The sequence below is a fragment of the Scardinius erythrophthalmus genome, assembly GCF_964197995.2.
Source record: "Scardinius erythrophthalmus genome assembly, chromosome: 21".
Lineage (NCBI taxonomy): Eukaryota > Metazoa > Chordata > Actinopteri > Cypriniformes > Leuciscidae > Scardinius > Scardinius erythrophthalmus.
In genome coordinates, this window is record NC_138241.1 from 16,973,806 (window position 1) to 17,117,984 (window position 144,179).

General features: G+C 38.8%; 4 protein-coding genes across 6 annotated transcripts; 2 read left to right on the forward strand and 2 right to left on the reverse strand.

The window, feature by feature from the left end:
- Positions 1-12,517: 12,517 nt before the first annotated feature.
- Positions 12,518-14,407, forward strand: srd5a2b (steroid-5-alpha-reductase, alpha polypeptide 2b; the record flags this gene model as incomplete). The annotated part of the gene is made up of 5 exons (XM_081351214.1): positions 12,518-12,792; positions 13,319-13,482; positions 13,839-13,940; positions 14,071-14,221; positions 14,341-14,407. The coding sequence occupies 5 exons, from the start codon at positions 12,518-12,520 to the stop codon at positions 14,405-14,407; spliced, it is 759 nt and encodes a 252-aa protein (XP_081207340.1).
- Positions 14,408-18,151: 3,744 nt separating this feature from the next.
- mkks (MKKS centrosomal shuttling protein) lies at positions 18,152-32,509 on the reverse strand (the record flags this gene model as incomplete). 2 transcript variants are annotated; one of them, XM_081350704.1, is made up of 4 exons in its annotated part: positions 30,629-32,509; positions 24,538-24,719; positions 21,648-21,758; positions 18,152-18,620 (listed from the first exon to the last, which is right to left on the reverse strand). In XM_081350704.1, the coding sequence occupies exons 1-4, from the start codon at positions 31,611-31,613 to the stop codon at positions 18,210-18,212; spliced, it is 1,689 nt and encodes a 562-aa protein (XP_081206830.1). In that variant the 5' UTR covers positions 31,614-32,509. The 2 variants fall into 2 exon arrangements, with proteins under 2 accessions (XP_081206830.1, XP_081206831.1); XM_081350705.1 differs by lacking the exon at positions 21,648-21,758 and having other exon boundaries at positions 18,210-18,620; positions 30,629-31,695.
- On the forward strand, positions 32,155-76,312 carry slx4ip (SLX4 interacting protein). 2 transcript variants are annotated; one of them, XM_081350706.1, is made up of 9 exons: positions 32,537-32,787; positions 32,896-32,934; positions 41,516-41,605; positions 41,920-42,046; positions 59,709-59,786; positions 60,899-60,987; positions 64,269-64,361; positions 74,739-74,836; positions 74,903-76,312. In XM_081350706.1, exons 2-9 carry the CDS (start codon positions 32,908-32,910, stop codon positions 75,420-75,422), a joined length of 1,122 nt encoding a protein of 373 aa, XP_081206832.1. In that variant the 5' UTR covers positions 32,537-32,787; positions 32,896-32,907; the 3' UTR covers positions 75,423-76,312. The 2 variants fall into 2 exon arrangements, with proteins under 2 accessions (XP_081206833.1, XP_081206832.1); XM_081350707.1 differs by lacking the exon at positions 64,269-64,361 and having other exon boundaries at positions 32,155-32,787.
- A 1,301-nt stretch (positions 76,313-77,613) lies between these two features.
- On the reverse strand, positions 77,614-118,167 carry jag1b (jagged canonical Notch ligand 1b). Its single transcript, XM_081351664.1, has 26 exons — positions 117,811-118,167; positions 117,207-117,509; positions 107,730-107,787; positions 104,133-104,384; positions 103,180-103,240; positions 99,134-99,264; positions 98,930-99,049; positions 93,957-94,070; positions 93,763-93,876; positions 93,564-93,677; positions 93,414-93,460; positions 92,211-92,384; positions 90,875-91,025; positions 89,930-90,094; positions 89,519-89,632; positions 89,309-89,422; positions 89,090-89,203; positions 88,211-88,327; positions 87,626-87,653; positions 86,744-86,829; positions 83,112-83,225; positions 82,716-82,825; positions 82,379-82,612; positions 81,498-81,629; positions 80,923-81,070; positions 77,614-79,532 (listed from the first exon to the last, which is right to left on the reverse strand). The coding sequence occupies exons 1-26, from the start codon at positions 117,880-117,882 to the stop codon at positions 79,078-79,080; spliced, it is 3,642 nt and encodes a 1,213-aa protein (XP_081207790.1). The 5' UTR covers positions 117,883-118,167; the 3' UTR covers positions 77,614-79,077.
- Between the last annotated feature and the right edge of the window lie 26,012 nt (positions 118,168-144,179).

The following is a 144,179-nucleotide window of genomic DNA, read 5'->3' on the forward strand; positions in this document are numbered from 1 at the left end:
CGACGTCCTCGCTGCCTTCCACACACCGTCTCTCGTAACTCGCGAAGAAAATTGAATGATGATCGATCGCGGTCGTGAACTATTCTGGATCCTCCTTCCAATGCGGTGAACTGTGTCGATTTTGTCTGCTAGGCTGCTTCTTCCCTCAGGGAAAGTGGCTTCACAGATACGGATGGATTCCGCTCTTACATCCTCTCTTTCCTTCTCGGTAACACCGTGTAAGCGTAGATTCCAGCGACGGGAGTATCTTTCCAAGTCAGTGAGACGTTGTTCACAAAATCCCATCTTCTTCTCTTCAGTGTTCAATCTTTTCTCAACGTGACTGACTTGGCCTTTGATGTCATTTAGTTCAGCACATACGAAGTCCACTGTTTTTTTTTAAACCTTCAATTTTTAGGGCATTTTCACTCACCATTTTCTCTAAGGTGTCAGAGCGAGTGTTAATCAAGGTGGAGAGCGTCGAAACAACAGAGGAGATATCATCATCTGTTTTGCCCTTCTTGGATGGAGGTTTAGCTGGGCTGTCTGGAAGTGGTGTTTTAGCCCCAGGCAAAGTTTCTTCCATAGACACATAGTTGTGAAAGTCCGTCTTGTCAGATTGCCGCGAAACACGCGACATATCTTTCCTTTTGTCAGCGGATGACTTCATATTTCGAATGTCAGAGAAAGCAGAAATCTAGATGTGGGTGATTTTGCGTAAAAGTAACTTTAAGGAGTGATATTTATGCCGTTATTAAAGATTGTCAGCAGAGCTCGGCAAAAGTTGTGTTAGCAGGATGCCATCTTGGACCAGCCTCGGCATGTGCCAGTGGTGGATAGTGGCATGTGTCACTGACTGACATCGCGACACACTGACACTGACATGACACCTGACTGGCACCGAGTCGCGGAACGTCACCGTGTTGCGACACCTCCAGTAGTGACTGACAGATTAATAGAACACCTATACTGACGTAATTGTGGCACAAAATCCTAAATAAATAGCCTAATTTTGTGATATTTAAAATATCAATTAAATTAATTAAAGTGCATTCATTTTTTTCCAAACGTGTTATTTGTGTCACGTCTGTATTTGATTGGTATGTGCCACTGAATGTTTTGTAATACCAGTGCTACTTTATGTTGTTTATCGCGCAAAGTCACAAACTGCCCATTCTAGGAAAGACACGAAATAAATCTATCATGGGTCACTACGAATAACGTATTAATAGTCGCGTCCGTTAGGCTACTGTAAACCTTTATTTTTGCGTGATGCTGCACATACCAATCAAATACAGACGTGACACAAATAACACGTTTGAAAAAAAAAACACTGGAGGTGTCGCAACACGGTGACATGTTCCGCGACTCGGTGTCAGTCAGGTGACATGTCAGTGTCAGTGTGTCGCGATGTCAGTGACACATGCCACGTGACACATGCCACTATCCACCACTGGCACATGCCAATGAAGACCGGATGTGCCAATACACATAGTGACATGTGCCATTGGCTTCTGTGCGTCAGATGCCATGTCACTTAATGTCACGCCTCTCTTTTATTCTTAACCAGTTGTTGTCTTGGGGCCCCAGGCCAGCTCGGGGCCCCAAGCAATTGCTTGGTTTGCTTGCCTTGTCGCGACGGGCCTGGTCATACATTTTCAATAAGAGGCCGATCTGGACTGCAGGCAGCCAGTCAGGCACATCCGGTGTAGCGTGAGAAACCATTAGCATGTGCACAATGAGGCCTGGCATTGTCTTGCTTCCCAGAAGAGATGTCATCTTGATGCAATCTTAATGGTTTCTCATGCAATGACATCTGAGGGCTCAAAGGTCACACACATTAAACAGAGGTTTCTTGCCTTTCCCTACACAGACTGAGATTTATTTTATTATGTTAGATGCTGTACCTAAATACTTTGCAGTCTTGCATTGAGAAATGTGATTTTTGTATTGTTTGACAATTCGCTCATGTATTGGCACAAAGTGGTGAGCCATAACCCATCTTTGCTTGCAAAGACTAAGATTCTCCTTTTATACCCAATCACGATATACCCTCACCTATTCACCTGCTAATTGGACTGTTTCAAAAGAATTTACCTTGGATTATGCTGTAATCTTTTCACTTCATGCATCTGTCCAAACTTTTTTGGAGTGTGTTGCAGCCATTAAATTCAAAATTGGTTTATATTTACAAAATACATTGGAAATATATATTTTTTGTACTTTTGTCAGTTAAGTAAAGGTTCAAGAGAATTAACAAATCACAGATTCATGATTTTACTGTATTTTACAAATGTCCCAACTTTTCTGTGGCTATAAATTGTTGGCAAACTAGCATGAAAGATGTCTTTACCATGGTGGTAGTTATGGGTAAAGATAACACTGTAAAAAAAAAGATTAAAAAAACACAGTAAAAACCTGTTAATTGGTTAAAAGTAAGTTCCCAAAAAATATATATTTATTTTTAATATACATTCTCAGAAGTCCTTGTGTGACACTTCACATTTTTGGTGTTCAATTTTATTAATTATGTTTCTTCTTAGTTTCTTGTTTTTAGTTATGTACATTAGGGTTTTATGGTACATCTTATGTTTTTAAATGAATTATTGTATTGTCATGTGTGTTACCATGATGGTGTTTAGCATTTGTGTGCATGACACTTTCTATTTATTAGTATTTACCTCGGCTTGGTGGAAAAGCTATTTGTGATTTATTTGTGATTAAACGATTCATCACGTGTCTTTCACTTTACCACACCAGTGTTATTATGGTGGATGTCAGGAAAAAAATACAAAACAGATTTAAGTAGCAACATGGCTTTGCTAATTTAGCGGAAAATTGCTATTGGATTTACTAGTTTAAAATGTATTTTAAACCATTTTTTAAGTTTTAAACTGTAAATGTACAGGTTGTTCTGTATGTTTACATTTTCACTGTATTTTGACTGAATTATTATGGCAACCACAGCAGCCAGTTTTTATTTTCTGTAAAAAGATATTTATACGGATTACTTAAAAAAAAAAGTAAAAGCTTTAAAGGCAAACATCTATATAGTCTGGTGTGTTATGCAATGTCATTCACCTGTACCTTCACAGCTCACATAATTGTGGTTTTCACTTTTTGCACTGGTTTAGAGTTCAAATTCAAATATTTTTTTCCCATTTTCTCTGACCCTTCTTTGAAATAGGATTTGTGAGGTTACGGTGGTTCCCACTAATTCCCAGCTGTTTAGCAGTGTCGACATATCAAATCTCCTGAGCCGTTTCAGGTCGCGCTGAACGCATTAGGGTAAGGACAATGTTGTTGAGAATTAGTTTGGACACAGGTGTCAGCTGTGGTGACCGCAAGTTTCTCCTCCAGAAATGACTTCAGTGTTGATCTCCAGCTTACATCATGCTCTCAAAAACAAAATTAAGAATTTGTTCTAAGTTAATTGGGTGAATCTGCAGTCAAAAAAATTAACTAGGAAGGTTGTGCACTTTACATATATTTATATTTAGTTTACTTATAATAATTGTGTTTGTTGACTTGAAATTTTTTTTTCTATTAAGGTCCACGTAATTATGTCTCAACTTAACAGTACAAAATCCTAACGTGTTGTCTAAACACAAACCATTTATGTTAAGTTAAAAATTCTTACATCCAGAGGGTGGCAGTATAGTGTGACACCAACTGCCATTTTGCCCTAACTTAATTTGATTGTGTTCAATCTGCTTAATATGTAAAATTTAAGTTTACTTAATCTGTTTGTGTTGGATTACATGAATGATTTGTGTTGCATTAACTGAAACTGGGCGGTGTTTGTTAGTTCCCAGCATGCTTTGCATATGGTTGAATTAAGAGAGAATAAATGTTAAAATTAAGTGTTATTTTATGTGGTTTTTTTTTGAGAAAATGAGAAAAGGGGAAGACTTGATAGTGTGTAATTGTGTTTAATGTTCAATTACATTGGAATTATTAGAACCATTTAAATTACAGTGGGTTACCATTGTGGAGCATTTTGTTTGGCTGTGGACTGATTTGATTACTTTTAACTGCTTTGATTGAAGGAGCATGTAAATCTTAGCATTTAAGATGCTAATATGTGCTACTGCTAGCAAATAGCTAGTTATAGTCTATAAATTTAATTATGTGTCACTAAAATAAATGAAATATTAATGGTTGAATGAAAATAACAAACACATAAGTTGAATGCTGTAACACATGCATTTGTACACTTGCAAAGTCTGTTGTGCAATGTAACATCACTCACTGTTTTTAGATGGGCAAACTGAACCTCGTCATCATTTCCCCTTGGCATGGTGGGGTCGTGACCTGCAAAACATACAAACATGCTGTAACGTGCATTTGTATACTTACAAAGTCTGTTGTGCTATGTAACATCACTCACTGTTTTTACTGAGATGGGCAAACTGGAAGGCACAACGCAGCAGGCGGAGTTAGCTCGCTTTCAGGGATCAGGTGGTGAACCTGCAAGCGCTGCCCTTGGAGGAGGCAGACCCAGCCTTGGCACTGCTCTGTCCATGCGCCCTCCGTGCTTACGTAGACAGAACACAGTGTTTCAGAACCTCAGACCAGCTCTTTGTCTGTTTTGGTGGGAAGCTGAAGGGAAAGGCTCTCTCCAAGCAAAGGCGGTCTCACTGGATAGTGGATGCCATTGTCTTGGCTTACCAGAAGCAGGGTCGTCCATGCTCCCTAGGGGTGAAGGCACACTCCGCCCGGAGTGTGGCTTCCTCCTAGGCTTTAGCGCATGACGCCTCGCTAACAGACATCTGTAGAGCTGCAGGCTGGGCGACACCCAACACTTTCACAAGATTCTATAATCTCCGGGTAGAGCCGGTGTCTTCTCATGTACTCGTTTCCATTAGCCAGTAAGTAGGACCTACTCGGTGTCATCGCTTGCTGCGCCATTCCACTCTCCACAGACTGGATACGTGCGTTATTTCACTCAGATGAGTTCTCCTTAGACCCTGAGTTCCTCCTGCACTGTCGATGCCGTCACCAGAGTGCATGCCCGGTTGGGTCAGCCCTCGTGATTGGCTAGGTGCTCCATGTGCATGGTTCCCCGCTGGGCAACCCCCACGTGTATTTCCACGGTAAGTCTCCACCGAGCACGTGTTTTCCCTCGGCAAGACCTCTTGCCATCTCGAGGTTGCTAGTCTCACGACAGGGAGCTCAGACTTGCACAGGGCACTGGAAGACAGCCGCTGTGGCGTGACTTAATTGGGACCCCCATTCGTCAGTCACTGACGTAACTCGGAGTTACTGAACGAAAGGGAATGTCTCGGTTACGTATGTAACGCTCGTTCCCTGAGGAGGGAACAGAGACGTTACGTCCCCCTGTCATAACCGCTGTACCGCCGGGAGTTCAGTCTCGGCTCCTCAGCATAACATAATGCGAGATTGCCACGCTGCTCCTTTTATACCCACGCGGTGGGGCAGAGTTGTGCTATGCAAATTCCGCAGACCCATGGCATTGTTTTGCCATTGGCTCGTTTTGTAAGAACTCGAAGGTGATACGCTTCTAAGCGAAACCCCAATTTATCAGTCACTGACGTAACGTCTCTGTCATTTACAATGTACAAAATACCATAGTATAGCCAGGTGCATCTCAGAAATTGACTTCTTGTTGCCAATGGGGTCGTACACTCGAATATGATTCAGCAAACCATCCAAGACCTTTACAAAACAAACAATGTGACTGTCATCCACATGTTTCTTGTTAGTGAAGGATCGCAACCAGATAATGAATGTGTGCACCTGTAAAGCAGTTCCACCATGTGCTGGATAAAGTTTGGATCAGTCACAAATCTTTGCCAAAGTTACTTATTTTACATTTTTACATATAAAAAAGAAATGCACAAATTGAACTTTAATATCAAAATCAAATAAAGCATACCTGTGCGTGATGCATCACCTCCTGCCATGTCTGTCTTCAGGCAGTAATCATGGTCATCATGAATATTCACTGAAAAAGGTTGTATATGTAATATTTTAAATTTGGCATAAACATTTACTTCCAAGATAAAAAGTGAACCATCTACAGTCATTTACTGCCTTTCTCACCATCCAGGTTAATGTCACACCGCAGGTTAATGCACAACCTCCTTTGCGTCCCTCTTTTCTTTTGTTTGCTTTGAGTACCTCCTCTCCTTCGTGGATGTGAAATGATTTCACATTTTTTATTTTCCGGGACTTGTACTCCACCTTTTGCCTCCCCTGTGCTTTTTCAAAGGAATCCAGCACCTTATGAAAACAGTAATAAAAAGACTGAATAGGTTTTATACCTAAAATAATTTTAATTATTACTGCAGTCACTAATTATTAGTGCAGTCACCTCTGCAATCTGTGTGTCCATGACAACATTCGGATTCTCTGCTACAAAGCAATCTGCCTCAGATACTACCTTTGCGTTGAGAACCTCTGGCATGATTGGATGCCGGTTAAACATCAAAAAGAATGGTGTATACTTTGTAGAGCCCTAAAAAAGTGTTTCAACAAATTACATATACATAATTAATTACATACAATCATTTATTTTTTAAACAGTTCCAATCACCTGCTTTGAGGTGTTGATGGCATGCACCACATCCTCCAGGTTTTTGTCCCAGTCATTCTGCATGCCATTGCAGTACTTTGACAATGCCCTCTTTATAGTCTGATTAGTCCTCTCATCCAGTCCATTTGACTGAGGGTGGTAAGCTGACGTGACACACTGCTTCACACCCAAGACCTTAAATATGTCCTCATTTAGCTGTTATAAAAAAGGTATGCAAGGCATGGTAGATTATTATAACATATAGCCAAAAAATGAAATAATAAAATATTCTTAACTAAATAATAATAACCTGGTTCACAGACTTTCAGCCACTCCAGGCTTTAGTGACCTTGATAGGGTGCAACACTGGAGCCACTGTTTTAATCATAGGTGTCATTTACACTGGGGACGCTGGGGACATGTCCCCACCACTTTTTGAAATGGCTGATTTTGTCCCCACCACTTTTTGAAAGCATTTGGTTAAAATGTTCTGAAAAATCAAGCGAACCAAGAAATGTTAAAGGTTTATTTGCACAAAATAAAACATGCAATGCAGTTAGATACAGAAAGAAACAATGTACATTGTCCAAAAAAGTAACTTAAACAAAATAAACTATTACTGATTCTAAAATGACCCAAAAACATGCATGCGCCGATCAGTAACTTGAACAAATTCTTGACACAGTTTCTTCTTGTCCAAGTTATACATTCTCTCTCTGTGAACATGACAAACAGCCACACTGTTGAGTTGGGTTTGTGACATTGAAGAGAGCAGCCAGGTCTTCAGGCATCTCAAGGCACCGAAGCTTCTCTCTGCTTCAGCAGATGAGGCAGGAACAACGAGCAACAAACGCAGAAGTGCCTCAACTTGACTGAAGAGACCACGGACCTCGGGAACCATGTTCCTCATGATTTCTGTCACTTCTGAGCAGGTTTTGTAGGTGTAATTGGCAGTGAACATGGCCAGCTGCATGTTTAGGGACTGGAACTGCAGCTATGGATACAGGTCAACCACGTCATCAACTTGACCAGAGAGTAGGACTTTCTCCAGCTTGACCAGGTGCTGTAGCCCTTCCTGTTCAAACTGCTTTGTCAGCTGTGTTGTTACAATGTCAAGGACTTGGAAGAACTGTACACGGTAGTACTCCTGATCTGTGGATGGAACGTAGGGCTCAGCTGGGCCAGCATGTCTCCTCTGTGGCTTTCGTAAATGTGGCATATTTATTGGTTCGATGTCCAAAGATGTAACCAGATCAGTTGCACTGGTGTAGACTGTGATGATGACTATGAATGCTTCTTCAGTTCGTTGGCTCTGAAAGTGTTTTTTCACACAGTCAACTGCACTTAACATGCCTCCAACTGTTTTCCCTCTCCCCTGCAGTGAAGTGTTCAGGCCCTCTAACCCCATCATCACCTCTTTTGCCAGAAACAGGCCAAGGACTGTGGTGCCCTTTTGGAACCTTTTCTCATGAAGGCCATTAGCTCTAGAAGCTGTGTCGGATGTGTTGGACGAAGCCATATCTTCCAATGCAGCCAAGACTGCCTCATATTGACCAAGGATGGCGTCAATGGCTGGGAGCGCACTGTCCATCGTGTTGGGCACAAAGGTTTGAGTGTGATGTAGAAAACACTTGTGGACTTTACAACAGACTTGAAAATGGTCTTAAATTTGCCTGATTGTCCAAACAAGTACCCCAACTCATGGGTCCACTGCAATGCATCCCTCACAATCGGTGTGGTTGAGCAAGCTGCTTGCGTGACCAGGTTGACGCAGTGAGGCCCACAGTGAACATAAATAGCAAGCAAGTGGCTGTTCTTTTCTTATGTGAGCCTGTACTCCCGACAGATGTCCTGACATATTGGCTGCTCCATCATAGGTCTGGCCACGCAGTCCTGAAAGGGGTAGGTTCAGACGGAGTAGCACATCAGAGACAATCTTAGAAATTTGCTCACCTGTGGTGGAAGAAGTTTCATAGAGGCCAATGAATTCCTCTCGTGGTTCCAAGTCGGAATCAACGTAGCGGAGACAGATGGACTCCTGCTCTGTGCCACTTAAGTCCTGTGTTCCATCAATTAGCTCTCGACCCCAAAAAATGAGTGTTTAGGACATAAAAGTGGTGAGACAGAGCGTCACGTGTCTCATTACTCTGAGAACTAACGTACGCCCGCTGGAGGAGACCGTAATCGGTAACACAGGATATTGTTATTGATATTGTTATATTGATACACAGGATGTTTATCTTACAGAAATATAATATATAAAACTGACATTTGGATATTTGACTCACCAGTGACCAAATGTTTAACTTACTGCACACGTAGTGTATTTTTAGTGCATAGTCTACTGAGTGTCAGGATCCCACAATTTACCCATTCGTTCCAGCCTGTATCCACTTTTATGTCCTCAAACGCTCGTTTTTTGCGGTCGACAGCTTATGAAAACTTATTTCTGGGTTTCTTAGCTTGTTTGCTGTACACCTTGTCACATAGCAGCTTTTAGGCATTATTCTGTCTTTTGTTAGAAGCAAGAAATGACAAGGAGGCAGCCTCTCACAATGCAAAGTCTATAGGCCTATGTCACACTTCCTGCTTCCGGAACGCGTAGTTTGTGCCGCAGACGCAGTTCAGAGAATCGGATCTGTTGGATTTACAACACAAAGTGAATTCATCCACTTCTCCCGAAATACATAAAAGTAAGTGGCTGGTGAACTGGGAGAACAATAGAGTAAACTTTAAAGTTACTTACACAATGTGTATCTGATATGAATAAAACGTGTCTTTATTATAATGGAAAGCATTATTATTATTTCTTCCATAGACATCAGTGTGTATTTTACAAACTCTAAATGTATTGTTTTTTTAGTACTTATGTGAATTTACATGTCTGAAACCTAAAATAAACATTATGTTGTTGAAAACACTGAAAAGTTGTGATATATGACAGCGAAAGCACATTTGAATTTTGAATTTAGCAGTTGATCACGTGATGCACTGACCGGTCTAATCACACCGGTGTGATCATATGCTTCAGGGACCAGCCTAGACTGATCACACCGGTGTGATCGTAAGTGCTAAAGGGTTAAATGTTTAGCTAGCTAAGTTACTGCATTTCTGTGCAGTGTTGCCATATTGGGCGGGTTTCCGTCCAATTGACCCTTTGCAAAACCACGCCCCGAACACGCAGATTGGCTACTGACCAATGTAGTCTTATATTGAACTCTACGTTTAGCTAGCTACACAGAGGCTGCGTGGTCTGTAAACAACAGAAGCTGGTGCTCGGCCCTCAAGCGGGAAGTTAACGTGTTAGAAATTCCATGGGACTACCGCTCCTTTCCAGCTTCATGGATTTGGCTCTGGCCTGAGCAGGAATGGATGGACATGATGCGCTACGTTCAAACCTCGAAGTGTTGGGGAGGAGGTTTCATTCATCCATGTATTAGCCGGCTAACATCGTTAGTTCTTCTTGAAGTTTTAACCTTTTTCAACTTTAAGAAATGTTGTTGATCAACAGTACAGGTAGGGGAGTTTTTTTGTATGTGTGTCTGCGTGCGCATGCGAGAGAGAGGGCCTGCGTGCCATCTTATAGTTTTAAAATAGTTTGGATTTTAGTGTTTTTGTTTTTTGTGGCATACAAAATGACAGTATTTATCACAGCACTTTATATTGGTTATGCTGCAATGTCACATTTTGTGGATTTGGTTCTCTAACTGCACTGCATTCTATGTGGGTGGCAAATCCCACATTGTTTTAATTTTATCTGGTGTTATTTGATGCAGATATGTTGCATTGTATGCTTATGGTGTGTTTCTTTTACATATGTAATTATTAATTTCATTGTAATCATTGACTTAACGTGCTGCTGTTTTCTGCAGTATGGTGCTTTGGCACTGTTCGGCTGAGCTGGTGTTGCAGGGACTGTTACATGTGCAGTCAACATTGTTGAGGGTTTTATGCTGAGTATTTTCGTGTTGTTGACTGGCCTACGCTATGCCCATTTTTGATGCGCCGTTATTCAGTATCTTTCTCGTCCTGCTGTAATGCTTTTTCATCTGATATTTTTGTCCCCACCACTTTTCAACACAAACTGACGCCCCTGGTCTAAAGCATTTAGCAATGAAACAGTAATTTTTAAATTAATAATATCTTAAATGGACAGCTTGATATCTGAATATGTTCATTGTGCAAACCTTTATGATATATATGAGGGACAGCCTGAAATTTAAATCTGTTGCGTGAGAACTTTAAAAAAACCTTTATGCCACCTTTCCATACATGTCTGAAAACTGTCCAACACTGTTTAGTAAACATAGCAAAAGCAGTTGTCCTGCCAATTTTATGCAAACCATACTTTGAGTTACAGCCATTTGAAATGTGCATTTTTGTGCTCTTCCAGGGGTGCTACTGGAAGGGCAGTAAAATCTAATTGTCTTCATCATGGACAACAAACTCTGTTAAATCACAATTAAGTATTTAAACTCTAATATTATATAACTATATTATATAACCTGTCCTTATATTATATAACCAGTATATAACTGTCCTGCAGATTTAGCTCCAACCTCAAACCCACCTGCCTATAATTACTTTGGTTAAAAAATGTAGGTGTGCTTGATTAGGGTTGGAGGTAATCTCTCCACCTCAAAAGGAGTTGCCCGTTCCTGATTTAAATTTACAAAGCAGCACAGTATATTATATTATACACACATTGAATTATTATATATTTAATATTGCAGTACAACATACTGTATTAGCTAAGTACTGAACAAAAAAAAAAAAATATATATATTTTTTTTACCTATAACAACAGCAACCTGTTTTTAAAAGATCTTTTAGAAAGGCATGGTCTCTTTTGAGCCTTTGCCAGTGATGCTTGATTTCTTTCAAGACAACATACATTATTTGGTTTAGGGTAAACTTAAATTAAAGAAATTAATTCAATCAAATTAACTTTTATAAGTATTTAGAACTTTCTTTTTCTTTTGAGTTCACAAAACTGACACATTTTAATTAATCTGAACTTGTTTCTTTTAATTTAGACAAACTTAAATTTAACTAAAATTGGGCTGGGATTTCTATTTCCCAGCATGTTGTGTCATGACACTCATTCAAGGGAGAATAAATGCTAAAATTAAGTGCTATATGATGTTTTTTTTTTTGGTAACACTTTACAATAAGGTCTCATTTGTTAACACTGAATTAACACAAGAATTATCAAACATTAACAATGAGCTATATCTTACAGCATTTATTAAAACAAAAATGCTCATATTCATGTTAGTCACAGTACATTAATTCATGTTAACAGATACAAAATTTGATCTTAAAAATGTAATAGCAAATGCTGAGATTAACATTAGCTAAAATTAATAAATGCTGTATGGTATCGTTCATTGTTATTTCATGTTAACTAATGTAGTTAACTGTTAACAAATGAAAACTTATTGTAAAGTGTTACCGTTTTTTGTGCAAGACCAATGTTAAGTGGGAGATTTAGTAGTGTTTAATGTTTAGCTATGCTAATTTAGAAGAGTTTCTGTTATTTGTTTTTTTTTAGGGTAACCATCAGAACAGATGTTATGTTCTATATTGGTGTACTTATTGCTATGCTAATGCTATATCAAAGCATTGTTACATCCTTCTGAACACAAAATATACAGGATTATTAACAACAACATGGTCTTCTTACTGATGAAAAAAACAATAGCCAAGCCTCACATACATGCCTGTGTTTTGATACCATTCCATCACATGAAAACCGATGCTCCCCACTAGTGCATAAATCTCTTGCAATATGTTAAAAAAGGAAATCTGTTTGAAAAAGGCAATCTCACATTTCCGCAGGGTGCATACTGTCGCATGATCAGGATTCAGCTCTCCCTCTGCTTTTGGGGAGGAGCTGTTCTGAGACGCTGTGTTTGCAGAGCTCTGGTGAGGGGTTAAGAGGGGAGATACAACATTAGGCTCAAACCTGGTCTGGACTTGGACAGATACTCAACCTCCATGCAGTGCCAGGAGCTCCTCGTGCAGGGCCTGAGTTTTGGGATGATCCTGGGTGGGTTAATGCACTTTATATGTCTCAGGAAGTCTCACGCTGCCTATGGCCGCTACGTGGACACCTCGGACAGCTCCATGATGGTTCCCGCAAGGCTAGCCTGGTTCCTCCAGGAGCTTCCCTCTCTCTTGGTGCCCCTGCTTTTGATGCTGATCACAGATGGAAAACACAGCATTGGGAAACACCTGATGCTCTGGACCTTCTGCTTGCATTACTTCCAAAGGTAAGCCTGATGGGACAAACATTTTTACAAACAATTTTACAACATTAATGAAAGATCACCAAGTATAAAATTCAAATATTATAGGCCAGAGCGGATGACTGCATACATCATAACAACTTTATAATGTCATTTGCATGTCGTCAGAGAGGTTTTGCTTCCATTCACTTTTTTTTTTTGGTATGCAAAAGTTCAGTTAAGCCATTTCACAAACCTGGATGTATTAGCTCACCCAGAACAAATGAGGAAAAAATAACCCTTAATTCGAAGACAAAAGGGAACGGATTGGGTGGAATGTTCTGGATTCCTGCTTCTTTAACAATCATACTGTGCTGACAATAAATTGAGGCTGCGGAAATGTAACATAATATCTGATCTGAGTAATTAACTGAATCAAAAGCAGGTGAATGGCATGAGAAATGCTTGGATTTAGGATTGTGAGCAGGTGTTCGCAGACACAAAATAACAGTCGAAATGTAATGCACTGTTGGCAGATGACCTAACATACAAATAACATTCTGGTTTCCAGGAGCTGCATCTACTCTCTGCTGACCAAAGGGCGGCCGTATCCGTTCAACATCATGCTGTTAGGGATGGTGTTTTGCTCTATTAATGGCTTCCTGCAGGCACACTATCTGCTGCATTGTGCTACATATAACAACACATGGTTTTCTGATGCCTGTTTGCTAGCCGGTAAAACACGTTTACTGAAATAATTATTATAATAAAATTGTGTGCTTTTCAAAATTATATATATATATATATATATATATGTGTGTGTGTGTGTGTGTGTGTGTGTGTATATATATATATATATGTGTGTGTGTATATATATATATATATGTGTGTGTGTGTGTGTATATATATATATATATATATATATATATATATGTGTGTGTGTGTATATATATATATATATTTAGAAAAAAAATTGCTTATCGTATTAATAAAAAAAAAAAAAGTAGGCCTACTTTAGACAAATTGCTTGTTAAATGTTTATATAAAGTTGTACGTTTATTAAACTCTTTTTTTTAACTGTATTTCTCTAGGCCTGATCATATTTTTCATAGGAATGGGAGTCAATATTCACAGTGACCACATTCTTCGCAGCCTGAGAAAACCTGGAGAAATTTCCTATAAAATCCCGAGAGGTATTTGAGAGTCTTTTTAATGTTAGTAACACTCATCATTCACTGTCTTTATTTCTGTCTCTGTAAGCAAACTGCAATTAGCTTCGCTGAATAAATGCTAAGCTGATTTATGTGTTTATTTTATCTGCAGGCGGCTTATTTGAGTATGTGTCTGGTGCAAATTTCTTTGGGGAGATAGTACAGTGGCTGGGCTACGCTGTTGCTACCAGGTCCTTACCCACATTTGCTTTTGCTTTTTTCACAACTTGCTTCATAGGCCCAAGAGCCTATCACCATCACAGGTAAGTAAACCAAAATCACAAATCACTTACAGAATTATTAAACTGTACGTCTTCAACATGTTTTCAATGGTATTTGATTGATTTAGAAAACTACATGTGGTTTCTCTAATGTGTTCCAGGTATTATCATGAGAAGTTCAAAGATTTCCCCAGATCAAGAAGATCTCTCATACCCTTCATCTTCTGAGCATCTGCTCATTTATCTAAATGTAGTTGCGTTCTGACAGAAATAAATAATTCATCTTCTTAATTGCTACAGTGTTGTACACCTGTCCTTTTGGTTTGTTTTCATTGCTTGATTTAGCATACAATAAGTGGGAATTATAGGCACAAATAGGAGCATTTATGACTTGAATATTTTACAGATTGTGTGTAATGGTTTTGACTTCCTGTATGATAAAGGATTAATCATATAAAAGGACACTTTACTACAACTTAATCTTTTTTATTATTTCTACAGTATGTTATAGCAGTTGTTAGTATATTTGTGTGTTACTGTGTGTAACTTTTATATTACTTCCTCTATCCCAGCTTAATATGTAGAGACAACTGTAAGTTGGTTGATTTCCTCAAAAAGTGTAAACTGTATGATTCTGTGGTGCTTTTAAAACATGAACATCTCAGCCATTCAAGACAATTGCATGATTTTGTGTTTACAGGATTATCTGTTTGCTGAACAATGACATGTTTGGTGTTTACACCAATTGTTGATTGAAAACAATAATTATTTTGCTAACAATCATAATTTTGGTGATGCAAATGATGCATAATTTCACTTCATATTTAAAGAAGAAAATATAATTAACAGAAAAATGAAACCATATGTTTTTTATAAAATGCTGTTAATCTAAAGTGGTTTAAGGTACACTATGGCCCTCTGTTGGTTAAACAACAAAACTGCATGCATTTTGCAGAAGAACATTGTTTTGGTTTTGCTTCGGATCTGCATGACTGTGCCAGGACTTTGCATTGAGACATGTTGTACGTGCTACAAAAAAGTAGGTCTGCACGATAAATAAATTTACCACACATGTGTGAGACAGAGATGATGGTTTGTCTGAAGCGAATTTGTTTGTGTGCTTGTTTGTGTGTTTGGTTAATCTATGACTCTCCAAACTTTACTAGCGGTGGTTGTCAATCACAGGCATGTCTGTTGAAAAGAATGGCCAATCAGAGGTGATAACTGTAGGTTTTTGTGTGAGTGAGCTCAGGCTCACTTTGTGTAGGCTATATAATCATTTAATAATTTGAAAAAGGTTTTGTTTGCCATGCAGAGGACCAACGTCCACATATACTGCAAAGTTTTAGAAGTGACAGAGGCATTTAATACGGGAAAGAATCTGCAAAATTCTTCCTTAAATCAAATTGATATGACTGAAAGTGATAAAGTAGCAACAGACGGCAAATGAGCTAATGAGTGGTCCTCTGCAGCTATCTACTGGTTGTAGTGGTACTTTTGTCATTTCTTTTCGAAAGTGTTTGTTTTCCAGCAGATGTCAAAAATTGTCCACTAAAACATTGCACGATCCCCTTTGAGTCGGTCTCTCAACATTGTGTAATAGCTTACACTTTGGGGAAACTCCTTTCCCCAAGAGGATGCCGCCTGTGGGACAGGCCCATAGAGTTCCCGGACTTGCACGACGACTCAGTGTTGTGCTTTCGCCCACGGCGAGTGGTGCTAGGAGGATCTGATTGCACTCCTGCGAGGACCTGCCTATCAAGATTCTCAGCGCGAGGCTCGCTGTTGTGCTCAACGGCAGCCTGCCAGCAATCACGCCTCCCACTCCTGAGAGGCCATGAACAGCTCCTTTGGGAAGCTCTGCTGATGAGTTAACGCCAGCCCAGCGCCCACATTCTCATCGCCCACCAGAACCCCTGGTCTTCTACACTAAGCACAGCCTCTGCCCTTCTTCTAACACGCAGGACCTGGTCTCTTTTGGCTATGGAGAAAACGACACGATGTCCACCAACGCCTCCAACCCAGGTGCCTGGTCTGAGCCCCACTCCAACTTCTCTGGACAAGGATGTCATGAATATTCTTTTAGAGGCCGTGGCCAATATGGCCCTGGAATGGTCAGTCCCAGAGCTGCTGGTGAAAAAGTGGATGGACGGGTCTCAATGCAGACTGCCAGTCGTATGCCCCGCAGAGACCAGCTCCTTTCTTCCATGAGCTCTACGATGAGCTCACGCGGCCATGGCCCTCCCCTCATTCAGCCCGAGACCATGCCCAAGAGACCCACCTCCTCTCAGTGGTGGATGGGGCGGACAACCCTGGTTTCACCCGGTCGCGTCCCGTTAAAGAGGCCATTGCGGCTTACCTGTGTCCGTCCCGCGGATGGAAGTCGAGTTTGCTGCCTTCTAAGCCAAGTAGGACTACAGCCCACATCGCCGAGGAAGGCATACATTTCGGCTGGACACAAAACATCTGCCCTTCATACAATGGCGATCCTGCAGGTGTTTCAAACTAGACTCCTGAAGTCCCTGGATGAGTAAGTCCCGGACCTGGAGTCATTTCGCAAGTTGTGCACAGCAGTAGATCTCGCCCAAGGAGTCAGGCGCAGCATGGGCAACCTGGTAGTGCTGCAGCAGCATGTGTTGCTCACACTCACAGAATTGTGTGACTCAGACAAATCAACGCTGCTTGACGCCGCAGTGAACCCCTAAGGCCTCTTTGGTGACGCCGTAAGAGTTTTCTCAGAGAAGTTTGCGGATGCGCAAAGACAGTCTAAAATGATTACCCACTTCCTTGCCAAGCGGGCAATGCTACCCTTCAGGCAAGATCAAAGTCATTTTCAGCGCAGTGCGCAGCCCCTCCGCTCAAAGCATGCTCCATGATCCTGAGCCGCCGATGCGTCAGAGACCTAACAAGAAGTCCTGTTATGGCACAAAGCAAGTTCACCGCCAGTCCAGGCGCCCAGCGGACCAGAAGCAGAGTTCCTGAAGGTTCTGTTCGGAGGGAAGAGAGCGATGTCCGTGGAGAGAGGCGTACTGCCTACCAAGAGAGCACGTTTCTTTTCACTGTTCCCCCTGTGAGTTGCAGCGAGTGCAGAGAAATGTTTGAATGTTGTTTTACCACTGTAAAGGGTTGTAATAAACAGAAAAACAAACATACCTCAATATCAGAGCTCTTTTCCTCCTCACCACTGGACGAGTCACAGCAAAACGTTTGCGTCTCCGATCACCACAGTGGTGGTTCGTTCTTGAATGATCGAGGTTGAGGTCATTTTCAGCGCAGTGGCCAGCCCCTCCACTCCAAGCATGCTCCATGATCCTTAGCAGACTCACAATTCTGATATTATAAATCACAATTGCGACTTTAAATAACTCAATTGTGAGAAGAAAAAAAAGCCAAAATTGCGAGATGTAAACTCCCAATTGTGAGAAAAAAACGTCAGAATTGTGAGATAAGAAGTTTTTTTATTCTTTGTCAGAAAAAGTTTCCGTATTTAATAGCCAAATCAACAGCAGTAATGTTTATACTGGAAAGGATCTGAAATCAAAGACTACACCTAGTGTGGGAAACTACAAGAACAAAACTTGTTGTTCTTGCTTGCAATATATGATTTCCTAGAGTAGATAGTTCTATGTAGTAATCTAGCAGATTTTGTTACCCATTCAGTCACTGCACTAATAACAGGAACATTACCCCATAAGCTACCAAAGGCACAATGACGATGATGTAAGCAGGACCTTTTGCCACACCTAAGTACTTCTTAGTAACCACAAAACTTTATTTTGCTTCATTTAAAAGTCTGCAGATTTGTCCATTTGAATATTTGCAAAAAGTGCAGGTCACTGACTCCAGCAGCATCAAATAAGACTTATAACTCTCTGTGTTCTTCATATTTTGGTTTTGGAGATCTAATGTATATTTAACGTGTACTTTGCCACATGGAGTTATGAAGAAAAATGAAATCTCGGATAAATATTTGATTATAAAATATATCAAACCTAGAATCTTTATTTTAGCACAGTTCATTCATCAAAATTCAATTGATATCCTTTATTATATATTTTACATCAAGAACAAAATTAGCCATCTCAACCGCCACATTCAAAGCATTGAGCTTGGCAGAAAACGAATCTAATATTATGGGCTGATTGTCAGTGTTTTCCAGGAAAACAGGAGAGAAAGTGTGGCACGCTGTATTTAGTGGGGTCTTCAAGTCGGATCTGTCTTCCACCAGACCACAGCCACAGGTTTGCCTAGCAGTGGTTTGGGGGTAGATATCTGGGACCCATCGGTGAGCATATGTCAGGTCAATGAGACAGTCCTGCCCGTCATGCTCTAAGGAAAGAGCCACAGCATGCAGAGAGCTGCAGAATGCCTTGACTGCCATGAGAAACTCAGAGTGAGAGACGCCCAGAGCTGCAGCTGTTATTGTGGCTGTGGACTGATTCTGTGAAGTAAAATGACAAAATATTTAATATAGCAGCAAGCAGAAATTACTGGGCACACACCAATAGTCAAAACCTGGAAGACTAATTCACCAGTGGTTCTCTTGACATTTTCCTATGTTTTTATGAGGTTTTTAAATTTATGAGTAAAATAAAGTCTGTGGTAAACCTAAGTTGACGATACTTGGACGTTTTGTTTTACAGCGTAAATTACACACACTTACTCCCCAAACATTCTTATCTAGTAACTTGTTAGAAACAAGTTTTAAAAAAAAATAAATAAACATAACAGCTTCAAAATTCACGTTTTTGATATTGGGTGTGTTTAATTTACGTTGTAGAAATTTTTTCCAAGTATCGTCAACTGTTCACCACAGACCTTATTTTACTAATAAATTATAAAAAACTCATAGGAAAATCTTGAGGGAACCACTGGCGAATTAGTCTTCCAGGTTTTGACGTCATCCACATTGTGGCATGAGGATTGTAAGGTTGAGCAGATGTAACACCAAAGAGCAAGCGGGACTTGAGGTCTTAGATTACAGTACACTTAATGACACCTTTAAAATTAAATGAGAGTTTTTGAAGAATAGAGAAATTCTTTGCAATGCATTTCCTAATTATACATTTAATACTCTTTTTGTTGAAATGCAATTTTTCTGTTGACAAAATTCCTGTTAAATTGGCCAGTTTTCACAGACAAGCCCTGCTAGCATGGAAATTGGTGTATAAGACCAATTTTTCACCGCACAATCATTTCATATTGAATAACAAAGACGTATTATTTAAAAACAAATCACCATTCTATCATACTTGGTTCAATGAAGGGATTATATTAGTAAGACAGTTGTTTAATTCCAATGGATATTTCTACAAAAATTTCAATTATCAGTTAAACCAAGAGAGTTTGCCATTGTTCTTGACGCGATTCCAAAGAGTGTGATGTTACTCTTAAAGAACTCTAATGGAGTGGAAATCAACATGGATGATCTTTGTGGTAACATTTTCATTGATAATGTTAATGTTTTAAAACAAAAATGTAGCAATAAGGATATAAGAAATGCTCTTTGTTCTGTGTCTTTTCCTGCCGCAATATTCTTTTGGTAATATCTCTTGGGTCAAAGCATGGAAATTGCCAAATAACTTTTGTGTTAATAACAAAATTAAGGAAGTGTCTTACAAAATACTTCACAGAATTTATCCTGCTAAGCATGTTTTGGAAAGATTTAAGCTTAATATTTCATATACCTGTAAATTTTGTGCACTAGAAAAATAAACTCTTTTGCATCTGTTTTTTCACTATATGTACTCAAGATTATTTTGGAAAGATTTAGAAACCTTTATTAGTAGAAAACTGAAGTGTATGATAGAAATTTGTGTATTTAATGTGCTTCTTTTATGCTAAGAATGACAATTTGTAAAGAACAACATATTATAGAGTTATTTATTTTTGTTAGGAAAATACCATATACATAAAAAGAAGTGGGCTCAATGCAAACTATATTTTTCACATATTAAAATGACTTTAAGTAAATATTTTGGAACAAACAAAAAAGTTCTGAAAACATGTAATGCTTTGAAAGCACTGGATTTTATGTAATTTTTCTATTTCTGGCAGCTAATGTTAATGTGATAAAATGAATATGTAATACCTCTTGTTCTCATGGCATTGAATTAATAATAAAAAAATAAAAAATGTAAAAAGATTTGTTTGCTCATAGCTCCCCTTGTGGTCATTTTAATATTATTTAATATTAATGTTAAACATTAAAATAGGTTAAATTGGCATCTAATTTTGTGAGAACTGGTCTGAATATGACCTGAGCTAGTTTTTGTGAAGATTCATAAAAACTTTTAATAACTTTTTTTAATAACTAATAACTTTTGACCAGCATGGCCTCAAAATTAAGGAAAGTGGTAAATGTCTGTACACTGATATTAAAGCTCGAAAAAAAAAAACTTTTCAACCAATTAAGTCTTCATAACGTATTTCATCAGGTTGTAATACTATTTTTTACTTATTCATTTTTTGCCAATTTGGGTTTTGGATGTTCACACCAATTTATCATCTTCTCTATTTTTTTTGTTGCTAAAAAAGTAGAATTTAAAGTAGACTAAATTTTCATAATTCACAGTATGACCAGTATGAGCGATATGACCAAATTATTTTTTCACGATATGAGAATTTTTATTTCACAATATAGTTATTTTTAAATGATTGTATGTCATTTCTGTTATTAAAAGAAAGAAAGAAAAGAAGCAAATTACAAACAATAGGACAAATACAATATAACAAAAATATGACTTAAATTAAGTTTTTCCAGTATTTATTTAACGTACTTAGAATTACTACAGAAATTGAATATCAAATATAAAAATAAAATATAGCATAGTCTTCACTGTTTGAATTAAATATAAATGTATTCTTATTAAAGCTAAAACAAAGTTATTCAGTCAAGAGCAGCAAGTTATTTTCTCTTTTGTTTGATTCATATTATATATATGCTGTCACTTTAAGACCAAACGCACGGATCCATTATACTGATACACATCCGATTTACACCCAGTTTACCTTCACTGGAGACATAACCGGCTGTGTTTACATGAATACTTAGCCTACATGAAGACATTATAGCACGTGTATTCGACCATTCAAGCACAATAAGACGTGAAATTTGGGATCACATATCGAGAGACGTGGCTTTCTGTGCACGCGTGTAAGTCAGCGCGGGCACCAAATTTAGTTTTTTTTCCACTGCTTAACAGTTTTTAACATCGAGCACGATCTGAGAGAGGCATATATATTTACATACTGCAATATACACGATATAGCAAAATCTCTAACAACAGACATCTTATACCGTGGTAACGATATACATCGTCATTCCACCCAGCCCTAATTCACAGTCAAGAAATGCATAATGCATGCATCTTCTCATAACCTTTTGACTAGTAAATCTTACTCATCTAGTAATTAATACTGTAGAAATGCAACCGAATGTGATATGTAACTCAGTGGAACAGAATACCATGTGTGTGATGTGGGTGGCCAGCAGTGTCTCGGTGCAGCCTCCTCCAAGCAGGGCGTAGGGCTCCCTCAGAGTCAGTCGCAACACATGTTCTGCTCTCTGACATGTCATCTGTCCAACAAATGAAACGAAATGAAATGTTCATCATATGAGAGAAGTGAAAGAGGGGATTCATGCAATAAGTTTGAATAAATAAATGTGAGTCCAGTGAATCTAGAAAAAGTGGAACTTAAAAATACAAGGAACAAAATAAAAAGCTTGGAGAGCTGAGAGGGAAGACTGCACCCAAAATAAACCTGACAGAATGGTACGGCACAGCCAGGGATTGTAGAGCGGCGCAATACATTGAACCTTCATAAAATACACTATACTGCCAAAAGTATTGGGACATCCCTCCAAATCATCAGGAGCTCAGTGAATTTAAGAGTGGTACTGTGATAGGTTGCCACCTGTGCAATAAGTCCATTCACGAAATTTCCTCACTACTAAATATTCCACGGTCCACTGTTAGTGGTATTATAACAAAATGGAAGCAATTGTGAACAACAGCAACTCAGCCACGAAGTAGTAGGCCACGTAAAACCACAGAGCGGAGTCAGCACATGCTGATGCGCACAGTGCGAAGAAGTAGCCAACTTTCTGCACAGTCAATAGCTACAGACCTCCAAACTTCGTGTGGCCTTCAGATTAGCTCAATAACTGCGTAGAGAGCTTCATGGAATTGGTTTCCATGGCCGAGCCGCTGCATCCAAGCCTTACATCACCAAGTGCAATGAGTCGGATGCAGTGGTGTAAAACACGTCGCCACTGGAGTCTAGAGCAGTGGAGACGTGTTCTCTGGAGTGACGAATCACACTTCTCTATCTGGCAATCCGATGAACGAGCCTGGGTTTGGTGGTTGCCAGGAGAACGGGACTTGCCTGACTGCACTGTGCCAATGTAAAGTTTGGTGGAGGAGGGATTATGGCGTGGGGTTGTTTTTCTGGGGTTGGGCTTGGCCCCTAATACTTAATGCTTCAGCACACCAAGACATTTTGGACAATTACATGCTCCCAAATGTGTGGGAACAGTTTGGGGATGGACCCCTTCCTGTTCCAACATGACTGCGCACCAGTGCACAAAGCAAGGTCCATAAAGACATGGATGAGCGAGTTTGGTGTGGAGGACCTTGACTGGCCGGCAGAGTCCTGACCTCAACCCGATAGAACACCTTTGGAATGAATTAGAGCGGAGACTGCGATCTAGCGCCCGGTCGCATAAAGCACCTTAAGTTTTTCCCTTAAGTATGAGACTTAAGGCGTGATTTCCCCTCAGCTAAGGGAATGACTTAAGGATGTTGCATATAATCCCTTAAACAGTTCTCTTAGGTAAGGGAAACCATTAAGTGTTTCACGACAGTGACAAAGGTTTTTCCGCTATAAAATTCTATTGCTGGAAAAGGAAGATATTTAGAAGAATATCAGTAACCAGACAGTTTCTGGGTCCCATTGACTTCCATAGTATATATTTTTTCCTACTATGGAAGTCAATGGGACCCAGAAACTGCCTGGTTACTGATATTCTTCTAAATATCTTCCTTTCTGTTCAGCAGAAGAAAGAAATTCATACAGGTTTGAAACGACATGAGGGTGAGTATATGATGACAGAATTTTCATTTTAAAGTGAACTACTCCTTTAATACAGATAGCAGTAAGTTTCACAGAAAACAGCATAACATGGATAAGGAAAACAAAAAACAAAATCAAATATGAAAAAGAAGGACCAGATGAGACAGAAACTCAAATTGATAGCTTACTCAAAATTCTGTCATCATACTCACCCTCATGTCGGTCTAAACCCATAAGACTTTCATTCATCTTTAGAAACAAATAAAGATATTTTTAATATTCGCCTATTATTTCTGTCCATTTATTGAAAGACATAAAAGTAATCCATATGATTCAAGCTGTTTCGGAAGCACAAACGTGTGTGCGTCATGCGCAAGAACAAACCTCATTGGTTCCTGAGCTCATTTGAGCTTCCGTTAACCATATAAGATGTGCTTTATGTGTTTATATGTGAAAAAGCGGCAAAATTAAAATTTGTTTATGATATAAAGCGGCCGATCGCGTCTCGTTAGAAGACTTGGATTGAACCTGCTCGCTCCGTGTAACACTGAACATGAAGTTTTCCAAAACCTTATGTTATACTTAGGAAAATGACAGTTAAGGGGCTTAATGCAACACTTAATGGGGTGTATGACGTTTCACCTAAAGAAACCCTTAAGTAACACTTAAGAGTTATTTTTTGCAACATTCTTAAGTATAAGGGAAACCTAAGGGCGTTCTTAACGGAAAATTACACTTAAGGTGTCCAACATCAATGCCTGACCTCAAAAATGTGCTTCTAGAAGAATGGTCAAAAACCCCCATAAACACACTCCTAAACCTTGTGAAAAGCCTTCCTAGAAGAGTTGAAGTTGTTATAGCTGCAAAGGGTGGGTTAACTCCATATTAAACTCTACGGATCAGGAATGGGATGTCATTAAAGTTCATGTGCATGTAAAGGCAGACGTCCTAAAACTTTTGGCAATATAGTGTATCGCTGATGATTTGACTGCCGATATAAAATTGCGTATTGTGAATATTGCGATGATTTTAATGCAGCTTTTATTTGCCCATTATGTTTCCTAAAGATCCTTTTTTGTCTCATGACTTGGGATAATGAGAGCATTAAAACAGATGTTTTTAAACACATCTAAGACAGATGTTTTCGTAAGCTTGATTCAATTTGGTGAATTGGTTCAAACTGTGTGTTTAAATTAATTGGTATAAAAACGGTTATTGGTGCATTTAAATGAAAATAATTAAATGAACACATACAAATCTTGACTTTAACATGTTGGACGAACCTTCAGTTCTTCAAGCATAGTTTCATTTCTGTGGCAAAGTACCAAGGTGCTAATTGCAGCATCTTTAGAAGGAAGAAGATGGAGCAGCTCTCTGGATCCACATGACTGGAAACAGAGCCCTCTAACCAGCCCGTAAGCTTCAGCCGGGACTGGAGAGCAAGGAGAAGCAACAGCCTGAGCACCTGAAATTAAAATAAAATGAAGCCTCTAAGAATGTAGACTGACATTTCTTTTCAATACTATTGTATTGCACAATGATGTTATATTTATAACCATTGTTGGGTGTAACTCATTACTAAGCAATTGCTGTAATTTAGTTACTATTCCCTTGAAAAAGTAAAATAAGGGATTACTCTTAATTTTTCTGTAATTATGACCGCCGCTAGCGTAGCTAGCGAAAGCGGTCATATAGGGATTGTCAAAGTTTTTTTTTTTTTTTTTTTTCGTCACCTTACTGAATTTTTCGTCAACGATACCAGGGACACCGAAACACCGGGGAACATGAAATTTGGTGGGCATGTAGCCCCACTAGACTTCTACGGAAAAATTTCGTTTGGTCCCCGGGGGCCACTCCCCCCCCGCGCTGGGCCCCCCCAAACCCAAAAAAATGCAGTTTTTCCTAAATAACTACCTGAACCGTGGCACCGAGGATGAAGAAATTTTTATGGTATGTTGGTCTACTAGACTTTTACGGAAAAATTTCGTTTGGTCCCCGGGGGCCACTTCCCCCCCCGCGCTGGGGCCCCCGTAAATTTTTCGTCAACGATACCAGGGACACCGAAGCACCGGGGAACATGAAATTTGGTGGGCATGTAGCCCCACTAGACTTCTACGGAAAAATTTCGTTTGGTCCCCGGGGGCCACTCCCCCCCGCGCTGGGCCCCCCCAAACCCCAAAAAATGCAGTTTTTCCTAAATAACTACCTGAACCGTGGCACCGAGGATGAAGAAATTTTTATGGTATGTTGGTCTACTAGACTTTTACGGAAAAATTTCATTTGGTCCCCGGGGGCCACTTCCCCCCCCGCGCTGGGGCCCCCGTAAATTTTTCGTCAACGATACCAGGGACACCGAAACACCGGGGAACATGAAATTTGGTGGGCATGTAGCCCCACTAGACTTCTACGGAAAAATTTCGTTTGGTCCCCGGGGGCCACTCCCCCCCCGCGCTGGGCCCCCCCAAACCCAAAAAAATGCAGTTTTTCCTAAATAACTACCTGAACCGTGGCACCGAGGATGAAGAAATTTTTATGGTATGTTGGTCTACTAGACTTTTATGGAAAAATTTCATTTGGTCCCCGGGGGCCACTTCCCCCCCCGCGCTGGGGCCCCCGTAAATTTTTCGTCAACGATACCAGGGACACCGAAACACCGGGGAACATGAAATTTGGTGGGCATGTAGCCCCACTAGACTTCTAAGGAAAAATTTCGTTTGGTCCCCGGGGGCCACTCCCCCCCCGCGCTGGGCCCCCCCAAACCCAAAAAAATGCAGTTTTTCCTAAATAACTACCTGAACCGTGGCACCGAGGATGAAGAAATTTTTATGGTATGTTGGTCTACTAGACTTTTACGGAAAAATTTCGTTTGGTCCCCGGGGGCCACTTCCCCCCCCCCGCGCTGGGGCCCCCGTAAATTTTTCGTCAACGATACCAGGGACACCGAAGCACCGGGGAACATGAAATTTGGTGGGCATGTAGCCCCACTAGACTTCTACGGAAAAATTTCGTTTGGTCCCCGGGGGCCACTCCCCCCCCGCGCTGGGCCCCCCCAAACCCCAAAAAATGCAGTTTTTCCTAAATAACTACCTGAACCGTGGCACCGAGGATGAAGAAATTTTTATGGTATGTTGGTCTACTAGACTTTTACGGAAAAATTTCATTTGGTCCCCGGGGGCCACTTCCCCCCCCGCGCTGGGGCCCCCGTAAATTTTTCGTCAACGATACCAGGGACACCGAAACACCGGGGAACATGAAATTTGGTGGGCATGTAGCCCCACTAGACTTCTACGGAAAAATTTCGTTTGGTCCCCGGGGGCCACTCCCCCCCCGCGCTGGGCCCCCCCAAACCCAAAAAAATGCAGTTTTTCCTAAATAACTACCTGAACCGTGGCACCGAGGATGAAGAAATTTTTATGGTATGTTGGTCTACTAGACTTTTATGGAAAAATTTCATTTGGTCCCCGGGGGCCACTTCCCCCCCCGCGCTGGGGCCCCCGTAAATTTTTCGTCAACGATACCAGGGACACCGAAACACCGGGGAACATGAAATTTGGTGGGCATGTAGCCCCACTAGACTTCTAAGGAAAAATTTCGTTTGGTCCCCGGGGGCCACTCCCCCCCCGCGCTGGGCCCCCCCAAACCCCAAAAAATGCAGTTTTTCCTAAATAACTACCTGAACCGTGGCACCGAGGATGAAGAAATTTTTATGGTATGTTGGTCTACTAGACTTTTACGGAAAAATTTCATTTGGTCCCCGGGGGCCACTTCCCCCCCCCCGCGCTGGGGCCCCCGTAAATTTTTCGTCAACGATACCAGGGACACCGAAGCACCGGGGAACATGAAATTTGGTGGGCATGTAGCCCCACTAGACTTCTACGGAAAAATTTCGTTTGGTCCCCGGGGGCCACTCCCCCCCCCGTGCTGGGCCCCCCCAAACCCAAAAAAATGCAGTTTTTCCTAAATAACTACCTGAACCGTGGCACCGAGGATGAAGAAATTTTTATGGTATGTTGGTCTACTAGACTTTTACGGAAAAATTTCGTTTGGTCCCCGGGGGCCACTTCCCCCCCCCCGCGCTGGGGCCCCCGTAAATTTTTTGTCAACGATACCAGGGACACCGAAGCACCGGGGAACATGAAATTTGATGGGCATGTAGCCCCACTAGACTTCTACGGAAAAATTTCGTTTGGTCCCCGGGGGCCACTCCCCCCCCGCGCTGGGCCCCCCCAAACCCAAAAAAATGCAGTTTTTCCTAAATAACTACCTGAACCGTGGCACCGAGGATGAAGAAATTTTTATGGTATGTTGGTCTACTAGACTTTTACGGAAAAATTTCATTTGGTCCCCGGGGGCCACTTCCCCCCCCGCGCTGGGGCCCCCGTAAATTTTTCGTCAACGATACCAGGGACACCGAAACACCGGGGAACATGAAATGTGGTGGGCATGTAGCCCCACTAGACTTCTACGGAAAAATTTCGTTTGGTCCCCGGGGGCCACTCCCCCCCCGTGCTGGGCCCCCCCAAACCCAAAAAAATGCAGTTTTTCCTAAATAACCACCTGAACCGTGGCACCGAGGATGAAGAAATTTTTATGGTATGTTGGTCTACTAGACTTTTACGGAAAATTTTTGTTTGGTCCCCGGGGGCCACTTCCCCCCCCGCGCTGGGGCCCCCGTAAATTTTTCGTCAACGATACCAGGGACACCGAAACACCGGGGAACATGAAATTTGGTGGGCATGTAGCCCCACTAGACTTCTACGGAAAAATTACGTTTGGTCCCCGGGGGCCACTCCCCCCCCGCGCTGGGCCCCCCCAAACCCAAAAAAATGCAGTTTTTCCTAAATAACTACCTGAACCGTGGCACCGAGGATGAAGAAATTTTTATGGTATGTTGGTCTACTAGACTTTTACGGAAAAATATTTCGTTTGGTCCCCGGGGGCCACTCCCCCCCCCCCGCGCTGGGGCCCCCGTAAATTTTTCGTCAACGATACCAGGGACACCGAAGCACCGGGGAACATGAAATTTGGTGGGCATGTAGCCCCACTAGACTTCTACGGAAAAATTTCGTTTGGTCCCCGGGGGCCACTCCCCCCCCGCGCTGGGCCCCCCCAAAACCAAAAAAATGCAGTTTTTCCTAAATAACTACCTGAACCGTGGCACCGAGGATGAAGAATTTTTTATGGTATGTTGGTCTACTAGACTTTTACGGAAAAATTTCATTTGGTCCCCGGGGGCCACTTCCCCCCCCCCCCCGCGCTGGGGCCCCCGTAAATTTTTCGTCAACGATACCAGGGACACCGAAGCACCGGGGAACATGAAATTTGGTGGGCAAGTAGCCCCACTACACTTCTACGGAAAAATTTCGTTTGGTCCCCGGGGGCCACTCCCCCCCCCGCGCTGGGCCCCCCCAAACCCAAAAAAATGCAGTTTTTCATAAATAACTACCTGAACCGTGGCACCGAGGATGAAGAAATTTTTATGGTATGTTGCTCTTAAGGGCCCACATCAACCTAGCCCATAATCACTCATTTGTGATTTGCGCCCATCCCATAAAAAATGAAAATGCAATATTATTCTGCTTTAATCGCCCCTATCTTCAGTGGAGATGTTCAGAACTGCACCATATTTCATGTGTATGATTAACTTGACATCCTCTGGGGGTATCCTCTGCTAAGTTTCGTAGAATTTCATCCATGGGGGGGTATAAAATAAATTCATTTATGTGCACATTTAGTGACTGTACACTCATCGGCCTGTAGATGGTGCTGTTGAGCGAAGGGTTGCTGGTTTAGGATGATACTGTCACACACACACATGCAGGAATACAAACAAACGCAAGCATGCACACACACTGACATCCACACGCACAGACACACACCCATACACACACATACAAATCCACATGCACAGACACACACACACAAACACACACGCGCACACATGTACGCACACATACATACACGCACAGACACACACACACACACACACACACACACACACAGACACACACATACACAACACACACACACACACACACACACACACACACACACACACACACACACACACACACACACACACACACACACACACACACAGACAGACATGCACATACACAACACACACACACACACACACACACACACACACACACACACACACACACACACACACATACTACTACTTTTTTTAGGTATATACATAAACACGCAATACAGCCAAATTACTCCACGTCATTTATTTTTGTGGAAAGCCAGTGCAGGCCTGAGCGGCGGGCATATTTTGTACCGCGATGCGGTACATCTAGTTTAATTACATTTACTTCTGATGTAATTGCATTAAATACAGTACAGACTACAATTTTATACCAAACAATAGTGGATTTAACATAAAAATGTTACATCTAATTATAGAATGTGTGTTTTTAATGTAACCTTATCACTTTAAATACTTTGGTCAGTTCAATAATAATGTATGCAATTTTTATATTTATTTTTAAAGAATCAAAAGAGTAGTTTCATGTCTATCCTTGTATTGTTCAACTGGTTGAGGTTGATATTGGATTTGTAATGCAATAGTTTTAAGAGATTATTTAGTACAGTAATATAATTACACAGGTGAAGATCAGTAATCAGTAGCTAGTAGTTAATTACTTTTTAGAGTAATTTACCCAACACTGATTATAACCAATAAATGATTCAAAGAAGGCATGGCTTTAAATAATAACAATCATAAGTAAATACATACACTACAGTTGAAAAATTCAACAAAAGTGCATTCATTACAAATATCATTACATTTTAAAATAGTTATTTTCTATTTTTATTATATTTTAAAATGTAATTTATGTCTATGATGTCAAAGCTGATTTTGCAGCATCATTACTCCAGTCTTCAGTGTCACATGATCCTTTAGAAATCATTCTAATATTCTGATTTGTTGCTCAAGAAAAATTTCTTATTATCAATGTTGAAAAAAGGTGTGCTGCTTAATATTTTTTTTAAAAAGTTGACATTTTTTTTCAGGATGAAAGTACAAAAAGAATGATATTTATTTAAAAAAGAAATATTTGTTTACATTAAAATTGTCACTTTAGATCAATTTAATGTGTCTTTGCGAAATAAGTAAGAACGCTAAGTTGAAATTGTGTTTATTTTCTTAGGAAATTAGTTTTAAAATATGTTTTTTTTAACGAGTGTATTATGGATTTTCATAAAAAAAAACTTTTTCATTGAATGATGTTTTATTCAGAAAAAATGACTAGTTTTTAAATATACAGTCAGACCTGGAAATACAACTTAAAACTATATTAAACCGTTTAGAAAACAGCTATAAATTCATATTCAATTCTATAAATATTCAAAAATATCTACCTGATATCTGGATAAATGGCTCCATCAGGGCAAGTCCAAGCCTCTCTATCACCACCACTCCATGTTCCCTGAAGTAGTGCAGAAGGACTGGATGCACTACTTTCTGACAAGCAAATAAGCTCACTTTGTCCTTAACAACTTGTTCCCCAAGCTTCAGGAGCTGCTGCAGGAGATCAAGCTCTGGGTCCACTCCCCTATGGATCTCCAATGTTACATCTCCAACCTCAGACATATCACCTGACAGTGATGCACTGAAAACCACCACTTTAAATGGACCAGATCCCAGTCTCTTAAGATCTGCAGGTTGAAGCATCTCAGGGACATCCACCAGCAGTCCAGGGAAAACAGAAGAATCGCTCACCGGTTGGCCCTCAATGCCGATGGTAACTGTCCTTCCAAAGCAGGCCACATCGGGAGAGTTGCAAGGGATTGAACACAGAAAGGCCTGTGCGATCAGTGAACTGATGTGCTGTGTCTCCCTGCTATTCAACATGCAGGCTGGTTTGCTGGTGATCATGCTGCGGGCCAGGACAACGAGCGAGTTACAGCTGCTGAAGTCTACCGAGACCTTACAACCACAAGAGTCTCCTTTAAGATACATGTTGCATTCTTCCACAAGATGTTTGTATGACTTGGCTGCAGCAACTGTTCTAAGGTTATATTTTTGAGTATTTTCAATAAGTCTCAGCATGAAAATCCCCATAAACAGCCCACAGTCACTGTAACGTGCGGTGTGATGTTGAACAGAAGTTGAGATCAGTTTGAGAAGCGGCTCAGACATATCTACTCGCTTGAGCAGCGCTGTAGAGGTTGAAGTGGTCAAGACGTGGCCCCCAACATTGTTGTGTATTTGTTTCAGTCTGCCAGTAGGTCCATAGGCAGTACTGAGTATATTTCTCAACAGAGCTATCTTTAGGCAGATGTTACTGTCGGAAAATGGTTCATCTGTGCACACAGCAGGTTTCTTCTTACAAATGCGAGACATACTGTGGTTTCATTCAGAGAAATTCACAGAAGGTTATCGATACAGGTCAGTTGTAATAAATTAATAGATCACATGCGTAATAGTACAATATTATGATTTTATGTAATGATTGATCAATATTTTAGTAGCATAATATCTTTGATTTTAGGTTAACATGTATATTAAAGCATACATGAGAGTGCATATTTAAGGTCAACGTTTCTCTTAGTTTTTCGACCTTTTTACCTTTAATAGTTCATTTTAAATAGCCCTGTGGCGTGACTAATTATTTTATAAATAATATAAATAGTCCGTAGACAAATAATATGAGGTCATAAAAACTGCTTACGTAGTTACAAAACAATTAATAAAATGCTGTTTTGGAGTTAAGTAAGTATTTTACGTCAACACACTTTTAACATAATCTTACTAAACATTATCATACTAAAATGACTTGATGGCATTATAGAATTTTTTCATATGACAACTCTTGTTGCTGATTTGTAATTAAAAACAAACTCAATAGATTATAAAACGTGAGTGGACGTGTACAATTTACTTTACGAGGCTCGTAACGTTACATTCCCCAAAGTTAAGCTTATTGTTCAACGAACTAACCAAAACATAAGAAAGAAAAACCAAACCGTACGACAATAGCCGAGCAGCAGATTTTGTTTACGTCTTGCAAGCTTACAAGACATGCTCTTATGTGGTAACCAAACGTGCCAGTTAAAAAGCATTTAACAATAGAGACCAATAAAATAACCATTGGCTTTTACATCGCCAACATTACACATTCAATGCGGTACTATACTTTTGCTAAGATATATAACATCGTGGATATTTCGCAATTTACGAATAACGATCATGACTGTCCGGCAAAATATGTAGCCTCCAATATCCGACTGCGTCTCTATGACAACTGTACGCGCTGGGGTCCTAACATGACAGGGCGAGTTTCAAACCATCGGCGGGAGAAACTGATTCAAGCTCCTTTAGTTAACGTTACCGTTATTTTAGCGTTATTTTGGACTAATTTTAATTACAAATATTAATTTTATATATTGCCAATTATATCTAATCGACCCAGGATGTCATAAGAAAAGTATGTGAGCGCTATTTTACCACCATTCCTGCTTTGTGTTTTGATTTGGGCTTTTCTTCAGCTCCATCCAGATGCTTCTGTCACAAACACGTGAGTATTTCACTCAACTGATTTGGTTCTCAGCATTAAAAATGATTTAAGTTTCATTAGTTTTGTTGTTTGTGGTTGTTCAGCGCTTTCTCTTGGATTTTTTTGCAGTGTTTCATCAGAATGCAGTCCTCTAAATTTGTGGTTAAGGTATGTTGACATATTTCTTTGATCTTTTGGTCATTGTTGCAGTATTTTGGGTTCACTTTATCGTTTTTAGTGTGATTAAATGTGATTTCTGCCGCCACATGAGAAAAATTCAAGCTTGTCATAATTATTAAAGGTTACAGATGTTAACAGTAATAAATAAATAAAATAAAATAATAAATTATTAAGAGGGGCATACGGACATCACAAGAGGTTATAAGAATTACACCACAATATAACATTTTGTCAATATGAAAAATTAAAGGACTCAAGGATGTTATACGTTTTCGAAACCTTTGAGTTCCAAGGTTTGGCATTTTATTAAATTTGTCATAACATGTCATAGTTTTGAATTTTATCATTTTATTTTTTATCATTTTATTTTTATCATTTTAGACTTTTTAAATGGCCTTTTTGTCATGATTTCACATTTTCATGTCATGATTGTTCGACCTATTTATTTCAGCATTTATGTCATAATTCAATTTTTTTTACTTTTATCTAATCATTTGGACTTTTTATGTCATCGTTTTGACTTCGATTTTTGACAACCATATTATGGCTTGTGTTATAATTTCAACTTTAATGTCATAACTATGACTTTTATGTAATTTATGACTTTTATATTTTTATTTCAACCTTCTATGACAAAATGAAACCTTGTCCGGTGTCACAGACAAGGCTTAAATCTAGTCCCAGACTAAAATAAATGTTTGAGGTGTTTTAACTGAAAGTAACTTGCACTGACATATCTTAAAATATGTCAGTATCATTGTTTTGTCTCAAGATGCACACCAGTAATGTTTTTTCTCTAAGGCACGTTTATAAAAGACTACTAAAATGCTCTATGCCATATCACCCAAGACTGGTTGCCCACTGAAGCTAAGCAGGGTTGAGCCTGACCAGTACTTGGATGGGAGACCTCCTGGGAAAACCAGGTTGCTGCTGGAAGAGGTGTTAGTGAGGCCAGCAGGGGGCGCTCACCCTGTGGTCTGTGTGGGTCCTAACGCCCCAGTATAGTGATGGGGACACTATTACTGTCAAAAAGCACCGTTCTTGACTCCTTCGGATGAGATGTTAAACTGAGGTCCTGACTCTTCCCAGGATGTCCTTCTGAAAAAGAGTAGGGGTTGAACCCCGGCATCCTGGCCACATTTGCCCATTGGCCTCTGTCCATCATGGCCTCCTAATCATCCCCATACATACTGATTGGCTTCATCACTCCGTCTCCTCTCCACCAATTACGCGATATGGCTGCCACATTAGTAGTGTTCGAGAAGATTCCCCCCTTCCATGTATAAGGCAACTTAAGTGTTGAGAAAAGCGCTATATAAATGCAATGATTTGTTATTATTATTAATTGAACTGAGGCCTAATCCCGGTTTAATCTAAGCCCTGTCTGTGAAGCCGGGCACTTTCTAATTTTTAATGCATAACAATGACTTAATTGAATTTCTTATTTGTGATTTACCAAAGCATGATTTTTTTTATTATGTGGCGGAAATGGGCTTCCGTATTATATGAAACCTAAAGGGATTTATAGAGACTCAAGATCAACTTAAAATTCAGAGCTGTTGAATAAATGTAACTACCTCATTTCTAAACACTAGAGGGGGTAGTTGCCTCAGCAAATGAATGCTATCAGCATGCAGCTGTCTGAATGTATTAATTTAGTAGTTTACAGAACAGCTCCCACTTTTTCATGTTCTTTGTGTGTGCTCATTACATGTTTTGTGACAAACCATGCTAAAAAGAAAACGTCCAGATTTCAACATAGCGTTACGCTGTATTCTATTTTCCATACCACCTCAGTCACTTTCTTTTACAATAGTTTGATGTTCATAATCATGCATGCATCTATCCAGCTGAATGTCTCCTCGGGCCGTGTTTCTCGGCAGCACAGATCATGCTGGACCGGCCCTGTCTATTCATCTTCAGGCCAGATGAATGTCAATGAATGTCAGTGCTAATACATGTCAGATGTTTCTATTAAGTGCTAGAAAAGCTCTGGGTCTCTGTCTTTGTTGATGTTTCATATAGTGAAGGCTTTAACTCTAGTTCCTGGACGCTGCTGTGGATCACTCACATCCGTGTTTAGTGCCAGACTTTGGCTGCATATTTCTCTCTTTCTGTCTTTCTCACTCATCATTTCTCCCGTCTTTCTGTTTTTCATTGTGGGAGAGCACCACTCACCAACCTTACCCTCCCAGTCTGCACATAATGATACTGTTATATATGTTGCTCTCCCTGAGAAAGGAACTGTCATGCCCAACACTGTGACCACAGGGAGACATTTAAAACGGGGAGGCAAACAATACCATCAACTGGCCCAGTTCTCAGCTAAACTCTTGTAGGCGAGCAGAAGACCTGTGTCAAGATATTACAATACTTTTATTCTTTTCTATCCCAGCTGAAAGGGATAGTTTATCAAAAAATGAACATTCCCTCAAAATTTAGCCTCATGCCGTTCCAAACCCACATGCCTTTCTTTCCTCTGTGGAACACAAAAGAAGTTTTTTTTGAAGAAGATTTTGTCTACAAAATGAAAGTCATTGAGTGTATGCATAAAAAAAGTCATACAGGTTTGGAACGACACGAGTGTGAGTAGATGATAACAAAATGTCATTTTTGGGTGAACTATTAAGAAAACTGTACAAATAAATCTGTAGAAAATCAGAAAAGGTACTGGTAATTTTCTGGTAGGACATTATCGGGAAAAATCAATACAGAAAATTCCTTCATATTACCACTGTACATTGTGCCCTATTTTTTACATTTTAAAATGACTTTTATAAGCCACTCGTAGATTGATTGTTTGAACATCCTGACACAGCAACATTAAGTTGAATGTCATGTTTCCACGGTGCGGTGCAGTTAATGTTGGAGATGAGATACTCCCACGTAAATTGACTCATGCTTCAAGTCGAGGCCCTGACTTAACGCCTCAGAAGACACTGAATATTTACACAAGACCTGCCACGCCACTCTGCTGTTATACCCATTTGGTGCAGGAGATGATGGGAGAGCGTGATTCTTTGTTTTTGAGTATGAACATTAAGTGCTGGGTAGTATGACAGATGTCTTGGCTCTGGTTTATGTGCTAGGTCGACTTCCCTGGTAGATACGGACCACACACTTGGACCTCCAAGCATCCTGTTACTGTCATCGGATCAAGGAAATATGTTGTTATTTCTGAAACGCAGAGGGAAAAATGGGATGGATGCAGCTTAACAGACATGGGAGGATGTAATGGGATTCTAATCATGTTGTTTTTTGGAAATGTCCAAGAAATTTTCAAGTTTGTTAATTACTACAGATGTTTAGATTCACCAGCTCAATGTTGGTAGTTTAGCAGCATTTATTTTAAAAACCACAGTGTAAAGAAGTGGAGGAATGTTTTTTTTTTTTTTTTTTGTCTCCCGATAGCCTACTTCCTTTTTACTAGAAATCTTGGGATCTTTCTGATATTGTTCAATTGTTTGTAGAGCTTTACAAGGTGATATTCTTGCCTGTTCTTGTAGTTGGAATTTTGCTTCTGGGTTGTGTCTTTATGAAAAAAAAAAAAAAAAAAGAACTCCATTCAGGTGTGCTTACATCCAGAGATTAACTCACAGAGTCCCTAGAAATAAAGGCCAGCTTAGTCATAATCATGCTGATTTATTAGTGGTTTGTGTTAAGGTTTTCAAATCCCCTGACCCTAAGCAAGGACTCCAGACAAAAAAAAAAGATTAGGGTCTTTTTGCACCTGTAATACACATTTGGATAAAAAAAAAAAAACTTTAATTAAACAAATATTTTTTGGGGTAGAAAAAATACAGAATTGCTCATTTTTTTTACATTTTTTTTTCTTTTCTTTTTTACAATATCATAATTCAGAACTCATTAATCCCATTGAACGATTTACTGGCTGAGTGAGTAATAAAATGAAAAATAATATAAAAATAGTTCAAAAGAGTCATTTGTTCATGAAATGTGAATCATAACTCATATAATGTGCTCATTGTTGCATGGAGCAAACACTAGCACACACTTTAAAGATCTAATTAAAGAACACCGCCTCATGAGATATATGACAAAACCATACGCTTTTAGATTTTTCTTGTCTGCATTGTTATTTTTGCAGGAAAAAAATAAAAATGCTACAGTAAAAACCTGTTACAAAAAACTTTGTTACATTTACCATTTATTTTTTTTATTCAAATTTATTTATTATTTATTTCTTAAATGGTTTAACATCACGTTATATGTAATTTTACTGTAAAATGCTGCAAATGTATGGTTTTTCCAATGAATTACCATATAATTTATAGTGGAAAAAAGGTGAAAAGACATTCCCTGCGTTTATATAAATAATTCATTTTTTTCTTGTTTTTGTTATCAGTAATGGTTAGTTCATATTTATTGCATTATTTTAGTGTAATGTGTGTTACCCTGATATGTTTTGACCCTGTGTACTGACCCCAGTATTTTCTACTGTGAATTTCAGGCAACTACTGTATTTTTTACTGTGAATTTCAGGCAACCACAGCTGCCTTTTTTATTTTTATTTAATGTAAATTTTAACAGGATTTTTTTTTGCAGTGTAGATTTCAAATGATTTAGTCACCTTTTGACCATTTTAGTTGCAGTCTGGAACCCTGCTGCTATATTTAAGAACTTAAGCTCATAACTCATCCCATTTTAGATTTGATATGCTGCGAATTTGAACGATGTCTCAAATCGTTTGGCTTATTGAAGAGAGGTGTGCTGCTATGTCAAATGCCATAGACCTTCATTGAAGGAGAGACCTGAGCTTTATCTAGACATCAGAATATCTTAGAGAGCTGGGGGTGGGCAATTTTTCCTTGAGCCAGTAAGAAACCACCACAGAACACCTTAGCAACCACATAGCAACCCTAGCAGCCATCCGGATCACACTAGCATCAGTGCGCTGAGTTTTGCATGCAGAAATCTAGTTAAACTTGTTTGTGCCTCATGGCACTCTTGCTGACAACGCTAATGTTGACCCTCTTGAAGGAACGTCAAGTGACTCACGCCATACAAAATCAGCAAGTCAAGACCAAAATTTTTAACTTTTAACAGGCAACACCCATAGATCTGAAGAGTTCCCTTAGGCTCCGGAGACTGTTCGTCGACCTGCGACGCTCTTACAAAGACAAAGACGGAGCTAGACAGAGGGGGGAGTTTTATTGAGTGAGACTGCTTCTGCTGCCCTCTGTCTCTCATTCTCTCTTTCTCTCTCCCTCTCTCCCAGCATAAAACATCTGTGGCTGGTTAATGTTAGCCCTGGAGCTAAGTGCAGAGAAAGGGGGTCTGGTTCTCACACCAGCGATAGCAGTGGTAAAAGGGCAGGGATGTGTGGTGGCGAACAGGCAACTGCTGCACAAACGCTTCTGGGCCTACTGCCCGACACTAATCAGAGTGAGGGCAGGAGAAATCTCAGTTAGGGAGGGTGAAACTGATAAGAGAAGGTAACAAGGGAGCATCTTGGGAACTGCATGTGATGCAGAGCAGAGCCAGGAGTCCAAAAAGCCAAAAGCAACCCGGTTTGCCTCATGTGTTTTCTTAGCGATTGGGAGTAGAAAATAGCACAGCTTAGCCGTGGACTTCGGTCAGAGCGGCAGGGACTGATTTGGTACTGTTCTGTTTTACTGTTTGTTTGGTTTCAGGGCCTGTGTAGTGTGTTTTTGGCAGGCCATGCTGATCAGATATAGAGTGAAAGGTAAGAATGAGTTTAATCAGGAGGTTATTGGCCTACAGAAAGCCTCAGGTGTATTCAACGAGGATCAACAAACGAAAGGATGTAGAAAAAGAAAAAGCTGTTCTTTGCCTCAAGCCCTATATATAATAATATAGTGAAGAGACTGAAGACTGAAAAAAAAAAAAAAAAACTTCCTGAGGATTTTTTACTTTGCAAACAAAAGAAACTCTGCAAACAAACCTAGATAACATTTCAGAGAAATTTAATGTATCTGCCATGGGATTGTTTAACAGAAGTTGTGTAGGGCTAGCGGCTTAGGTCAGAGAAACCCTTATGTTTTAAAAACTTATGTTTTAATACCATTCTCTGCAAATACAGCCAATGGTTTTCTTGTTTACTGGCATACTAAAATACTTTGGATAGCTGTAGTAGTAGTTATTGTGAAATTTTGCTTGAACTATTTTTAGATTTCTCACAAAACAAATATGAATCCAAATCTTCTGGATTATTTCATTCTAGCTTGGTAATGCAACAGTGTTTAACTTGCTTCTGTTCATGCAAACAGTACAATTGTTAAATGTGCAAAATCCTTTCATCCAATCAAACAGGTGTGAAAGGATAGTTCATTCACAAATGAAAAGATCTGTCATCATTTACTCACTTTCAACTGTTTCTTTCCCATGCATCGAAAGTCAATGAGGTCCAAAACAAAAAAAAGTTGAGCAAAATATCTTCTTTTGTGCTCCATAGAAGGAAGAAAGGCATGCAGATTTGAAACAACATGAGGGTGAAGTAAATTATGACATGATTTTCAGTTTTGGGAGAACTATCTCATTAGTACCAATGGCACTGATCCTTTCACGAACCGAACCTCATTATTCTTTCCAATCACTGTATGTCAAATTGACTCAACTGCACATTTAAAGACAGACCCCCATATTAGGCAAATCCATTTTACTGTTTCTCTCTGTCCCATAGTCACACAGGGCCTGGAAAAGCCAAGCGAACATGCCTCTCAAACACTGGGAAAATTCCTACAGTCTTCTGTAATGGCATATTTTGGATTTCAAAAAGAAAGTGGAGAAAAACAGAACAGCATGCGATTAGTGTGGCAGTTCCAGAGGCAGCGTAAGAAGATGCATTATGGGATCATCGAAGCCAAGCTCCCTTTCACCTCCTGATTGACAGTTCCTGTCCATTCCCTCCTATGCTTTCCCACGCCACGGTAATTGTGCAAGGCAGTGAGCCGAAACCACTGGTCAGTGTCAGAATGGGCACAGCACAAAGACGTGAGGAGAAAGCCGCCCAGTGTTTTCTAAAGGATCTGCTGTCCTCCACATACATGCATACATAAAGATTCCTCTGTTTCTTCTTTTAGCTCTTGTCTCCGCTTGCCCACAAAGGATTAACTTGGCTTCAAACGCTGCATCGGATGAGATTTATCACGGATATTGGAATGAATGTATGTGTAAGGATCTCAATAAAACGAAAACAACCTTGACACAGATCCTAACAGAGTTGTCTCATATATCACCACCACCTATATATAGCTGCTTGTCTTTAAAAACACCCTTCCATAGTCTGACACAAGGGGGCAGTCTGTCCCTCAAGTTCAACACGGCCGCCATCAAACCAACCCTCATGTACACAAAGCAGCAATTAGAGGAAAATATGCTTTCATGTCAAAAACAAAGCTATTTGGCAGCACGATTTGGCCTGTCTGTGTGCTAATAATGTGCCGTAATCCTGCTTGACTGGAGATGAATTCGGAGGTTAGAAGCCAAACGAGAATGCTGGAGACGTTTTATTTACTCAGTCGCTGTAGATTCCACCGGTATGGGGAGGCGTAAATCATTGCTTATGTGACGAGTGAGAAAGAGACAAAGATGTAAAGAGAGAGAGAGAACTAGTGTAGCCATAGAGCGGTGTTAAACAATGAGCTTTACCCAACACACCCTTCTAATTCACTTTCTCACGTCATCCTTTCCCAGCTGGCCTCGGAGAAACACGGACCTAGAGCATTACCGCCTGGCCCGAGCCACTTTAGCTCCTCTCCAGGGCCCACTAAAACACTTGCTCATTCGTGTTCTATCAGGATTTTATCAGGCACTCTGGAAGTGCTCTAGAATGTGTTCTGGACTGTGTCTTGAAAAGGGGGATTTCTTCTTGTCTGCTCCCCTCTGATGTCATCAGCTCGTTTCTCCTATAGTCTATCCAGCTTGCGTCCCCGCAGCATCAATGCGGCCACATCTAGCTTTGAGCTCAGGTGTTGACATGCTTCAGCGCCGGCTCCTCTTCATCCTCTTGCGGGTGGTCCGGGAAAGGCCTGTGTGAGTGGACCGGAGCACAGTGACGGGCTCGTTCTTGCGCTCATGTGTAAAACATAATCAGGCCAGTGTGGAGTGGAGATGTAACAAGTGCTTAAACGGCCGCGACTGCTCTGGCTCTCCTACTTTGCTGTGACTTATTGTCCCTGACGTGCTGACGCAGCGCTCCAATAATTCCACTCTTCGGACGAAGTTCTTGAGCCTCCCTGAATCTGGCCCTCTTCTCGTCACATTTCCATAAACTAACAGGTTAGCGAGGTCATCCTTTAGCAAAGCCTGCAAATCCTTTGCTGTGTCAGTCCTCTGTGCGTCTTTAGTTTTAACACCATCGTCTCCGAGATCAAGTGTATCTGGTTACTGACATGATGCTAATGAGGCGCGTTTACAAAGCTTGTAAACGTGGTGGGCAGAGAGGGGGGAAGCAGATGCACAAAGACAAATGGAAGAGGATGGTGTGACTTGCCTTCAGCTATGGATTTAAAGGTGTCATTTAATCAGCTCAGTGATGACTTTGTTGTATTTAAGACCCCCATTTTTTTCTCTTTCTCTCTCAAAGTGTGGGAATTTCGCAGTGCTAGTGGATCTTCACGTACTGCCCTTAGGCAAAGGAGACAATGCCAGTTGGTTCTCTGCAGAGCACAGGAAGGTATGGGAATTAGGGTGTGTTTCTGTTTGTTTGTGTTTGTCCTCTTACACTTCAATTGGCTGATACTGCAGAAATCTGGAATTTGGATCTACTCTTGGGGATCCCCCCCCATCCTCCTCCTGCCTTTATAAGATATGTTTTTGTTGGCCCACACAGCCGAAAGACTTTTCCCTCCCAGGTTTAACGCTACATGCAGCACTTCTAGTTCAATTTGAGCTCCATATAAAAGTTTTAAGACAAATGTCACCTTGGGAGGTTTGTCTTTATCAAGATTGGAAATATGTACGCAAACACTCATGTGTTTGTATTTACAGGAAGTCGGCTCTCTGATAAGAGATGCATTGGAGCCGAGGGTGAGGCAGTTTCAAGAGGCCAGATACCAGAAGATCCAGCCCAAACAGAGGAAAGATTTCACCCCGACTGCTCCACTCTGTATTGAAGGTACAGCACACATGCGCTCTGTTCCAAAACGTCCAAAATTTTGTCCAAAAAGAGGTTTCTTTTCAGTTTGGATGTCACCTTAGAAGGCATTTAAGCAGTATACAGCAAGGCAGCTCACTAGATTTTTAGAACAGAGCCATGATGTTTTGGTCGTTTTTCTTTATTAAACTTGTATTAAAAACATGACTGTAACAAACATTTTAGAGTTGTTGCTGTTTGTTTGGCAATGTTTGATATTTAACAGCTTTCTTTAGTTACACCATTGGCATGTGTTCAGAAGATGGTGATGTACAGACCCGTTCCTCATGTCCGTAATATCTAACAATGTTTAACTATATTGATTTATGTCTTTGTACCTATTTGATCCACAAATACCACTGTGATATTCCAATACAATTACGAATGTACCTGTCAAGGTATGTTGAACCTGAATATTTGACAATTTGCTATAGGCTATTGAAATAAATAATTACCCGTGATGAAGCTGCAAGTAAAGACCTGTGTCTTTCCCTCACCTACTTTAGAAATGATCTCTCCTTCATAAACATGAGACATGTCACACTGCTTCACAGCTTGGGCACTCTGTACACGGCTGTCCCACAGTTGGAAGGAAAAGGTTTCAAAACAAAGTGGAAAAATCGAGGCCATACCTGCATGCCAGCAAGAAAAAAAAACTAACTTTAAATGTATGCAAAAGAAGAAGCAAGCTGTTTCAAACCACTGAAACTTAGTCCAAACTAACTCTAGCCGGATTTAGTTTGAAATGACATCACTCCCATTCATTCTTCGATTTCGCTTGATGTGTATTGGGGCCTTAAGGGAGGCGGTTCTTTCTACACAGGTAGCACTTAAAGATTGTAAAAGGCTGACTCACTGCATGGGCCAAGTCCCGCTGAGAGAGGTAGATTACAGGGCAGTTAAGCTCATAAAAAGAAATTTCTCCTCTTTAGAAGTTGCTGCCCCTCTCACGGCACGTCAAAGAATGGCTGCACCGCTGCAGACAGAGGTGCTCATCTTTCTATGTTCTTGTTGTTCAGTGCTAGTATTACATGCAGTTTTGCTTGTTTTACTCTCCTCTTGCTGCTGTGAGATAAGTCAGACAACAAGAAAAAAAAAAGCAAGTAGGCAGATTCTTTATAGTCTGGCATTAGCTATTAGGGTTTTTAGGATCTGTCCGTCAGTAGCTGGTTTCCCAGATAAAGATTGACTTACCTCAACTTTCACTCATGACACAGTGTATGTGCCATTACCTCTCATTAGAGAACGATTTCAGATCTGAAGAGCATATCATGAATCACTGCTCACTGTGTATTTAACAGCTGTGAGAAATGCAATGCTGTGAGTCTCGCCCTTGGTCCAGGTGAGAACAGGGTTATTGTATAATATATCAGAAAGACTGACTCATTATCTCTGACAGATAAGCATAACAAATGAGGAAATGCACTCACAGGGTGTGTGTGCATGGACAGATGGTCTCCTTCACTTGTGTCCATAAACCTTGAAGTTTAAAAGTATTTTTTAGGCCTCTGGCAAGAAATGGAGCTGAACTGTGACTGGGAAATAAATGCAAGGGTCACATGCTCAGTGTTGAGGTCAAACTAAAACCAGTTGATCTCCTTTTCTAGTGCAACATACACACACACAGGGTGCTCACTCAGCAGATATGAAGTATCTTTTATGAAGAATGTATATTAAATATGTATATTTTGTTTTTTATCATTTTATGTGATATTCTATGTATTTTATATACCCCCCCACAAAAAAAATGGTTTTAAGTCAGTTATTTATATCTTTTGCTGTAGTGTGTCAGTAGGAAATATCAGTTTACATTTCCAAACATTCTTTTTGCCATTAATTGTAATAATCCAGTGAGATTTGTGTATGCACAAGGAGTCTGACAACAGCCGGTATGATCTGATCTCACCATCATCGAGTCCGTCTGTGATTACATGAAGAAACAGAAAAAACTTAGACTAAATCCAGAAAAACTGTGGGAACGTCTCCAAGATACTTGAAGAAACCTTCCTGCAAAGCTACCTGAAAAACTATGCACAAATGTACCTGGACAAAAGCCGTATTTTGCCAAAGGGTCATTACACCATATATTGATTTGAATTAGTTAATAGAAGTTAAATCATAAATAAATTCAATTTGTGATTTTATTTTTACAGCATTCACTCACTTTACAGCATTTTAACACAAGTGCCAGTACTTTTCACAGTACTGTAGCTTTGCAGGAAGGTTTCTTCAAGCATCTTGGAGACGTTCCAGCAGTTCTTCTGGATTTAGTCTGTCTCAGTTTCTTCTGTTTCTTCATGTAATCACAGACGGACTCGATGATGGTGAGATCAGATCATCCTGGCTTTTGTCAGATTCCTTGTGCATACAGAAATCTCACTGGATTATTACAATTAATGGCAAAACGAATGTTTGGAAACGTAAACTGGGTATTAACATGCCTAAGGCTTTTAAAAACAAATTTTTCTTCCTTCTGACATTTGATTAAATGGTATTTAGGGGTGTAACGGTACACGTTTACACAATTTCCGTGTGTCTTATAGTATGTGTACAAGATGAATACAGCGTTGTAGCCTAACCACCATTAACCATCAATAATCGCAATAAGCTCCGCTTTTTGTCATTTTCGATAATAATTTTTTTCAAATTGTTTCCATTTTATTACGAAATTCAAACAATAAATGCCGTTTTGACGCTCATTAATGTTGCGTGACATCACTATATTGGGGCCTTAGCTTAAGCAGCTGCAAGTGCGGAACGCGATTCTCTTCCTAATAAACGTGAATGAACATCTGAAGGTATGTTGAAAGATATAGTACAACTTACTGAAACGTATCTCATGTAATCGCTCAATTAGTGTTTCAACGGCAGAAAGACATCAGTAAAGCAGCTTGTAAACAAGTATCTTTATGTAATTTACCTCAGGCAAGTCATTCAGTGTCCACAGCTTATTAGTTCGCTAGAGAAATTAACTCTTTCGCAAAATATATGCACTATATTAGCCTATATATTCATTATATTTTACTTAATCTGTTAGTGATGTCTTGATTATTTAATGTATATAAAATATACATGTTTTATTTAGAAATATCATTTTTTGTATGTATATTTGGAATTATAGTAAATTAATATAATTGGTTATACTCAACCCCTAAATTTAATGATGAATATTCATTTAAAATTTTATATGTGATTTGGTTAGTTTATAATATGTATGGCGGTGACATTCAATGTATCCTTGATTCCTATATTGTTTGCAGTCTGCTGGACTGAGTATGCACACTCCCTATGGTTTTTTAATTCCAATTAAATTGTCCAAATACCTTGTGAAGTCCACTTCACGACACACTTTCAGGCGATTGGAATGAACCCAAAGAGTTCTGCGATTTTCCCAGTCACAGAACATGTGACCACTCCAGCTGTCGGCTATCAACAGCTATTAACTCTCCCCAGATCCTTTTGTGTGAACTCACTTATGCACTAGAGATATTTTTCCCTCTCTTGTATGTGTCAGCTTACATGATTTCATCATGCATGCATCAAACATGGTGTTTTGTGTTCAGTCTCAGCTTAGATGTGTCTATTGTCAACCTCTGTGTGGTTGTTTGAACGTGCATGTCACATTTATCATATCCAGTGAGCGTGTCACATGCCGACACATTTCCTGAGCAGTCTGCTCTGCTCTCAGCTGCAAAGGCCATTTTTCAAATGTCAGCCCTTGTAGCTTCTCTCTGACTGGCTACCTCCTGCTTCCCCATTAGCTCATAGTGAGTTGATTTATTTATGCTTTGGAGAGGGCGGGAAAGGGGGAACTTTTCCCACCAAATGTCTTGGCTTGGTGGAAGCACGAGCCGGACTCTTGGCACACTAACCAAGAAAATGTTTTTTTTGCTGGAAGACAGCAGATTGCAATGTTTTATGTAGCCATTTGTTGAAGCATATCTACCCTGAAAATGGCAAAAGTAAGTTTTCTTTCTGACTTTTCCCCCTTATTAAGAAATAATGATTTTTGGAGTGAGATGAACGGTATGCTTGTTGCACTCAGGGGAAATTACTTTTTTTTTTTTTTTTTTTTTTTGATTAATTCCTAATCTTAAGAAAGAAGGCACTGCAGCCCCTGCTTGACTATGTATGTCACCCAGAGAGTCTGTTTGCTGCTACATTTCAAGTGCTTTAACCTAATATCTGATGCTACAGATTCAAAATAGTTATTAGGTTTAAACGGAGAACATGAGCTAATTAGATTGTTGCTCAAAGTTTCTGCCAAAATAACTTTTTTTTTTCTTTTTTTCTTTTTTTTTTTTTTTAAGATGAAGCTAAATCAACTCAGTGTCTTTCATTGCTAGAGTTACAGCATAAGAGATGCTTGTTTTCTTTTTCTTAACTTTCTCTGACCTCATTTTTCCAGGAGTATTTTGTTCTGGGAAATCCCATAAATTAAAAGATCAATCTCTTGAAATTGGATTGCTTTTGTGAACTCTATTGCATCTATTTCAAGCAAGCACACACACATTTGAGAACTTAATGAATGAATTACTTCGCATTCTTTCAGTTTGGAATGTAACTAATTTGTGTGAAATCGATTTTGTGTGAATCAGTGTATCGAATTTGGGCACTAGCAAGGATTTTGATCGACTAAACATCGGGACTCTGATGACTCAGTTTTCTTGCAACACAATTATGTGGTTACACATAAAAGCACCACTGGCATTTATAAACTACATTTTTGTATAACATGCCAGGACCGAAATCCAAGTATGTTTCACCGATAACTGTTAAAAAGGACTGTCATCATTCAATGTGCACTCCTCCTTTTATATCAGCTTGACGAAAACGTGACAGTTTTTGTTATGTGAACCTAATTTCTCTTTCAAACCATGTACGTATATTTCGGTACTTTCTAGGGATGCATCGATATCATAGTTCTCACCAATATTAAATTGATCAAAAGTGTTTTCAAATAAATACTGTTCTTTCTATTTATCAATCCTGCAAAAAATTAGTTTCAATGTTTTCAACAATTACTGTCAGTTAAACGCGTTATTAACGGTTTTAACGCAAACCCATTTTAACAGCGTCAGTTTTTTTATCGCGAAATTAATGTTCTTTTTGGCCTAGCAAACTTTGTCGTTTTTTTCACATGCAGTTGCAACAACTAGTAACGTTAGAAAAACTACAACACCACACTGGATCTAGCTAGACCAGAAACAAAACAACCGGCACGCCGCACACACTTGTTTGGGCTTGCGAGCCAGCCAAAGAGTAGTAGGCTAACGTTATGCTTTGAGTGGATGGCGAGCGCGAGACGCCGAAATGGATGCCAATAAGATTCTGAATGGAAAGTTTACTTTTAAAAAGTTGCCAAATGGTTCCATTGACAAGACCAAAGTGATCTGTGTGTTTTGTCGTTGTGAACTGAACTATCATTGCAGCACGTCCAGTCTGAAATACCACTTGATGGATTCTCTGATGCGATTATTTGCTCTGAGTGAGAATGTTAGTGTGAAATTGAACACTACAGTATATGCCAATGTTGTTTTCAATAAAAAAAAAACATTTGCACAAAGCAAGCCGATCCACTTTTCCATGTTGATTAGAGCATTAAAATGAGAAAAAAATAATGGGACAAAAATAAATCAAGGGACATTTAGAATAGATAAAAATGTGCGATTAATTGCGATTCATTGCGAGTTAACTATGACATTAATGCGATTAATCGCGATTAAATATTTATGTGACATAAATGTGAATTGAATAATAAGAAATGTTTCTTGAGCACTTATTCAGGAAAAAGTGCATTTTAAAGTATATTAAAATGGAAAATTAAATTGTAATAATATTTGACAACAATACTGTTTTTACTATTTTTTTTTTTTAAATGCAAGCTTGAAGATATCGATATATGTAAAAAAATTAAGGAGTGTAAATATAGGCTATTGCATATGTATTAAACATATTATAAATGGACAGTTTGATTGTAGTGGACATTTAGGTAAACTATTGTAACTATACTTTTTTGTGCTGGTCGTTTCTCATTAGTTATTAGTTTCTTACAGATTGTAAGGGTTATTTGTCCAAATGGAAATAGCTCTTTTGTTCTTTTACTGTAGTGTCACACATAATACATTTCAAGTAGCCCTCCATCAAGTTCAGCCACGCTGTGGCAATTACAATTACAATGCAGCTGTTTGCACTTTCGCCCATTTTTGGTAACTCTGACATCTACCTGTGCACGTTCCCCCACGTCAGTGTGTTTGATCTGATTAGCAGGTCTTAATGGATGAAGGGGAGGAGGAAAGAGGTGGGTGGCTGCTTCATACCCCTCCTCCTCGCCGAGCCCCTTCCTCTTTCCCACAGGTGCCATGGCTTACAGTGCTGGTGTGGCAGAGGGGGAGGGAACACCTGGCAGGCTGTTCCCCCTGATGGCCTGCCGGGTTCAGATGCATTTTCCCAGGCTCCCCAGATGAATGGTCACTAATAGCCGTGGGAGAGGGCTTTGCGAGCGCTGCACAGTGTACCAGGCTGACTCCTCTTGGCAGGCCCTGTGAGGAGGGCTTAAAGGAGTGCTGGGTGCCTGTGACCCAGCCCTATAGCCAGCGCAAGTGCACTGCAGCAGATAGCCTTACCGCTGGAGAATGTGTTTACAAGGGCACAGAGGGAGTGAGATCTCACTCAGTGAGTGGAGGGATGTGGGACCGGCTGCGGCACTCCATTCTCTTCTGATTCTCTCTGGCTGCTTTCACACAGCAGCAGCAGATTACGGTGCTGGTATAGAGTAATAAATATGGTTACGTTCACATGCACTTCCTTGTGAAATGAATTTGATGCTGTCAGCTAATTTAAGATTTGACAAATTGACTTGTGTTTTGATTTTTTTTTAAAGATCTAGTGATGCATGATATATCTATAATATATCGGTTTTCAGCTGATGTGAAAGATTTCAAAATTATTCTATATCAGTAGATGTTGAATTACACTACAGTTCAAAGGTTTGCGGTAGAGTTGTCAAATCAGTCGATACTGAAATTTAAAAAATGGGACGCTTTGAAAGCTGTTGAGCAGAATCGTAAACACCTCTGATTGCCCATTGTGTTCACGTGCTCATCAAATATGTCTGTGATTGGCTACAATGATCAACGCTTCAAAAACATGTTGTAAATATACATCAATGACGCTCTTTACCAAGCACTTACACAGATGCCTGCTTGTGCTTTCAAACGCTCCCGCTCCCGTTTTTAAAAAAAACTTTCAAACACTTCCGTCATCGGACATATACGATGAGCGCGTGAACACAATGGCCAACCAGAGGTGTTTACGATTTCGCTCAACGGCACTCAAAGCGTCACAATTTTACAATTTCAGTAGCATTGGTACCGAAGTCTGTACTTTTTGGCAACTCTAATTTGTGGTCAGTAAGATTTTTTTTTTTTCTAATCCTAGTGTGTTCTATTTAAAATTTCTTGTGTAAAGAAAAAAATCTCCCTCTTTATCTGTCTCCCTCTATCTGTTCCCCCTCGCCAACAGTTTGCAATAAGAGCGTCCTGTTTCTGCCCACGTGCCCCGTAGCCTTTAAATATAAAGCATGTGGTGGCATTAGCAGCAGTTACCTGCCCTGGAACATGTGAGAGGGACTAGGCAGGATTACCAGCATGGGAAATGGAGAGCTGGGAGCAGGAGCTGTCGAAATTCCTTGGGCTTTTTTGACTGCCTGTCAGTCTGTCTGTCTCCTTGTTCTAGAATTAGCCCTTGATGCTTTGTCATGTTGCAGTTGCTGTGCAAATCCACCTCCTAAGTCCCACGTCTCACTGTACAGAAAAGCCCCTGGACAGCCGGACTGTTTCCGCAGACCTTTCTCCCACGCTTTCACACACAAACTTCCAAGTACACAAATCTACACCGCTTTAACACACCCGCCTTTGGCCTGAAACTGATGTTTATACATTCAGGATGACTCGATCTCACCACACACACCCCTGTCTTTCGTCCGGGGTCAGCGGTGTTCCTCTGGTGCTGTCCCACCACAGGGCTCTGTATGTAATTAGGGATTGAGGAAAGAGAGCTTGATCAGTATGGGATTCATGGGACTGTTTCTCGACCACAATCTGGTCAGGCAGACTCACACACACATACAGACACAGCCTCCGTGAACCCAGACTATTCATGCCGCCTGACCAAACTTCACTTCAGGAATTACTAAATCGTTTTAGAGGATCACCCTGCTTTTTCCCACTCAACGTTTTCATTTCAAGGTCCAAGAGCGGATCAAATGGCAGGTCATGTGCTCAGGGTTAATGGTGCCTTTCTCCATTGAATCCATCATTATTTTTTGGCCACTGTTATAACTATGTGCATATTTGCCTGGTAAAGGAAGTTTGATCGTTTTTCAACTAAATGGCATATTTCGTTATTAAGGCCTTGCAGGCACCAGTGTGCTGTCCAGGTGAGTCAGTTTTAATGCACACATAAGCGGGATAGATTTATTAGGAGACAGGGATGAGGAGGTCTGGTTTCAATGACAGGCCTAGCTCAGGTTCAAAACCTTCAGCGCTGCAGAACAGCACATAAGTCAAGTTTTCAGAAGCCTTCCCCACGTCGTTAATCTGCTGGAATCAAACAGGAGGAATGTGTTTCTCTGCCCTCATTCACACCACATTTCCCTGTTTGTCCTTGTGACATCCTTAAGGGTCTCAGATTCCTGCATTTACTGTACTGTACCTGCATATCATTATGTGGATAGTTTGTATCAAAATATGTATATGCTGTGTAAGTTATACTTATAAAAATGGTTATACAACCATAATTCATTCTAATTGTTGTCTGTTCAGACAGGACTAGTTTTCCCTGAGAAGGTCAGGCAATTTACTTGAACACAAATCAGCATATTGGAATGTTTCTGAAGAATCATGTGACACTGAAGACTGGAAAAATGGCTGCTGTTAATTCAACTTTGCCATCACATGAAACAATTTTAAAACAGTAATTTTACATTGTAAAAATATTCAATTATATTATTGTATATTTGATTGGGTAAATGCAGCCTTGGTGAGCATAAGAGAAATGTCAGCCAAAAGTATGTCGTCTTAGAGAGAGACATTGTAGTATTTAAAGTTTAATTCAAGAATGCTGTGCTGGTGTTAAATCATTAGATGTTCTCACCCGTTTTCACAGAAATGATGATGTCATATACGTTTATAGTGCAGGTGTAGGCAATTAGTTAAGTGTTGCGTTAGGAGCTCTAATTAAAGGGAACATCTGCTGGGACAAGAGGGATGTTCAGTTTGAATGTGACTGATCATAGTCTTGTTCATTTTGCTGTGTCATGTTAAAGTTTATTATAGGCTTTTGGTCGATAAATGTCACCATGTTAGGTTTTGGTCTCGGTTTTGATTGTTTTGTGAAGACTATAGAAGGAGGTTTCTGAAGGCGATTTAGTCCATTTGCTTATCTTTACAGTTCTCCTTTTGATCATGTGTTGCATCCTCCTGTTGGGCCACATTGCAGCATTTCATAACCATGCTGAAGGGGTCACCCAAATGTTAAATTGAACACTCATGTGCAAATATTGTTTCAGGTGGACGTTGAACAGAGTGATAAGACACACCGACCGCTCGGCCCAGGCTACAGTTACGCAGCCGGGTGTGATGTGCTTCCAGGAAAACCCCGCTCGGCCCTTCCATGTGGCGACCCCCGTGAAACACTCACACACATATGCACAATCGCCCGGGAGCCCCACCCTGACCCAGTAAGAGCGAAGGACAAGATCTTAGAGGGTGATCATTCACATCAAAGTGAGGAGTGAGAGAAAATATTTCTACAAATTCCTACTCGGTCACCTAGACACTCGCTCTCCACCCGCCGTCCCCGGTTTTCACGTATGTGAGATTGCTTTGAGATTGTCCGTTGCACACAGTAGCTATATGCTCAGATATCACGGATCGTATCAGAAATCGTATCTGATGTTGTCCATTTTTAGAGCTTGACGTGTTTAGATTGTACAACCTCTCTGGCTTGTCAAGATCTAGACTGTGGTGCTGAGAGATTATTATTATTATTCTTTCGCATGTTGAGCTGTCTGTGCTCTCCATTTGTTTAGAGCTGATGAGATTTTTATAGCTCGTGTTCTTCTTTGAACTCTGAATCAATGGAAAGAATTGCTCTAGTCGGAGACAAGGGATCACTCACCCCACTCTTCCATTTTATTTCACATTCCTCTTTACATTCTTCTGGTTTGTTGACTTTTTGTTCTCTCTATTGTTTTCCCAGGAAGTGGTAAAAGCTCCAGGAGGGGTCATGCATGCGTGTGTACTGATGTACTGTATATATTTCTGCCTTGGCTTAGTGTCAGCGAAGCCTTGCATGGATGTTGTGATTGTTGGAACACTTTCCCTCTGAGGGCATCTCAATCGTCTCACATCACATCACATGCTACTTACATGAAACATTTTCAATTTTAATTTAGTGATACAGATCTGGTAGAATAATATTTCTGTTTTTCATTAAGTTTTTTTCTTCAGAAAATATATTATTTTCCTTACAAGAAGAAGATGTACTAAAAGCAAATTTTAGTAAGCTTAATTGTATGGGCACATTTGTTTACTTTTGCATGATAAGCAATCTTGATAAAGTGTTGAGTCGCCAAAAATCTGGGTCTTTAATCAAAGACAGTTGAGAACCATTGCTGTAAACATCAGTCTTTATCTAGATAACTCCAGTATTTTCTTTTCTTAAAGAAGGGGTGCTTTAGAAGTGCTTAATCTGCAAAAAGACACTGAGATTCACATTTAGCATGCTGGCCTGGGCCAGAAAACTTTTATCAACCAACAGCTGATATCTCAAAATTAGCCTTTTTGTGGTCCTCTGTCGGCCTTGTCCTGGGAATTGCCTCTTTGAAGTGAAGGAAAAGAAGAAACACCAATGCTATTAAAGTTTTTTTTTTTTTTTTTGGTTAGGAGGCGGGAGGATGGGTCAATTTAAGTGGGATGGACATGAATGAAATGTTTTTTTTTTTAATCTCCTGAAATATGCAGATTATCAGTTTGTTGTTTGTTCTATCCATCAACACCAGAGTTAAAAAGGGAAAGAACATGCCCTAGGCTCTTGATGCTTAGCAAAGAGACTTATGTTATGACTGAAGAGTTTTATTTCCCATAACTCTCCCAAGCTTTTTGGGTGGCTCGTTGCATCCTTGAATGATTAGGAGCAGGAAAGATAAGACGCTGATTCTGTCCACGCACACTTTTTTTCACCCTCATTGAATTTGGTTGGGTTCCATGTGCCATCTTGATCTTTCTACCGGTGTTGCCTTTCTCCCTTAAGCGCTTTAAGGTCCAAGCCATCTCAAAAGCATATAAATCTGATATCGAAATCCTCCTCGGTTAATTCTTTGAGATGGAGAGGAACACCTAAGGGATCATCTGATTCATATTATTAGTCATATTAACCTGCATTGCTTAGATGAACAGTTCTGTGAATGTAGGTGTTGCTGTTCCCACTAGTCTTGTATCACTTCCCTTAAGCAAAAAAAAAAATAGCACCAATCGCCTGAAACCTTGACATGTATATCAACTTCAGGAGCCAGTTTGGCAGGCTCACCGGGGTTTCAAACAAGATGCTTACCATAGCCTATTATTCTCGTAGGTGGGATAAAATAACATTTGTGATAATTAGTTTGTATCTTGGATACAGTGACTTGAGTTTGGGGTTTAATAGGGTTTAAATTCACTGTTTGTTGTTTCTGTCGGTGTTTTTGATCATGTTTGTTCCTTCAATGGAAGTTATTTCAAAGCAAGTATGTGCAGGAAGTTCTACCTAGTTTTACTAATCTACCTTCTTTCTTTACTGTGACAGATTGTACCGTCGTTTCTACAGTGCAGTTAGTTTCGACTGCCGATGGAGGAAAAAGGTGTTGTAAATAATTCAAACAACTGGAGAGGAGCTGCTGTTAAGCAGTACTTGTGAGGTGGAAGAAAGTAAGAGGTAGATCCATCAATCACATACTGGGGTTGCTGATGACAGTTTTGTGGCTGGCAGACACTGTAATTGCATATTATTACCTGCAGAAGCACACCAAGCTCCTGTTTAAGGACCTAGCTATCTGTTAGTGGAGCCTGCAATGACATCAGCTGGTAAATCTGTCTTCACTAATGCATTTCTGCTCATTTAACACATCTAACAACGCACTCTGACGATAGCCAAATGGTCTTGATGTTAGGGATCACGGTGAGGCTATTTTAGAGTGCACACATTGAGTTTGTTTTTCTTTATGGTTTCTATGATCTGAACCGATATGCTTTAGCACTTGGGGTCAAAGGATAGTTGTTTGTATTTTAGGGTCCTGTGGCAGCCTATGGCAGTCTCTCACAGACAGGCAAAGAGGCTGAGGGGTCTATTCAGGGCACAGAGTGAGAGCTGATGGATTCCCATGCCTGTTTTCTTGTTTACAGCTGCACCAGCAGATAGCTAGCATGTTCACCAGGCCCCCTCTCTTGACGTCAAATTCCTCCCAGATTAAGAAACAGTGCTCTGCCTTCGCGTCTAGAGGATCTTGCATTCCTTGAACAATGACAAACAGATCTAGGCTGCATTCTTCCTTTGCCTCCTGTCTCTTAAATTAAAACAGAATGGTGGTGTCGTTGCTCCAACAATAGGAGGGTTGAGTGAACTTGTTTTCTTGGCATGTTAACTGTGAGTGGGTATGGTTGCTCCAGCAACTGTAAAAGTGAATGAACACATAATGTTGACATCACTAAATGCTTCATATAATGAAGGTTCAAGTTAAAAATTAAAAGTGTCTCACTTAATTTTATTTTGATAGATACTGAAAAAAGTGCTGTGTATATAATATAATAAATAAAAATATAAAAATAATTTTTGTACATTTTAAAGATAAATTCATTAATCTGGTGCACTTTGAGTCACCCAAATCCACTGTTGAAAATAAAAAAATCCACCCGCAAACCACCCATATTCTTTGATTTAGATATCTGCATCTGATCACATTACAATTATTCAAATTCTCAGTGTTAAGCATGATAATATGGTAACATATCACACTGAAGTTGGCTAATTAAAAATTAACATTTATTTAAAATAAAAGTTCTTCTTTTGGCAAAATTACATTTCCTTAATAGCCTTAACAGAGGCTTTACTCCATTCAAACATAAATTGTCAATGTTTCATTACATCACTGTTTGAAAACAGAATAATTTTTTGTACCTTTATAAGGTTTTATTTTATTAAATGTTTGCTCCATCTTTCATTTCAAATTCTTAAATTTGATCAATATATTCAATTAAAATAATAAGACATTAGGCTGTTTCCAATCAAATTAAATAATTTACATTGAAAAATTATAACTGTATTAATATTTTTGAATATACAAATAAGGAATGTTGAAAATGTTTGAAAGTAAACCGCCAGTAGGAGGCGGTAGGTGACCGTCTTAATGAGCGAGTCATTGAGTCATTCATTCAAACGATTCTTTTAAAAGGCTGATTCATTTCGAATGAGGCAGTTTATGAATAGGTAATTGAATCTTTGACTCAATCGATTTGTTCAAAACGCTGAATCATTCAGTAATGAAACATGGCTGAGTGTTGCTGTGAGATGCGCGGTGGTTCTGCTGTGATCTTTGTTTTGAACTATTTTCGCTGCTGAAACAGAACAAAAACAGTCATTGCGTCTCAAATGTAAGTGATTAATTTTAAATATTTGTTTATTGAACTGTTATGAAATCAGTCTCGGTTTCAATCTTGATGGCATTCAGGAAAACATCACTCTGATAGTGTGTAGCCTATATATATTGTTTCTTAACTATAATATGTTATAAATAACAGCACGAGCCTCAACAGCGCAACTTTGTTACCGTCAGTACATTAGGTAGGCCTATATTATCAACTATAGGCTATCAATCATTAAATTAAATAAAACAGAATCATCCTCACGTTTTCGGTGATTCGGAATATTTTTATATAATTTTTTTTTAATCAGGGCATTTGTCCGGATGGGCTACAATTCTCTCTCACTTTTCCCTTCAAAAAAAAAAGAAAGAAAAAAACACGTGTCCCGGACAAAGTATATGGTCCCAGACAAGCGTTATTGTCGAGTCCTCCTGATATGTTTTCCTTGATTGGTTTTCCATGAAGAGAATTACGTTGTTGAAAACGAAAGTAAAGTGACGCACGTTCATTTCGTTTTACCGTGATGAGAGTTCCGTGTCTTTATTAAACTTAACACAAAATTATTTATCTGTCATCCACCCTCGATTAATTGGAATGGAATGTTTTTATTACTTATCCGGGCACTGCGCGCAGCAGCAGCACTATACGGTTTGAGAATGGACACAAGCGGTAACCGCAACAGAACCGTCATGGTGGAAAAAGTGTATCTGACCATGACTGTCTGTCCGAGTTTTGTCGAGAGCCGGAGGCGGCACGAAATTTGACGGAGGCGGCCACCTCATAATTCTCTATGCAGGAAAAACCCTGTAAATATATACAATATATATATATATATATATATATATATATATATATAAGCATTACCTATGGTTCGGACTGAGCAAATCAAGTATTTATTTTTTAAATAAAATAAATTAATTGAAATTAATTATTTAATTATTTAATTTACAAGTTTTTATTATATTTTTATTATTACATACAGTGGGAGAACAAGTATTTGATACACTGCCGATTTTGCAGGTTTTCCCACTTCGGAATCTAAAACAAAAATCCAGAAAATCACATTGTATGATTTTTAAGTAATTAATTTGCATTTTATTGCATGACATCAGTATTTGATACATCAGAAAAGCAGAACTTAATATTTGGTTCAGAAGCCTTTGTTTGCAATTACAGAGATCATACGTTTCCTGTAGTTCTTGACCAGGTTTGCACACACTAGTGCAGGGATTTTGGCCCACTCCTCCATACAGACCTTCTCCAGATCCTTCAGGTTTCGGGCTGTCGCTGGGCAATACGGACTTTCAGCTCCCTCCAAAGATTTTCTATTCAGTTCAGGTCTGGAGACTGGCTAGGCCACTCCAGGACCTTGAGATGCTTCTTACAGAGCCACTCCTTAGTTGCCCTGGCTGTGTGTTTCGGGTCGTTGTCATGCTGGAAGACCCAGCCACGACCCATCTTCAATGCTCTTACTGAGGGAAGGAGGTTGTTTTGGCCAAGATCTCGCGATACATGGCCCCATCCATCCTCCCCTCAATACGGTGCAGTCGTCCTGTCCCCTTTGCAGAAAAGCATCCCCAAAGAATGATGTTTCCACCTCCATGCTTCACGGTTGGGATGGTGTTCTTGGGGTTGTACTCATCCTTCTTCCTCCAAACATGGCGAGTGGAGTTTAGACCAAAACTTTGTGATTTTCTGGATTTTTGTTTTAGATTCCGTCTCTCACAGTTGAAGTGTACCTATGATAAAAATTACAGACCTCTACATGCTTTGTAAGTAGGAAAACCTGCTAAATCGGGCAGTGTATCAAATACTTGTTCTCCCCACTCCTGACCTGGTGCTGGTCATAAAATTTGTTTCAAGAATTCAACTTAACAGGTGTAACTAATATATTGTATAGACTCATTACATGCAAAGTGACATATTTCAAGCCTTTATTTGTTATAATTTTGATGATTATGGCTTTCAGCTTATGAAACCCACGAAATCAAAATCCCAGAAAATTTGAAGATTACATGAAATCATAGTTATACCAATGACATTGAACCAGGTTTAGGTTCTTTTGGCAGTGTGGGCAGGTGCAAATCCTGCTGGAAAATGAAGTCAGCATCTCCATAAAGCTTGTCTGCTGAAGGAAGCATGAAGTGCTCTGAAAATGTCCTGGTAGACGGCTGCGTTGAGTGGACAGCACAGTGGACCAACACAAGTCGATGACATGGCTCCCCAAACCAACACAGACTGTGGAAACTTCACACTGGACTTCAAGCATCTTGGATTGTGTGCCTCTCCATTCTTCCTCCAGACTCTGGGACCTTGGTTTCCAAATGAGATGCAAAATTTGCTCTCATCAGAAAAGAAGACTTTGGTCCACTGTGCTTTATTAAATCCAGAGTCAACGCAGCCGTCTACCAGGACATTTTCAGAGCACTTCATGCTTCCTTCATTTTCCAGCAGGATTTGCACCTGCCCACACTGCCAAAAGAACCAAAACCTGGTTCAATGACCATGGTATTACTGTGTAATTACTATGTGATTTCATGTAATATTCAAATTTTCGGGGATTTTTATTTCGTGGGTTTCATAAGCTGTAAGCCATAATCATCAAAATTATAACAAATAAAGGCTTGAAATATCTCACTTTGCATGTAATGAGTCTATATAATATATTAGTTCACCTGTTAAGTTGAATTCTTGAAATAAATCAACTTTTTGATGATATTCTAATTTTATGACCAGCACCTGTAATTGGACTGTAAATTGCTTAATATAGTGTATTATATTCTCAGATTAGAAACTGCTTTCAGACCTGTTGAATGACATTAAACTAACTTGAGTCCACAACAGAAGGTCTACAATGAAAATGTCCTTTTTTGAAAGAGTTTTTGCGCTTTGAATAGATTTTTTGGTAATATCCAGAATGCTTGTTCTGTTCTGATTCCTTTTGAAGGATGTCATTCATCAGTTTGATTGGCTTTGCATACACCCTATTTATTCACTTCTTCCTTTGTGTGAACATAATTGTGCAAACAGAAAATTTTGTAATAAATCTTATTTTATTCACCTGTCATCTTACCTTTGCAAAAGAAACGCTGACAGAATGATCAGGTCTTATATCATAATGAAGAGGTTTATTTTGTGGCAATTACCTGCTGACTGTACATTATCCCACTTTCTTTTATTATGTGAGAAAAAACGATATTGCTGAATGCATCACAAGAGGCACAAAACTAGCAGTGTTATTCATCCATTATAGAGAATAGCCGTTATTATACTAAAATATTTGACCTCAGAATGCAGAGATAGACCAATCACAATTGAGTATTTCAGAGAGTTGTGTAAGAATAATAAATAACAGTGTTCAGTGCTAATTTTCAGCCACTCATCCAGTGTTTAGAGAGATTTGCAGTCTAAAATACTGGTTATGCAGGCAAAGTGGCACATTATATGCTGTTTTCAAAGGAATGAAGGATGAATTCATAAAACTCTCCCACCAGTAGAGGCTGTAAATAGTTTCTGCGTTCAGTCAGTCTTGTTACAGTGGACTTCAAAGGCCAAGAAGCCCCTGGCACTGCTTACGTTCATGCCTGAACTATGATGAGGCTTCTTGATCATTTGCTTAAACGCTTTGGTATTTTTCAGACATTAAACCTCCTTTGAGCAGTGTCATATTTGGCAGACATTTGAAGCCTTTGTTCTGGCCTTTTGCATGTTGGCCACATATATAATTGATAACGTCCATGTTCAGTACAGTAGACGTGACTCAGACTATCATTTAATGCAGTGCTGATTTGCATTTAGTTTCCTCATGCGTAAACGTGGATTTGTTTAAACAAACAGGCAGTCCCAAATGCAATTGTTTCATGATTAGCCTAACATGTCAAGCCCTCGCTGTTTCAATATTACCTGTTCTAAATATGTTTTGATGTTTAACTGTTTTGACCATAAAAATGTATTTTCTTTTGCAGGTGGGAATGTTCGTCTGGCAGTGCACTTCATGAAACGACATGTCAACTTGAGATGCATAGTCAGGCAGCACTATAGAGGTAGTTTATTTCCTCTCCTCCTAGACTAAAGAAAACTGATTTGAGTATTTTTTTCCACATTAAGTTGCCTCATGAAACAGATGATTGTATCAGAAGCACCTGTGTTGTTATTAGTTCATACAGCTGTCAGGCTCTGTTGGAGGTCACTGTCCGGATCGTTTTTATTTTGGAAAAAGTCGACTGAAATATGTTCACTTAGCTGGCAACTCAGAAAATGATTCAAAATACGTTTTGTGCTGAACTTGTGGTTTCAAGTCAAATTTATACAGATCTAAGAGAAACTTCTTTGAAGAAACCACCCATTATCTCTGGCTAGACAGTAAGAGACGAATGCACTCCGTCCTAATAGAGGCAGAGCTCAAAAAATATTTGAGTCTAAAGCCAAGTCCACCCGAGCCAGGCTTGACAGCAGCTCACAGGGAAAATGTGGTGTGCTTATCATAGTAAACAAGTTTAGTCTAAAGTTTCACTGTATCTTTAGAGGTATGGCATGTCAGACTATGTGAAGCAAGTTACAGTCATCATTGTACATGATATATGTTTAACATGGCTCAAAGAAATACAAAGTAGGAGCGTACAGACTAATATGACTAATAAGGTATAGGTTATTTTAAGTGATCTTGGAAAAACAAAAAGAAGAAAATGTAGCTGACCAACAATTTGCTTGGCCTTCATTTTTAAGCTAAATTTGGCCAAGTTTGAAGGAAATAAACCGGAAAATACATCAAACAATGTGGTTTGTTTTACTTGTATCGAGTTACATATTTGAAACTTTATTGACTGAGGGGCAGTGGGGACGTGAAGTGGCCAAGTGTTGACATTCAACTTTATGGCAACTTTGCCATTTTCTTAAAAAAAAACAAATAAAGCTTTTTCAACAGTATTCGATATTTCCCATGAAGAGGGCATTGAGGTCAGTTTATGCTGTTCATCTTAGTCATCTTTATTTTACTTCAGATGTCTGTGAGAATTTATTCATGCATATTTTGACCTTCCTTTCCCATTTCGCCCTTCGTTTCAAACAGAACATTTACTGTATATTATATTTTGCTAAATGGTTTCCACATCAATTTAGTTACAGCTTCATCAGTAATTTTTTTTTACCTTCACAGAGTTGCGTGTGTTTCCTGAGCGTGTTGTAGTGCGTGCCAGTCCTCCAGAGAATTCTGCACTTCCCAGTGGAAATCTGAACCTGGATGTGGTAAGAGCTGCTTATGTAATGAAATAATGTTTATAATCAGTGTTGGAGAAGCTACTTTGAAACTAGCTTGCCAAGCTACAGTTTACTTAACCCTTGTGCATTGTTAGAAATTACATCCTTTCGTTATGTTTGTGGCTGAAAACAGCCACTACTTTAAACTGCTGTAAAAATGTATCAGATAAATATTTTTTTCAAATTTTTTTGCATTAATCTATTAATCAACCTCAGTCCTGCTCAAAAATACTAAATGTTTAAAAAAAAATCAGGATTTTAACTCTTTAATTGCCAAATTCGTAAATGATGTCACTGATTTGGGGGAAAAAAACACACAAAATTACTCATTTTCAATATAAAATGTGATTGTGGACTGGATTTTTTTTTACCTTTTATCACAGTCTTGGACATGTCAAAGATTAGAAACAACATTGGTTTTGATGCATTGTTAGTTTTTGTGCAGCATCAGATTTTAACTTTTTCTCCCTCATTTACTGTTCGTGGCTGTTTTTGCCCCATTGACTTCCATTATAACCACATTTTTTGATTGCAAAGCCATGACACCATATAATCATGCATTTTTGATTGTTGGTGGTTTTCCCTGTTGGGAAGAGGTAAAATTTGTAGCCTAATTTTTACTGTTGATAACCGGGTGGCACCATTAACCCTTTAGATAGGCCTGTGCCAAAAAAAGCTTAGTTTCTGGCTTTACATGGAGTTATATGGAGTATAACAGCATAATAAAGTGTGTGTGTGTGTGTGTGTGTGTGTGTGTGTGTGTGTGTGTGTGTGTGTGTGTGTGTGTGTGTGTGTGTGTGTGTGTGTGTGTGTGTGTGTGCATGTGTGTGTGTGTGTGTGTGTGTGTGTGTGTGAACTCACCTTGATGCGTCTGAGAAAATCAAAATATGCACCTCAGCTCTCAGAACTGCATGGAGTAAACAAAAACAAAGTAAGTGTATTTATGCACCTGCTGCCTTTTGATGGTGAGAAATGCAGACTAAACAAAAACAAAGCAAGTGGATTTAAACGCGTGCATGCAAGCCTGCTGGTCATTTGATGGTGAGAAGAGCAGCAAGCAACATGAGAAAGGGCTTGACTTGTAGTGAAGTTTTAGAGATAATTATGAAGCCTGACCCCTCCAGCGAGCTGCAGGATGTATCGTCTTCTCCCTCTGACACCACAGACTCAGGAGAGTCAGATCCTGATTTGGATGTGGCACCCTCATCATCCTCTCTAGCTTCCACTGAAGGCGAAGAGGATTCGGAGGATCCTGGATCTGGGTGGATTGGGAGAAACGGCGAAGTGTTGTTTTCCACTAACGTGGAGACAACTCTCTTTCTTCAGCCTGCCAGTGGCGTGACTCCAGGGCCGACGCGCTATGCCATCACAAGGCATAGTCATACATGTTTGTATGACTGTACAAACATGTATGTGTTGACGCAAGTCATGCTGACAATGAGGTCAATCATCTCCTCCGTAAAAAACAGATTGAACACGGAATCCATGTTCTGGACCCTTGCGAAGGCATAGCGCGTCGGCCCTGGAGTCACGCCACTGGCAGGCTGAAGAAAGAGAGTTGTCTCCGCGTTGGTGGAAAACCACACTTCGCCGTTTCTCCCAATCCACCCAGATCCAGGATCCTCCGAATCCTCCTCGCCTTCAGTGGAAGCTAGAGAGGATGATGAGGGTGCCACATCCAAATCAGGATCTGACTCTCCTGAGTCTGTGGTGTCAGAGGGAGAAGACGAAACATCCTGCAGCTCGCTGGAGGGGTCAGGCTGCATAATCATCTCTAAAACTTCACTACAAGTCAAGCCCTTTCTCATGTTGCTTGCTGCTCTTCTCACCATCAAATGACCAGCAGGCTTGCATGCACGCGTTTAAATCCACTTGCTTTGTTTTTGTTTAGTCTGCATTTCTCACCATCAAAAGGCAGCAGGTGCATAAATACACTTACTTTGTTTTTGTTTACTCCATGCAGTTCTGAGAGCTGAGGTGCATATTTTGATTTTCTCAGACGCATCAAGGTGAGTACACACACACACACACACACACACACACACACACACACACACACACACACACACACACACACACACACACACACACACACACACACACACACACACACACACACACACACACACACACACACTTTATTATGCTGTTATACTCCATATAACTCCATGTAAAAGCCAGAAACTAAGCTTTTTTTGGCACAGGCCTATCTAAAGGGTTAATGGTGCCACACGGTTATCAACAGTAAAAATTACAAATTTTACCTCTTCCCAACAGGGAAAACCACCAACAATCAAAAATGCATGATTATATGGTGTCATGGCTTTGCAATCAAAAAATGTGGTTATAATGGAAGTCAATGGGGCAAAAACAGCCACGAACAGTAAATGAGGGAGAAAAAGTTAAAATCTGATGCTGCACAAAAACTAACAATGCATCAAAACCAATGTTGTTTCTAATCTTTGACATGTCCAAGACTGTGATAAAAGGTAAAAAAAAATCCAGTCCACAATCACATTTTATATTGAAAATGAGTCATTTTGTGTGTGTTTTTTTCCCAAATCAGTGACATCATTTACAAATTTGGCAATTAAAGAGTTAAAATCCTGATTTTTTTTTAAACATTTAGTATTTTTGAGCAGGACTGAGGTTGATTAATAGATTTATGCAAAAAAAATTGAAAAAAATATTTATCTGATAAATTTTTACAGCAGTTTAAAGTAGTGGCTGTTTTCAGCCACAAACATAACGAAAGGGTAGTAAATTTGCCCACAGTGTACTGTTGAGTTTTTGAAAAATTTCAAAGCATTTTCCCAAAATATGTGTCAAAATAAGATTTGTCACCAAAAATCATTCCATTTGCTGAAACACAGAAAAAGTTATGGCCAAATTTAGACTCAAAAATACCCCATAGTGGATGAAAACATCCCCAACAGCACATAAGGGTTAATAAATGTAGTTAAGCTACAGTAAAGTGACCCTCTTTAAAAACAGTTGGCTACACTATAAGTTAACAAAACTGTCTAACAATTATTGAGGGGGTAAACTGATTTTATCCTGTGCACAGTCTGTGGGCTTGCCTGGGATGGTGACTAGTTATTTTCCAGCTCTTTATATTATATATAACATGTGTCTTTAATGTATGGTGTGACCCAATCTTTAACTCATTCTCTGCAAATGTCATGAATTGGGTTCTGGACTCTGGATGTAGTTAATTCCTATGTTTTTTGTTCTCCCCTCTCGCTTATTATGGGGCGACAATTGAGTAGTTGGAAAGGGCTGATTGGGCTCTATACTGCTCTCTGAGGTGGACCACTAAATGCATTTGGCCTAAGACATGGAGCACTGGGTTCTACACATCAGTGAGTGCTGCATGTAAATATGACCACTGAGCGCATACATTGACAGTTTATAGCAGGGTTTTTTTGTAAACTTTGTGAAGAAAAATAGTATGTACACGCTGTTTAAATATTGGCAATTGTGTTGTAATTTTACTAAAGTACAAAGTACTAAAAATATATTAAAATACTGATTAAAGATATATAAAATATCTTAAAATATATATAATATATAAAAATATATTAAAGATTTCTGACCCATCTATAGAAAACACTCCTGATATGTGTGTGTGTGTGTGTGTGTGTGTATATACAAATGCTGGTGTAGGTAGGGGTGTGACGGTTAGTATATAACCGTGAGACCGACGGTTATAGTTGAACACCGTCATTACAACTCTATAACCGCCAAAACCGTGTTATTAAAATATTTTTTACAAACATTTTTTATGAATTTTTATGAATTACATTTGAATGTTTAAATACTAATTAAAAACTATTGTTAACAGTCTGTGTTATTAATGGTCTACGTCGTTCCCAACTGTATTTGATTCTTTGCCAAGTAGCCTACCCCTTGACCGACCGCCAATCATTTGAGATAGAAATAAAAACTATGATATAGTGATGTGCCATCATTATGAGATTTATTAAACAAATGAAAAACATTTGCAATAATAAACATTAGCAATGAACATTTGCAATCGGGAGACATGGTTTTTACCACTTAATGAAGTTTTGTTTTGTAAATCGTCAGACATGATTTTTACCACTTCATTAAGTTTTGCTTTGTAGAAAGCCTTTCTTTTAAAGCGAATTTCGTTTTGTACAAATTGTATCTTAATTTTAAAAAATGTTTCATCAACCAAGTGCATGTATTTAATAAATAAAAAGCAAATATAGGAGACAATATAATAACCGTGACATGAAGGCTCCGATGCGCCGCGTTCACTTGCATTGCATTGTGAAGTTGAACTAACACGCATCTCATCGTAAATGAATGAAACTCAGCGTAGGCCTATGCCTCATACATTAGCATTAAATATCTTTGCTGCTGCATCCTTTGAACAGACAAGGGCTTTCTTGCGTACTCCCCCCTTCTAGTTTCTGTTGCCCTCATCTAGCTAGTTTTGAAAACAAGAATTATGCATCTTTTGTGTATTGTATTCCTCTAAGAAACGCATCCAATCAGGGTCAGGTAAAGCTGAGACCAGCCTAATTTTCAACGGAAGTAAGTCAGTCATACAGGTTTGGTACAACATGAACATTTTTTTTTAGGTGAAATATCTCTTTATTCTTTAAAGACCAATTTGTTGAGAGGTCATTCAGGGAATGCACTGATGATTTGATTGAAAATATGTCGTTTTATACATCCCTAGATGTTATAGAGTTATTCATCTTGAAGCTGCAGTAGAAAATTTAATCCAGGATTCGCATTCTGAAATCATAAGTTGCATCACTGGTACACTATGTATTTTGCCACGGAAACAAGACCACAGTTTTACTTGGCTCACACACATGCCCTCTTACTCACCCACTTTTATGGCAACAGTTGTGTGTGGGTATGAAGACTGTGATTTGGTTCAACAGGAAACTCAGCGGTAGGATCTCCGGAGCCACAAATGTCCAAGTGAAAGTGTCTTTGTTTGACTTCCTGCTGTGTGTCCCGAGTCATAATCTGTCAACATCTTCGCCCCAATCAGATCATCTTCAAATCTTTTCATGTCCACTTCTTCCCTCTGAGACTCTTGGTTGATTCTACTCCATCTCCCAATAGAATCCTGGGAAATCTGCACAGAGCCACCCACCTTGGGTGGACATCAAGGACGAAGACAGTCTCCCATCTATTCTGCCATTAATGTCGGTACTTTTTCGAGTTGAATCATTTGGTGTTGTTTTTCTTTGAGACCTTTTCTTTTTAGACATTTTTTCCTGCGTTGCTTTGGCTTTCAATGAAAGCATGAATTGTAATAATTCGAGTGAAGTTATCCAGTTCGACAGTGAAAAGTTCACATTGTGTAACCGCTTTTCCAGTTCATGGAAGCAAGGGCCCTTGTTTTTGCATTCCCCTCCTCAGGATGTGGTTCTCTGTGCTTGTATATGCTGCGAGGAAGGGTTAGCAGGAGCTTGCGGTGGTGCTCTTGCTATTTGGCAGATTGGAGGAAAGAGGCATCAGGAGAGTGAGTTGCAGTTTCTCTCATGACAAAACAATTATTTCAGTTGCTCCACTCTAATTTGTCAGTGGGAGCCTTTTCATACAGTTTCTTTCTTTCTCTTTTTAGCTTGAAGTTAGCCAGGAAAGTTATGTCTTAATAATAATCTAAATAATCATAATAAGAAATGCAGCTCGGCTCTATGAGTCACATGCGAAGTAGAATTTCTATTTGAAAATGATAATGGCTCAGTGAATTTGTTCTTCCAGTGTTGTCATATGTTTATGGTGAGTTTCTCACACCGCAGAGCTTGACAGTGAGAGTCTGAATGACGCCACATGTTTTTAGGCAGTTTGGGAATTTGTCTGTGGTCCTTCCATTTGATTTAGTGCTCAGTTTGCAAAACAAAGTTTATATCAGCCGCTCAGAGCTGCCATAACACCTATCCAGAGGTCATGAGGTTAGGCTTTAAGAACGAGCGATGATGTAGCACATGGTTTCTTGCAGCAACAGAGAGCGTGAAAAAGATTTTTGGTACTATTTGGAAAGTCACCGGTTCAAACCCTGGAAGGGGTGTTTCATGAACTGGAAGGTGACTTGTATCCTCTGTCAAAGCAAGATTAACGGTTCCTTGAGTGATTCACATCCTGTGCTGTGGTCTGATGTTAGTCAAGCGGGAAGGATCCTTCATTGTTGTGTAGCAAAAAAGCGTTGCGGGTGCACAGTCAGCACAGCATCATGTCATCACAACTGAGACGGCAGACATATCTTCCTTTTCCTTTTAATGTACTGTCTGAAACACCTTGAGAAGGTGTCAAGCTTAAATTGGGTCTGTATTTGTTCACACATTAAGATTTTTTTAAAGATTTATTTGAAAAGTCTCTTACCCTCACCAAGCCTGACCAAAAATACAATAAAAACATAATATTGTGAAACATTATCACAGTTAAAATAACTCTTTTCTATTCTGTTCTCTATTCTGTTCTCTTGTTATTGCAAAGCTGAATTTTCAGTCTAATATGCTGATTTGGTGCTCAATAAACATTTCTTATTATTATCAATGTTGAAAACAGTTGTGCTGCTTAATGTTTTTATAGAAACTGATACATTGTTCAGGATTCTTCGATTAATAGAAAGTTCAAATCAACAGCATTTACTTGAAATAGAAGTCTTTTGTAACATTACAAATGTCAGTTTTGATCTATTTAAAGCATCCTTGATATATATCCAGCAAGGTTAATAAAATATTATTTTAATAAAAAAAATATAATATAATAAAAAATCTTACTAACTTTTAAATCAATCTAAGCTGGGGATGGGAAATATATGGATATTTAGATTCTTCTTAACAGTTTTTCTTAAATTGAAGTACCTTTTGTTACAATAAAACGGTTCCAAATGTGTGTATCTTTGACTCTACTCATTTAATAAATACAGTACATTAATTTAAAGGGGATAGTACCCACAAATGTATCATTTACTCATGTTGTTCCAAACCTGTGTGGCTTTCTTTCTTCTGTGGGAGAAAAAAAGAAGATGGTGGCTAACGTCGGTCCTGGGCTCTCCCAGGTTCCAAAATCCCCTAAATTTGGTTTTGTGAAGTCTTCTGTTAAATAAAGTCTGTCATATTCTTCTTCTTCTCCGTGCTCATTCACTTACCATGCTTAGCAAGTGTGACACCTTGATTAGCTTGTTCAGGTGTGTTTGATTAGGGTTGGAGCAAAACTCTGCACGACTGTGGCTCTCCAGGACCGAAGTTGGCCACCCATGCTGTACAGTATTGTTTGGAACCCATTGACTAAAAGTATCTTTTTTTTTGTAATCCTTAGAAGAAAGAAAGTTTAGTATTTTGATGGTGCCCCATCTGTACTTCTGGATGTATGCTAGAAGAACGGTGCAGATAGCAGCCTTGTAATGAAGCGGGGGATCAAAGCTCAGGGCAGATGTGTTTTTACAGCCTTCTCTCCCTTTGAGGAGAGCCACAGTGTTTATGGACATAACTTTATCCTTTCTTTGTTCCTCTCCTATCTCAATTTCTCACGGTTTCCAAAAGCAAGCCACACAACACTGTCATTCAGGGCTTCTTGGCCAAACTCACTGTCACCTAATCTGGTTTGTATTCACAGAAAATAGGTGGATTTCTGGAGTGGTTATGGTTTATCGATACTCTTCATGTAAGTGCTCTGGTTTAAATGGCTGGAGTGTTGTTCTGACAGGTACTTGGAGAAGACAGACACCATTTGTGTATTTTATCACTAAGAGAAATATAAGGTTGTTCTTAATTGTATTCATCGAATAGGCAGATGCTTTTCCTCAAGTTCATTGTAAAGGGTGATGGTCATTGAGGTATGTGAGGGTGTCTAAGCTCTAGATTCTCTCCAGTTCTTCATGTTTGTTTGCATTATTCTTGCTGTGGTGACAGGAAATTTAGTTCAAACAACCAACTGAAACGAAGCATCCAAGTAAGCAAGCCTGTGTCACATTAGACTCAAGTCTCCTCACATTAGACTCAAGTCTCCTCAAAGGCATCATCTTGGTGATGACAGCAATGTTACTCAATGATGACTATGTTCAGACTTTCCATGATGGTTAAAAAAAGGGTGAGGGTGCTGCTGTGGTTTGCTTTAGCCTCTCCAAGCATAAATGATCAGAGCGCATTATTCATAATAGATGGATCTCTTGGCTACTGAAGGTACAAAATATATTTATTTGTTTTAAATATAAATTCATATTATAATTTTTTTATTATTGTAATTATTATAAATTACAATTATATGAATCATCTAAAATTATATTCATAATATAAAATACTTTTAACTCCAATGCCTTACTGCTTAATAAATAAAACTAGGCGTATATAATAACAATATTAAGCATCTTCCATGGTGGCTGTAAGTGTAGATCCGGTGTATGCTTTGTAAAAGGCTAGAGTTCCAAGCAGACGTTAGCTGTGATGTACATGTAAACAAAAAAGGTAAAATGTGAGACTACAGATCTTCAGTACAGTAATTTTTTTATAGGAATACAATGTAATACAACCCTTAATTTCTTTCAGGATGTTTTCTCTCAGAACAACACACAAAATGACCATTGGCAAATTTGTCAAGTTTTAACCGGTTTTGCAAAGACTACCCAACATTGGGTTACATTGACCCAGCACTGGGTAGGTATGTGAGGGGGTTAATCATTTGTATGTAGAAATGACAGTAAAAATGGCCCAGCAGCTGAGTTGCACAAAAACTACCTAGTAGTACCTGGGTAAAATATTAAAAACAACCCAATAAAATTACCCCACAGACTGAACCTGACATATGGTTTAAAAAAACAACAACAACCCAGCATATTTTAGAGTGTATGCTTATGCTTGCTTTCCCAGTCTCCTGCATTCTAATAGGTATGAATGGAAGTGAATGAGAGGCAGTCTAGTGTGACCGCACATTTACTCATAGTGACTATGGTACACTTGTTGGGACAATCCTCTTAGAGATACCTTAAGTTAAGTGCTTTGCTCAAGGGCATTATGGTCACTGGCAAATCAGTTCATGGATCACCTCTACTTGACTGATCTTTGTCCTGATCCGTAACTGCACTTCCACTACCCACATTGTGGGCCTTCAAGTGCTTGTGTAACGGTGATCTGCCTAACGGCTAATGAGTCCAGATCACGTGAATAGTGGCACATATTTGTTTGTTTACCAGTACAGATGAGTCATTGTAAGAGTGTCCTCCAAGCGTGCCAGCACTTATTGCATCAACTCAACCTCATTTCATGGTTGATTATGTACAGTATGATTGAGCTTATGGAAATGTGAAGGGTGAATGAGTTTGTGAAGACTGACTCATTTCCTTTTTAAAAATGACTTATCGTTGATAGAAGACACTTTAGCTTACATTTTCAACAATCATTTAGTGTAAAGACAAATAGATGCTATTTTTAAGTGTTTATATCAAGTGTATGTGGGCTGCAGTCCTCCTTACTGGATTTTGCTTGAATTTGTTTCACTTTTAGCTAAGTGTTTATATGCTGTGGGTCATGGCTTTTGTAACTGTAGAGGTCATGACACTGTGCCCCGAAAATAATTTGAGAAAATATTTAATGTAAATATTGAATCAAAACTACAATTTTAAAGAACCGTTTTCTATTTTAATATATTTTAAAATGTAATTTATTCCTGTGATGGCAAAGCTGAATTTTCAGCATAATTACTCTACAGTCTTTAGCATCAAAAGATCCAGAAATCTTTCTAATATGCTTATTTGGTGCTCTAGTAACATTTTGTTAACCAAAAGTAATGAATCAATGTTAACCAAAAAAAATAAAAAAATAAATGAAACAATCTTGCACACTTCTCGAACTTGATAAATTACTTAATGGCTTTAATATGCAACATTTCGGAAAACAGACTTTCCTCAGGCAGGTCTAATACATATTTTAATAAAAAAATATTTAGAATATATTTACAAAAGAATACATATTTTAAATATATATATTTTTTAATATTATACATTTCTTGTCACATTTTTACATCAATTTAATTAATTATATATTAAGTGTAGATTTATTTAAAGAAAAAATTGACCCCACACTTTTGAAACCCTAAATTTCTGCACTTTTTTCGTAGATACTATATTCCTTGTTTCCATAGACACCATGATAGCTCTCAGTTCCTTATTTAGCTAACAAATCACTCCACTAACTTTCTGACCAAACTTTCTCTTTCCCTTGTTCTTCTTTGAAGACCAGCGGAGTACATGAGAGAGTTGCTTCTTGGGTGTTTCTCAGGGAAAGAAACACTGCTCCATTGTTGTTGTCTCTTTCATCTATTTTCCAAAGGTTTGTAAAATGCATATGAAGGCATTGAAATTCAAATGTTCTTCCTCCCTGTCCTCCATGTTTTTGTCAAGTGTGTGTGTCCGCTGTACCGTTCACGCTCACTGGGTGTGTTTATTTTCAGTGGACTTATCGTTAGTGAGTATGGGTATGTTTTTGTGCGCTTGTGTGTCTGGATATCCCCCTAAAACCATCCAGTCTTGGTTGCAGTGGTCTGAAGGACGTGGTAATAGGGGGGAGTTTCTGTATGCGTGTAAGAGAGAGTTCGACAGACAGTGGTCACGGATGGAGCACAGACTTCGGATGAGACAGCAGCTTGATCGCTCTGACTTTGGAAATTAATTGTTTTTAAACATTAGTGGCCCATGTTACAACATGATTTCCTATGAATACTTGTTTCTGAGGTGGAACAGTGAACACACACTGCAGATAATCTCTAGGGCTCTGACAGACTTTGTGTTCTCAGATCTTCACATGCATTACCCTTCCCTGCACCTTAAAATTAACCTTCCTACTAGCTATTGATCAGCCCATTTAGAGTCAAGCAGCAATATGCAATCCTGTTAAGCCTGTTTCTTTCAAACAGCGTGTGGGAACAGAGCTTTAACTGATTTGGGCCTTTCGGTCTGTGGCTGGGTTTCTATTCCATCTTAGGGGTGGGTGACACACCACTAGACATGATGAACTGGTAGAAACTTGATAACCGGTATAAATGTTGTATTGTTGTCTCTATCACGGCTACGCTCATGTGAGGTTGCAGTTTTTATTTTCCAGTTTAAACTAACTAACTGCGGACTAACTGCGTTCACACCGCCGCCGGCGAGATGTTAAATGTTGCCTATAAATAGTGTTGCGCACCTTCTTATCAAATTCACATGATCAACCTCTCCTCTATTTTGCTTGGGAACTAATGTGGTAAACCAAAGTTTACAGCACTGTGTTCTCTGAACCGCGTCATAGCTCATTACCATAAATTTGACCTGACTTCTACTCTCCTCGCCGCTCTCGCCATCCAAGCCACGCTGCGCCGCCCTCGCCGGAGCTCGCTGCCGGCTCACATTGAAAATGAATGACTTCCGGCCACTTTGATGCTGTCGCCAGCGGCGGTGTGAACGCACAAGTAACTTTATTTATCTTGCACTATGATTTTTTTAAACTTTGCAGACCTTTTACATTCACAAACAGCTATATTACACACTGCATGAAATGTAATATCTGAAAAGGCATAATAGGGGCACTTTTATGTTCCAAGCGATTTAAAATTGTTTAAGCCTGATAAGACACAAAAGATAACTCAATTTGGTAAGTGCATGCTGGCGTTGGTTTTGGCAATTATGCTCATGTCAGGTTGCAGTGTTGCATCATCACAGAAATGTATCCTGTTCATGTGCCAGTTTAATGTTTGAAGAGATTTTAAACCATTCAAGTGCACGAAAGAACTTGATTCTGTACTTGCGTGCTGCCATTATTTATGGCATTGTAAGTACATTATTTCTAACAAAAATAACAACCTAATAATATATATCATAATTTTTAAATGAACTGACTCTTATTGTGATATATTTTGCTCACATCTCTGTCTCTGAGTGTGAATTTTAGAATGTCACATTAAAAATGCTGGATTTAAAAGATGTGAATACGGTTTACTGCAAATACTGATGCAAATGAGCAAAATGCACATAAAAAAACATATACACTCGCTTGAGGTGGATAACTGTTTTATTCAATTAGCAGACATGCACATAAAAAAGTGGAAACACGTGACCCAAAACAAATATTTTTGCGAACCCATTGGTTGCTAGCACTGTACTATACTGTTTGAGATACAGGAATACAAATACTGTAAATTAAGATTTAGCTTGCAACCAAGAACTTATCTTGTGAGATTTTGTAATATTTTTTGTATTCATTATATTAAACAAAAAACACATGATTGAGGTTGCGCCACAATCACATGCTGCAGCATGCAATAGGTGGACCTTCCTTGTGTATTTCAAAACTTATTCAGCATGACTTGCTCACTACGCCTCAGCTCAAAGATGAGCAATATGGATAACAAGTCAGTCTGTCCCTGTTTTCATTTATCTTTGATGCTTTCTTTTAGATTGTATTGTACTGTTAACTTCATTGCATGCACTATAGGGTTCAAACCTACAACCTTTTGATTACCATTCCATACCATTATCCACTAGGCCACACCAACCCTCTTTATAAAACAAGGCATTATATATGGGTATATAGAGGCCCCTTCTTTAGGCCAGCGTCTGCACTTCATATGAAACGCATCCCTCTGCAATTTCCGCATTTCGCTCTAATGACTTGACGGACCTTGTGCTTATCTGGCCGTTTGCTCCTAAAATAGAACTAATAGCCTATATATCTTGAACCTGTTCAGAGGCTGGTTGGTAAACCTACACTTTTATGAAATTCAATCAGTTTGGACTGGAATGATTGTTTTGTGTTGGTTAATCGCAGTTCAATGATCCTGTGCCCCTAAAGATGGCGGCCACAAGCGCCCGCTCTGTTCTTGCTCAGTCAAGGATTGTTCTGTTGATAGAGCTTCATTAGGACTGTTGAAGGTGTATGTTGGTGGGATTCAATAAGCTGCCTCGTCTCTTTATTCTTCTCAGCGCTGCCTAGTTAAGCATGGCTAGTACTAAAACAAGGACTTCAAAGTGTTTGTTAAACTATTCAGGTGGTCAAGCCAGTTCCTGATACACACACACACACACACACACACACAGACACAGACAGACAGACAGACAGACAGACAGACAATGGGAATATTATTCTGGAAATTAAATTTGATTTAGTTATCATTTAAAATGTAATGTTTTGCTTAACATGTCCAATTATGATGTCTTGACAAGTTTTAATTTCTGTATATTTACAGTATATATACATATTTGTGTATACACATTTAACCATATTGGTACTTGTTCTGACATGCTTAATATTAACACACATACACATATAAAATACTACATGTACAAGTATGTTTCCCTTAAACACACAGCCACACACATTTTTATATTTTGATGAACATGATCAGACATTTGAGCCAGAGAAAAGGAAAAAGAGAGCTTTCTCTGAATTCTGGCAGTTGAACACACGCTTTTTGCTTGGTCTCTTGGGTATGGCCATCAAAACAAAACATTTCATGGATTCGTTTCCATGGCTACACCAAATATCCAAATAGTTCATTCATGTCAGTGCAATGGAAAAACAAGAAATAAACAATGTGCTTCATAGTTTCTGTCAAGTGTTGAGAGAGTAGCTCAGACAGCATCCTAACTGAAACTAAACAATAAATGATTGGATATAAGCTGATTTATAATCAACATTTCTCTTTTTTTTGTCCGCCATCTTGAATTTAATTAATCTCTCTCTCTATCTATCTTTTTTTTTTTTTTGTCTGAACAGAGTGAACAAAGCCGATCAAAGTATTTTTCTAGCTCTGGCAAGACCATAAATCCATTACCCAACTCCACAGCAACAAAAAGAGCTGTCCTTCAGAAGATGTAAGTTCTCATATAGCTTGTGATGATCTATCCTTATCTTCATTTAACATTTCCTCATTCTTCCAGTGCCAAGCAGGCTAACGTCCAACCCCGACAACACCAAGATAATCAAGAGTCCAGATCAGACCAATTGCAAGTGGATGAAGCACAGAAGGGTTCGTCCGAAACGTGTCATCCTGTCCTCGTATTGTTCACGGGTGAGTCATTGGAGGAAGGGAAAGTTGTGTTGTCATCTAAATTAAGTAACGATAAAGAGGTCACTGAACCACATCTTGATGCTACCGGTCCGAAGAGACGATCACGAACCCCAAGCAGCTCAGGAGAGGACATTGACCGCCAAAAGACTAAAAGATTGCGTCTTGGTGACCCTGCAGCATTGAGTGATTCCAACAAGCTCTCTCCAGAGTGCAGTCCCCAGCCTGAGATTTCACAGACTAACCAAAGCGGGCTGGCCACAAGTCTGAGAGGCCTATCCGTCAAGCCCGTATCCTCTGGCTCTTCTATTAGTTCCAGATTGGCCGCCAGAGAGGGAAGGAAGGGGGGCGAGCCCAGAACATCCCGATTACGCCGGCTCAAGAAGTCCTGAGGGACGCAGCGGCATAGAACGAGAGAGGATATCTGACGCCACCACGATGGATGTTACAGTACACACTTCTACCGTAATGCTGTCTGTCAGCGGTGGTTGCACAAGAGTTCACCACACACAGTCGTTACAGTATTTCCCTTTTGCCTTCAAAGTAAAAAACTCAATAGCTTATATTAGATTACCAAGAACCTCTCAAATATTTGGCTTCATTAGTAACAGCTTAAAAGCGACTCATGCAAACAATAACTTTGCTTTTGGTTACGTGTTGTAGTTTGCGTTTTCTGCGTAAGATTTGTATTTCAGACTAACGGGAGCCTCCGAGCACACTGTGGCTTCAAGCCCAAATCTCTGGCTCCATCCGTCTGAAATCTCCACTCTTCCAGCTTCAGCTGAGCACATGATTGATTTCGCTGTGTTTTCACATACACCACGCTTCTTAAGCGATCAGGGGTTTTCACCGTTGGAGCCGACTGCCGTCTCCCTGCGGTTATTATTTGTAAATGTGTTATTGCTTTTCATAACAGCTAAAAGTCTGCTGTGGGATGACTGACAACGTTATGGAACGCTGTAGTGCAGCTCGTGGCCGAAATTTGGCTAATCAGGGATGCAGTCGACATTGATGTAGTGCGTGATGGCAGGATAAATATATGTATGGATATAAATTTGAGTCGCATTCTCATGCTTACAAATCACTTGATGTTTATGCCTTTAGTATAATAGATTTGTGTCATAAAAATTGTATCAGAATATACAAACATTGTGCTGTAATAATGCCATAACGTTACAGTCAAAATGCTTCTGGTTTAGAGTTAGAACAAATTTTAAAGTAATTTTACTGTATATTTTGATTTCTGTAATGCAATTCAAATCAAATCATTAAATTCTTAATCAAACAATGTTCCTATTGAGATACTTGTGAACTAAATGTCCAAGAAATACTAAAAACTGAAATCATCACTGTTCATGCAATCTATTGTACTGCCTTGCAATTTTAACTCGTTTTACTTTTACTTTAGCATTAATAATGAAGAAATTAGGATTTTTTTTTACTTTTAATGATTGAATGAATGATTGAAAAAAAAAAGTAGGCTGGGAACTTCTATTTCAGTTGTTGATTAGATTTTGAGATCATCTGGGTTTAAATTGACATTTTGTGTAAACATTGTGAGGTAAAAAAATATTTTTTTGTTAAAAATGAGCACATAGGTTCAGAGTAAGATTAATAACATGCATTTACAAAATAGATATGGTGAATTTGCATTTCATGCCAACAAGAAAAATGTCCTCTATAAATGAAAATGTCACCAACCCATTCAACTAACTTTGTTATGTGGAACACAATGGGAAATTCTGGAAGCTGTGTTAGGCAGCCATTTCGATGCACTTGCAATGTGTCATTTTTGAAGCTTGAAAGCATCAGTCAACATTCAAAGCACCCTACATTTATCTTCAAAGTGTTCAGAAGCTATTTGAAGCCGCCTTGTGAGAAACAGACATAAGTTTAAGTTGTTTTTCACTGATTATCCTCTGCTGCGAATGAATCGAGTCAGCGAGTTTATCTTGAGTCTGATTCATAAATCATTCAGAGAGGTTTTATAAAATGAATCACTGAAAAGATCCCACTCAAAAGAATATATCATTCACAAATTGGACTTGTTACTTCACTCATGACAAGGAGAGCTAGAGATTTTAAGATTTGTCCCTCTTTTTCTCACAGAAAGCTATCATATGACATAAGAAGACTTTGAATATAGGGCACGAGTTGTATGGAGCATTTTGACAATGCCTTTGTGTTCTTTTTGCACCTTGAAACCTCCAGTCCCCATTCATTGCGCTTGAAAAACAGCAACCTAATTCCTCAAAATGTCGTCTTTTGCGTTCCACAGAAAAAAGAAAGTGTGTACAAAACATGAGGATGAGTAAATGACACAATTTACATGATTCATGACTGAAAAACATTGGGAAACCCCTTTCTTTTGCTAATCACCATAAGCTTTGCCTTTTGCCCTGCAGTTATTTTACTGAATATCTCATTCATCACGTGGGGAAGGTTTTTCAGTCACAGCGTCTACAATCTGCACAGCTATACCATTTAAACGGAGCTTGTGCCTCACGTAATATTACGTCAGCACAAGAGAGGATTCAGCTTCTCCCAAAGCAGCACAATAGAGCACAAATCGAAAAACAAACATTTAATTTTCCTTTTATACAAAATGTTTAATAAATATAACATTCAAAAAATATTGCCAGGAACAAACTAAAAAAGAAACAAAGACAAATTTACAATAAGGTCAAATATGAACATTGAATATTGCCATGATCTCATAGAATTTACAAATGTGATAAGCATGTCGGTTTGGTGTTTTAGAGAGCCTCAATATAAAAGAACTACGAAAAGAACACTACATGTGCACAGCAATAGAAATGGACTCCTGAAAGCAAGGCAGTCATCTACAGTGTTTCCATTGGCCTCCTACTGTTCAAGTATTCACAGCCTAGCTTATGACATACTGCAAACCGAAGCTGAGGAGAAATGATTTGTGTGAATCAGGTTTACCAACAAGCAACTAAAAGACTCGTGTTCCCTTTTATTTTTTATGTTTTTAATGATTTTTTTTTTTTCTTCATCCGTGGCAAGCAATATGTCTGCCACCAAGTATCCAAACAAAAAGCAGCCATGATGATGACATTACCTGCATTGAGCAAATACGAGTTGGCAAATACAAATATTGAAATATCTGACAATGTATAAAAAAGAAAGAAAAGAAAAAAACATCAGGCACACAAACGCCCGTCTTGTTTCTTAAAAAATAGACTGCTTTATTTCCTCTTTGAAATTTTGGTATGTGAAACATGAAACAAATGTTGTCCGAACAAAGCTATAGGCTGACAAAGCTATCAAAACCTTCAAAACTAGACAGGACATATAAATAAAAAGGAATGATATTTTAAGGCTCTTGATTATTAAGTTAATAAATCAAATATACACAGTGATTAATTAAAAAAAAATATACATATCTACACTAAATTGACAATTCTTCATATTGGCAGCAAAATGCTGACCGACCTATCCCGCCCAAAGAAAGGAAAAATAAATAATTTTTTTGCTCTTTTTCTTTTTATACTCATTTCCGACAATTGCTGTGGTGCGTAGCTGTGAAGGCACTTTCAGTTCAGAACTAGAAATAAAACCAACTAGAGAGAGTTTCCACACAGCCGCTGGATAAGGAAGAAACAACTACTTTAGCTGTGAGAGCATTGTCATTATGAACGAAAATAACACTTAAAACTATTTGCAAACACTATGCAAACTTTTCAGACTCATTGAGATACTCAAACGTATCCACAAAAATATAGACATTTGAAATGTGTACGTTTTCTTTTTTTTACTTTTTTTCTTCTCTCTTTTACAAAGGAAAACACTGGATGTGAAACGCAGCATTTGGGTTTTCTAGCCATCCACAGCAACTATCAATTGCCAGTGTGAAGCCAGCTTGTCGAAACTTAAATTAACACAGGATTCTAGGCAAATAACAGCCTTGGAGTCCAGAACACAACTCAACAGTTTTAAGAAGCACAGCCCTCCCCCCCGAGACCCTGCCAAGTGACCGGTAAGTGCAACAGGGGTTCGGTCGCACGGCAACACAGCTGCCTGCTATACGATATACTCCATCCTGTTTAAGCTTTGTGCCGTCTCCAAGTCTCTGTTGTCCTGTTTGTTAGTCCAGTTTGGGTTTTTGTTGGGAGCGCGCTCCTCCCGCTCCACCAGCGTGTAGGCCGGCTGCTTAGTGAAGCGCGCTTTCTGCAGGTGTTTGTCCATCTCCTCTTCCTCCACCTCAGAGTTATGCGTCCTAATTTTGGCAATGATGGAGTTCTTCCCCTCGTAATCTTTTATGGCCACGCCATGGGCCGCGTGTTTCTCGATGGGGTTTTTGATTTGGTTGAGCTGCTCGCGCACGTTATTGGTGGTATTGTCCTCTGTTGCTGAGGTAGTTGTGTTGCCGTGGGTGTTCTGTTTCCGTCGACGGTGAATGCACCACATGAAGGCCGAGGCCAAGGCGAGGATCCAGAGCACGATGAAGATGGAGCTGAGCAGAGGAACCAGGTAGTCTGGAGGAGAAGAACCAGACGGACAGTTAGTCGGTGTTCAGGAGAATGACTTTTTTTTTTTTTTATATATAGTTTTTAGTAATGTATTCATGTAGGTTTGTTTTGGTTTTGAATTTTTTTGTGTTTAATGAAAATCTAATTTAATGACACAAAAATTTCAAGTGGTTAACCATAGGGGTGTCACAATTTATCGCAATACAAAAATGCAACAAAATGTATTGTGGATAGTGACAATATATATTGTGTATAGTTATATATTGTGTAAAAATGACTGTGTGAGATACAGTTTTAGTGTCAGTACTACATTAAAATACTATATAATGTATAATAATGCAATGGGGGAAATTGTGGGTCCTGATAGTGCCAAATGTCTTATGTTACCAGTAAAAAGTGGCTACATTATTTTAAATATATCTAGTCAGTGACAGAGTGCAAGCATATTCGTCTAAAATATTTTGTGTTTTCAGCTTCAGCTTCACCATTGTCCTGTGCATTGGGTTATCAGCACCACGTCCGAGTCTATACATTTACATCCACAATGTAATATCAAAGCTTAAAGTATACGAGGGTCCATGTACCGCAAATTTCGGCAACAGAATAGTATGTGCACTGTCCCTTTTTTGTTTTGCACTAATCAGTTGTTTCACAACAGTGGCAACACTGGCTACAGATCATGCGCAGAACTTTCCACTCCAATCTGTGCTTTTTTGGAATTGCGCTCTCAAGCTAATTTGCTCTGTTTAGTAAATCTGGCCCTATATTCATGAATTTGAATGCAATTTTAATTATTAATATACTATATTAATAATGCAATTTTTAAAAAAAGTGTCGTCATCGACCTGTTCCTAGACTACAATGGAAACTTGTCTTAAAAAGTGCTGCTGCACGTTTTATTCCTATTTACTGGTGAACATTTGTGCATTGGAAATGGGAAAATCTTGGAGTTATACAGAAGTGCTGTAGGGAAAAAATAATCCACACATCAACTTAACAGCAAAATGTTCCTGTTTTGGACAAGACATACCCTGTTTATACGGGGTCCCCTGGCCCAATCTACAGAGGCTGGCGCACATGTTTTAAAGGTTTCTTAAGTGAGGAAGAGACTAAGCAGCTTGGCAGAAACATCGGACGCCATTTTTTATGAACAGCATGCATAAAGAGGGCCCTGATGTCTAATTGAAGTTCCATCCAACTGGCAGAGCTGATGTAACATTCCATGGCTTCAATGACTTAAAGCTTCTTTTGACAGTTAAACATTGCTCAAGCAAGACAGACCAAGGACAGACAGTTCAACACGACTGGCCTCGACTGTGGAAACCTTAATACTTTGATTTTCGACTACTTTCAGCAAAGATGGACCCAATGACCAGTATGATGGAAAGATGCTTACCAGTTTTGGGGCTTTGTGTCTGGTGAACCCGTACACCAGTGATGGCTTTGATGATGGTGCTGTTCCCATTTTGCTTGCTCACCAAGTCAATGATTTGAACCGTAATGTCTTTAATAGGACTCCCGTCCAACCTGGCCTCTTCTGTGGACTGCACAAAAAAAAAAAAAGACTATCATAAAAATGTTCGTTTCTACAAATTCTGCCTTCCTTAAAATATTTGGGGGGGGGGAAAGGAAGTCAGTGGGGTCCAAAACAATTCTGGACCATACTGACTTTCAATGTATGGACAATAGAAAAAAGACATTTTTCAAAATATCTTCTTTTGTGTTCCAGAGTAGAAAGAAATCAAACAGGTTTGGAAGGACATGAATTAAAATTTTTGAGTAAACTTTTCCTTTAAATAAGGGGTTCCTTAAAACCTTCCTGACAAGTTTAGTTGCATCCTTAATTAAAAACTGAACTAGCAAGGTCATCCAGAAAACTAAAAACTTGTGTTAGAGCTTAAGGTGGATCTCCAGGAGCATCTTTAAATGTAATGTTATATATATTTAAATCTTTTGAAAAGCCATACTTACGATGCTAACGTGAATCTCGTTGCTAGCTGAAGAAGATGGCTCACAGGTGATGGACACAGCATATTCTGCCGTGAGGTTCTTCAGCAGGTACCAGTGCCTCAGCTCATTACATACATGTTCCACACTCAAGCCCTGGCAGAATAGAAGGATCAATTATGAGTTTGTTCATATTTAAACCCATTCCAAGTAAATATGCAATATGCATCCAAATCCCCAAATCTTCTCCTCAGTTTTTTGGTTTGTTTCCCATAGCAAAGCAGACACTGAGGGCAGGGCGAAAAGACCAGAATGAAAGATTTAGTCGGTTAGGAGAAAGTAGAAAAGAGACTGTAAGGTTTTTCCCTTATCAAATTTGGATCCTATACACTCCTCCCTTGTTTCTGTAGCACATTAGAAGAAGAACTGTGTTTTTTTTTTATGCCTGTCGCTGTCATGTGTTCCACTCATTTGTCTCTCGTTCAGCAATTCGGACCTGCTGGTGGGCAGCCGCCAGCGGTGTTTCTCAAACTCTGTTCTCATACAATGACTGCCTAAGTATTAAACCGTTACGGGATATTAGCTCAGGAATGCCTTAGTTCGGAAAGGGATACTGAGCCAGGGCTTATTGTACAAGATGATGTATTTCTTGCGCTTTTTTCATCTAAAGAAAAAGTGTTTGGATATGACAACAAAGCTTGCGAGAATCCAACTAGCCTGGAAAACTTCACCCACGAGGAACGTTGTATCCTAGATGAAGAGAACCTGATATTTCACGCCCCACTGCGCTCTCGGATCTCCACCGAATTAGAGAAGGGTGGAGGTCTGGAGGAGACGTTTGGAAAAGGGGGAAAACGGCTCAAAAGCTCATAATTCAATGGCTCTCCTCTGGAAGTATAACTCACTTGAGGCATGTTCTCCTTGTTAAAGGTGAACGTGATGTTGGCACAGCTGTCGTCTTGGTAAGAGAAGCTGGCGTGGCATTTGGAGGGTGGAGAGGGCGCAGGGGGCCAGCACTCTCCCAGACTAGGACAGGGTTTGACGAAGCAGTGCTCTTCCTTGATGGGAACACAGGATTGGCCAGCAGGACACCCACCTCTGGTCTTTCCTGCCCGACATGACTTTGGCCCACACCACATCTAAAAAAAAAAAAAAAAGTCAAGCAATATGCATTTTGATGGCATAATTAAGAGAAATATTACTAATTGCATCAAGAATATGCTGAAGTGGAAGCTAAGTTACCATGGTGCAATGAACCCTTCCATTTTGACATTGGCAAAGGTTGCAGTTTTCCTCCCATTTGGCGCCATCAGCAGTTACTTGACCATTAGCAATACAGGGTCTCCCAATGACTGTGAATGACACCAACAGAAGATTATGACATGGCAAGAAAGGGGGTTGTTTGATCGTTTTGAGTAAAAAGAGTCTTTGAGTCATAATCATGCAGCCCAAAGGCAAATTTTGATGAGACTTTTTTTGACAACTTGACAGGGTCAAGTTATTGGTGTGGAAATGGGATTTTTGAGGTGTTAATGCAGGTCTTGGATTTTTCCAAGAAGAAATTATGGTCTCCCGAGGGGACAGTGAGGTTGGTAGTTTGCATATAAGCTAGTTTGCACAAGCTTATATGACTCTCACCTTCTTGACACTCTGGTCCTGTTCTTCCAGGTGGGCAAACACAGCGGTAACCATTGATTTCATCGACGCAGGTAGAGCCAAATGCACAAGGAGAAGACTGACACTCATTTATATCTGAAGGAATGAAGAGAATCTGTTAGGAATCACACTCCGAATGTCCTAAAAGCATTCCAATATGAATAGCAACAGGTACAGTCTTGTTTCCCAAGAAAAATATATAAAATATCTAGATTTACCGTTAACACTTTACAATAAGGTTCATTAGTTAACATTAGTTAATGTATTAACTAACATGAACTAACCATGAGCAATCCATTTGTTACTGTATTTGTTAATCATTGTTAACGTTAGTTAATAAAAATACAGCTGTTCATTGTTAGTTCATGTTAGTTCACAGTGTATTAACTAATGTTTACAAGATTTTAGTAAAGTATTAGTAATAGGGATGTAAACGGTTAATCGATTATCGATTAATTGTCGACAAGAATTTACTCGATTAAATAAAATTATTGTCGGTTAATTGAACATTGCGAACGTGCACGAGATTCTCGCGGGCGGCGAGAGACCCGACACAAACTTGAGGCGGCAAAAAAGAAACCAAACATGAGGCGGTCAAAACGGAGGGGAATGTGGGAGCATTTCAGAAACAGAGCTGCCAGCCCTCACGCATCACACCACACATCCATTATCTCATGCACAGAAAAATCACGAAGCTAGACAGAGGCGGGGTGCGTTTCCCGAAAGCATCGTTGGCCAACTATGGTCGCAAGTTCATCGCAATGTCCACTGAACTCTATTGGTAACGACGGAACTTGCGACCATAGTTGGCCAACGATGCTTTCGGGAAACGCACCCCAGGTTAGCTATGATATATAAAAACTCAGCTCTCAGATTCTGTCAATTTTATTACGAAATTCAAACAATAAATACCGTTTTGGCGCTTGTAAATGTTATGTGACAGATCCCTAGCGCACGTGAACCGATCATCTCAAACGCTACTAGCACTAGCTAATAGTAAAAAAATAACACGAACACTGTTGAAAGATACAGTACAACTTACCGAAATGTATATTTCTCATACATAATATCGATCAATCAGTGTTTTTCATCAGCGTGAATAGGTCAATAACATAGCTGGAGAACAATTATCTCACATTTACCTCAGGAAAGCCATTTAATGAACATAATAGCTATAGCACGTAGTTGGCAAGAAAAGAAATAGCTATAGAGAGTATTTTGCTAAATATGTGTTCTATATTACATATTTATTATATTTTTACTTGTATCATTAAATAAAGTTATTATAATAAAAAACGCATCATATTTAATTATTTTTGACCTTAAATAATAGCCTACTACCAGCTGATAGGGCTTTCTGTATGTTTACAGCATTAGGTGAGTTGTTGTTTTTTTTCTTGAGAAAAATTAATGTCTATCTTGTGTTGCCTACCTAATATTTATCCAAACGAGTCAATATTAAATAAAATCACAATACCGGTAATTGAATTGAAATAAAAAAAAGTGTAGCTTACCAGAAATTGTACCATGTAAACATTGTAACATGTTGTCACTAAACCTAATAAAATTCAGTTTAGTTACTAAAATGTTAGTGACAATCACAATACACTTATTGTGATGCAAATTTTTTTTTACAATTATTTAAAAAAAAATTATGTATTTTAATTTTCTGTGCATAATTTATTTTGTTAAACTACATAAATTCCATCTGTACCGTATCCCAACTATTACAATAAAACATCAGTTGAGCAATATAACATGCATTTTTATTCAGTATAAGCAATATTTTGCTTTTTATGTTAAAGACACTATTGATACCGTGAGAAATTTACATTCTCAGGAAAATAGCCGCTTATCAATTAATCGTTAATCGATCGATAAGGTCAATCAACTAATGATTAATGAATTAATCGATAATTTGCATCCCTAATTAGTAAATGTTGAAATTAACATTAACAAAGATTAATAAATGTTGTATACGTGCAGTTCATTATTAGTTCATGTTAACTAATGTAATTAACTAATGTTAACTAACGAACCTTATTGTAAAGTGCTACCATATAATAAGCAAGTCTGCTCGCGATATTAAAGGCTTGTTTTCTAAGAATATCTTGAATCAAAATTTGTTTTTGCTTAAACCAAGAGAAAATTGTCATGCAGTCTTGCATATGAGAAAAATATACATCATTAAAGGGGGGGTGAAATGCTATTTCATGCATACTGAGTTGTTTACACTGTTAAAGAGTTGGATTCCCATGCTAAACATGGACAAAGTTTCAAAAATTAAGTTGTACGTTTGATGGAGTATTTCTGTTTCAAAAATACTCCATCCGGTTTGTCACAAGTTTCGGAAAGTTTTTTTTCGAGTATGGGCATGTGTGACGTCAGATGGGGCGGAATTTCCTTATACGGGTCCTAAGGGCACTTCTCCCGGAAGGGCGCGCGCACGCACCCGTAGACCAGAGCGAGAGAGCGAAAGCAGTACGCCCATCAAAGCGCTGTGTATTAGGCTTTAGGGAAGTCAATGTCACCAAAGAAGTGGGTTTTTGGTTGCCAGGGCAAGACAACCCTGCACAGATTCCCAAAGAACCCAGCGTTAAGGGACCAGTAGATGGAGTTTGTTTTTCCAGAGCATCACCGGAGTTGTGCAAGTGTTCTTGTTTGTTCCCTGCATTTCGACGATGATTGTTTTATAAACAAAGCCCAGTTCGACGCCGGATTTGCAGATCGTCTAATCTGCTTAAGGATGGAGCAGTCCCAACGATAAAGGTTCATGGTCGTGCGTTGGAACCGCAGGCGGTGAGTAAAACTGCTTCAAATGTCTGTGTGTTGTTAGCTATCGGCACGTAAGCACAGCAAGTAAACAACATGATCCCGTATAGTTAATGTATCTATGGAGCATGCGATGTATGGTGTGTGTAAATACATTTGTTTAGCATTTGTAATACGTTTGTTTATCGTAAAACCACACGCGCTCGTGATTCTTTAGCTCCGCCCACACGGCACGCCTCCAACCACTCGTTTTTTTCCGGAAAGACTCGGTACAGTTTATCTTTCTTTTATAAATATAATAAAACTAAAGACTCTTTGGAGATATGAAGGATGCAATACTACTCTATAGTTACTCAAGATTAACATGAGATTGACTGAAACTGAGTGTTTCACCCCCCCTTTAAGTGAGAATTTTGATTGAGAGTTCATAAAGTATGACTAAACACCCTATCCTGATGGACTATATCATCTTGAGCTAAGCTGACAGTAAAGTCATGAGCTCATTTGCAGGTTTGGATGCATCAAACAGTAAAGCCTAAGATATGTCTTGTGCAGCCAGATGAAAGCTTTTCCCACAAGAAAAACGAGCTCTGTAATCAGTGCTGGATAAGCAGGCTGATTGGCTTTCGGTCACTCAGAGCAAGTTTTTCCCGAGGGGCCGTGAACATCAGCGCTGCAGAATGCAAGGACGGTGCTCGCTGTGTCGTTGGCATTCTGCCAAGAGGGCTGGCTAATTGGGTGGCTAGACTGCATTTTGCTCCAGCTCTGTTTGTTTTTGAAGAGATGTGTTGCACATTAACAGGGCTGACAGCCAAGAGGATCAGGCGTCATCTAACACTCACTTATGCGACAGTCTGGCCCGGCGAAACCCGGAGCACACTCGCAACGGTACCAGTTTTCACCATCCACACACGTCCCGGTGTTGTAGCTGTGGAGAGAGAGAAAGACGGAGGGTCAGGCACAGTTCAATTCAGCCACCATTACAGCACTATAAACAGGCTCCAAAATGATGACTTGCCAAGCGCCAAAGGAGAGTAAAAGCTGGCATATTGACATACTGCATAAGAGCTGTTGGTTCACGGTTCAAGTTTGTTCAAGTTCGAGTTCAACTAAAGTTGAAAAAGTAATCAAATCGATTCCAAATAAAACAATTTTAAATAAAATTAAATGATTTCATATAAAATGAAAAATAAAACAAACAATTTAAAGTAAAATATAAAATGGCTTAAAATTTTTAACTCACCAGTGAATGGTAACTTTGAGTAAATTTGCAACAAAATACATTCTTTTACTCAAGTTGTAAAGTCCGACTGTCATTGATAAAAGTGACGCAAAGATTCAAAGACATGCAAACTGTCTACTAATAAAAACATTAGTCGCAGCTTGCACATCCCAACAACTTTTACAACGACTACGTAAAAAACTACAGGTATATTCAATTATCAATAAATTTGGTGTTTAACCAAAAGTACATTTTGGACCCTGATTCCAAATGACAAAATCTGTTTTGATGGTATATGTTATTGTGATTCCTGACAGCTCAGAATCTTGCTCAGACAAAATGTCAAAAGCACAATAGGCAGCCAGCTTAACGCACCCTTGGAATGACAGAAGCTATAGGAGTGCCTGTTTCCCAGCACTGAGAGAGTGTGAGAAAGTGCGGCACAGCTGTACGGGCCTGTTTACAGCGGCAGGCTGTGTGTAAATGTTTTGCCAGGACTTACCATGGGTGTGGGTTGCAGTCGTTGGTATCTGAAAGAGAGAGAGAGAGAGGAGGGTTTGTTTCACTTCACACCCATGTGAGCACATAAGAACGAACACAACAGTGAACATGTCAGAGCTTGTGTCGGTGTGCGCGTGCGTCTGCGTGCTCGCGTGGGCGTCCAGCTTGGCAGACTCGCTGATTGCTCGGTTACTAACTGACTCGCTGTCTCCAGCTTTTCTTCTCTCTTCATTTTTTAGGACTCCAGATTTCTGTTCTCACAGAGTGAGAGGTGTACAACAATACATGAGAAAGGCACATCAAGTGGGGAAAAAGAGAGAGAAGGTGGTGAGCCTGAGGAAGGGGGGGACATCTGTCTCCACTTTCCCTCATTTAAATTTTTTCCTTCATAGCTGGCAGCAGTCGACAGTGTCCAGCCAGGGTGAGGTGGGTTTAGAGAAAGAGAATGGAAAAGAACGAGCAAGACAAAGCCAGGAAAATGGATCCTTGCTTTATTCGCAGACCAAATGAGGGTTGAAAACCTTTATGAGTAAAATGACTCCCTCTTCAACTTTAAATCTATCTAGGAAGTTAACACACTACTCACTCTCGGTGCAGGTGGATCCTTCCCAGCCTTCCTTGCAGACGCAGTTGAAGGAGTCGCCGTTGACCACACAGGTGCCTCCGTTCTCACATGGGTTGGGCAGACAGCTGCTGTTGTTGGCTGCAGAGGAACCGCAAGAGAGGTCAGAACCCTTTGAACTGAACAGATCAACACTACTGCAACCACAACAAGACTGCCACATTTAAAACAGACCCGCTACATCTTGAAGTATTACCAAGTACAACATTTCCCAAGGCTCGTTCCAACTGAATTTCCCATCAAAGAATTGGAGCCGACCGTACGCCAGATATGATATTTTCTGCATCAAGCAAATTTGTGCAAAAAATGTCCGTCCAAATTTTTTTACAGACCGTGATATTGGAAGCAAATTACTGCCAACACATTGATAGAAATAGAGTGAGAGTTCATATGTAAGCTAGAATGATCAAATGTAAAAAAAAAAAAAAAAAAAAAAAAAAATTTTTAATAGACCTCATATGTTGTCTTTATTCAGTATGTCTAATATCACAGTTACTATTTTTCTTACACTGTCTAAATTGGTTTTAAAATGTAAAGCCTTCAAATTTTAGGAGGGAGGTGGTAACATTTCGGGGTCCTTGGCATTATAAAGTTTGAACATTTAAATGGCCATAACATTCTAGAAAGGAGCGATAAAAAAAAAAAAATCTAAAGCACTTGCAAGAAATACTTGCAGCAAATATGTAGCTTATAGGTTTGCTACAACTGTTTGCTCCAAAGTGCATTTTCATGTAAAAGTATGACTTTGCAGCAAGAAGCATGCCAAAGGGGTTTGTGGGATTGCTGCATGTGAGCTGTATCACATTCTGAGAGACAAAGTGAATGGGCATCATCCAAACTGACCTATGTTACATGTGGCACCATCCCAGCCAGGTGGGCACCTGCATTTGAAGATGTCCCCTTCATCATGGCATGTACCTCCATTGTTGCATGTGGCTTCGTCACATTGGCTATCACCTGAAATTACAGTTGATCCCATAGTAGTTTAAAACTCTGTGTACTCGCAAGCACGAAAACAAAAACTTAACAAACTGGGTGGGTCATAAAAATAGTCTTTCGTACGGGAGTGGCAGGTTTTTCCCTTCCAGCCATTTCTACATTCACAGTAGAAATCGTTCACTAGGTCTTGACATGCTCCCTTGTTTAGGCAAGGGTTCAAGCTGCAGTCATCTATGTCTGGAAAAAAAACGGGGAGAAAAGAATGAGAAAATGAACTCAAAGAAGCACAAACATTTAGTATAAGTAGAGAAAAATCTATTCAAGTGAACATACTGATTTCGCAGTGAAGTCCTTCCCAACCGTCAGCACAAATGCACTGATAAACGTTCACCTTGTCGATGCAAGTCCCACCGTTGCGACATGGGTTACTTTCACAGTCGTTTATATCTGAAAAATGACCAAAGACACCATAGATTTTAGGATCATCTAAGACCATGTAAATAAATCTTTAGCAAATCTCCAAATAAATATATTTTTTAAACCGTATATTATAATGTTGTGATGCCTAAATTCACTTGTAGCATTATTTTTTTGGTTTGTTTTATATTTAATTCATTTAGATGAAATAGTCTAGGGTTTTAATATTAGCCATTTATTAGTTATCGGTTAAAATAATTACGGACTTATTGGAAATAAGTGCAATATCAATGAATCCCTATAATCCAATAATATGTTCAGTCTTACTTTCATGACAGTAGGTGCCTCTGAAACCTTCCTGACACTCGCACGTAAACTGGCCCCCGGCCTGGCTTCTGCAGCGCCCGTGAGGGCCACAGACGTTGGAGGAGATATATCGCACCCCGTCCGGTGTACTGTTGGATGCCACGGCAACAGTGCAGCTGTCAATCACTGTCAGGGTTTCAATGAAAGAACGAAATCCAGCTGTTAAATCTCTGAGTTCTTTGCAGACCGACAGCAAGTGACATAAAATCTACAAAAACGTGTGACACTACCCATTCTTCCACTTAACAGCAATCCAGGCAATGTATTCAGATATTTTTTTTTGGTTCACTTTAGAAAGCAAATCCAGTTTTTACATCTGCTTTTGCAGAAAGAATGTGCGAGGAGGCCATTTAATGCACATAAGCCCTGACTCTGCTCACAAAGAAACTTGATGGGCTTATCTAGCTGTAGGGTTTGCCTCTCCTCAAACACACACACACACACACACACACACACACACACACACACACACACACACACACACACACACACACACACACACACACACACACACACACACACTTTAAAACATCCAAGGCAGAGAATCCCACCAAGTCATAACCACGGAGAACACACACAGAGCTGTTAAGAAGCTGGCAAATGTTCAGGAGGATTTGGGAATGGGGAAAGTGTTTGAGAGACTGTGTGTATGTGAGCTGTGTGTCCAGAGAGGTTACTGTCAAATAGCTCACTGTGGGCTGAAAAAGCCTCATGTAACAAAATATGAGTTCTTTTTTCTCATCTTTCCCCCTGAAGGTGGTGGGAGAGTCCATGGGCCTGTAATCTCGTTTTACTCAGCAGCTGAACAATGGCATGCAACTAGCAGATCAGCTTACTATGGGTTTTAGAGGCGCTTTACAAAGAGATACTGAGACGAGATCCGTCCCGGAGACTGAGATTTCTCACCTTGGCATGATGTGGTTCGACAATGGTCCTTCAGGTGAGAGCAGTTTTTACCCTCGTAGTCATCGGGGCATTTGCAGAAGTAGTCCGAGGCCAGGTTGAAACACTGCGCCCCGTTCTGGCATGGGTTGGGCTGGCAGTAATCGATATCCAGCTACACCGGAGAAAGATTTACAAGAGGAGAAAAGAGAGCTCAATGATGAGGGGAAAATGATATCCAGGCATTTTTGGATTCTTAGAAAACAGAGCAACCCTCAACAGCCTCGACACGGCGTCTGCCAGGAAAAAGCGTACCAAAATGCTCAGGAGAATAAAAACAAATAGAAGAATATTTTAAAGAGCTAGCCAAACCCTGGCTGTCTCAAACCTAGCCCTTCTTTCTTTGTCTCTCTCTTTCCTTGGGGTACAACTAGAGCTGGGTGAATGAAGGTATACACTGCTGTTTAAAAGTTTAGGTTGAGAAAGATTTTTTTTTTTTAAAGAAATGAATAATTTTATTTGGCAATGATCCATTCATTTAAAAGTAACACGTTTATAATGTTAAAAAATGATATTTGTTCTTTTGAACTTTCTATTCATCAAACAATCTAGAAAAAAAATGCATTACAGCTTCCACACAAATATTAAGCAGCACAACTGTTTTCAACATTGATAATAATCAAAAATGTTTCTTGAGCAACAAATCAGCATATTATAATGATTTCAGAAAACAGTTATTTTAAATTCTAATGATATTACTGAGTTTGCTGTCAAATAAATGCAGCCTCGGTGAGACATTTAAAAAACATTTTAAAAAAAGACAGAGCCCAAACTTTTAAGCGGTAGTGTATACCCACCAATAGAACTGTTAAAATTCTGCTATACTGTTTATCAATAGAGGAATTTCATTCTATATGAGAGCCATTTTGTTTGGATGCATCAGGACAAGTGTAGCCTGGGAAAACCCAGACAACTTCCGCCAAATTTAGATATGCTCTACAAGTTACTACTTGTAACTCAGTTACTACTGAGATTGGTCTGGTTTTAACCAGGCTAGGACAAGTGTACAGTTTAGTCACAGTTTAACTGTAGATATGCAGGATGTTTATGGTTGACGAGCAACATCACAAGTTGGCACATTTAATATAGAAATCAACTAGAAGCAATTTTATAACTTTGAACTTTGTCCATGCAATCATATTTATATTTTGAGTCTTATTTTTAACTTAAGCATTACATAATGTGATGCGACTAAGTACTGATACAAGATGTATTCGTTTGTTATGAATAATTTTTTAGGTCGGAAATAAATATACAGTTACTGTTACTGTTAAGATTTTATATACAAAGATTCCCTCACCTGACACAGCTGACCCGAGAAGCCAGCAGGACACAGGCACTGAAATCCATTGACTTCATCCTGACACCGACCACCGTTTAGACAGGGACTGCTAGCGCACTCATCCACGTCCTTCTCACAGTTTTCACCCGAGTAGCCAGGAGGGCAAAGACAGCGGTAAGCGTTCACCAAATCCTGTTAAAGAAAAGAGAAAAGTTAAAGAAAAAAAATACCTGAAAAAAAGCTACAATAACTCAGTGTACTTAAGTGACGAAGGTCAAATAAGCCCTCTGCCATAATCCTAGACACACTTTCCTGGCACTAACCCTAAAAAAATTATTATTCTGTTTAGATGGCTTAAATTTTTTTTGTACAACACTATTGAGAATCAATGGAATTAAGAGGTCAGCCTCAGACGACACACCCATGAACTCTACATGTTTCTGTTCTGGATGTTTCTACAATGAGCCCTTTTGAAGACAAACTAGTCACTGGATTTGTCAAAGTTTGAGAGGTTCATGGCATTCACTCTGAAGGGATTCGGGAATTTAGTTTGAAGCAGACAGTAGCAATTATAGGGGATATCATTGAGTACACCTGTACATTCCACTTTGTTCATAGTTATATCCAATTTCAGATAAACCCCTAAACATCATGTACAAAATAACTAGCTGTACTTGGCCGCTTTACATGCCAGTCTGAAATGCCAACTCCTTCCTGCTTGTGAGTGGACAGATCTTGGAAAGAATTGTACATTACCATTCAAAAATTTGGTGTGGGTAAGATTTGTAATGCTTTTGAAAGAAGTCTCTCATGCTCAGCAAGGCTGCATGTTTTTAAATATATATTTATATTTTATAATGTAATTTATTCCTGTGATGGTAAAGCATTACTCCAGTCTTTAGTGTCACATGATCCTTCAGAAATCATTTTAATATGCTGATTTGGTGCTCAAGAAACATTTCTTTTAATTATAAATGTTGAAAACAGTTTTTTCAGTATTCTTTGAATGGAATGGACACTTCAAAAGAACAGCATTTATTTGAAATCTTTTGTAACATTATAAACGTATTTACTGTCACTTTTGATCAATTTAATGCATTCTTGCCCAAATAAAATTATTAATTTCTTACCGACTCCAAATGTCTGAACAGTAGTGTATATCGATAGTAATCAAAGATTGTCAACAAAGAGACAGATCAGTCAGATCAGGAGATCTCCTACCTTGCAAGTTCCTCCATTCAGACACTGACCCTGGCAGTCATTTATGTCTAAAAATGAGCGAAATTTGAGTTTATAACCCATAAACACGGTGCAGAAATAAATCTTTGCAAACATAAGCAGAGCTTAAAAGAAAAACATTGATATACTCACTTATGTCACAATTCTGACCCATCCAGCCAGGGAGACACTCGCAGAAATAGCTACCAATCAGATTGTGGCATGACTTGGCATTCACACATGGCTTGTCTTCACATTCATTGGCATCTTTAAAAATAATTTTTGTGAATAAGTTAAAAGCATGCACACGTTTAGGAAAAAAATATAGTTAAATGATGAAATAATCTCTCACCAATCAGACACATTTTGCCGGTCCAGTGAGAAGGGCAGGTACATTTGAAGCCATTGACCAAATCCTGACAGGTGCCTCCGTGTTTGCATGGGTTTGGCGTACAGTCGTCCACATCTATGAGAACAGAGCAGGTTAGACACATCAAGTGTTGTTTGGCATCTTCTGTTTGGATTACTGTTTGTGTGCCGCCTTACTGATTTCGCATGATGGGCCGCTCCAGCCGACTGCACAGACGCACTCGTAACCCTGACTGGTTTCCTTGCATGCCCCTCCATTCGCACATGGGTTGGACAGACAAGCGTGTTCAGCTGTGAATGCAAGCACATAGTCTCACTCGTTTGTGTTCTGCAGTTTCAAACACGTACAGCTCTTTTGTGAAGACATATAATCATTATATTGAAACAAAATTTTGAATCACAGAAGAAAGAACGTTTTTAAATGGTTAGGGTAAAAAAAATGTATACCTTTTCAGCTAAGATGCATTAAATTGGTCAAAAGTGATGGTAAAGACTTTATAATGTTACAAAAGCTTTCTATTTCAAAAAAAGGTTCTTTTAAACTTTCTAGGTTTAAAGGTTTTAAAGGTTCTTTTTTGTTTCCACAAAAATATTAAGCAGCACAACTGTTTTCAACATTGATAATAATAATACATGTTTCTTGAGCACTAAATAAGCATATTTGAATGATTTCTGAAGGATCATGTGACACTGAAGACTGGAGTAAAGGCCGTTCACACCAAGAATGGTAACTATAACAACAACAAAAAAGATAAAGCGTTCTAAATATAAAAGACTAGCAGAGTCTGCACCACAGCTATAATGATAACGGCAAAGAGAAACGATATCATTGTAATCAGGTTCAGAACGATTTTTTTTCCAGCTGATGAATGATAAAAACAATGACACAGCCAATCAGACTTTAAAGAGCTCGAGCATTTAAAGCAGTAGACAACAAAACTGCAGCGCGCCATTTCCACTTCCTAATATACTTCTTTTCATGCTTTTCTTTGAACTCTGACTGAGCTCACTCACGCAAAAACTCCTGTTATAATCAGTTAATCTCTTATTGACATCTTATCTAGGCTACACTTTGTCTGTTATGATGACAAGATCTGTGATCATGGAGAACTCGTCAGTCGAAGTCAGTAAACTCTCAGTGTTTTGAGCGATGAGCGCATTCTGACTAACCTACAGTAAACACCTCTAATTGGCCATTGCTTTCAACAGACATGCCTGTGACTGGCTACAATGCCCAACGCTGCAAACAAAAATATGCGTTTCAGCGGGTACAGAATTGAGTTGGTACTAATGGTACCGTAAATAAATTAAAATAAAATAAAACATTTAAAAACACATTGTATCTACACAAATTCCCTATTTTGGATTAAAAACAGCTAATTTTGCCGAAAGGTGACAGGTTTGCATCCCTGTACTTTAATATGTGAGCATGTATTTATAAGCATGGTATGAAGGATAAGTATGAAGAAGAAATAATGAAATAAGAATAAGAAAATGAAGACAGATTTCCTTTTTGAGTGAACTACAAGTCTAATGTGCTCTCAAGTCCACCTCTACAGTGACCAGAGCATGTTGATCTGACCTTTGCACAGTAGTCACATGACTGACCCCATTAACTTAACAGTAAGTTTAGCTTTTATCTTCCTGCTCAAGACTGAACGATTCCTCCAATGGTTTGGATAGGAGAGATTTCTTCACATTGCCCCAGGAGGTTGTCACCACCCTAAAGGCTTGAATATGGATCATATGAATCCGAGAGGGGGATGGGGAGGGGGGAAAAAAGCCATAACGGTCCATCTGGCAGATTTCATCACTATACCCATCCAACCATTGACTGTCAAAACAGACGAGATCCACTGGCAGGACATATCATAACAGAGGATTAGCAGACCTGGGCGAACTTCCTGACACTGTAGACAGTTAAGGCCCAGGCTCTGACATCATCTGATCCCCCATAAGGCTCTCTACACCCTTTCCCATCTACAGTTATACCAGAATACAATGACATTGCTGCTTGCAAAATTGTACCTTTAGCAGCTTGTTACAGGGGCAGTATCTACCCCCAAAAAGTATTATTTACCCCTAAAATGTTCATAGTAGTACCTTAATGGTACATTTTGGTTCATGTTACTACTCTAAGGTAGTAGTATGAATCTTTTAGGGGTAGATAAGTCATAACTTTAAGGGCACTGCCCGAGTGACTAAAGTGCGTCTGAAATCGAATACTTCCCTACTATATAGTATGCGAAAAACAGTACGCGAGCAGAGTAGTATGTCCGAAATCATAGAATTCGAAAAACAGTAGTCGAAAAGTACCCGGATGACCTACTACTTCCGGCGAGATTCTGAAGTGCGCATACGATGGACACGTTGGCTGACGTCATATGTAGGAGTGAGGTTCAAACAGCAGTGCAATTGGAGGTTTGTCCTCTTTCCTGCAATGTCACTTGAGGAGAGGTACGATTTCATGAACTCCGTGCACTTGATGTTAAATTGAGTTACAAGTGTTCATGTCAGGTTTAAATAATCAATTGTGAAAGAGTATTCATTGAGATGTTATATTGGACTATTAGTTTGAGTCATTAACTTGTTAAATTAAGTTTATTTGTGTGCTGTTAATGAGTGAATAGTGCATTGCGTGAAATGGCGGCGCGGTGTAATTAAATTATATATATGTGTATATTTGGTACGCATACTAAATATATATTCTAGTTTATCAATATATATTGTACATTGCATTTACTGTGTGTTCTGTAGTTAACTAACTGGTGTATTTAAACAAGTATTTTGTGGTTAACAGGTAAAAGAGCCGCGGTTAACAGTGCCTGTCTGTTTACGGTATGTGTTTCAACACACAGGTATGTTAATTGGGATCTAAGAAACACTGTAATGCTGTTTTGAATTATTTACATATACAATGACATTTTTGTGAATTATTCTAATTATTATTATTTATACTATTGCTATTATTACATATATTGTGTATGTGTGTGGCGAAGTGTGTGTCTCTCTTTTCCTGCGATGTCACTTGAGGAGAGGTAAAAGAGCTGCGGTTAGCAGTGCCTGTCTGTTTATGTGTTTTATCACACAGGCATTGTAATTAAATTCATCTTTAGCACGACCAGCTTTGTGTGGAAAATCCTTTCATTCAAAACATCCAAAATAACACAATGCAGAGGAACAACCGCTACACAGACACCTTTAAAATGTATTTGCTTTATTTTTGTATATTATTTAACTTTTAAATGGATACAGAATACAAAGCTTAAAACAAAATCACAAAACTTTGGCACAAAGTAGTATAATAGAGCTTAAAGCACCACCAAAAGCTTTTTTTTAATAAAGTGTCATCTTGAGGGAAGAAAATAAACGTCAGCAGCTTCAGTAAGGTAACCTTCACAGGTTTCTAAAAGATCTAAAGGGACTTTCTTACTAACAATCTCATTTGTAGGGCATCACTTTAAAATCATTCAAAATCTGTTTCTTTAAAAGCATGTGTACAAGATGAGAACTTTACACCTTGGGTAATTTTGGGATTTCCACTTGAATTTTTCCTACCCAAATTTAAAGTAAATAATTTGTAAAAAATTAAGCTCAAATATGTGATATGTAGCTAGAACACCAGCACCTCGATGTCCGTTTTTTCCACCCATGGTCGCAATCAGTGACTGGATGGACTATCGTGAAAGTCGGAGGTTGGGGTGGAGGTCGGGGTGGAGGTCAGCTCCATCTTTAAAATATAGATGAAGAATTGGCGCAGTAGGTTGTAGGAATCTGTAAACGTGTTTATAGTTTATTTTAGAATACAATTTGAATCGACAAGACACTTGTTTTCTATGTTGGCTTATTTATAAATATAATATGTATGTATGTATTATAAAAGCAAAATACAAATACAAAAAAAATACAAAAGCTCTCGACAAAGGCGTGATCTGCGAGCAGCTGACCGACGACTCCTCTGAATTGTGAGCACGAACGACGTAAAAACGCAGACGAAAGCGGAAAGAAGAACTAAAAACATTTCTCTAAGTTGGTGCAGTCAGTGGAATGGGCTCTTTAAATTTTTGCGCTGATGTGACCGCGCATGTTACGTGACAATACCAACATGGCGCCGGACTCCATACTACCCGTATTCATACTATATAGAACGTACTTTTTTAATTTAAATGTAGTACCTACTCACATAGTACGTGATTTCGGACGCAGCAAAACTGTTGTACCCCTAAAGGTACAATTTTTTATTATATTTAAAAAATGTGCACTAGCTTATACATCACAGTTTTATGCTGTAGTTATTCAGTTCCAATAGAATGACAAAGAAAATTAGTTACACTTTTTGCTATAGTACACTCTTAATTATTTTTTTTCTCTGAAACTTAAATCTAATGACCAGAACCAACTCTAAATTCGAATCAAAATTCATTTAGAGCTTTTTACAAGCATTGCAAACTTAAAACACACCATGTTTAGATACATAATACAAAAGGGGAGACCTTCAAATGGACTGTTAGAAATGAAAATGACAACTATGATGGAAAAAAAGGCCCTGTTCCAAATGTCACCCTAAACACTCGCGGTCTTCCTACGAGTCTGCACTTTCATGACGTAATGCCGCTTTGACTGCTGGGTAGAAGTCTGCTGTGGAGCTCGCTTCAGTGCGGGCTCGCCAAAAGTGCGTATCGAGGACGCATATAAACCACAAAGGGAACGCTCACAAACACCCTAAAATGAAAACTAAAATGACAGAAATCTAAAATGACAAATGGGACACCCTACGGTCGGTGCATATGATGGTAAGTGCAAATGAAGTGTGCCATTTGGGCCAGGGCCAAAGAAAAAGAAACAGTATACTTCAGAAAGCTCAATACTGACATTTTTGCTGCCCAAAACAATCAGTATCAGCCTTAGACGGCACTGCTAACAGTTTGTTCGCTAACTGATGCATGTTACATAAAAAATGGCAAGAATCGCCATTTCCAATTGGTTTATTATTGTGATATCAACTATTTTAGATAAATCCACCAATAAAGTGCACAAAAAAACATGCAATTGGCCGGCTTTTTCATGTCAGTCAGACATATCTTTGCTGTCTATGTGATCGTTCTTGTCCAGAATCTGCAAACTGAACCACTACAGCATGACAGACTCACCTCGTTCACAGTTGACCCCAGAGTAGCCGTCTTCACAAGAGCACTGGTACTTGTCAGGCCCTGTATTGCTGCACGTTCCTCCGTTCAGACACGGCTGGTGCGTTCCACAGTAGTTTAGATCTGAGAGGTAATAACATTCAGTATTAGGGATGAATGCTAGAAAGCAAAACAGAGTCAGAATAAATCAAATGAATGTGTGCTTACCTTTGTCACAGAGTTGTCCACCCCAGTTAGTGTCACAGAGGCACTGCCATGGTTCACCGCAGGTCCCGTGTACACAGCCCGGGTGAGGGATGCACTTATCACAGTACGGACCCTGCCAGCCATACAGACACCTGAAAGCACCAAATATACCCTAAGGTAAGATTTTGTAACTGAAACTGTCACCAAATGCCAGTATATATACAGTAGTATATACCTGTGCATTTACTTCATTGTCTTTGCAAAATGTTAGTTTACATTTATATTGTGGATAATATGCATTCGAATGAGATAAGTTATCATGGACAAAATTAGTCAGTAATTTCACAACAAAACTATTTTCTAACAGCATTACTTTCAACAATAACTGATGTTATTTTGATAAACAGAGCAGAAAATTGTCTTGTTTCCTCTGAAAAATTTAAATGATATTGACCAACATCTCTTTTAGAAAGAGTTTGCTTTTCCAATTCTCTCATGTTCTCAAAAGGCGTCAGGGGTAAAGAAGTGCGTTCTGTTATAAAGGCGACACCACACAAAAACAACGCGTAGTGATCTTCTGAAGTATAATTTGCCATAATTTACTCAAAGTACTTTGAAAAAATGTTTGAGTAAGTTTTTAAGGGAATTCGATGCTGAATAAACTGCGTTTTTAAAGTTTGCTCCAGTCCACTGGGAAAAAGGGAACCGCCGACAACTTCTTGTCTGATTATTTAATGCCAAACCATGCAAACAACAAACAGCAGCTTTAAAACTCCACTGGGTCTTTTAGAGAGACTAACATTAGCTTGTGGAAGGACACTCTGTCTCAATAAAAAGCGGAGCGGCTTGGTCCCAGAACTGCTCGGACCGTCTGGGAGGGGGATTGTTTTTTGCAGACTGCTCCACTGGCCAATGTATTTATGGCAGGGTTTTTTTGCATTCTCACGCCTGTTCCCATGTAGCCATTCTCTGCCCCGGGAATGAAAAAAAAGAGAGTCAGAGCTACGGCCGCAGAATATCTCTAAGCCTGTAATTAAAAGTCATCTCCAAAACGGCTCAGAGATAACTCTTCCCTACACTTCCCCTTTAAGATGGCAGTAATTAAGCAGCCAAAGCGATAACCTATTCCTTAAAGAAGGACTCAGATGAGATAGTAAGTCGCTTGAGTGCTCAGCCGCAGGAAAACAGACTGCCCTCTGGGGAAAAAAGAAAACAATTAGCCTGAGGCGGCAGTTCAGCTGTAAAAATAAACACGGTGGTTGAGGAAACCTCTCTCTGTGATTAAAGACAACTATTCTTAAACGTGCGAGAAGATTTCACTATGAGAAACGTTCACAAATCAGGTTAGCGAGGTCTTAGAAGTGCCTTTGTATGATAATAAAGCGTTCAATCTGTATGGCTGAGAGACATTTTCACCCTGTAGGCCTTGACGGTTCCAATATAGCACAGTAAGAGCTCTTGTTACAACAGTTGCACAATTGCATGGTTGTGTGTTCTGGCAAGCTTTTAGTGAGAGATGAATAGGTAATGGGATATAATCATGCCAAATGCAACAAAGAGCTGAGGTTTTAGTATACATTGAATTCTGTAGACTTCTAGCATTGATCTTGAATGCTTTCAGAGCTGGTACAATGACAAGAATTAGTCAAACAAACAAGAACTTCAGAACAAAACATCACCAAAGTCAGGCTGTTGACCAGACCAAAGTAAAAACCTATAACGAGCCAATAAAAAACCAGAAAAATCTCAATCCAAAACTTGCCACGACTTGCTCCAAGCAATAGAAGATCAGTTTGTTGTGAAAGAAATAAAATTTTCATTAACTCGATGCCCTACTCAAAACAAATAAGTTACACATGATGCATTCCTTTATGACGACGCAAATAACTACGGTGGCCCAGTAGTGCACAACACAACGAAATGTAAAAAGCAAACATAAGTTCACAACACAACGAAATTAAGCCACAACACAACGGAAACAAGCCACAACACAACGGAAAATCCACAACACAACGAAATAAAGCCACAACACAACGGAAAATCTACAACACAACGAAATAAAGCCACAACACAACGGAAATGCTCCCGACCACTAGAGGGCTCTCGGAGCCCAGTAAAGTTAGTTTTCCAAGCCATTGTTCATTAGAGAGTCAGCAGTCTATAAAAATATATCAACACCACGATTAGTTTTAACAGTATGTAGCTAACCATTGTTTATCGACATTTATTAATTCAAAATCACCTACGTGCATTATAGCTGCATATTTATACTCTAGAATGCTTTGACGCGCTACCACGGCGCATTATCCCTGAGGGAACGTCTGCCAATTCCTCCAAGTTGTTAAAACGTATAATTTGTTTTAATTAAAATTACTTTTAACATTCAAAAACAGACATGTTCAAAATCCAAAGCTTGATTGTATTTGATAGTAGACTGACTTAATAAGACTTTTATAATGACTTAATAATGACTTTTTTCCAATACCCTTCATGTATTTACAGTAATTAACATTTTTTTTTTTTAGGAAATTTCTGTAAAAGTTTTTTTTTTCTTTTATCATGTTCCTAGTGACCAGACTGACTTATTATATGTGGAATTGTGCCAATTCCTTCCAATTTCACCAAATGGTTTTTATTTTTATTTATCAAATTATATTATAATAAATTATACGTTTTAACCACTTGGTGGAATTGCCAGACGTTCCCTGACGATCATGCGCTGTGGTAGCGCGTCCAAGCATTCTCGAGTATAAATCAAATACGCAGCTATAATTCATGTAGGTTATTTTGAAGTAATGTTGATATACACTGTTAAAACTTATCGTGGTATTTATATATTAAGACTGCTGACTCTATAGAACAATGACTTGGAAAACTAACTTTACTGGGCTCCGAGAGCCCTCAAGTGGTCGGGAGCATTTCCGTTGTGTTGTGGCTTTATTTCGTTGTGTTGTAGATTTTCCGTTGTGTTGTGGCTTATTTCCGTTGTGTTGTGGCTTTATTTCGTTGTGTTGTGGATTTTTCGTTGTGTTGTGGCTTGTTTCCGTTGTGTTGTGGCTTTATTTCGGTGTGTTGTGGATTTTCCGTTGTGTTGTGGCTTGTTTCCGTTGTGTTGTGGCTTTATTTCGTTGTGTTGTGAACTTATGTTTCCTTTTTACATTTCGTTGTGTTGTGCACTACTGGGCCACCGTACTGTGGACAGCCTCGTTTCTGCATGTTTTTTTTTTTTCATCGCACATATTACAAAAGCAAAACATTACTCAAGAACAAAACTCAAGAAAAAAGCTCCTTAGCAAAAATTTGGCTATGAAAGGATGAAAAAACTGCTAAAAAGCTTAATTCTGTTCTCAAGGGAATCAACACAAGTTGTAGAATAAAACCACCATGTTATTTTAATTCATATTAGACACTCCAGTTGGTTTATGGGTTATTTTTGATGTGCATCAGTGTTTCAAAAGAGAACAAAAGTATTTATGATGCACTCGGGAGCTATAGCTGTATATGAACACACACAAGATATGCATCGCTTTCTCTTCCCCTGTGGCCAAATTCATACATCATTAGTAAAACAAGCAGTGCATTTTAAAAGCCAATTAAAGGTTCAACTTGGCAGATTATGGTTTGTTGATAAGGCCTCGACATCTTGCCAGACAAAAGCAAAACATTAAATAGCTATAAATAGCTTTGTGCTTCAGTTGTCTCCACAACATGGCCTTATTTGCACCATCTCAGAGCTAAACGCCAGCCATGTTGGAATACTTGTAGGTGAATGTCTGTAATCTGTGCTTTCATTGTCTGTGCACCAGAAACAGAGCTTGAGCTATCAGACCCCGACAGGTCAAACGGGACACACGGATTCTAACAAGATTTAACCATGAGCCTTTAGTTGCGGTCAAAGCTTGCACTGTTGCATCTTTCACTCTTTAACAAGGCTTGACTTGTTGCTCAAAATGTTAAAGAGTAAGGCTGAGGACAAAATAAGCCCGTTGACAGTGTAAAACTTACTTTCTTGCAGGAAATGGCACAAAATGTTATAGGAATGAAGAATACATTTGCAAATAACTCACTTGCAGCCACCTGGTTGCTTACAGGATCCGTGTTCGGTGCTGCAACCTTGTCTGCAAATAGCTGGAAAGCAGAGAAAAGGGAAAAGATGAACAACATAAGTTTGGGCTGTGTAAAATAACACCGTGGGCCTCAATGTCCCCTATTCACCCATGAAAACTTTTTGGGAATGTATGGGGTGGGAATCTTTCAAACCCCAGATCAGCTCACTGAATCCTACTCTAATTTGAGGCCTGTTGTCAGGCTTTGGGTTCTGCACTCTCCATTCACAGCTTATTCAAACTACCCTCGCCCCTCAGCCTCTTAAAATGGCAACTGTCTGAATTGAAAGCATTCAAATCGTGAAATTAACATAGAAACATGAAACACAATTTACAAACCATTTTATTAAATTATCAGATGCATTTAGGAATGCCCAAATCAATGAAATATTATGACTTTTCCTGCCTTCATGATTGTAAAAAATAAGGCTGTTCTTTTGAACTTTCTATTCATCAGAGAATCCTTAAAAACTAATAATAATAAGAAGAAATGTTTCTTGAGCACCAAATCAGCATATTAGAATGATTTCTGAAGGATCATGTGGCACTTAAGACTGGAGTATTTATGCTGAAAATTCAGCTTTACCATCACAGGAATAAATTACATTTTCAATTATATTAAAGCCAAAAACAGTTATTTTAAATTGTAATAATATTTCACAATATTACTGTTTTTACTGTATTGTTAATCAAATAAATGTAGCCTTGATTAGCATAAAATGCTTCTTGCAAAAAAAAAAAAAATAGGACCACAAACTTTCTAAATATATTTAGTGTATATTCACTATAGAAATGCCCATGACTTTTCCAGGTCTAAAAATCACAATTTTAAAATTCCCTAATTCAGGTTTTTCATGACTATAGGAACCATGTGTATTTGAAACAGGATATAGTAACGAAGTCTACTTGCTCACCTGTATTGCAGTCAGGACCTGTCCAGCCTTCCAGGCAGGTCTTGTTCCCATTCTGGTCACAGGTGTAATGTCCAAAAAACTCGTCACGTGGCCGGCAGAACTTGTTGCATCCAAAGCCATAGTAGTGTTCGTCGCAGGTTACCCGGATCTGGTACTCAAACTGGGCGACAGGGCCGTTATGGGTTAGCCTTTGCCATTGTCGATTTGGGTTGATCATGCCAGAGTGGTACGCTTTCTCGATCAGCTTTCCACCTGAACAGTCAGTGTGTGAAAGTCAGAAAGGGTTTCACAAAACAACACCACACACTATTACCAGGAAACTGTAATCTCTTCACTGTAAAAAATTATATGATCAATCATTTATGACATCATATGTTTTTACATTGCTTTAACTCACCAAAAGTTGTTGTGAAAGCAATTTTCATTTTTTTTTATAAGTTATACAAGATTCCCTTTTTAAAGTCAGTTTAATGTAATTATATAATAAGTAATCCCACTGGCAGCCAGCACTCATGACATCAGTGAATAAACACTGTCTTGCTCACTCAATTTCTCTCTCTCTCTCTCTCTCTCTCTCTCTCTCTCTCTCTCTCTCTCTCTCTCTCTCTCTCTCTCTCTCTCACTCTGTCTCTCTCTTAAATTAAATAATTAATCATTTTGAGTTGGTTTGAACTTTTCCAGTTACATTTTTATTTATTTTGGAATTATTACAATGGCAATGTAATCCCAATTATTTAATTTTTAAACAAAATGTTGTCTTTATAACATCACACTTAATATTTTTCAATGTAAGGAGACATTCAAGCAGAATGGAAAAATATGTTCTGTGTGAATGGCCTTTAAATGAGTCTTAAAATATATAGCAGCTTTTATATTTTTGGAAGGCGGCCCTTTGGGATCATCCTTGGCATCAAGTTTGAAAACCCCTGGATTAAAAGAGTAACACTAAATTTAGCATCTGGGAGACACTTACTGGAAAAGATTCATGCTAATACTAGTAAACTAAATAAACTGACCTGTATTTCCTCAAACTCTCTGACCACAATCATACACACACACACACAAACACGGATTTTATCCTTGAATTCTTAAAAAATAATCTATATTGTTACAGGGATGTGAAATTTCTCCTACCAGAACCGCCCATCTCTATTCCCAGCTGTGCTGTTTCTAACCACAGAATATGAGGTAAACTGACAGCTCATGTCTTTCAACATTTCACTCCCGAATCTGACTAGGACAAGGGACTGTGAAATGTCTATTCCACCCTTTAAAGTTCACCTCTCAGACCAAGAAAGTTTCTCTGCAAACTTATGTATCATGGGTGGATTTTACTCTCATTCCCAGAGGCAGAATAAGTGAAAAGAGATGATATTATGGAGGCCAGGTGGGCCTATAGTTCATATGACTTTGGAATGCAGAGAGTCGTTGTGGCATTTCACTTGCACCCTGAGCCCTGCGGCCAGAGCCAAGTGTCACGTCTTTACTACCTGCAGCCTGATCCACTTCACTGTGGGGCGAGGAAGTCACATTAAACTGACAGAAGAATCCTCTGCGCTCTCAGGGCAAAGACTAAGGAGACGTGCTAGCAAACTTACTGTATTCTACTAAGGATGGTTATATTACTGTTCAAAAGTTTGTGGTCAGTAGTTTTTTTTTTTTAAAGAAAACTTTTGTTCAGCATTAAATTAATCAAAAGTGACAGTAAAGACATAATGCTACAAAAGATTTCTATTAGGCCCTACATGTTCTTTTAGAACTTTTGACTTGATCATCTTCATCAAAGAATTCAGAAAAAAATGTATCAAGGTTTATCTTCAAATATATTAATCAGCACAACTGTTTTCAACATTGATAATAATAATACATGTTTCCTTGAGGACCAAATCAGCATATTAGAATGATTTCTGAAAGATTATATGACACTGAAGACTGGAGTAATTCCATTAAAACAGTTGCCATGCTAACTTGCTACTGTAAACAAAAGCTTGCAACGCTTGCCCCGCCTCCGGGGTCTTCTGATTGGTCCACTGTTTTGGAACTGACATTGATGAATGGGACTGTGTGTAAAAGTTGAAAAAAAATCTTCCATGTTTACATACAGTAGTAAAACAATAGAAAAGTAGCGCATTGAAATGGAAAAACATGTTCTGTGTGAACAGCTCCAAAGACACATTTGCAACTTTTACTTTTTAACATTAGCAACATTTACTGTACATCAGATTTATGACTTTGGTGATGCTAGCACCATTCTACTGTTTGAGTTTGTACAACTTTAAGGCCAAGTTTCACAGACAGGGTTTAGATTAAGCCAGGATTAGGCCTGAGTTCAATTAGGATATTTAAGTAGCTTTTATAAACATGCTCTTAGAACAAAGCAGTACTGATGTGCATCTTGAGACAAAACAATAGCACATAAAGACATATTTTAAGATATGTCAGTGCAAGTTGCTTTCCGTTAAAACGGCTCAAACATGCATTTTAGTCTAGGACTAGATTTAAGCCTTGTCTGTGAAACAAAGCTTAGGCCTAAATCTGCCTTTGATGGACAAAATGTTATTTTACAATATTTATAAAACTAAAGTAAGTTACCTTCTCAAAACACAGCAAAATCTCAAATGTAGGTGAGGCTGAATTGCCAGCAGATTTGGGGATTTCCAGATTCTAATATTTCATTCAAAGATTTAAAGTCCAATAAACAGAAACAATACCTCTAAAACGTACTTTAGCAGGGCACATAAGAAGTATTTGAAAAGACAAAAAATGACAGGATCCAGCCTCAGAGAAACCATTAGTATATGCAGTATATAACCTGATACACATAGGACAAGAGCACAACTTCAACATGTAAGCTTTTCTGCAACAACCACTTTGAACTTAAGATATCTGGACATAGCTGAAAGTCGCTATATCAAAGTTAATGGTAACACAACCCAGAAGAGCTATTCAAATGAACTCCGCCAGACTCAGTTTTGTGTCTAAATGGGATTGTTTCTGGAGTGTTAAGCCCTGTTGAGGTGCAAGAAGAGAGAGGTTATAGCAAACATAACCTTGCGCTTGAGCTATGCACCGTGACAGAGAGGCCGTGAGACCTTGACTGCCAACACCTGCCATTAGTCATCAGGTATTCGGAAACATTTTCATAAGCATGAGGCCCCCTCAACAATGTTTCTCACATACACACACACACACACACACACACACACACACACACACACACACACACACACACACACACACACACACAGTCTTCCTCTTCTCTCTTCCCTGTCCTGTCACACACACCTGTCAGCACATTTGGTTTAAAGACTAGCGAGTTATGGGCGGAAATGTCACGGAAACTTCAATTTGTTCCATTTTCTTCCAAAGTTTAAACAGAGGAAAAAAGAAACAAAACGAAACAAAACAAAAATAGAGACAAATGAAACAGACAGAAACAAATAGACACAAAGCAACAAACAAACAAAAAAGAGAGAAACAAACAAAATATTAAAGAGAAACAAACCAAACAAACACAAAGAAATCAACACATTATAAATCAAGCAAACAAAAACAAAAAGAGCAACAGATAGTGAGTATAAAAATCCTGCTACTCACTTTCAATGGCGGTGTCGTTATTGAAGTCCAAGGCCTCCACTATCAACGTGTAGGACCTCTGCAAGAGAAAAACACACATGCAGTTAGCAATGAAACCAAAACAAAGAAACATCAAAGATCATTCTACATCAACAGAGCTTTAGTCAGGGACCTTGACTTGTAACCAATAAACACCAATGACAAAATATGACCACTGGGACACGCTGAGAAATGTGCCGTGAAAGATCAGAAGAACAACTCAACCTTCAACTTATCTGGCAGTGCTCTCCTGAAACTTTGGTCAGATACTGTATCAGCATCTTTATAGACAGATCTTTATAGACAAACAAGCATTCTTGTTTTGGTAATCTGACTGTGGCAGACTATTGTTCAGATAATCAAAAGAACCAAGCAGATCTTTGCCTGTCAGTCATTTTTGAGTCGGTCATAAATATATATTTTTTCAATTTACACGACACCATTATCAACTAAAAACAGAAAAAAATGTATGCTTTTTAGTCGTTCATTTAAACGACAAAGGCGTTTTGGGGGCCTGAAAATGCAAGTTTTTGAAAACAACGTTATCGTCTCAGTGTAAACTACAAAAACACGAATTTGTGAAACCGGTGACGTCATGCGCATGAGTATTATGTGTTCAGTCAATTCGCGCAAAAATGTATTTCTTAACAAACTGACAAAGCCAACTACTGGCCTGGCATGAATAATACAGCGTTTCTAGTCGTTTTCACATGGATCGTTCTGACATTGCTGTCGTGTAAACAAACCATAATTTTTATAGTGCAGTGACACTTTATAACATTATTTAATCAACTAATTTCTTAATGAAAAATGGAATTCAAAACAACAACAACAACAGATTGAACAGATTTAGGCTTGTCATTGTGCTTGAACGATGCAATATCAGGCTGTTTCTTTTCATTCTGAATTTTTTTCTTAGATAATAATGAAATTTCCAGAAATGACAGAGCTCAGACGTTATAGTGTGTTTATTATGTGTGAGGATCTAGTAGAGTTGAATCACTGGGTCATGTTAGTCTCACTGACAGTTATGTGGCATCAGTTCAGCGGTCATTGTAAGGACATTAGATCCCAAATTTTGTACATTCAAAGAAGCCCTACTATCATAGAACTATAGCTTTATTATGCATTATGCAATATTAAGCTGCCATTTAATTTGCAAACTGACAAACTGTAAGAAAACATCTATACTATTATGAATGTATAATGGTTGGGAAACACATTGATGGAATTGGATGGAGACATGATGCTGAATGACTATTGTATTCATGTACTACATTATTTACATGGTACTCCAAGAATAGCATGGTTTTACCCAAGAGGTCAAGGTTTAGCTGGCTATCACGACCAAGTGACCCCCTACTGGTAGATGTAGGAACTACACCATTAGCAGGATCATTAGTTAGTGAACGGTTTAGAACTGTGCATGTTTTTGTGGTGCCATCAGCAAATCAGCAATGTCGTGATGATGTAGCCTATTTTTCTGCCGGTCGCAGAGACCATGCGATTAGTCAAATTACATATATAGTTCAGGTTATTGGCTAATGTATGCAAATTCAAATTGTAGGCTTCTTTTCTGAACCAGTTGAGCAAAAGGAATGGTTTTCTCCAGGTATTATATAGACTGAATGCTTTACAGTAAAGGGCATACATACTAACATATTCCCGCTAATGTCCATTTCTGCATAATTACCTCACATATCTGACAGAAAGAGTTACGAGAAGGAGAAAAAAAATAGCAGGTTGAAAGTGGACTTTTTTTCTTTGAAAAACCCACAAAAATCCCCTTTCACTTCTCTCTTTCAGGTCTTTTGTGTGCTGCGTTTTGTTCCTCTTTTTCCCCACGGAGAGGAATGCGGAGTGAGGATCTGAGGGAGTTGCGGGGGGTGCGCTGCTTTTAGCATGACTCCAATGCAGGCCGAGATCTCTGGAGGGCTTGGCTACATTTCAGCACTTCTGAAACGCTTTGTCTGACTTAAGGTCATCGTGGCTCTCACCGGTATCAGGTAACAAGAGTCACGGAGAGAGAGATTACTCCGCCTGAGAGAATAAAATGTGCGTCCATATCTAGATTTCAGTGTTAGAAGTTGAATGGAAAAAAACAGAAGTATATGAGAGAAAACGAGCGTGTGTGTGAACGTGCCTGTGCCAGAATTGAAGCGTCTCTTTTCTGGCACCCACTTGTCAGATTCACACTGTCGTACTCTTGACGAGGCACCACGGAATTTCCAACATCACCAAGGTTCTCACTGTCCATTTGCAGCAACGACGGACCCAGAGTTCCTCACGCCAGACCATTGAAACAAACCAACGCGCAGCACCTCTCACTGTACAAAGAGCTAAAATTAGTTTGAGTCATGATCTCGATGACTTGAAGAATATCAAGATAACCATCGCACCAAAACAAAGCAACCCCTTAAGTGGAAAATGCCAAGTGGTACTTGAGATGCGCCAATAGCTATCAGAATTGTAGCCAATAACTGATAAATGGCCAATAATATTAAAATTCTATACTATTTTAAAAATTAAACACTAAATGCTGAAATCAATCATTTTAAATGCTATAAATGAATTTACACATCTAAATGTAAAACTAAACAGTAAAACTAACAATTGAATATCTGAATATCATTGAATATCTAATATCACTGTCACACAACCATTATGGTGCTGATTAGGGATTCATGATATTTGAGTAATCGGAATCGACCAATAAAGACTTAAAATGTAATCATCGGCCTGATTATGCCAGTATGCCACCCGATAATATGTGTTGATTGTGCGCCTGCAATAACTTACATGTGCGCAAGTGATTTTTCAACTGGATGATGAAAATAACTTGAATCCAAGGAGCTCTAAATGAATTGTAGTATTTTTTAGGGCTGTAATCTCCCAGTCGATTAGTCGATTTGGTCGATCGATACGTTCTTGCTCGACCAAAATTCTGATTGGTCGATTTTTTGCCGCGTTAATTTCATTAGTTTTGCCGCGTTCATTTCATCAGTTTTTACCTTTTTTTACAGTCTATGGTTTTGCCACGTTCATTTCATCATGTGGAAAGCACTAATTACTAATGGGGGTGTTTTCAGAGCACCCCTGTTTCACAGGTAACAGTCTGTCTTCAGAACACCCCCCTTGTTTTCACTTCTTTTGGATTAGCCCAACCCACTGGAGAAGAGAGACAGATTGAAGAAAGTAGGCTACTAGAAGGTTTGCTGAATATTATTACTTGATCTGGTTTGTTTAATAAACATTCTTTTTTTATTATAGTGGACGTGCCTTTTGTGTTTAAGAGTAAAAGCTTTAAGTTAATAGTCTATTCGTGTCTCAGCCGCGAAGCTGAGCTCCTATGTTCAGCCTCGCTCTGTGCGAGCTGCAATGAAATGATAGTGTCTGTCAGTTATTATAATACATATGACAAAAACAATTGTCTAAATTATGTTGCATATTCCTCAAAAGTTCTTGTGATGATGATATCACTAGTTGACAACATACAGTAGTACTATTTTCGGAAATCATAGGCTATGATATTGCGCGCAGATGCACGTGATGCAACGCTGCAGAGCCGACAGACTCGTGTGTCAGACTCATTTCAGTGCAAAATAATTAGGTCAAAAACGATTTAATATACTGCAAATAGCCTACTAGTTTTTTTTTCCCTAACGTCATTTTTAGTCGATTTTTAGTCGAAAATTTCAGGACTTTAGTCGACCAAGATTTTCTTCGGTTGATTACAGCCCTAGTATTTTTATCCGAGGCTAAAGGTGGCATCCTTCAACTGAGGTTAATCTACCCGTGCTTCATGTGTTGACGATTGCAATGCTGTTGACCATCTACAAATGTTAAATTCACAAATAATATGTTTAGGTTACAACTGCATCTGTCTGGAAAAAAGCAGCAATGATTGATTGTATTATTGTTATTTTCAAATGTACTCTCATTATAAAAATAACTTTATCAACCTTTTGGTAAGGAGAAGGCAGAACTCTGAAACCAAATTTAAAAAAATACAGTCTGCATAATAAACCAAACAAAGGAATTTTCCAGACTAAGGAAAAAAGAAATGTATATTGGTATAGACCTTATGCACCAGAGAAACAAGGGCGCCGCCATCTTTGGAAAATTGTCTTTTAACTTCCGTTTTGCGGTCGCTCTGTATATTTATATGGCATTTCTGTCCAGGAGTAATTAGCTTTTTAAGTGGATTTACTTAATGTAAAGTTAACGAAAGTTATCATGAGGACTGTAATGTTTAAAGCAGATGACTTAACAAATGTAAATCGACCGGGAAGATTTTAAAACGAGCCGTTCATTAATAAACACGCAAAACGCTGTGAAAATACAGACCGGAAGTCAAAAGACAATGAGCGCAGCGCTGAAAAGGGGCGGAGCTACATAAGGTCTATAGGCATCAGCTATTGGCCAAAATGAGATGAAAAATATCGGCATATCGGATATGGGCAAAAATACAAAAAATCCAATATCGTGCATCCCTAATGCCGATATTGTGTATTCCTAAAAGGTTCCGGTTGAGATGCTCAATAAACTATTTTTCTTTTTAAAAAGTAAAGATGTAACAGCCAAGGACATCCATCTGCATGTAACAGCAGTGTAAGCAATGGAGCTTCAAGTGCATGAATTAAAAGATACAACTTCTCTAAGATTTTACTGTGCTAAAGCACAGCACACAAATTAAAGAACCAGCATTAAAAATACCAAATACCCAATACCAAAACTAACCAACTACTCAGCCATCACAAATCTTTTACAGTTGCCATGTTTATGTGCAAATATCAGTTTATTTGATGCAAGCTGTCACCTCTGCAAGCTGTTGAGATACACCTTGTCCTTCCTCTCCTTCTCCATACTTGAACGCATTGTGAACACAAACATGCTGTTGATTCACAGCCCCCATTAAATTGTCAAATCTTGCCAGTTTATGTATACCAAGCGCACAGCTCATTGATTTCAACTGCCCTGTCCTTTCAAGTGCCCGCTGCTGTATGTTACGAACATGTCCGGGCATGAGCTAACACAACCTCCCATAAGACCAGGGGAAACATCACAGTGACTAAAAAAAGTTATGGACTTGGTTACCTCAGTGATTGTTTTACCTGTCTATATGTAGTTCTGTAATGACAACTCTCGGAGAGATTGGCATGGTAATGGATGTGGCAATGTTCATGTATTTGGTCTTGGCGGAATAGACTCTGCAAGTACAGAGACTTGCTGCCACTGCCAATACATTCACAGACATGCTGCTGTGAGCACGTAAGACATGTTACATACATGAAATAACCACCACAGCAGATCTATACAGGTGGAGCTGGGGAAGGTGGAGGGTTTCTGAAAGCGCGCTGCAGACTGCTAACAGCAAACAATGCCAAGTATTTGAATGTTGAAGCTGCAAGCTCACTGGCTGCTGATGCCACAGCATCAAAAATAAGTGACAAAATAGGAGTAATTAAGAAATAATGAATGAAAAACAATCACATATAACAAGAGTGCAGTTTTGGGGTCAGAAGAAGGGAAAGGGGCCGCAATGGATCTCACTCCATAACTCACAATATGGTTATCAGCTCTAAATGCCTGCTGCCGCCAGGTTCATTTTTCCCATGCTTGTCATTGACCTCAGTGTCATCGTTGAACTCTAACTATCCCTGGCACCAGTCTCCCAAACTTTACATTGTATTTGTCTTATCACTCTGGGGCCTACATCTGATAAAGGTCTACACTTGCTCCCAACCCACCTGATCTCTGATGTTTTTGGCTTCCACAAACGGCTGAGGCTCCTAGTATTGTGGGTTTTTTTTTTTTTTTTTTTTTTTGCTTTTATCACACCCACTTGCTGTGGGAATCTGTCGAGTGATGTCTCTGTTGGTAAAAGTGTGATTGTTAATAAGGAGAGGCTGACATGGAGAGTGACAAATGGTCTCAACAATGTCTCAGAATACTCCGCCAGATTCCAATCAATCAAAGTCAACAGGGTTTACATTAGCAGCTCGGACAACTAGATTATGACCAAGAAGGTAGACACCCTTTTTTGCCTCTCAGAAGGAGCAATCACAGTAGGAAGACTTTTTTTTTTCAGGAGATTCCTATCAGGAGTGGTGGCCAGAGATAAGCGGGGCTCGCAGGGAAAGCTTTTAGCAATCATTCACTGCTCTCTCTGGCGTGGAAAATGAGACAGGCTTCCCTGATAAAAGGTCTGTCAGTCACCTGTGCGCACACAAGCGCTACTGGCGGCCATCTAATCTCCTGTCACTCACGAAGGTGATCACAGGCTGGGACTGAGAAAAGAATCGGATCAAACGGCACATCAGCTGTCAGATATCTAGTTCGAAAGGTGAGTATTTAAGACTAGATATCTCAATAAAACAAAATGTTTCCAGGTAACATCATGATTCTGAACCGAGTAAGTCATGTGTGAGGTGTGTGAGTAAAGTTAGCTAAACAAGAACTTTAGAAGCACAGTACTCCACTACTTTACAATGGCCTAACAATACCTCATTTAAGACCTTAACAAGGGTGAGAAAAAAGACAAACGATGCATTTCCACACTCTATGGCTTGAGTAATGTGCGCTTAAGTGCCACATCAGAGGGGAACATATAAAGCAAACATGTCATTATCCCATAGCTGTTGGTAGTGCTTTCCCTCAGGCTTTCGGACGGTTCACCTGCATTGTTATTCTCACACCAACCCTCAGCCTGCTGTCTTTCCCACACACACCAAAAAAATGGTGTCGAAACAATTTTCACTCATAATTACAAAGAATCGGCAAGTAGTGCATTGATTTAAATGAGAAATTTTGAAGTATAAAGACTAAAATTGTATTTTCTTGTAAAACACACCAATAATCTTTGCTTTAAATTCGATAAATCATCTTTCACAGTACAATGGCATAAGACAAATTGAGAGAATCCGATCCGAAAAGCATAAGAAAACGCACTCAGAAAAGCAAAATGGATTGGTTTGGATTGCTTTTGTATTTACTTTGAAAGGGGCATGCATTAAATACACACATAAATACTAGTTTGGGTTTTGGGAAAGGGAACTGGTTCACAGACCATTAAAAAGAATGGAAGATGGGACAGGAAAAAAGGAATTATCCAATTTGTTGGTGAAACAGTTTTTTGGCTCATGCTGAGCAGACAGGCCCCCAGGTGCATTCAGGGCCACGGGGCCAGAGAGCAGCGCTGTAATTTGCTGAAACGGCCAGTATGAGAAGTAAGGTCAGGGTTGGGGCGGGTTTGTCTAGGAGCCGATCTCATCACTGCTGAGTCGAGCGCAGCTTCCTGTTGCTTGCCCTGGACCGGCATTATCCCTGGACGGGCTCCATTATGCACAGTAATCCTCCCTGTAGCCAGTTTGGCCCGGCTATTGTCACCCCCTGTTTCATGTTCGCTGAAGCTGGCTCTGTCTGGGTGGGCCATGCCTAAAACCCTCGCTCTCTTTTACTCTCTATACCCCTCTCTAAAACTAAAAGCACAGGGCAATCAAATGCAGTAAAAGGTGCGAAATAAATGGGTGGCATTCCTGTAAATGAAACATTTAACGTTTGGCAACGAGATTTGGCTGTTGTGTTTGGGAACTTGCTGAGAGTAATTACCAAGGGTTGCAAAGTTAAAAGGTGACATACCTAGTCTCCAGTCAGCCGTGACTGACACAAAGCCTAAACTTCAACTATCCCCAGCTGCCAACCGAAAAAATAATTAGTGACTGACTGAAGTGTGCTATAATGTCATTTTAGATTTAATCAAAATTTAGATGATTAAAAGAAACCATTTGCAGTATGCTTTAGAAGTGCACATCACAAAAATAGCTGAAGTGTTATATGATCAACACATTCCCATTGGCCGTCTAGTTCACATACTGGACAGGTGGGCATCTCACTGGGCGAACAGGTCAAACAGGGACACGTTCGCTTTGTCAGACTGACAGTTTGTCCTTTGATTTTATTTTTTAATCATTTTGACCTCGCTGAGAATGTATCCACAATGACATCATCAAGCAAGCAGGTGCACGAAGGCACACGCCAACAGAACGTGCGAAAGGACAGTTCAACGTCCCCACAGTCAAGAGCTCCTGAGAAATGAACATGAATACAAGGTTCCCACACTTTCTGAACAGTGTATTTTCACAACTGTTCCATGACTTTTAAGATCTGACTCATTTACATAACTTTTACAGGCCTCAAAATGATTTTCCTTGACATTTTCATGTTTTCCAGGTCCGTGGGAACCATATCTCAGTAAGCTATTTCTGAGCAGGCATTCCTGAAAAACTATATAGATTAATACCACTAAAATAACTCCAACTAAGGCATTGTTACCAAAATAAGCAGTTTAAGGTCACACTACTCCAAGGTTTTCAAATTGTACGATCCCCTACCAGACTTGTGACCCTCAGTATAAAAATAGCTAGATTTTATCAGACATGCGTTATTTAATGGTTAACAGATCATTCGAAAATAGTTAGAATTGTCCAAGTTCTCTGTGTTTTATCTACCTTACATTCTCCATTGGCCCCCTGGAGTAAGACCAGGGACCTCCAGGGGTCCACAGGCCCACAATTTTTTTAGTTGATACGGCATATGTGACCCTTACATTGGCAGACATCACATACTACAGTAGGGATTCTATTATACTGGATCATAACACATAGGCTAGGTTTACTGCAAATCACCTTCAGATTAGACTAGCTTGATAACACAGGTTATAAAAGCCCCTTAAACAGATGACTACCATTTCAAGAGATCACGGTCAACTCATAAATTCTTTAGAGCTGCAAGACAAACATTGGTAAATCTCTCCTCTATGGAGCTTCAGATCATGTGCTTCACACCAAACAAATCTTCTTTTATTTGCATTCTAATGCAGTGACACAAGTTAAGAGGTTGAGTAGGTGCAAGATAACTGTTTATTTGACATATTTATTTACCAAGTTAGCTGACTGCCAGAAACAACATCTAGGAGCCACTGATGCTCATCATCATCATGAGGAGTGAATTTACTGCAAGCCACTGTCAACAAGTGCTAATCAAGACATTTATAACTGTTTTATAACCCAAAACATCTTTGTTTTCATTTATTTAACATTTAAATTGTATTTTAACATTCAACTCGACTTTCTTTATCAGTAAATATATTCGAATAAGTGTAATGAACTTTGGCACCACCCTTGAAAATGCAATGCTGTGATTAAACTTAGGTTCTCGATTTTAGAGGGTGGTTGTTGTTGTTGTTGTTGTTGTTTTTTACAGTGCACGCACACGACTAAAACGAGCAGCTATAAACTCGAGGGAAAACAGCACACGTGGATCGAAATATTGATGACTATGATGTACTGTATAATCACCGTTGCGTCATCATAACACGCTATGACTTCATTAAATATGCTAACGTTAGTCTAAAACCAGAAATCGCCATGAGATGAGAAAGGAGGGACGTCTACTCACCGGCCACGCAAAACTGAAGGGTAAAACAATCCTTGACTTTTCACTCTGCGTTCCCTTGGTCGAAAATTTATTCCCACCGAGAACGGGCGTAGATCCAGTTCCGAAACTGCAAGCCCCGGCCGCGGAAACTCGCGATTGATATTCCTTCAGACAAACTTTAAAATATGTATCACATTCGTCCCGCGTGCATTTGCGATCCGCCGGGTTCCTCGCGCCGCCACAGCACGAGCCGTTCTGCAGCTCGCCGTTCGCGTTCTGCATCGATACGATTTCCAGCTCGAAGTGCCCCGATGCGTCAGACACCTGTTGAGCAGAACAAACTTTAAATCCAAGTAGCCTATATCGTACAGTGAGATCAAATTTGTCTCGTTTTATTCAACCGCAAAAACTGTTTGCAAAGTGTCTGCCAATCTGTCAATGACAAATTGAAAAATACTGAACTTTTGTGCTGCGGGTCCAAACAAGGTTGTTGTTTTTTTATATCAGACATACGATAGACGTACAATAGCCTATATACTATTTTATAAATATATAACTTGTATATTTATATAGCCTTCATAACGCGAAGATAGATTTTTTTAAAAATGATTTAAAGCGGACTCACCTTCGTCGGCAAGCATAACAAAAAGGCATGAAGGTAAAAAGCAGAAAATACTGAACTCCGTCGCACAATCATGCCTTCTTGTTGGTGTTGCGTTGAGACTCAGAAGTTCTAGCCGCCTCACGGCTCTAATGTACTCCCCGATTTAACATGCACGGGTGGAGAACAACTTTATTTCTTTCAGAAGACTATTTTCCAATGTGTAGGAAAGTGCCTCCTATTATCCAAGCGTATCTGAAATTCTTATCTTTCTTATTCTGCTTCTCTCTCTCAGCGGCGGGTATACATTACACAGAAGCCATGAGAGCGTTTGTCCGCGACTGACTGACTGCGCATTCAATACTTCAAGTTCAGTTAATGGGGGTGGCAAACGCATGCGTAATTTTAATATTCAAAAGTTAAAGGGTGTGGCTTGTAGGAAAGCCCCGCCCGTGTCCCCCATCCCCGTGATGACGGGTTTATCTGTGAGACTTACAGAGGGCAAACCGCATGTTCTTACACTGCAAAAACTTTTAAAAGGGAGAGGAATGCAAAATACTACTGTAATCAATGTACTACATACATACTTAACTACATAGCTACTACATGCATACTTAACTGTATGTTACCTAACCAACCATATATGGTGAAAAATATTTTAAACTGCATACAATTTTACTGTAAAATGTTATAAAACCCCAAGATATCTTATTAATGAAGATAAAAGATAAAAATATATATATACAGTATATTCAGGCAATGCATATTCTTTATATATTTAATTGTAAACAAGTCTATCTATCTATCTATCTATCTATCTATCTATCTATCTATCTATCTATCTATCTATCTATCTATCTATCTATCTATCTATCTATCTATCTATCTATCTATCTATCTATCTATCTATCTATCTATCTATCTATCTATCTATCTGTCTGTCTATCTGTCTGTCTGTCTGTCTGTCTGTCTGTTTCTGTGGATCAATATCTTTTATAGCAAGAACAATAAATGCATCAGCATCTAAAAAAGAGGTCTTGCTGACAGAGGTCACAGAAAGGCCTGCTGTTTTTTCAGAATTATGGAATGCTCATTTAGAAACTCAGAAAGTAATACAAGTTATCAGTGTAGTAATATTGACTCAAAAAGGGTCATTCACCTCACCTCATAATGTCAACATTCAGTATTTTAAAAGACTCTTTCAATGGCCATGAAGCATTTGATGCGTCTGTGAGTTAGACATCCCTGAGACTCGCATGCTGTGTGCACTGTGCATATCCACAAACTGTACAGTAAGCTTGAGTTAATTGCCCCCATAGTGCTTGCTGCCCTCTTGTGGGCATGGGGCAAATCTGTAAAGCTATTTGAATACAGAACATTGCAGACAATATAAAGCAAATCAAGGCTTGAGTATCTGCCAGATATCTTCTATTCTTGTAGACATTTCTCTAACATTACAGGTCATGCTACAGGTCATACCACAGACCTTAGAGCAAACAGTCACATGCGTGAGACATAGGTAATCAGTAACTGGGTTATTTCACCACATCATTTTACAACTGCAGTAGTATGTGAAACAGGCAGGATTGTGGAATGAAAGCTGCTGATAAGCAACCGCAGTAGGAAAAGTGCATTTCTACATGTCAATCAAATGGCTTTTTAGTCACAGTTTTGGGAGTCTATTAATCTTGATGCTGAAAGACGGGTGAGGCTCTCTTTGTGTAAAGCAATACCACAGAAAGACAACAAAATAAAAGGAAATACAAGCTTTTTAAAAAATATATGTTAAATCCTCTGCTTGTCTGACATTGGTCAGTCAAACAGATAGCCCTGCCCCAAACTCACACTATTGGGTGAGCAAATGTTTCTGCTCTGAATGAGCCATATAAAGACCTTATGAAGCCCCGCCCCGTTTTACTTGGGTTATTCTGTCTTCCGGTTTGTATTTCCACAACATACGAAAGGTAAAATCGTATGGATTTATGAATGAAATAAATGAACCGCTCATTTGAAGAACTTGCTGGTCTACTGACATTTGTTATGAAATCCGCTACAGAAATTACAATGCTCATGATTACTTTTATTAACTCTACAACAAGTAAATCCACTTCACCAGCTAATTACTCTTGGACAGCGATGCCAAAGAAATAAACAGAGCTACCGCAAAAAAAGATGCTCAAATTTCTAAAGATGGCTGCGCACTCGTTTCTCTGGCGCATACGGTCTGGTTTACACTTGCACTTACACTTGTCTACCCACATTAAGCTGGGATTTGAGAAATAATTTTTTACATAGAAAAAAGTTACATGCATGTACAATATACAATACACTTTAAAATAAAAGATTTGGCTTAAGAGTTTTTTTTTTTCACCATTGAGTCTCCTCACCCTAATTTTTGGAATGACAGCAGAATCACAGCCCTCACTAATGTGTGTGGCCACATAAAGGAGATCCATAGCAAGTTGAGGGCAAGATGCCAGGCTGATATTTCCTGTCGGTGAGGTTCAAGATTAAAGGTGCGCTGGACCTTTTGTACCGGCCACTGTGCCTTTAAAAGATTCTGACCCCCAAGAGAGGTCTCGAGTTACTCACTGCATTCAAATAGCCACTCTGTGTAATAAGGGTTAATTAGACTATTTAGACCTCAAAACTTGAGCGCTTTCCCCTCAAAGGGTTTCGCCCATTTTGATATCCACATTCACATTTCATCTGGGATGCCAAAGCCCTTCTTTTGAAAATCAGACAGGTTTGTGGGATTTAAACCACTGCCTTTGTTAGAGAGTCCTGACCTGCCACTTTGGATGGTGCTTAAAAGCAACTATAGATTAGTAATGATAGTCATAGATTATAGAGCATATCATGTTCACTCTGCTATTGTTTCATCAAAAGTTGTAGAAGCTGTAGATCTGAAGTTTAGAATTCGTATTGTAACATTAAGAAATCCTGATTTTTGCTGACAATTGTATACATATATCATGTATAAATGATATAAATATAACGGTTATGTAAATAAATGAGATGTTCCTGTGTGTTTTTTATGACTTTTTTCATATCAGCATATCCACAGGCCAGAATCTGTGTTTGTAAAGCTGCCCCAGGGCTAATGTGATTTGAGTAATGACCACACAAGTGAGCCGCAAACCTTTGGGGAGCCCAAATTCGACTGGAGACCCGAGATGTGTACGGGTCATCAGATTGAACTAGACTTTTCCGGTCCCACTCTGCCTGCTCGCCCCCTTTTTCATCCTTGACTGGGATCAAACCAGGCAGTTATGGGCCTCTAAATCACGCCTGAAACCAGGAACAAAGGGTCAGATAGCTGTTGCAGAGATGACTATCTATTGTCTGACACTCAGTACTATATACAAATCCAATTACTTAAGCTTGTTGCCACCTCTCATATTACAGTTCACCAATGTAGCAGACGTGAGTCCAGCCTGACAAGAATGTGGTGGAACAGATTATGTCCTTAATAAGAAAGCCCATGTGCTTTGAGTGCAGCTTCTTGGATCTTGACAGTCCCTGACTCTGATTTATGCAATTGGGCCATATATTATGTTCGATTTTGAAAAATATTATCAAACAATAATGATGATCATTATGTTTAGCATTTTCTTCATCATGAAGAAGGTCTGTAGGATTTGAAATACACAAAGGATTTATGAAAGATCAATGCTGCGCATCTTCAAAGTGCACACAGCTGGACAATGCTGAAACAGAACATTGCTGGCAGATGATTTTACAGAAATCAAATGTCTCTCGGAAATAATGACGTACTAATGTTGATCCAAAAATAATATTGTTGTGCACAGTCAACATGCGACTGGACAGAGGGTTGCTTTGTTTGTTTTTCAAAAAAGCTGCAATATGACATTTTTGCACATCTTGAATGGTGGTCATAGAATGAATTTGATTTTATATTCATCCACATGAGATATATATGAGAGTATATAAGAGATTCCTCAATTATACTGTCCACTAGTTTTTTTTTTTTTTTTTTTAAAGCAATCCTTATTTTTAAAAGATTAATTGTAATTTAATTAATTTAGGATTTCTTATTTTTAAATAAAAGTGCACAAATTAGTAAATTTCTACCCTGCCTTAAAAAAAATGCTGATTCTGTGATTAAGAAACATTTCTTATTATCAGTTGTGCTGTTTAATATTTTTGTGGAAACTGTGATACAATTTTTTTGTTTTTAGAATTCTTTGATGAACAGAAATCTCAAAAGAAAAAGAAAATAACATTTGGTCATGTTCTGGTCTAGTGTTGTTTGTGTTCAAGCACACATGGTTTACTTTGTTTCTCACACTGGTTATTGTTATTTTGTTTCATTTAATAAAAAATGCTGCTAAAGATCCCTTACGCCTCACCTTGTCATCGCCTCATAAAAACTTGACATATTTATTTGAAACAAAAACCTTTTGTAACATTTTAAATGTCTCTTTTGGTTGGTCAATTTAATGGGTCCTCACTGAATAAAAATATTAATTTCTTTAAAAGAATCTTACTGACCCCAAATTTTTTGAATGATACTGTACTTTGGAAAAGGTAGTTTCTAGTTTTCAAAGAGTTCCCTTAAGGAACACCCATATTCGGATTTTTCATTTCAGTGCTTGTGAATGTGTACTTTCATGTATGTTTATAGCTGTTCATATGTTCTCTCTTAGACTGTTCAACAACATTGTCAGTCTGATGGTACTTTGTGAGGATAGGGAGAATGATCCTGGCCAGATGACACAATAAAGGCAGTGGTGTTTGATGGAGTGATAGATAGAGTGCATGGGAACATCTTTCTGCTTAGTGCTTCTCACTCACACTTTTGGAATATTTACACTTTCTGTTTACGTGACCAGCTTTTACGTACCACGTCTTAGATGGCAGAGACAGTGTGTCCTGAAATAAATATTATTCTCCCCTAAAATGTAGGCCCTCCATTGTTATTTTCAACATTTATCTTAAACTGGCCCTTGTGAATAATGGACATTTCACTGGCGACTGTGTGGGGTGGCTGATGGAAAGAAAAGTAATCACGCTCTAGGTTGTATGTTTAAGTTTTCTGCTTTGGCTTGGTCATCTTTTTTATGGTTTTATTACAGCATATAGGGTGAAGTAAATGAACTTTGCATGCTAAGTATTATCTTTTACCTGGATGACATCTTATCATACAAAGATCTTGACGTAAATTGTAGGCTATAGTAAAATCATGCTCTACTTTCACTTACAGAAATTAGTATAAACAAAAGTGGCTTTCATTATTGGATTATCAGAAGGGTATGATAGAGGAACATTGGACTCTTTACCCAGCCTCATTCTCATTATGAGATTTCCAGAAAGGTCAGGGTCACGGCTTCTGACCTCTGTTATTCTATCAGCAAGAGCGGAAACTGACCACTAACCAGTCTGAGAGTCTCCCTTTCGTTTGTCAAAAGCAGGGGGCAAGATTTGGCTGTTAGCACAGTGAATGCATTTAAGATTGAAATATTTACCAGGGAAACACCATTTATGAGAAGGTCAGAAGTGGAATACTGCAAGTTAGGGGCACAAAAATAATAATAATAAAAATATAAAACAAATGAATGAATGAATGAATGAATGAATGAATTTCGTGTAAATATACCCTTCCAAATGTTGTGGATTGAGTTCCCAAATAATAGACAAGACATAGGGCATATATCTGGTGTAGGCCTATCATTTTAAAGCAAATATACATTCATTTTCACTCTATTACATGTCACAAAAACTTGCTGTTCTTCGTTTTTTGTAGAAATTAAGAAAAAAAAGTGATGTGGTTTAGTAAACGAATCCGATTCTTTTCAATGAATTGACTGAATTGGTTCGCGAAACGGACTGAACAATTCGGCCACAATTCGACCTGACCTGGTTTCCGAGTGAACTGATTTGGTTTGCATTATTCGTCCATGTTGGAGTTTGTCAAAAATAAATAAGTCAAGAACGTGGATTAATATGACCTTCAGAGATAGCACATTTGAAGGATTTGACTGATGGAGCAATACTTAAGTAAATTATGCCTAGTACAAGTAAGTTACTAAATTGGCCTAAGCATGTTCACATCTTGTTCGAATGACGTTGCTATGTTATCAACACATGTGTTTTTAAATCTTAAAACGACGAGACATCTGGGAAATTAATTATAAATTATTTTATATATTTTCTACAACGTTGTTTATTGTAAATGCAAATCGTATTAGGTTATATATCGTTTTTATGAGACGAGTTGTTCAAGATAGATGTTTCTCATTGTATATTTTGTCCAAGACATAACATGGATAATTGCGAATTAAGATTCTAAATCTGCTTACTAGGTGTTATGTTGTATAACATATTGCTGTTGGTCTGCCCACAAGTGTATGGTTTCATCCCCTATGATGCCATAAAGGAACAGTGACGTCTTTCAGCTGTACAGTACGTCAATTTAGCTACCAATAGGGATCCAAGTGGATTAGGGATGAGAGTGTGATTGCAGGTCTGTGTGTCATGAGCCAGTGCTTGTAGGCCTGTGTGTGTCAGTCAAAATGGCATTTACTGATTTGTGTGTCAGTTCAGAACATGCTCATTAATCCAGAGTTTTGATCCGATCATATGGGGGCAGAGATGACTTGTGTTGCCTACGCACTCAGTGAGTCTGAGCCGATCATCCCTTGCTAATGCTAAATACTGTCGTCACTTTCCCCCTCTCTGATTAGCATTAGCACTCTTTGTCACATGCAGATGAAGAAAAAAAAAAGAGGAAATGTTGCTAGAATAATGAACAATTAACCAAATGACAATTACTAACCAGAGATTTCTAGCCATTTGAGCTTCAGTCCCATCTTTCATCTAAGCAGCCTTAAAGGTGCATTGCGCAAGTCTCTGAGTTTTTGCAGAACTATGCCATCTCTGGCGGCAAGCGAAACTGCAACCAGAAGTGTGCATGCTCACAGACAAAAGTTTTCTTTTTTTTTATCTTACGTGGTGTAAGTTTGCGTTGGTGTTTGAAATGAACTACAAGCCGGTCTCTTAGAATCCATCTTCTACGGAGAATGGCGGCGAATACACAAACCTGCCAGATATAGCCAGGTGAGCGTGCCGTGAACGCGCATGACGTCACGCCCAGTCTAAAATTCCGGCCCGAATCCCTCTTATTTATTTTACTTTACAGGATTATAGAGACAATCTCAGTGATCAGAGAAGGGCTCATTCAGCCCATCAGGCAATTGTTTAAGCATGTATGGGTTAGAAAACGAGTATTTTTAACATGAAAAGTTGCTTAATGCACCTTTAAAGGAACACTCCACCGTTTTTTGAAATAGGGCTTATTCACCTTCTTTCCTACATTTAGATAGGTGGGCAAATGCATTTTTGTCTCAGTGCATGCATTGTTTTAGTTTGACAGGGTCGGCGCTAGCTTAGCTTAGCTTAATGAATGGAATCCTTTGTTGCCAGCTAGCATGTCCTGAGTAGTGATAAAAAAAAAAGGCGAAGCACTGCTACTTGGGCGCAGAGATATCACGCAACACATGAAATCCCACGACATCCGTCAACATACCGGCGTGAATAGTAGCTGGCTATTTTTCCTACAGTACATGAATGGCAATGAACATGGCTAATTTTGTGAGAGACGAAGAGGGTGACTTCTCAGACAGTCAAGAGCCAGAGCCAGAACCATACCTGAGTTTTCAGAAGATGAGCTGCGTGCTTTGGAAATAGAATGACAGGAGGAAGAGGTTGCGATCGCTCAACAGCCTGAGGACGTGAGGATGAGAGCCAACACGAACTGGTGGTGTGAATGTGGGGGAATATGCCAATCTATCCCGACTGAAATAGAGTCTGTGCTGTGGAGAGTGGGACAAGTTTTTGCCATAGATGAACAGGCTCAGCGCGTCAGATCAAGATGAGCGTGCCCGCAGTTGTCACAGCTACCGAGGATTTCACGGTGTTGATCCATCCTGCAGTAACTTTTACTCTATTTTTTTTCCCGGTGTGATAAAGTGAACTGGAAAAAAAGCCCCACGCCGAATGGACCAAATGGACAACTGTCCACAGAGTAAGTGATTATTTTAAACATGACACATGTATAGATCGACCCATATTATACCTGTATTCACATTCACATATTATACCACATATTCACATTTCATGTGTCGCGTGATATCTCTGCGCCCAAGTAGCAGTGCCTCGCCTAAGCGGCAGTGCTTCGCCTGTGCTTCCCCCTAATATAGTCCCAAGTCAATATCTGCCTATAGGAAATCGCCTAGTGTTAATCTGCATCGCTATTTGTACTCGTTGTGAATACGCAGGCCACAGTAATTAGGTTTTTTTTTTTTTTTTTTTATCACTTTTACTCAGGACATGCTAGCTGGCAACAAAGCATTCCATTCATTGTGCTAAGCTAAGCTAGCGCCGACCCTGTCAAACTAAAACAACGCATGCACTGAGACAAAAATGCATTTGCCCACCTATCTAAATGTGGGAAAGAAGATGAATAAGCCCTATTTAAAAAAACGGTGGAGTGTTCCTTTAAAAATCTGTGATTGTGACAGATTATTAACTATAAGGAGGTTATTTCAGTCTGAATTGTCATTGGAAATGCAAAAGTTTATTACATTAAATATCATCCTCCCTTTAGTCAGTGGTGACATATAACATTAACAGCGGTTCTGTTCATAGAGCACAAGTTAACCAAACTCGCACTCAAAATTTGTTTATTAATCTGAAGTCACTTCACTTATAGAATGCAGTTGTCACTCTAATTCATAATTGAATTATGTAGGTAAAAACAGTTCGCAAAATTTGATTGTGAGTCCAGAGTCACTTCAGTTAATCAGTGCAGTTGATGTATTGCTGGATTACTCAATCTTAACTGGATTGTGTGTGAATATAACAGTTTTTAGAACTTAAAAAAAAAATTGTTTTCTGCTTTTGTGTGAATCTAGCCAGTGTCTGCACAGACCTTAAATTCCCCCTTACGGTTAGTCAGACTCAGCAGAGGATGGAGAAGCAAAAATGTTAAACTGATTAAGGGATGTTGGTGAACAAGTCAAATGACGCACTGTTTCCACAGCGACAAGTGGGCCATCTCAAGTCCTGATGAATGCTCTCACTTTATGCACATAAGTGCCTCCTCTGTACACGCTTGAGCCGTGCGTGAAGGGTCGCATTAGCACAGCTGTGTGGGAAACCCATGTCGCCGCTAAAACTCCTCGCGCCCAGCGTCCTCTGTGTCCGGGCTAACATTAGCGTGAGAGAGAGACACCATCCACAGATGGGGAAAAAAAAGTGAGAGGGAGAAAGGAAGGAAAACAAGTGTGGAACCGATGGCACTGTGATCGCAATGTTAGGAATGGAGATGATTGATGTGACGAGGGAACGGATCGGAGGAAGTGAGGAGCGCTCGGTTGTATCTCTCTGCACGCCCTGAAACAACATGAGCTCTCCCACACCGGCCCCCCGAGTTGAGAATTCTGCGGGACTTTGGGAGGGTTCCACTTCACTAGCTCAGGGTGCCATGTGACAGATTCTCAATGAGGTGGAACTGTGTCCTCCTTGGACAGGAAATGACTTGCTGGGCCTCGTGAGACTAATTATTTACATTTCCCATCCACAGGAAAAGGGGGTTTTGATTGACTTTATCAAGCACTTCCGCTGCCATTTCCCTCTCTTCATCCCCTGAAAAAAAAAGTGTGTTGGATTTACATGATTTAATCATGTTCATCAGTCCCACATAAATCGCTTAAGTTAATCAGATATAATTTGTTCACGTAATTTCAACATCACAGAATCAACTCATTTTTAAGTGACCCAATTAAGTAGACTCAAAGTGATCTTTGATGGTTCCCTGACAGGGTTTATTTATTCAATTTCATGTATCTTTTTTGTCACATGACTGAGTTATAAGATTGTATTAGCTAGCTAACAAAAAATTAAAGTACCCAAGCAAAGTATCCTGGGAACTTGAATCAATAGCACATTTTAGAGAATTACAGTAATCGAAAGCAAAGAAATCAAGTTAACAAGAGAAACAATTTTGTTGTGTATAGATTGCAAATATTATGATTGAGTACTTTGGACAATATGTGTTTTGCCATTTTTTCAGTGCACCTTTATTTTCATAAAGGTTAGCCTACATTGCCTAGGTGTCTACTAGCAATTCTTCAATAATAACTATTCATGTAGTTTATATTGTATTCATGGGTATCACAAAAATAGAAAAGGGAACTGACTTTGGTTTCTTGTTCATTCAAGTATTGTTCTAGACCACACTATGCATTACAAGTATATATACTTTTTTTTATATTTTTCCTGTAATTTAGCATCATTTCTATGTTGCATGCTGCTACCATCAACTTTGGTTACTCAACCATACAAATATTGTTCTAGTGCCCACACATTTATTTTTATTTTCTTTGCTTTTTAATATTTTTCATGTACTGTATTGATTGTTGCTTTTCAGAATTGCTTAGCCACAGATTTTGATCTAGTGCACAGTTTAAATACAAACATTGTTCTATGCTCAGAGTGCACATTTTCTTTTAAACAAAGCTATAATTTCATTATTATCCCCCCCCCCAAACCAAATATTATTCTTGTGCGCTCAGAACATTTTTTATTTTATTTTAATATCCTGTACTTTTCGATTGTTGCTGGTCAGATTACACAATATGACCAGAGTGAGATCATAGATATCCTATAAAGAAATATTTTATTCTGTCAATAATAATATAATTGTAATCAAAAAATTGGACGGGTCTTTAAAAAGCAGAATAAAATAGTTATAATGTCAAGTTGTGTATTTTGTTTATCTATTTAAAGGTAATTACTTGGCTGTAATCAGTGAGCATGTCATACTAAGCGATACAAGTTCCGTTTTCTGTTTTGCCCTGTGTTTGTCTCAGACTGCAGAATTGTGGCTGTGGACATAATTTTTTTTTAAGTTGGAGCTCATAACATCTTGCTGCTGGCTCAGGTCCCTAAAAGCAATACTTTTTGCTTTAACTGGGCCTAGGAGGTAGTTGTGCCTGTGTAAATTGCGTTCTTTTCCCAAAGTAGGCTATGTTTACACACAGTAACGGCTCTGCTTGCAATGAGAGATGTATAAGGTTAATTAACTTGAAAACACCCTGTTAAACTGTCAGCAGTCACTGAATGCTCAGGTCTTTGCTTTAAAGCTGAAAGGAAGTTACGGATTTCTCTGAGGATGTAGTGAGAGTCTTAGTTGATAATAACGCAGTTTGCTGCTCACTCGCCCGTCTGCTCCATTTAGCAGCTAGCGGTGGGAGGCAGAAGAACTGTCAAACAAACTTGCCTTCTCTTTCTCCTGAGTTGTGTGAAGAAATGCAGCCTGGTGCCCTGTGAACTCATAACTGATAAAGAGCACAGAAACAAATGCTTTAATGTCTTGCTCATGCTGAATTTGTTGTCAATGGTTTTCAAGCCTCCTTCAGCACATGATTAAACAGGTAGACACTCTTGACTTGTTTTGAATTGAGAAGATTATAAATTATCCATATAAATATGCCATGCTCAATAATGGAGTTTGTGGCTTTTATTCCGCGTTAGTTTTAGACCAACTTACAAAATGCATTTAAAATGTAAATTCTTTCCCTGGAAAACAGCTGAATAGATTGACGACTCTTTCATTCACAGGCATATCCAAATTATTTTCCCCAAAGAACACCTGTGACTGACTAGCAATGAGGCCACTCATCAAATCATACCAATCACTATGACTTGTTACTGTAAGTGAAAAAAAAAAAAAAAATGTAATATGGAAAATACTGATGATGTGTACATACTGAAAAGAAATATGTACTTTTGGAACTTAATTGTTGACAGAGTATTTTTGCAAACGACACAAGGTTGTTCATTTATTTTGTGGAAACTTATATGAGGTGGAAATGTTAAAGGGATAGTTCATCCAAAAATGAAAATTACCCCATGAATTACTCACCCTCAATCCATCCTAGGTGTATATGACATTCTTCTTTCTGAGGAATACAATCTGAGTTATATTAAAAAATGTCCTGGCTCTTCCAAGCTTTATAATGGCAGTGAATGGCCGTGTATGTTTTGAAGTCCACAAAGAGTAACCTTTGACATGACGCATGACGCATTGACGAACACGGAAGCGCAGAGGATAGAGCAAAACAAAACACCAGTCATGAATTAGAAGTTTAAAACAAGAATTTTTAAAGAGAAATGTCGGAGGAGCTTGAGTTTGTTTGTTTGAACCGCGAGAGGCGTCAAAGCTTACGCTACTCCTACATCCTACGTCATCGTCAATGTTACTCTTTTGTTGTAAGTCGATTTGCGTAGGCCGTCTGCCGGAAGCTAGTTATTTTAGTCGATACATTTTTAAATATGGATATTTTTCTTACATGAATGCATTGCTTCGCTTCAGAAGGCCTTTCTTAACCTCCCAGAGTCGCGTGGAACACTTTTATCACGAATGGATGCATTTTTATGGCCATTCACTGCCATTATAAAGCTTGGAAGAGCCAGGACATTTTTTTATATATAACTCAGATTTTATTAGTCTGAAAGAAGAATGTCATATACACTTAGGATGGCTTGAGGGTGAGTAAATCATGTGGTAATTTTCATTTTTGGGTGAACTATCCCTTTAAGTTTGCTGTTCTAAAACTATTAAGGCTAAGTGCTTGAACTTCACATTGCTGCATCTGCTATACGCTTTGTGGCTGGGGAAATACCCATAAGCCCTAGCAAATGAACAATTTAATTTTAGAGCATGTAAATAATTGCTACTTAGAATTAACAGATTTTTTTAGCTTTATTTACTGTGGTTTATTCAAAGTCATTGTTAAGATGATTAGTTTTCCTTTTGGTGAATTTGGATTCTGCTTAGTTTAAATAATTTCTCGCCCGTGACCAAAAAAGAACATTTTGTTTTATTGCGGAATAGTACGGAAAAGAAAAACCCACAATCTGGTGATACTCTACATCAACACCCTAGTTACTAAAACACTAAGTTGAGTCAACCTGAACATTTTTAGGTGCACCACATGTAGTTACATTTTGAATTTCTCTCTGTTTACTCTGTTTGAAATGTTAAATTGCTCATGCTAAAGTTGACATTCTTTTGTCATCTCATTTTTTTCTGCATCATATATCTCAATCAACCATTATAATAGAGGTTATCTAACAACTATATATTTTTTTCAGTGTACTGCATGTATCTCGCTCTAAAACTGTACCACATTGTCAGTCAACAAACACATTGAAGCTTGGTGAAAATATTGATGCTGGCGGAATGAAGGAGCCTCTAGCAGGCCATGACGTAGTGGTTTTTCCATGACACTTCTGATGATTGTTTCCAAATGGTCCTGTCAGTATTAATAAATCTAACGTAGACATTCCATTTAGTTTCAAAGTAAACAAAATCCTTTTCAATCCACATGGCTCATATGAACATAAAGGCAATAACTTCAAGTGGTTCAGGCATCATTGTAAGATGATGTATGTTTTTATGCATGAGGAGTTCTTTCCTCCTTTTCTTTTTTCATACGTTCTCTCTTCTGTGGAATGTATGAAGCACTGGAGGAGGGTAAAATCAGATTGATACTGTTTTCTTAACTTTACAAATGGCAAAATCACACTGTAATTTAAGAGAATCAAGCATTACCAGTAAAGTCAGCTGTGGAAACATCTAGCAGCCTGGCCTAACACTAAAATAAGAATGATTTACAGCTTACAGCCAGGTGTTTATCCAACTGTCCCCAAAGATGTAGAATTTAGAGTTCATATTTTTATTGTTAACCACACCAATTTATTCAATAACTATTAGGTGACTGTATATACATGCCCTGTGATCTGTATGGAGAAACAGAATCCAATTGAGAATGACTACTGATTTTGAATCTTGGAGGCATCTCTCTGAGGTTCCTTGAAGCATATCAACAAATGTTTAATGCGAAGCTGATGAGCCTGCTCTTCCTGCCTTCGTGACGGATTGGTGGTTTAAAAGGTATTTTGTTAGGTGTAAATTGTGTGCGCACTGGCGTATTTCCAGTGATAGGCTTATGATTAATGAATGGCATTTATCCGGTGGAAACCCTATGTTCAAATCTTCAGTTGAGTGATTTTTTTTCTGCAAATGATTGTTTGTCTGTATTTGTGATGATTATTTTAATTGATTTACAGCTGTGCTCTTAATATTTTGTCCTTTTTTTGTGGTTTGCAGAGTGCATTTAAAAGTGCTAGTAATGTAAAGGATCAACTTGACTGTCAGCTATTTTATTTAGCTAAAAAAATTTGGTGTTAGTAATGCCTTTTAAACTCCAAAGAGAAAAAAGATACTTTACACATGCTGCATTGGCAAATTATGCTTTGAAGGTGTGTTGGATTTTTAAGATTGTAATCAAAAGTTTCTGATGAATTTTGGCCATTTTGTTTTCCTGCGATTTGGCTAGAAATAAAGCTTGTTTAAATAAAAAGAAGATAAGCGTAGCAGTCAGAGAACAGCTGAAACTTGATGCGGTGTAGTAGACGCTATTAAAGACCTGTGTGTGTGTAAGTGGGAGAGATAAGGAGCGAAAAGAAACAACCGGACCGATGTGGAAAAAAAAAGTACAGACGGTGAAATGTGTACAAATTAAGCTGTTGGAATGTTGATGGGAAAACATCTGTTTTGAGATTGACGTCATCTAAAAAGCTTGTTCTCAGTCTAATTAGGAGTAAAGCATCAGATCTAAATAAAAAAAGTGTGGCATGCAGATAACAATTCCAAACAGCTTGAAATAGCTCAGTGATGTTTGATGAGAAGACAGACATGAGAATCTTAATTATGCTGTACTGTACATAAAAAAAAAAACCTTTGTCAACTTTGCATCCATAATGCTCAAGATATAATTTCAACATAAAACACTAGAAGTGCATTACTTTTGTCATGTGATAAACACCTGTTAATTGTGCGTCAAAGAAGGCTGATTGTAGTTAACATTAGTGAGATGGGGATATTCTCAGTTCTCTTTGTTTTACCACATTTTATGGCAGAATTGTGTGTTTCGTTTTCCCAGAATACACTGATGAGCCAAATTCTTGGTAATGCCCTGGGTCATGTAACTTCATCTACATCTGGTGGGTGAGGAGAGACCCCTGATACAATTGTAAAGTGCTTTGGGTGTAGTGATATAGTAGATATAGTAAAGCGCTATATAAATGCCTCATTCATTCATCTACTTGACAGCTCTCATCTTGAATGGGGAAAGACTAAAATTTCTAAAACAGACTGTCGCTTATTGGTTAAAATAACATTTAATATAAGGAAAAATCTAACAGTAATGAATTAGGGCTGGGGAAAAATCGATTTGATTTAAAAATCGAGTTGGTAGGTCAAATCGATTCATATTTTCAAAAAAATCGATTTTCTTTTATTTTTTTTCTCCCCCTCTTCTATATAGCGTACATCTATGTACTATAAATCTTCCTTCAGGGTTTCCGTAGAACGCTCCCTGCGGCGCAGCCCTCGATGCTTCACGACATCACGACAGACTAGCATGTTTAATTTTTTAACGGTCCTCCACGACGACGACGGCGCGCGAGTGAGTGAGTGAGGGAGAGTGAGTGAGAGTGTGTTCGCGAGTGAGGGAGAGTGAGTGAGAGTGTGTGTTCGCGAGTGAGTGAGTGAGTGTGTAGGCTTGTGAGTGAGCTTGTGTAGCCTATATGTGCGAGTGAATGAGTGTGTGAGACGGCTCGCGATGACTGGTCGTAAAACAACGTGTAGTCTGACATGTTTCTTGTCCACGACATGACAAGATTTTTAGGAGTCAAAATCGTGTAATCTGACAGTGACTATCGTAACAGACAAACACAATTTTGTTTATGTTGATGCACTTTAATTAAATACAATAAAAAATATTTTAATATATATTAACAGTTAATCGAGGGAATCGAATCGAATCGTAAATCGAGTTTTTTATAAAAAAAATCACAGATTTTTTTAGGGGGAAAAATCGCCCAGCTCTATAATGAATACATTAATGATGCTATTTTGCTCAAATCAAGCATAAAACTAAAATGCACATTCAAGTAACCAAACAGGGAATATCTATTTTGCGTTATGATTTCTCCCATTCATTTCTATATGAGTGGTCTATCTCCTCCCCTTATACTGTTTCTGGATGAGCTCAGTAAATAAATTGAAGATGCAATTATGTTGCTATGTAACTTGTCCCTCTAGCGGTTAAAAAACAACGACAGAACTGCATGTATTTTGCAGATGAACATTGTTTTGGTTGTGCTTCGGCTCTGCGTGACTGTGTGGATGAATATGGTTATCCTGATCATAAAACTACTCACCCTAGTGTATACAGGAAATACACACTAGACAGGAAGTAAGTTAATCCAGATAACAGCTTTATTGAAGACACAAGCAGACACCGAGTGAGCAGGTGAGTAAACTCAATGTGGATAAATATAGCTGGTGAAATGAGAACTAAACTGTCCTTTTGTCTTACAGGAGATCCAGAGGGAGATGGCAGAGCTTGCAGAGGAACACACACCTCAGAAGACAAGCACCGGAACAGGTGAGTAAGGCAGGCAGATATAGACTGGAGCAGACATGGGAACACAAGGAACAAACACAAGGATACACTTCTAGGAATCGTCATTGGAGAACTGGAATCGTTTCAATTTGAATCAGCTGTGGATGATGGTTGACTGAAGGCAGGTGAGGAATTTGATGGATGATGGGAAATGCAGTGTGCTAAGGTGACTGGTGACTGAATCAGGGGTGCGTTTCCCGAAAGCATCGTTGGCCAACTATGGTCGCAAGTTCCGTCGTTACCAATAGAGTTCAATGGACATTGCGATGAACTTGCGACCATAGTTGGCTAACGATGCTTTCGGGAAACGCACCCCAGGGTATCAGAATTAGACAAAAACACGTTTAGGAAAAACGACTGATGTATTGACTCATTTTTAAAATTTTGTTAATTTTGAACAAAAAAAGTTGCATAGTATACCATTAATTAGAAACAAGTCACTTTGGATAAAATTGTGTGCTAAGTTTAAAAATGTAAATATTCTTATTTACTTATTCATTCAGTGTTGAAAAGTATAGCTAAATATAGTGTACAACAAGTAAAAAAGTCCAGTCTTCCATGTGCAACATGTGCTGACAACTATTTGTGTGTTCCAAATCAGTCATTTATGATGTTCCACTGCAGTCAGGATGCTTCCATAGAAAGTAGCTGTCTATATAGGCAGTAGACTCTGAAGCAGTTTTTGGACAGTTAAAAAAAAAAATTCCTCTTAGTGCTGCACGATTAATCATATCGCAATCGCGATAGCGATGTCAAGCCCACGCGATTATATTACGCAAAATGCTGCGATTTTATATTAAATAAACAAATTAGTGCTGTTAACGCAATTAACGCAGCATCTGTTAATTTTTGGCATCCTTTGGCTAGTGTTACATGATCCCGCTCTTATTCATGCAAATGCTTTTAAACCATTCATGCTGATAAGACAAAAAAGAACGCGCTGTCTGTGAATGTCCTGACTGTGACACACAGAAAGACTCGCGCTAATATCGTGTGTGCGCACAGCATGCCAGAATACAGTTCTCTTTCGAGCTTGAACGAACAATAACACACACAATTATGCCAACATGTCTTTTTGTCGAGTATCTTCATAACATAAGAGTAGTCTTATGATGAACGTGAAGAGTTGTGACTCGTGAGAGAATGAGGCACGTGTGAGATCCGCGTCTCTGACAGCAGCGGCTGGTCTTAAAGGGACAGTACACAGTAGCCACTAATTATATCTGTCGCTAAAGTTAATCAAAGAACAAAGGGAACAGAGAAAAACACTCACTGCTCTTGACTAAAGAACTTTTTTCTTTAGGCAGATTATCACTAATCTGTGTGTGCATTTATTTTCCTTGAGAACCAAGCAAGTTGACTCATGAAACCATTTGTTTATTATATCGCATATTGCAATCGCAATATTGACCTCAATTATCGCAATATGACATTTTCCCCAAATCGTCCAGCCCTAATTCCTCTCAAGGTACACTGAGGTCAGATACAATTCTCGGCCAACCTGGCCTTTTAATTTGAGCCACTGATCATCCCACTCACATGAACGAGAAAAACACCTTGTTCATTCCTGCTTGGACTGGAAGTCAAATCTTATCATGCCACCATCCACAAGAAGAGAGCCAGAAGGCACACGCATAGTGTGAGAACATGCTCTTCATGGTAAAACCTCTGGAGCAGGTCAGTATGCAGGCGTGATGAAGTGCGACATGAAGGAGCCTGTCTATCGGTTGCTCCGTTGGCATTCAATGAAAGAAAAAGGCAATGCTGGCGAGTCACCTGGTAACTGAATCAGAGCTATGGAGGTGCCAGCAGTACAAGAGGACTGACTCTGTTTGTCTGTAATGCAATGATGGACAGAGCAAATTTTGTTTACTGTGCTGGTGGAACCAGACAGGGGTTTGCCCGCAGGGAATTCTGTCCTCTCGTTTTTCTTTTCCCTGGTCCCTTGGTCATTTTATCTGTAGTAATTTCATCAGAACTTGAGTAGCTGTTTGTAAATTTTATGTTTTTGCTCCATGAGTGGGTGTGTATGTGGCTGGTTATGGCCATAAAATTAGGCTGACATCATATTCAGTTATAAAACATGACTGCTGGGCAGAAATTACTTTCCCTTCAAGCAAAAACGTGCTTTGGGGGTGATCTTTCATTTAAGTCATTCTATATTCTAATGAATATCTTTAATCTTTAGATTTTAACCCTATTTCATTTGTAGACTACTTTTAATTAAATCCAAGATTATGTAATTAGCTGAATTAGTCATAGTAATCACACTTGCTTTTAAGAACACTGGGTGGAAACTGTGACGTGAGACAGCTATTAAGACTGAAGAGGTCTGCAGGACTTGTTCCCTTTTTCTATAAAATCCTGTTTCGGCCTGTACAAACTGTCAAGAACAAGGCTGTATGAAAGCGTTTGAGGTTAACATTTATAGTAATAGAACATCAAATAGATATTTCTCTCTCTGAATGATCACCTCCTGTACTACCAAAAAAAAAAAAAAAAAAAAGATTTGATGAAGATTGTGACAAAATGCAACGATTACAATGAAGTCTTTTTCTTTGTAAATGTAAAAATTGTTTGCAGCACTGTATCTTTTTTTTGTTTCATTAATGGTTGAAAATGCAAATGAAAGAAATCAATAATAAAAAATAAGCTTAATTGAAAAAAATATTGTTTGAACTTGTCTTAACAGTTTTATATTTGTAATAAATGTCTTATTTAAAAGATGTTTAGTAATTTGTAATGCTGATCTTTAGGAACTCTCTTTCTCCTAAAAAAAAAAGACCCTAAACCGTAGTTGTTTTGAAGACGTCCACCCTCGGCTTACCTGAAATCTATCCACTCTTTACCACAGTCTCCTTTCAGAGTACTCAGAAATTCCCCAAATTAATTCTGGCTCAATTAATCCTGAAGCGGCTCTCATTGGACAGCAATCATTACGCTCTGATGATCTTAAGGCCATTGTCACTGTGGCACTTGAAGGAATCTTTTGTGAACAGAAAGAATAGGGGGCAAATCAATGAAGCTGCAGAACAGAGCCAGTGAGGTGTGTGTGTCTGTGTATGCATGTGCTCCTGTGGATAGTGTTTCGGGGTCCAAGCAACCATGAGTGGTGCTGATTGACGTACAGAGTGAAAGAGCCTAAACCCTATAGCTTTGATGATTGAAATGAGATGGGTATCCTTTATTTGACAAAGCTAGTTGGTCAGTTTGGGCAGTGGTTTGTGTGTGAGAGAGCTCCCCATTGCTGTTATGTCTTTTTCCCTTTGGACTTGACTGACAGTTGTCATCCTGCTAAAACTTAACAGTCATATGCTCATTTAATTCATTTTCTATTAAATATACCCTTGTGAAAAAAAGTATACTTTATTGTATTTGAAGTATATTCCCTTTTTCAATAGTACATTGCAAATATACTAACAACTTTAAATATATTAAAAGTTGATTAGCATCATGATTTTACCTATTTTCACAATACAACTTTTAACACACTTTAAAATAATTGTACATCAGTATATTTTCTACAAATATATCTTAGAAAAATATACTTGAAGTGAAAATTCAGTTTATTTTTTTTAAAGTGTATTTATTTGCACTTTATTAAAACTATATTTTAGGTATATTTTAACTGTGTGCTGGAAATGATCATTGTGACAATGCATTGAAAGTATACTTTCAAAATACATTATAGTGGTATTTTGTACAAAGTATAGCTAAGTTTACTTTTGTCTAATATTTGTTATTGAAGACAAAGTATGCAATTTCTAGTATTTGGAAAAAGCCAAATGTAATGTAATGTGCTTCGGGAGACCCGAGTTCGAGTCCCGGCTCATGGACCTTTCCTGATCTCTCTCTCTCTCTCTCTCTCTCTCTCTCTCTCTCTCTCTCTCTCTCTCTCTCTCTCTCTCTCTCTCTCTCTCTCTCTCTCTCTCTCTCTCTCTCTCTCTTTCTCCCACCTCACTTCCTGTCTAGCTAATAAAAGGTGGAAACAAATAAAAATAAAAAATAAAAATGTATTTTTTTTTTGTTTACAAATAAAAATAAAATATATATATATATAAATACACTTATGGTATATTGCTTATATGTTTCGAAGACACTCGTAATGAATTTGTAATGTACTTGTTACACAAATAAAGTACACTTTAATATCGGTAATCAAGCATGTAATTAGTCCCTACTCAGGCATATACCTAAAGTATAAGTATACTTGAAGTTGGTCCAATTTAGTACACAAAAGTACACTAAATACACTTAAAGTTATGCTTTACTACAATTTAATTACAACTAAAATATAGCCTACTTAGTACAAAATTAGTTGTTTCAAAATAGCACACTTCAAGTTAACTAATCATTAACACACTTGAAGTATAATAATTAGACTGGCTGCAAGTGTACTTAGCATATTTTTTTTCCACCAGGGTATATATATATATATATATATATAGGGTTTTAAATTAACACCCACCAACCCGCCAAATGCGCAAATCTGCACAGATGTATATATGTATGTATATATATACCGGTATGTATATATATTCCTATAAGAAATGTATTAATTGAGCGGATTGGCTGAATAGGACTTTACATGGACACCCTTTATGAACCTTAATGAACCATTATGATGCATGCATATCTGACAGCTTCTTGATTGACAGCTGGCCTCTGCAGTATTCTGCATGTGAATGCACACCCCCACAGTCTGGGCTTCAATGACGGGCTCCAGAGCTTTCTGTCTGGCCTCTGAACCTTTGGCCCCTTGTGGGGCACATGCAGTCTTTCTTTCCCCCTGGAGTCCACTGCATGGGCTCTGTGTGGCAGGCGTAGGTTCTGAACATGTGTTTGAGAGAATGAGAGAGAGAAGGACGAGCGAGGCCCCTGATCCCAGCTTCCCCCGCAGGGTATCTGTGTGGAAACAGTGTAAAGTCTGGAGAAAGACAAGAGCCCACTCAGACAAATGTCACGAATTTCACTGACAGGGCTTCAAGTTGCTTTCTTTCTTTCTTTCTTTCTTTCTTTCTTTTTCTTTCTTTCTTTCTTTCTTTCTTTCTTTCTTTCTTTCTTTCTTTCTTTCTTTCTTTCTTTCTTTCTTTCTTTCTTTCTTTCTTTCTTTCTTTCTTTCTTTCTTTCTTTCTTTCTTTCTTTCTTTCTTTCTTTCTTTCTTTCTTTCTTTCTTTCTTTCTTTCTTTCTTTCTTTCTTTCTTTCTTTCTTTCTTTCTTTCTTTCTTTCTTTCTTTCTTTCTTTCTTTCTTTCTGTCTTGTCTTGTCTTGTCTTCATAGAAAATTATATTCTACTTAACAGGACAGTACATGCAATTTAAAAATGCAGTTATATATACATATATGTAATTATTACGGTTGTTTGATGCCTTGTCTTAAGGCCAAATATACCATAATCGATAATAGGAAAAACAGGCAAAAGAGTTTTGTTTGGTGGTCGTTTACAGTAAATGTGCTCAGTATAGTGGAAGTGCTTTGTGAGGTGGGGTCCGCTGGGGACGAGCATCTCATTGTCGTGTCTTTCTAGGTGGATGTCTGTTTTCACAGCTGATGCCTTTTGCTCAACAGGGAAATATATGGTGTTGTTTGTTATTCAGAGACAGTCCTGGTGCTTTAGTTGAAGTTCATATTTATTTTATGAAGGAAATATGTCAGTGCTGCTGAGCCAAAACATAATTTTTATTCATGCACAGTCCCAATCATGCAATTGCATGTCCAGCAGCAGATATCAATCATGGGCTTAGATAATAATAAGAGTACTTTTCTGGGTACTCAAAGTGCTTTACATATGGAAGGGGGAAATCTCCTCAACCACCACCAATGTGCAGCATCTACCTGGATGATGCGACGGCAGCCATACTGTGCCTGAACGCACACCACACACCAGCTTATTGGTGGAGAGGAGACAGAGTGATGAAGCAATCAGTATGTACTGTATGGGGATGATTAGGAGGCCATGATGGACAGAAGCCAATTGGGAAATTTGGCCAGGATGCCGGAGTCAAACCTCTACTCTTTTTCCGAAGGACATCCTGGGATTTTTAATGACCACAGAGAGTCAGGTCCTCTGTTTAACATCTCATCTGAAGGACGGTGCTCTTTTGACAGTATAGTGTCCCCATCACTAAACTGGGGCGTTATGAACCACACAGACCACAGAGTGAGTGACCCCCTACAGTACTCACTAACACCTCACTTTTCCCAGGAGGTCTCCCATCCGGGTACTGACCAGGCTCAACCCTGCTTAGCTTCAGTGGGCAACCAGTTTTGGGCTACCGGGTGATATGGCTGCTGGCTGTTTATGCATGTCTATGCATATTATGTAAACAAGTATTTTAGCACAGGGGGGAAAAAAAATCTAAGCATCATCTTTCATTTTTATCTTGGCAGTGCTAAAAACATTCATAATCATTGCATGCAGGTCACATCACTGACATGCCCCTATTCTGAGTGCTGAGAGATTTAATCTTGGCCAAATTCCAAAATGACTTGGAGATACGACCATGAGTAATGAATATTCACAGAGTGAAGACTTTTTTTTCATGTGGAATAGCGTGGGAAAATGCATATTTGCTCTATGAAGCACATTCATTCTCTAGATTTTTACTTGTGACATTCATATTTCAACATCATTTTTTTCTGTACACAGTAAAACATTCAGTGTTGAAATCCTGGTGTTGAGGACTCTTAGATTAAAGAGTTAATGTTGCTCTAAAGTCATAATACCTGCACTTAGTTTTTTATGTGCCTGTTTGGATTGCACGTGCATGTTGGATTGCATGTAATTTTGACATTGAAATGTTGGCTTTCTGTTACACCTTTTCATTTGCTTTTGTAATACAGAGCAGCATCTAATTTTCTCTACTTTTTCTTCAGAGAGAAACCGAAGAACCTCCTCCAGATGTACATGTGACACAATAGCACCCCTGTAATTCAGATGAGTACATTTTAATTTTGTCCCATCACTAATGCAGTGCGTCTCCATTTTAAACAGGTTTGTTTGGTTGCAGATGGTGTGAAGTGTCTGACATTTTCATCTAATTATCAGTGTTCTGCTTGAATGGCTGAGAATCAGAAAATGTTGGAGTGTTCACTGTCTTGTGCATAGTTGGACAATTACTGTCTTTATCTTCTTGATCACTGTTTTCACACATTTTCAGGACAGCATATGTAATAGCAGATTCCAGCATCATTTATGAGGGTATGCACCAGTGATTTTCCATTTATTATCTAGGATTATGGGTGCTTTTTAAATAATTGCTAAATCAACAAAAAGATTTAGTTGATTGATTCCAAAATAAAAATTTCTGGCATGGTCATGGGGAATTGCTGGTTAGAATTTTTGAAATCGGTGCTACCTGACTGGAGAACAAAGAAAAATGGCTCTTCTCTTCCCTTTTTCTGAATATGTAGAAAAACACCCATAATACACTGGGCATGTTGCCTTCCAAGGCCACTCCCACCAGTCTGTTATGGATATGCTTGACTAGAGTCAAATACCTTGATTTAGTAGGAAATACTTCTAAGCAAACTTTTAGTTATTGTATTGTTATTTTACACTTGTATTGTTCTTGGGTGCAAGAATGTTTAACGAGAGGGAGTTACTTTCAGTTTTCAGTGAAAGATCCAGCGCATTGTAAGCAGTGGCTAGGCTACAAAGAAACATAAATATGGAGAGTACGCTGCAACGGAAAATCTTGTAGTCAACATTTCAAACTGGATGACTACTAACACAGTGTTTTATGCCAAACGGAGGTGAAAAACTGAAAGAAACTGTCATTCTGTCAGTGCCGACAAATCCTCCTGAAGTAAACTGCCATTGTCATAGTGTTCCATTTTTACCAAAATGCTGTTTTCTTTTTAAGAGTAGACAGTACGATACATTTTTCACTGAAAAACCTACCATTACCATTAACTGTGTCTGTTCTGTTAATAACCCTCTGTCGATCTGACTGTCCGTGGGTGGGGATACATAAACACGGAAGTATAATCTGTAGGGTTTTTTTAATTTAAAAATTGTTTTTAATTAAACTTAAAACACACTAAGTCGATGTACAGTCAGGACAGACAAACTTACAGCCAGGGGGTTGGCTAAACATTATGTACATATATTAAAGGACTCCCATAGAAACAAAAACCAAAAACAAAAGTTGGGTTTTTACTGTACTTACATTTGTGTATACAAAGTTTGCTAAAATTACATTTATAATATAGTATTCTTTCTTTTTATTTGGGGGGATATTAGTAAAACCACATATATTGTTTTCTAAACACACAGCAAAAGTGGGTTCAATGTTATCAATTATAAATCTAGTCAAGTCAAATCTGTAGTTTTCACAAAAGCCCTGGAGCTTTTGCGTCACCCGGCAGACCTTTGCTGACAAATAAATGTGAATTTTTCGGTCCAGGGCAGGTCACACTGAGAACGAGTAAACATTGTTCAATTACATTATACTGCCAACATTGCTACAATTCAAAGCGGGTTGAAAATCTGCAAAGTTACATTTTAAGCTTATTAGCCATGGTTCGTGAAAGGCTAATTTTGATGAACTTTAACCATGTGTTACCACCTGTTACTATGGTGAGTATCAGTATATTTGTATTAACCAGATTTTAGTAGACAAGTAGGTTTCTAAAGACTTCTAGATTTTTACTGTAAATTTAACATGTTTTTTGACAGTGTTTGTTCATTGCACAAACACACACAAAAAAGTGTCTTACTGCAGCAGAGAGGCTATAACAGTGTTTCCCTTGTTTCTTACAGACACACACAGCCAGACAGCGCCTCATCCTTTGGCTTTTTTTTCCTCCTTTTCCTCTTTTCTGATCATTAGGGGAAGTCCCGTTGAGTAATGCAACATGGGAGTAGGTGGAGCGGTTGAAAAGGCTAGCAGCAGGCCTCACAGACTTTGACTGGTAAAGCAACTGGGCTGGGCTCTTATACTGAGAGTGTTTGCTCTTGGACTCCGTCGCAAACTGGAATTTTCCCATTTGTAGATCTAGATGGAGAGGAAAGAGGGTATGCAGCATAGGGCAAAGAGTTCACTTAATTTATAGTGCTCATTATGAGAGGGACTGTGCAATATGACGCTATGTGCAGTTAGAGGGGTAGTACAGCTGAAATGTTGACATTTTGAATTTAATGGAATTGAGACTTACTGGCACAAATTTTAGGATCTGGCTTGTACATCACTCCCCTGGAAATAAGGAACAGCACATTAAAATTGCACAATGAAAACCTTTTTTTTAAACGCCCAAGACATTTCAAGCTACTTGTGTGGTTTTGAAACAGCATGATTATTGAAAGAATTATGGCTGATTATAGTTTTTTATTATGAAAGGTGTTTGCGTTAAAATACCAGAGTTGAGGAACGGAATGGAACTATATCAGGCCACCAACCACCATACTTTCAAACAAACATTCTTAGTTGGAATGTCTCTTCTCTGTGGAAATTGTTACAAAACTAATAACCCCAGAGAAGAATCATTAACAAACTTCATTATAAAAGAGGAAAGGGAGATAATGCTGCAGTTTAACGTGGATGGATGGGGACCTTAAAGGAGGATCAGCCTGAGTGCTTTTAGGTAATTGGTGGAGTTCCATTAAATCTGTAGCGTAAAGCTTGACCCTGGAGTGTCACTTCCTCTGACGGATCTGTAAATTCACTGTAAAAAAAAAAACAACGTGGTTAGTTTTCAACCACTTCTTAGAGTATATTGTCCTATTACTTGTATGATTCCACAAACATTTTTTTTTATATTGATCACTCCAATAAAATAATAATTATGTTAAATGATTTAGTATTTATAGTCTAATCATTGTAATGTTAT

Coding starts and splice junctions, on each gene's coding strand:
- slx4ip (XM_081350706.1), top strand. CDS start 32,908: ATGCAGTCCTCTAAATTTGTGGTTAAG. Junction 41,606..41,919: donor TCTCTGCAGAGCACAGGAAG/GTATGGGAATTA, acceptor TTGTATTTACAG/GAAGTCGGCTCTCTGATAAG. Junction 64,362..74,738: donor GCACTGGGTTCTACACATCA/GTGAGTGCTGCA, acceptor TTGTCTGAACAG/AGTGAACAAAGCCGATCAAA.
- jag1b (XM_081351664.1), bottom strand. CDS start 117,882: ATGATTGTGCGACGGAGTTCAGTATTTTCTGCTTTTTACCTTCATGCC. Junction 89,423..89,518: donor AGGACTTCACTGCGAAATCA/GTATGTTCACTT, acceptor TTTTTTTTCCAG/ACATAGATGACTGCAGCTTG. Junction 82,613..82,715: donor GAAGGGTTCATTGCACCATG/GTAACTTAGCTT, acceptor TTTTTTTTTTAG/ATGTGGTGTGGGCCAAAGTC.